The 106,033-nt window shown below is 32.1% G+C and overlaps 4 protein-coding genes across 7 annotated transcripts; all 4 read left to right on the forward strand.

Moving 5' to 3' along the window:
- Positions 1-1,517: 1,517 nt before the first annotated feature.
- Positions 1,518-75,802, forward strand: LOC111709611 (glutamate receptor ionotropic, kainate 2; the record flags this gene model as incomplete). The annotated part of the gene is given in 36 exon segments (XM_023483346.1): positions 1,518-1,627; positions 2,905-3,089; positions 11,981-12,064; positions 12,393-12,466; positions 13,460-13,525; positions 14,581-14,656; positions 15,675-15,778; positions 17,428-17,491; positions 18,089-18,112; positions 19,009-19,080; positions 20,152-20,232; positions 21,369-21,473; positions 22,430-22,543; positions 24,684-24,746; positions 26,801-26,944; positions 53,202-53,293; positions 54,572-54,626; positions 55,069-55,145; positions 56,365-56,436; positions 56,664-56,729; positions 57,423-57,517; positions 58,358-58,461; positions 59,345-59,416; positions 59,831-59,918; positions 60,270-60,341; positions 63,354-63,469; positions 67,975-68,050; positions 68,674-68,758; positions 69,308-69,401; positions 70,512-70,599; positions 71,628-71,696; positions 72,032-72,096; positions 72,704-72,796; positions 74,024-74,085; positions 74,465-74,879; positions 75,021-75,802. Coding segments are annotated over 35 exon segments (3,055 nt in total), but the record flags the coding sequence as incomplete, so codon positions are not given.
- On the forward strand, positions 27,779-46,738 carry LOC111709610 (glutamate receptor ionotropic, kainate 5). Its single transcript, XM_023483345.1, has 12 exons — positions 27,779-27,868; positions 28,599-28,653; positions 30,914-30,983; positions 33,736-33,804; positions 35,718-35,787; positions 39,781-39,854; positions 41,154-41,283; positions 42,183-42,251; positions 42,868-42,935; positions 43,452-43,495; positions 45,582-45,658; positions 46,653-46,738. Exons 5-12 carry the CDS (start codon positions 35,728-35,730, stop codon positions 46,689-46,691), a joined length of 561 nt encoding a protein of 186 aa, XP_023339113.1. The 5' UTR covers positions 27,779-27,868; positions 28,599-28,653; positions 30,914-30,983; positions 33,736-33,804; positions 35,718-35,727; the 3' UTR covers positions 46,692-46,738.
- Positions 47,436-52,085, forward strand: LOC111709608 (uncharacterized). Its single transcript, XM_023483344.1, has 5 exons — positions 47,436-47,539; positions 47,688-47,742; positions 48,886-48,970; positions 49,822-50,055; positions 50,488-52,085. Exons 1-5 carry the CDS (start codon positions 47,459-47,461, stop codon positions 50,597-50,599), a joined length of 567 nt encoding a protein of 188 aa, XP_023339112.1. The 5' UTR covers positions 47,436-47,458; the 3' UTR covers positions 50,600-52,085.
- Positions 75,803-84,711: 8,909 nt separating the features above from the next.
- On the forward strand, positions 84,712-101,353 carry LOC111709612 (MFS-type transporter SLC18B1). Of its 4 annotated transcripts, none has more exons than XM_023483347.1 (15): positions 84,712-84,788; positions 89,079-89,183; positions 91,092-91,187; positions 91,302-91,375; positions 91,640-91,713; positions 92,178-92,254; positions 93,739-93,931; positions 94,914-95,032; positions 95,941-96,031; positions 97,340-97,438; positions 98,217-98,316; positions 98,913-99,081; positions 99,917-99,951; positions 100,777-100,845; positions 101,247-101,353. In XM_023483347.1, the coding sequence occupies exons 2-15, from the start codon at positions 89,085-89,087 to the stop codon at positions 101,278-101,280; spliced, it is 1,329 nt and encodes a 442-aa protein (XP_023339115.1). In that variant the 5' UTR covers positions 84,712-84,788; positions 89,079-89,084; the 3' UTR covers positions 101,281-101,353. The 4 variants fall into 4 exon arrangements, with proteins under 4 accessions (XP_023339115.1, XP_023339119.1, XP_023339117.1 ...); XM_023483351.1 differs by having other exon boundaries at positions 101,250-101,353; XM_023483349.1 differs by lacking the exon at positions 84,712-84,788 and adding an exon at positions 85,541-85,642.
- Positions 101,354-106,033: the final 4,680 nt, after the last annotated feature.

The following is a 106,033-nucleotide window of genomic DNA, read 5'->3' on the forward strand; positions in this document are numbered from 1 at the left end:
GGGGCATGATTCCCCTTGGTAGCTATGATCTCAGCGATCCAAAACGTCCTTGAATTGCTGATCGTAAAAGATCAACAAAACTCGCCCACTGTTACAATACAAAATATCTAATTAATAAACTGCATAGATTCAGCCTGCTTATAATCAGTTTCAAAAATGTTTAAGATAGGGTGGACCGCTCTAACTCACCTTTACTTTTCTGTAGCCCTTTACATGTACATTTTAGCATAATAAAGCACTTGTTGTTTGTTACCTTTAATTTAAAATAAGTAATTGGCAAAATTCTCATCGATCTTTGTTTGAATTACAGTGAAAACAAGACCTTTGTATATATGTTCCCTATAGCCGGCAAAACGGCTGGACTGAATGGGCTAAAATTTGTTTAGGGGACACAGGGGTATCTTGGGGGTAACTAAGGCTAAAAATCGATTTTTTTTCTATTTTTTTTCAATTCCACGGGAAACGCCGGTCACTTCAGCTCGTTTATAATAAAGCTCGTCGCTCATATATATATTTTATATGGCTATAGTCGGCCAAATGGCTGAATCAAAGGGGTTTACATTTTTAAAGGAAACCCATGGGTGCCACGGAGGTAATAAAATTTGCCAAATTTTTGTTAAAATGTCAATTTAAAATAACGAACTTTAGTGAAGATGTTTGATTTATAATAACATTAGTTTTTACCTAAATGTTTCCTTCTATGTAAGTTGGCAAGGGTTGAATTTTCAAAACAATTTGTTTTGAATTATTGCAAGTTTGAATTTAAAACACTGTTATTTTGGTTCGCAGTGTTATAAAGTTTTTTGGACAGAAATTTTCTCTTTATCGTGAAGGTTCCAGCCTTTTTAGATTTAACTTTGTTCCGAGCTTTAAAAATATAATTTAAAAAGGCGAACTATCTATCCAAAAAATTTATAACACTACAAACGTCGTGCTAAAATATTAGTGCTATAGGTAATGCAACGTTTGTGTACTTGTCCTATTTCAATGGCTATGCAAATCCGGGAACCAATCAAAACTTTATAGCACGATGATTACTTTATAGCACGTTCATTATGAAATTCACGATGAAGTGAGGAAGAATGCTAAAGTATACAATAGTTTCATTTTGAAACCTTTTTATTTACATCTTTAAAACTTACTTAAAATACAGTCTCTAATAGTCCTAAAACTAGAAAATGACTATATTCTTGTACACAGTTTCAAAAACTATAAATAAATTAACTTTAAATTGTTGCAAAACAATCAATTTTGTTTGAAATATATACTTTATCATTATATTTTCTTTTAATTATGTCATGTATCTTAATCGTGGAATTTTTTCTTCATAATTTCATCACAAAAGATTGTCGTACCTTGAGATAAAAACCTGTTAACTTTTCCTGATATTTTAAAAAACTCCTTCAAAGTTTTGAAACCTTATCAAATTTTTATTTTCTTTAGTTCAATCAAAATTAAAAATAAGATGGCAATACGAAATGATTTCTTTATTTAGAAAGTTTAATTTGTACTTTTAGATATGCTGTGGAGAGAATTAACCATAACAAAGATATTCTCCCCAAAACAAGATTATCAGCTCAGATAGAGAAGATTCCACCCAGGGACTCCTTTCATGCATCAAAACGAGGTAAAGAGGTTTGGATGTATTGTTTTGAAATTTTGTGAGGTTTGGATGAATTGTTTTCAAATTTGGTGAGGTTTGTATGTATTGTTTTCAAACTTTTTGAGGTTTGGATGTATTGTTTTCAAACTTTGTGAGGTTTGGATGTATTGTTTTGAAATTTTGAGAGGTTTGGATGTATTGTTTTCAAACTTTGTTAGGTTTGGATGTATTGTTTTCAAATTTTGTAAGGTTTGGATGTATTTTTTTGAAATTTTGTGAGGTTTGGATGTATTGTTTTCAAACTTTGTGAGTTTTGGATGTATTGTTTTCAAACTTTGTGAGGTTTGGATGTATTGTTTTCAAATTTGGTCAGGTTTGGATGTATTGTTTTCAAAATTTGTGAGGTTTGCATGTATTGTTTTCAAACTTTGTTAGGTTTGGATGTATTGTTTTCAAATTTTGTAAGGTTTTTATGCATTGTTTCCAAACTTTGTGAGTTTTGGATGTATTGTTTCCAAATTTTGTGAGGTTTGGATGTATTGTTTTCAAATTTTGTAAGGTTTTAATATATTTTTTCCAAATTTTGTGAGGTTTGGATGTATTGTTTCCAAATTTTGTGAGGTTTGGATGTATTGTTTTCAAATTTTGTAAGGTTTTAATATATTTTTTCCAAATTTTGTGAGGTTTGGATGTATTGTTTTCAAATTTTGTAAGGTTTTGATGTATTGTTTCCAAATTTTGTAAGGTTTTGATGTATTGTTTCCAAATTTTGTAAGGTTTTGATGTATTGTTTCCAAATTTTGTGAGGTTTGGATGTATTGTTTTAAAATTTTGAAGGTTTTGATGTATTGTTTCCAAATTTTGTGAGGTTTGGATGTATTGTTTTCAAATTTTGTAAGGTTTTGATGTATTGTTTTCAAACTTTGTAAGGTTCTGATGTATTGTTTCCAAATTTTGTGAGGTTTGGATGTATTGTTTTGAAATTTTGTGAGGTTTGGATGTATTGTTTTCAAACTTTGTGAGTTTTGAATGTATTGTTTCAAAGTTTGTGAGGTTTGGATGTATTGTTTTCAAATTTTGTAAGGTTTTGATGTATTGTTTTGAAATTTTGTGAGGTTTGGATGTATTGTTTTGAAATTTTGTGAGGTTTGGATGTATTGTTTTCAAACTTTGTGAGGTTTGGATGTATTGTTTTCAAATTTTGTTAGTTTGCATGAATTATATTTTTGAGTACACTTAACCAAATCAAAATTTGCATGTTTATTATGGATAGGTTTCAAGTTTTGAAATTATTTATTTAGTTTGCCATCTACTGAAGTCTGGTGTAGCTGCCTTATTTGGTCCTGAGTCTGGGTCAACTTCTAGTCATGTTCAATCCATTTGTGATGCTATGGAGATCCCACATATAGAGACTAGATGGGACTTTCTTATCAAGAGAGACGATTACTCGATAAACTTGTATCCAAGTCCAAAACAGATAAGTATGGTAAGCAAACTTCTCGATAAACTTGTATCCAAGTCCAAAACAGATAAGTATGGTAAGCAAACTTCTCGATAAACCTGTATCCAAGTGCAAAACAGATAAATATGGTAAGAAAACTTCTCGATAAACTTGTATCCAAGTCCAAAACAGATTAGTATGGTAAGAAAACTACTTGTTTAACATGTATCAAAGTCCAAAACAGATTTGTATGGTAAGAAAACTACTCAATCAATGTGTATCTAAGTCCAAAACAGATTAGTATCGTAAGAAAACTACTCGATCAACATGTATCCTAGTTCAAAACAGATTAATATGGTAAGAAAACTTCTCGATAAACTTGTATCCATGTTCAAAACAGATAAGTATGGTAAGAAAACTATTTGATCAACATTTATCCAAGTCCAAAACAGATTAGTATGGTAAGATAGCTTCTCGATAAAATTGTATCCACGTTAAAAACAGATTATTATGGTAAGGAAACTACTCGATCAATGTGTATCCAAGTTCAAAACAGATAAGTATTGTAAGAAAACTTCTCGATAAACTTGTATCTAAGTCCAAAACAGATTAGTATGGTAAGAAAACTACTCGTTCAATATGTATCCAAGTCCAAAACAGATTACTATAGTAAGAAAACTACTCGATCAACATGTATCCTAGTTCAAAACAGATTAATATGGTAAGAAAACTTCTCGATAAACTTGTATCTAAGTCCAAAACAGATTAGTATGGTAAGAAAACTACTCGTTCAATATGTATCCAAGTCCAAAACAGATTACTATAGTAAGAAAACTACGCGATCAACATGTATCCAAGTCCAAAACAGATTAGTCTGGTACGAAAAATACTCGATTAACATGTATCCAAGTCCAAAACAGATTAGTTTGGTAAGACAACTACTTGATCAACATGTGTAAAAGTCCAAAAAAGATAAGTATGTTAAGAAAACTACTCGTTCAACGTGTATCCAAGTCCAAAACAGATAAGTATGGTAAGAAAACTTCTCGATAAACTTGTATCCAAGTCCAAAACAGATGAGTATGGTATGAAAACTTCTTGATAAACTTGTATCCAAGTTCAAAAGAGATTAGTATGGTAAGATATCTTCTCAATAAAATTGTATCCAAGTCCAAAACAGATTAGTATGGTAAGAAATCTACTCGATCAACGTGTATCCAAGTCCAAAACAGATCAGTTTGGAAGAAAAAACTACTCAATACTTATATAATATCAAAATTAGAATTTTTAAGTTGAAAGCACATTAATATATTCTTAAATGCTAAATATATTTAAGAATATCGGTTTATTTATTTTAAAAAATGTGATTAAACATCGACAATACTAATAGTCTTAATAGATTAATAAGGGTTGATAACAAGTAGCCATTAGAGAGGGAATACTTTTTGCTTTAATATTGTCGGTGCATCCCATTCCTTATATGATTTGGTTTGAAGAAAGTGGAATGTTGGCAAGAGTCGTATGTTCATATTGTTCTAAAGTTTCAATAGAATAATTCACTCTAAAGATTCCATCTATTATAATAGGACCAATTATAAAAGTTGGCATGGACTCTTCTACTTAAACTATTCTTCTTCTAAAAGCTACAAAGGGGGGTTTCTTAAAATTCTTAAAGAATTAGGGTTCAATGATTTAAAGTTAAGCCAACAATAAAATGAAAAGTTTAGACCTAACAAAGATATCAGTTAGACATTCATTCAGAACAATATCTACATTTTCTCTAAAACTTGATTCTATAGTTGGGTTGGATTAATGACATTATTTCTGATGTAAGAGACTGTATATGACGAAATTTTAAGAGTAAGAAAACATTGAAGTCTGAATTTTGTTTTTATATATTATTAAAAAGCAACGAAAAAATGATTAATTTTAAGGTAGAAAACCCAAGAAATCTTTTTTTGTTGAGACAAGAATTTAGAGGGTGCTGTTGTGAATCAGACATGAAATGAAGGACATTTGAAATTATGTCTACAGTGTCTTTAAATCTTCTTTTGATATTTCTAAGTTTAAGTTGTATAATTCTTAGTATCAACTTGTGTTTATATTGTTGATTGAGTTGGTTTATCATATTCTTATTTTATTATTATTCCTTCAATATAGATTGATAACTCCTGATTTCTGGTCCGTATACAGTATAGTATACTTTCTGTATTCATAGTTCATAACCTTCATACTTTATCCGTAGTTCTAAGTTCATCACTAGGTATTGTGAGATTTTGTTCATAATCTTCATACTTTAATACTTAGTTCTTGGTAAAACACAAGATATTGGGAGATTTTGTTCATAACCTTCCCACTCAAATACTAAGTTCTTAGTTAAACACAAGATATTGGGAGATTTTGTTCATAATCTTCGCACTCAAATACTTAGTTCTTGGTTAAACACAAGATATTGGGAGATTTTGATTATAATCTTCACACTCAAATCCATAGTTCTTGGTTAAACACAAGATATTAGGAGATTTTGTTCATAACCTTCACACTCAATTACTTAGTTCTTGGCTAAACACAAATATTGGGAGATTTTGTTCATAGTCTTCACACTCAACTCCATAGTTCTTGGTTAAACACAAGATATTGGGAGATTTTGTTCATAATCTTCACACTCAAATCCTTAGTTCTTGGCTAAACACAAGATATTGGGAGATTTTGTTCATAATCTTCACACTCAACTCCATAGTTCTTGGTTAAACACAAGATATTGGGAGATTTTGTTCATTATCTTCACACTCAAATCCTTAGTTCTTGGTTAAACATAAGATATTGGGAGATTTTGTTTATAATCTTCATACTCAAATCCTTAGTTCTTGGCTAAACACAAGATATTGGGAGATTTTGTTTACACTCTAAGAAATCTCAAATTTTCATCTAACAAAATTTGTTGGAGCACCGGACTCAAATACACCTTAGTAGAATCATTCGTCAAATTTTCTTGAATGTATTTTCAGTCGCCTTAATTCAAAGTTTGTTACATGATCTATCAACCGGTGTTTGTCCGCTCGCTGTGCCGCGCCTCCATATAATTATCATCTCACAAAGTTTGTTTCATGTCGATTCAACCAGCGACACTGCGCGGGTTAAAAATTAGCATGCGTCAAAATTTGTTGGATGTCCCTTCAACTTACTGCGCAACTATGTAATCATTTGTTATATGATTATTCAGCTTTGAATCTAGACCCGTCAAAAGAGGTTGTTACAGGTGGCGCCACCTATTCTCTAAATATTTGTTTTAACTAGATTCAAATTGTTTGTTACATAAATATCCGGCTGTTATGTAAAATTTCAATTTTTTTATACAATTTATTAGTTTTTAAAACGCATAAATCTGCAAAAATGCAATTGATAAAAACAAAAATTTAAACATCATAAGTTTCAAGTTTATCACATTTTTTTATAATACAAATACATGAGGCAGAAATATAAGATCTTAATACAAATCTTTAAATTGTAACATGCAGCATAAGTTTTGCTGTTTACAATACACTTTATTACAATTCAAAGCTTAAAGAACTGGACATCAATTAATCACCAATTTAGACAACATTTGATTCTTGTAGAAGTAGATTCTGCAGTCTGAATTATGGAAGATATGGTTTTGCATTGATACTCTCTTTCAAGCAAAGCATTGAAAATGCAAGCATTAGTTTGAGAGAGTGTACAAAGGCTTAAAAAAGTTTTAATTTTGTTCTTCCAGTTTCTTGGAGGTTTCCCTGTAAATCTTTTTGATATCTCCAAATTTCCAGATCGAATTGACATAGGTACAAGCGCTGTCGGCTAACAGACTAAACTGTCACTAAGTGACTAATTGGAAAGTCAGCTGATTCTCCCCCTCCAGCCAGCCGTGCGAGCCGTGCCAGCCCGGCAGATGGTTCAACGTTTGATTGATCATAAATCAAAATTTGTTTAATCTTACACAAACTAAAATATCGGCTAATTACAATGAAAGAAAACTGTAACATGAAAAAAGAAAGATGTCATATAACAAAGTTTGACACATGCTGAGAGAACAATGTGTAAGCTATTAACAAGTTTTGTTAAATTGTAAATTTGGAAAATATTCAACAAAATTTGAGTAATGAAAGAAGAAATTTGAAATATGAAAGAAGAACTTTGATGCCTGATGCTAAAGACTAAAATTGCATTTTTTAGAGTGTATAATCTTCATACTCAAATACTTAGTTCTTGGTTAAACACAAGATATTGTGAGGTTTTGTTCATAACCTTCACACTCAAGTACTTAGTTCTTGGTTAAACACAAGATATTGGGAGATTTTGTTCATAATCTTCACACTCAATTACTTAGTTCTTGGCTAAACACAAGATATTGGGAGATTTTGTTCATAACCTTCACACTCAAATCCTTAGTTCTTGGTTAAACACACGATATTGTGAGATTTTGTTCATAACCTTCACACTCAAGTACTTAGTTCTTGGTTAAACACAAGATATTGGGAGATTTTGTTCATAATCTTCACACTCAAATCTTTAGTTCTTGGTTAAACATAAGATAATGGGAGATTTTGTTCATAATCTTCACACTCAAATCCTTAGTTCTTGGTTAAACACAAGATATTGGGAGATTTTGTTCATAGTCTTCACACTCAACTCCATAGTTCTTGGTTAAACACAAGATATTGGGAGATTTTGTTTATAATCTTCACACTCAAATACTTAGTTCTTGGTTAAACACAAGATATTGGGAGATTTTGATCATAATCTTCACACTCAAATCCTTAGTTCTTGGTTAAACATAAGATATTGGGAGATTTTGTTTATAATCTTCACACTCAAATACTTAGTTCTTGGTTAAACATAAGATATTGGGAGATTTTGTTCATAACCTTCACACTCAAATACTTAGTTCTTGGTTAAACACAAGATATTGGGAGATTTTGTTTATAATCTTCACACTTTAATCCCTAGTTCTTGGTTAAACACATTACATTGGGTTGGTTTTAATCATACATAATTTATTTAAGTGGGCAATACAATTTCAATTTTACAAAATTGACGTTCTACTGTTATAAAGAGAAATAAGATCCTATGATAGGGCATATTGCCCCCCCTGCACTTAAAGAACTTAATACTTAAAGTTTGAAGTTTTGGTGTAGATAATAATAGTATACCCCCTAGTCTGGTGCAGGCATGCTTGAGTGATTAAAGATGAGAGAATATAACGTCTAGAAGATTTTATTAGATTATATATAATCCTTATTAACCTATCTATATATATATATCTATAATATAACCAGGCGAATATTCCCAAAGGGTTACCCACAAATAATGACACCTAAAGACGACTAGAAACTCTTACATAATGACGATTACAAGGTTAGACCAAATCTTCTGCCTTGAAAACAGTCTAATTATTTTGCAAAAAAGAAACAAGTTTACAGTATTAATTGATGTAAGGAAATCTCACCCTTTGTGGGTAACCCTGTACAATCTGCATATCATATTAATATCTAATATTTTGGCACCTCAGGCCTCAATAATTCCACGTTTAATGATTTTTCCAATGAGGTAACAAAAGAGATAAATGTAGACAAGGCTGTAAAAGGGAGGGGATAATGTGACACATGCACCCCCACGTTTAGATCCAATAAAATTGAAATTTTTGCCCCCAAAACTTCCAATCAAAAGGGCCTAAAGGTTAAAAGTAGGTTTTTATTATTATTACTTTTCATGATCAATAAATTTTTCAAAATAGAAACAATTGTGCAGCAGTGCAGGGGCATTCACAGGAATTTTGCCAGGGGGGCTATCATTTTTTTCTTTCTATGGGGGGGAGGGATCAGCACCCCCTGGAGGCTAAAACCCCACTGGGAACCATAGGTTTTACTGATCTGGGGGGGGGGGCATGCTTCATGCCTCCTTCCCTGTGTACGCCTGTCGCCTCTGAGCAACAGTAATTTTTAAAATTATAAAATATCACATTCTGTTTACTCACAGAACAGAGATTATAATTTAGAAGGGAAATTAAACTATCCCTCGGTATGAATTTTGTCAGTCCCTTTGAGTCTGAAAGAGAGTTCAAAGTGTACAAATCATGTAAATGTACACAAATGATATGCAATAGAGTACATTAATACAGTATGTTCCCTAAACCATCCATTTCATTTTCTAAACATGTTTTTTACTGAAAAAAAAACATAGTAAATTGATTTCTTTCGACGTATGCATAAAAGGTTGTCTGAGAAAGGATTTAGAGAAAAAATGAAATAATTTTTATGAATTATTTAATCTATGAAAAATATGTTCCAGGGCCCACAGGGTTATCATAGCACACAAAAATGTTAAGTACACCTGTACTCTGCAGTATGGAAACAGTACAACAAACTGGCCGTTTTACACTTTTTACACTTTTTTACACTCTACTCTACTAATATATTCTTTTTGCGTTTAATCTCTCTGTTATTATAGCTACTAACGCCTTTTGTTCCTAAAAAACAAAATATATGAAATTAACTTTGAATTTACCAGTATATTTCTTTTCCACATGTTTACCAGTGTTACGGTTTGTTTCAAAGAAACAATAATTTATAAATGCCGAAAAAGTTAAAGATAATTAACAGTAAACCCTGTTGTACTATTGTGAACATAGCGTACAATTGTACACTGCTCAAGCTCAACATTCAGTCACCGTTCATTCTATTCAGGGATTTGTTACAAGAAAGTATTAGGTTGATACAATTTTTAGGCCGATGGCTGCGGCTAGGACAGACTATGGTCCGAGCGCTGTCTTAATTTTTAATCTCAAGTTTCTGAAATTCACAAGTGACTTGATACATATGAACGCGGCCACAACTGAAATTATTAACTTTAATATAGACAATGCAGATGAACATTTCAGAGAACAATTTTTGAACCCCCACTGCCCCCCCCCCCCCTCCTATCAAATTTGTACATCATTTTTAACGATTTTTAGATATTTTTTAAAAAGAGACACTTGAATAAAGTTGGTCATGTGGCTGCAGTGCCCGGCCCCCTAGCCTGTCCTAGCCCCAGCGTTCGACCGCTAGCCTGGCCTAGCCGCAGCGCTCGGCCCCCTGGCCTATCCTATCCGCAGCGCTCGGCCTAGGAAGTGTCTTAACCTAACCTAACCCTAAGTAGATACTAATTTTGTTGATAATTGTTGAAATTCAAGGTCTGTCTTAAGGCGCAGCGCTCGGCCCAGAAATTGTCCTAACCTAATCCTCAAATAATACAAAATAAAAATATTTTCTGGTTGAAAATAGTTGAAATCTAAGTCATTATATATAGAAGGGGGGTGGTCCAAAAATCCTATACTACAGGACGGACACCCTGCATCCTATCAGAAAAAGTATAGGCTAAAAAGAATAAGACTTGTCATACATAACTGGAAAGTCACTTAAATTATTACGATTACGGTACTTTTAAGGAGAAATTCAAATAAAGGAATGTTAAAAATATGTAAATTTATCATATTAAAACTATAAAGTTTTCAAGAAGCATAAAAGAGGAAACTTTTCTAGACAAAAAGTTAAAGAAATCTCCGGAAATAAAAGTTTGTGATATTTATACAGCTAATCTTTACAGCCTTGAGATTAGGGATGGGCAACGATTTGAGGTACGGTATTAAACATTTAAAGATTTTAGACTTTTAAGAGGATCCTTAGAATTCTGAAATGTTTTTCTTAATTCAAAATGTTTCTAGCTTTCTTTTATTACTTTATGCTAACTTTTTACTCTGGCCAAGATATTAACCATATTAATTTTTCATAACAATTAGGAGCATTTTCTTGATCGGTTTGAAAAATGATTTTGGTTAATATTGTCAGTCAGAGAAAAAATAATTTAAACTGATAAAAGCAAACCTATTTAGCATCAAGGAACTATACAGGAGAATTCTCCTTGAACTCAGATATACTCAAATTGTGTACTGTACTCTGTGGGAGGAATGTAAACAAACCCAGTGTCCCCACAGAAGTTGAAGGGAAAGGACTAAAGCTCAGATGTGATATTACAGTCCAACAAAAAACAAGTTGATATATCAAGTTAGAGCAAATACTTATGATTTATGGCTTTCTGGTTAATATGGAAAATACTACAGCAGTATATTCTTATTCCACCCCTTGCGCTCTGTTTCCTCAAAAGTGATGCGTTGCCCCTGAATTCTTTGTTTTGGTCTCCCCCGGCCCACTGCAGTACACAGATTTGACGCATCAGATATGGCGGATCCTGGTCTATATATTTCTTGTTTAGCATAAAATTCTAAAACAGAATAAACATTTCTGATTATTTGGGAGCGCTTTTAAAACCAAAATACCTAGAATGTTTTTAAACATGCCCTTCCCTAGTTGTGAGGTTGTGAGAGGGCATCTAAAACCCCAATCTTTTTAGAAATTAAATCATTGCACAAATATAAAAATAAAAAATGGTGGTTGAATGTTTTTTCTTCATTTTCTAGAGCTACGTTAATCCCAAAAATGTTTTTGTCGAAAGAAAAAATTTCCAGAAATTATCGATACAGTTTAAAAAAGAAAGTAGTCCGACTCTTCTTGTGATTAATGTAAGCAACCATTGAATAAGATGCAGGAAATGATTCTAATTTCTGGAATATATTAAGCTGATTTATCAGACCAATTTGCATTTTACTGGGTTTATCTTGCTTGAAAACAACATGCTAAGGGGAATATAGACGTAATTTCAAATGATCCCCCAATTATAAAATGGTACGTCAGATTTACAATTTACAAATTAGCTCAGTGCTCGTTTTTCTTTCATAAAAAGTTATAAGTTTTGTCAATTTCCTTCCTCGTCTCATCAAAAAATCATATGATATTTATGTTTTTCTGTATTAGAAAAGCTGATTAAAAACTAAAATAAAGTCGCTTTAAAATCTGTATTGTTAGGCATATCTGTCTCTAGTCAAAGTGTTCGGCTGGAAACATTTCACTATTCTCTACGAGGATAGCTCTGGACTTATGCGATTACAGGTTTGTATTTTTTTACCTAAACATCATTATTTCATTATTTCATTACATTTTTTAGATTTTTTCTCGTGTCTTCATCAAACCCAAAGATAATTAAGTTAGTAATTTCACAACAAGTACCACCTGCTTGCCCCCCCCCTGTTTTTAAAAATGTACAAGGTTGCGTAATTTCTTCATATTCTTTTTAATTATCCTGTCCTAACCGTACCTGGAAGGAAAAAGTTGGGGGGGGGGGGGGTCTAAAAGATCCCATTTCGTAGGATTAAGCCATCATTATCTAATAAACCAAAAAAGAATGCTTTCTTTTAGAAAAATAAATATTTTTGTGCAGGAGCTGTTGAAATCCCCCACTGAGACAGATATCAAGATAGTTGTCAAACAGCTAAACTTCCAAGATGGAAACAAGTAAGTTATAAAATTAGATTTAAAAAATAAAAATTTAGAAATATTTAATCTACTCAAACCAACTTTTGATCATGACGGAATTGTAGTTCAAATTATTCTCCTAATTTCCTAAGGAACAAACTGAATTATTTACCTTATTTAGAGTAAAAAATTCATCAGTGTACAATTTCTTGAAAATTTAGTATAAACAAGGTTGAAAAGTATAAACAAGGGTGAAAAGTTTACACAAGGTTGAAAAGTATAAACAAGGGTGAAAAGTTTACACAAGGTGAAAAGTATAAACAAGGGTGAAAAGTTTACACAAGGTGAAAAGTATAAATAAGGGTGAAAAGTATAAACAAGGGTGAAAAAAAACTTTTTTTTAATGTCCAATTTTTCATCTTTAAAAATCAGATCTTAAAAAATCATTCCCCCCCGACAAATATGTACACCCCTGACTCTTTAGAATTTTATGTAGTTTATTGTTACCCCTGGCCTAGTGTTTTACTTGAGATAAAATGTGGTGTTTTCATTAACTTAAGTATTAAATGAAAGTGTACAATTAGGAAGCTTTTAGTTCAATAATGTTTACTGCGGACACTAAAATTATGGTCTGTTTTATGTTAGATAAATTATTATCGAGCTGATATCATTTGATTTTACAATTGTTTTGCAACTCACTTCGACTTACGGTGAGACCCATAATACTGTGGAATATGAAGACGACATTTAAGCATCTGATATGTATTTGATGTTTTTATAAAGCAAAACCTCTGTACAAGCAGCTTTAAAATCAACCATGAAGTAAAATGAGTCTGTGTACACTGCACAAGTGCTGCGTTTCATATTAATTACTTATAATAATAACTTGAGTCTAAAGGTCGTCTTCCTATTCCACAGTTTTATAGGTCTCACTGTAGATCAAGTTATTTTTTACAGAAATTAACCTGTCACGTGCTAATTTACATAACAAAAAATTTGACGATGTTTGTCAGCTAAACCTTATTTTTCCAGAGAAATTTTACGTGAAGTAAAACAGAGTGGAGAAATTCACATTGTGCTTGATTGCTCACATCTGAGGTAGGTCCAGAAATTCACATTGTGCTTGATTGCTTACAACTGAGGTAGGTCCAGAAATTCACATTGTGCTTGATTGCTTACATCTGAGGTAGGTCCAGAAATTTTGTTTCAAAAAAGTCAAATTTATGAAATTTCAGGAAACCTTCAGATTAAAATAGAGAAGGTTTAAGAAATAAATCTATTTATTCTACGAATTATAGAATTTGAAGAAATCTACGAAAGATTAAGTTTACAAAATGGATTCACTTTGAGAAAGAGTTCCTAACATGTTAATCTTAATATCGAACCCGTTCGAAATAACAAACATTTTGTTAAAAACTATTAACATAATTTTAAGGACAACTCGCATATCTATATGACACTATCAATCAGTTCGTAATTTCGGGAATTCTTTTTTAACACGAAAAAAATATCAAGCTTATTTCACTTGAGGACTTAAAAAAATATGTTTATATTATGTTTAATTGAAAATAACAATTCTATCCACTTGCACGATCTCTGCAGTAACTACGACCAGCAGAAAATATTATGGTTTTTATTTTTCATTTGAAAGAATTGGAAAGATTTGAACAAGAAAAAAAATGGCAACTAAGCTGGCACTTGGCAAGTCTAAAGCAGTTCAATGCAAGAGCAAAAATCCAGAATCGATACATAACGAGCAAAAATGCTCGCTAACTATTATTATAAAATTCAGCGCTAGGAAAAATGACAGAAAGAAACCAGCTGTTACTAGCCTACAGTTGAGAATAGCTACAGATTACAGTGGTTCCTATAAAGGATGAGCCTGACACATGACTTTTAACTTTGAAGATATGAGATACCAAGGTTAAATTAAGTCTTCTGTCTTGGATAAAGTCTTTTATCTCTTACCAAATTAATTGGCAAAGAGAGACACAATTTAATAGTTGCTGGGTTTCACATGAATATAAGGAAACAAACAGTATAAATTTTGCACAGAAGTCTCATTCTTTCTGGGTTAACCTGTAGTTTCAGACATTATAGGAGCTCTGTATTATAGTTTAGAATACATTTACTAACAAATTATATGCTTTCAGGGTTCAATCCCTATTAAAAGAAGCTCAAGTAGTTGGTATGATGACTGCCTACCATAACTACCTCATAACTAATCTGGTAATAGTATTAATGTTTTTATAACAAAGATTTGTGATTTAACTGCACTTAGAAGACATTTTACCTTTTTTAAAAATCGCTCAATTTAAATGGTAAAATCAGTAAAAACTTTAGTTTTTTTGGAGTACAATGACAAAATGCGGCTTGAAAATCAACAGTTTTAAAAAATGTTTATGGTTTGTTTAAAGGGACAGTAAAGGAAAAATGAAAGGGGGTATAGGCTAATCACTTTAGCTCTTGATCTCGACCCATGAAAGTCATATCTGATGTTCCTGTCTCGAGAAATTGATATAAAACTGTGTCAAATCTATACGAAAATTAATATATATACAATTTTGTATAAAAGTAGTAGGTTTAAACAGATCATATTCAGCAAATAAGCAACCAATCTGAAAACGATGATATCCCAGAGAAAGCTAATTGTAAATTAGGTTTACTTTTATATTTGTTGTTTCTATTTTCAATAGATTTCATTCATAATATTATTTTTACGTCCGTATTACTTGACCAGAAATTCCACCTATGGCAGTGCAGTAAAGTGGTCACGTGATACAAGCGGAGACACATGACCAGTATACTGCTCTGCCATTGGTGATAGTTCTGGTCACATGATTTAAGTTTCAGATTTTCAAAATTTTACATATATGAATTTTCGAATAATTTTAACACAGTTTTATATCAGTTTCTCGAGACAGGAACATCAGATAAAACTTTCATGGGTCGCTATCAAGAGCTAAAGTGATTAGCTTTCAGCCTATACCCCCTTTCATTTTTCCTTTACTGTCCCTTTAAACTGAAGTGTTTAAAAAAGTATCCAATAAATTCAAAAAAAATTTTAGATAATTTTTTCCAATATTGGTGCATTTTTCACAATTTGCATCTTACAATCAGGGATGTACTTATCATTTAATTGGGGGATGTTCAACTCATAGTAAACAACTAGGGGGTTAAGCTTTAAAAAGGGGGACATTATACTCTCCTGTCTTTTAAAAACTTGTTATTAATTATTGATTTTTAGGATCTGCATCTTGTAAACCTAGAAGATTTTAAATATAGTGGAACCAACATTACATCCTTCCGTCTTGTGGATCCCAGTAATCCTGTAGTACAGAGTGTAGTTCAGTAAGTAATTATATTACAGAATATGCTCTTTCTTTATAGTAGATCCTAGTAATCCAGTAGTACAGAGTGTAGTTCAGTAATTCAGTAATTATATTACAGAATATGCTTTCTGTTAATAGTAGATCCCAGTAATCCAGTAGTACAGAGTGTAGTTCAGTAATTCAGTAATTATATTACAGAATATGCTTTCTGTTTATAGTAGATCCCAGTAATCCTGTTGTACAGAGTGTAGTTCAGTAAGTAATTATATTACAGAATATGCTTTCTGTTTATAGTAGATCCCATTAATCCTGTGGTACAGAATGAAGTACAGTAAGTAAGATATTACAAAATATGCTTTCTGCTTATAGTAGATCCCAGTAATCCTGTAGTACAGAGTGTAGTTCAGTAAGTAATTATATTACAGAATGTGCTTTCTGTTTATAGTAGAGCCCAGTAGTCCAGTAGTACAGAGTGTAGTACAGTAAGTAATTATATTACAGAATATGCTTTCTGTTTATAGTAGATCCCAGTAATCCTGTAGTACAGAGTGTAGTTCAGTAAGTAATTATATTACAGAATGTGCTTTCTGTTTATAGTAGATTCCAGAAATCCAGTAGTACAGAGTGTAGTACAGTAAGTAATTATATTACAGAATATGCTTTCTGTTTATAGTAGATCCCAGTAATCCTTTAGTACAGAGTGTAGTTCAGTAAGTAATTTTATTACAGAATATGGTTTCTATTTATAGTAGATCCCAGTAATCCTGTAGTACAGAGTGTAGTTCAGTAAGTAATTATATTACAGAATATGCTTTCTGTTTATAGTAGATCCTAGTACAGAGTGTAGTTCAGTAAGTAATTATATTACAGAATATGCTTTCTGTTTATAGTAGATCCTAGTAATCCAGTAGTACAGAGTGTAGTTCAGTAATTCAGTAATTATATTACAGAATATGCTTTCTGTTTATAGTAGATCCCAGTAATCCAGTAGTACAGAGTGTAGTACAGTAAGTAATTTTATTACAGAATATGCTTTCTGTTTATAGTAGATCCCAGTAATCCAGTAGTACAGAGTGTAGTTCAGTAATTTCGTAATTATATTACAGAATATGCTTTCTGTTTATAGTGGATCCCAGTAATCCAGTAGTACAGAGTGTAGTACAGTAAGTAATTGTATTACAGAATATGCTTTCTGTTTATAGTAGATTCCAGTAATCCAGTAGTACAGAGTGTAGTTCAGTAATTTCAGTAATTATATTACAGAATATGCTTTCTGTTTATAGTAGATCCCAGTAATCCTGTAGTACAGAGTGTAGTTCAGTAAGTAATTATATTACAGAATATGCTTTCTGTTTATAGTAGATCCTAGTAAAGTAATTATATTACAGAATATGCTTTCTGTTTATAGTAGATCCCAGTAATCCAGTAGTACAGAGTGTAGTTCAGTAATTCAGTAATTATATTACAAAATATGGAGTTTCTGAAAATCACTTATGTGTTTCTCAAAAGCGTTGTGGACACATGATTGACCTATTTTACACCAACATTTAAATGCCAAGGTCTTCAAAGAATTACTAGTGGTGCGGGATCTATGATACCTTACCAGTCAGCTCCATTGTTTACTGTCAATTCTATCTAAGCTTACTCCAGGTCCTTATTTTGATTTAGAACATGGATGTTGGGGGAGAAACGGTTTCCTGGTCGTAACTTTCCGGAAAACATCCTTATCAAGGTATGTAATCTAGGTTTTCAATGGAAGCAAATTTTCCCCTAAAATTGCTCCCGAATTCAGGTCAAAATGTGAAATTTCCTAGACAATTTTTAATGCTAAGACGTGAAAAATGGCTAAATTTAAGGTAGTATAAGTATCAGTAGTATTTTTCATTTGGTCTTTTTGGATTTCTGGTAATAACCCATGAATCCATGGAGCGATTTGCCTCAAATTTTGATCTTGGATATTGGCAGAACCATGGGAATATTCGTAGTTTGGTTTAAAAAATCTAAGTGGAGTGGGTTTGCTTGTTTTAGGGAAAATTCCAGGTAAAAGCTGGGTTTCCTTAACCTAGTCGTATACATATTACAATTTAATCAACAGCATTTTCTTATATTTAGTGTAGAAATAACTTTTTTGTTCTGAAGAGAATTTTGTTGAAATGAAATGCAGAGTATAATAAAACATCTTTGCAAAACACTAAAGATAAGATTATGCAGTTTCAAATTTCTTAGCTCTTTTATTATCAGGCAAGTGGCACAGTTTAGTTTACTGGAACGTTTTTTAAGTTTTTTAAATTCTAACGATCAAAAATATGTATTTTTATGCAAACCCTAGGAGGATATAGAAATGAGTATGAAGGTAAAAGACAGTTTAAACCAATGTACTAATGCAAGGAAAGTTATTTCAGAGGTGTATGCATTTTTTGTACTGCAGTGTACTGTCTTTGGGCGGAAAAGTAAACACGGATGTCGAAGCCTGACATGAATCTATTTCACAAAATAATCTATGAAATATTTTACAAATTCCGCCCAGCTAGAGAACTGGTTTAAAAATGTACGCAGAGTATACACAATGGCAATTAACAGTATTAACTTTCCTTGCATTAGTACCTTGGTTTAAACATTATTTAATGCACTTTCTTAAATATAGATTTATTTTTTTTTCTTACAGAAAAATGTATAAAATTTTTCAAAGGTTTTTTAATTTTCGAAATATAATATTTTTCTTTCTTTCTACCTAAACAAAACAAAAACATAATTTTTAAGAAATCTTGAATTGTTGTGAGTTAAAATGCTAGATCTGGATTAATTCTCCCAGAATTGGCATTGTAAAATTGTAAATTTCCTGAGCCTGAAATTTAAAAATTCGGGAAAATACGGCTCGGGTCTAAGCTGGTGTTGGGCCTTATTTATGGTTGAGCTTTTGGATTCAAGCTGCATCTTATTTTCCACAGAGTTGAGTTCAAAAAACCGGTTTAATATTCTATTTGGCGGATTTTCATGGTAGGAATTGACGCATTCTGGGTTTTTATGAGAACAATACTCAAAATTGAGCCTTATTCTCCACTAAAACCAACCAAGGTCAGTTTTATTTTCATAAGCCTAACTCCTTAAGTCGAGCCGAAGATCTTGTAGCTGTCAATCTCGCGACGAAAGCTGTTGTAGGAGTTGGGTCTAAAAGTCAGGTTTAAGAAATTATGGCTTAAGTTTTTAAATTGCGGGCTCTGGATTAATTATTTCCTTATGTCTTATTAGACTGAAACTGCTCTTATGTATGATGCCGTCCATCTGTTTGCCAAAGCTCTGGATGAGCTAGATCAATCCCAGGTAATAAATAAATTAAAACTCTATCCTAGGGAATTGGGGGGGGGGGGGATATATTTTACTATCCAAACTTTTTTTTCAATTTATCTATCGCAAGTTTTGATTGATTGTTAGCTTGATTGATAAATCGATTGATTGATAGATTATTAAATGCAGTAACTGGCAATTTATGGTAGTTAAACTGAGAATGCAGTATTGTGAAGAATTATTTTAGGATTCATTTAAGACATATTCAATGTTTTCATGATGTATAATTACTGAGTTTGACCGCAAAGTAGACGTTCAAAATCATCCATGTGGGTGGTTATGTTTTGAGAATCGACTAAAACTGTGAATAGAATTCTAAAATAAACTATTTAGATATTTAGGAACATATTTCTCAATTGAAATTTTCTCAAATAATCATCATTAGAATCAATTATTTCTTTTTCATTAATATATTGATTTTCATGTTCTTTATGAATTTGTTTGCAAATTTCTTCAAATTCTTCAAATGTCGTCTTTACAATAAAAATTCCAGAAAATCTGCAGAAAATATTTTTAACAATGAGACATTACAGATCCATCAATTAAATAAGATTACTTATTTTCGACGATAATGGTAAATTTTTATTTTCTCAACCTGTTTATAAACAATTAATTATTTAACTGTCGAATTTTCACTACATTTTTTGTCATCGGTTTTTTAAAAAGCGATTCTTAAAATAATCCCATAAGAATGAACAATCTATGAGGATTTTAAAGTTTGGAATTTCACTCTTGCTGAACAAATTTGCAGCGTAAAAACATCACATAGGTTTCAGATGATACCTAAAAAAATTCTCTACAATACTTTTTTCTCAGTTCAACTACCATACACTGCCGGGCACTCCTTTTAAATTGATTAATTAATTTAATGAGGGATGATTATTTGATTCATTAAGTAATTGATTGATGGAATATCAGATTGATTAATTGCTTGATTGATAGATTATTTGATTAATTAGTTCATTGATTGATGGATTATTTGATTGATTAATCGATTGATTAATGAAGTATTAGATTGATTACTTGATTGATTGATTGCATATCCAGGTGATCACAACAAAGCCTTTGAGTTGTCATGGTATGGAAACCTGGCAGCATGGGAACTCACTGGTTAACTACATGAAGCTGGTGAGGAGGATTTTAACTTTATAAATAAAACTCTACCAAATTCAACCCCTGCAATTTCTAAATAGAATTGTCTGAAAAAGTATGAAGAATAAAAAGGCTATTATACAGAGTGTCACATATTGTATAAGATTATCTTAAACCCAAAATAAAAATATAATACTCTAAAAACCTAGCATTTTTATATTAGCCTTATTCAATTATTCAGAAAGATTCATTCTTCATAAATCATCTGATTCTTAGTCCCAAAAATATTAATTTATACCCATTGACGATTTGATATGATCATATGATATGGGACACCCTGTATGCAAACTAGATTAAATAACCCAACCAGTTTTAAGAATCAGTTTAAAAGGATAGTTTTAAATTTTATTGAATTGTTAACGGTTTGAGTGGAATAACGTAACTTCATGAATCTGTATGTGCACTACGCGATTTGGCATAAAGTATTGCAAATCATTTTCTCCTTACAGACGCAACAGATAAAAGCACAACTAGTAGCGATCAAACCCAAATTCAATTAGGAATCAGCTTAAACCGCCTTCATTATTCTACTTGCACTCCCTTTAAACGTATTTATAAATATATCCATCATTGTATAGTTATGAAATTAGATATTATTCCTGTTTATTGCTGTACAGTGTGCACTGTGCATGTACAAAATGGGCATGCCACCTTGTGTTCAAGGAAAAGTATTTCATGTACACACCCATGTATAGTGTACACACCGTCACCCATGTCCACAAGATTTGAAAATCTAATAATATACTACATATCTTTTTTTCAACAGAAGTGAAGTTAATTTCTGGGAGGAATGTACACAAAACTGAGTTTATTTTTATTCCTTCCAGAATCTGCAGTAGGATGTGATTTCTTAAAACCTCCGTTTCGTTTATGGAACGTTGCCCAGCACCAACTACATGGTTAAAGAAAATATAAGCATAAAGAACTTAATAATTACGCTAAATGCAAAAATGTTTACAATTTAACTATATATAAGGTTGAGATGGAAGGATTAACAGGACAGATCAAGTTTAACTATATAAAGGTTGAGATGGAAGGATTAACAGGACGGATCAAGTTTAACTATATAAAAGTTGAGATGGAAGGATTAACAGGACTTAAACTATATAAAGGTTGAGATGGCAGGATTAACAGGACGGATCAAGTTTGACTCCCGAGGTTTAAGAACCGATTTTGAACTTGAGATCGTTGAACTTAAGAAGGATGGGTTGCAGAAGGTAAAGAACAAATAAATAGTATTTAGCATTGGATTAATTTGGTGGTTATTTCTGATGGAGACTTATTATCCTTTTATTTAGTTATTTAGTATGCTGCCATATTTTTAGTTTTTCTTGATTACATCATTACATGACAGGTTTTAAAAAAGTTGTTGCAAATATTTTTCATATGTGCAAAAATATAGGTGAATGTCTTTTTATTGTGTATTGTTTATTATCTATTGCGCAAAATTCTTTGCAAACATTTTTCAGTATTTTTTAAAAACATTTTTATTATTTAATAGTAATTTTAAAAAGCTCAAGATTTTTCAAAAATTTGATTTGCAACTTTTTTGGCTTACATATTTTAATGCAAATTTTTTTTCACATTTTTATCTAATATAATCTAATAATTTTCCCAAAGTCATTGATAAAAACTTTTCATCTTTTTTTTCTAAATGTTTTTTACTTTACTTTACACTTTACTACACACACCATGGTTCAATCTTTTAAACTCTTATAATTTTGGAAATCAATGGAACTTTTCCGATCGATTGATATCAATTGGAGATAGGGAGCATAAAAACTGAAGAAGTTAATCCAGTTTAAAATTTGACGCTTTGAAATTTTTGAGGGTGACAAAAACTTTATGTCTGGTCTAAGGACAGCCTGCTGTAAGTCAATTATCCATATAATAATCATTATATAAAAATTCTTATAATAATAAAATCTATTGAAATAAATGTGAATGCAATGATATTTTTTTCTTTTACTTATCACAATGACAATATCAATTTTCAACCAAGCCAAAATGACGAATTTCAAACTATATTAACTTATTCATTAAAGGTGCTTCACACCTTTAATTGATATTTATTGTACAAAAATGTTCCATAGATTTTAAAAAAAGATTTTAAAATTATTTAGATCGAACCATTGTGAGTGGAACACTGTATGTATTGTATATTCTTCTGTAGGTTGGGGTTTGGCATGATCAGTTTGGAATTCAGTTTTCCCGAAACTTTACGGAAACCTATTCAGAAATCGTTGAAAGCTTGCAGAACAAAACTCTGATAGTTACTACGATAAGGGTAACAGTTTGTTATATTTAAATTAAAGGGACTTTGAATGTAATTTTAAGTGATCTTCCATGCAAAGATGGCAACGAAGGATTCACAACGGTACCATTGAAACTTTTATCTTATTAATTATGTAAAAGAGATGTCGTCGTTTTTTAGATTTAAAGGTGTTCATAATAATCCAAATAAACTGCATGCATTAGAAATGCGCAAGTAAACTGAGCAACCACAATTATGAATTATTAGTTTTCAAAATAAAGAAAATTAATTTCTAATTCACACTTGATCAGACATAGCTTTTAATGGTACCATTGTAAATCGGACATTGCCATAATTGCAAAGAGGGTAATCCAATTAAGGGGAGTTAAAAAAATGAAAGGAGTATACAGTGACATTTTTGAACGATAGGCTTTATTTTCATTTTAATCTGATGATTCTGTTCACGAGAATTTCATCAAAACCTTTCTGAACAGACCTTAACAAATACGTTAGAAACCTGTTAACATTTTTAAATCACACTTACCACCAATTCTAGCTTGCTAATCCCTTTACCTTTGCATATTTGCAATCTGAGCTGAGCTGACAACTTTAGAATGGATATCGAGAATCAATGTTTGATCTCCTCTTTTAATTTATCTGAAGACTAATTTCATTTTACGTTAATAACCAGGTAATTGCCTAAATTGAAACCAATCAGATGTCGATTTTAGAAACTAAACAGCTAATCAGAAGCCGAGAAATTTCAAAATTTTGGCTCGCAATGAATGAGAGAATTCATATTGGTTCGAAGACAGCAGGGCTATTTACAATCAGGATCAGGGTTATCAGGGGTATCCAATACAAGAGTTTTCAGTTCTGATCAACCAAATTTTTGTATGTTACCGAAGTTTTCAAAAATGTAGTCTGCGGTCTTTGAATTGTTAAAACATCGAGCAAATTAAAAATTTTTTTTTCAAATTCAATGAAAAAAAAAACTATTAAACTGGAACGATATAACAATTTACATGAACTGAAAGCAATCAATGTGTCCTGCTTGAACATTGTTTAACCCCCCCTGACATAATAAATGGTGCGCAAAATTTCAAATCTCCCGGCTTCTGATTGGGTATTCCGGATTCTGCATACACCACTCTGATTGGTTTAATATAAGAAACTCTCCTGGATACAAACTAAAGATTGAATAATTAATCTCCGATATCCACAAATCCAAGGGTTGCAATCTGATGTCATAAACCTAGGAAATATCAAATATCAAAGGTTAACAGTACACAATCAGGTTGAAATATTAGGGAAGAGACAATTTTCCATTAAACTATTTTAAAACCCCTTTTTTTGGCAGGTTTTGAATGCATTTTATATTTATATAGAGAGAGAGGTTAGGGAGCTGTGGAGATGATTAATGGTTTTCTTTATTTAAATTCTCATAAATCCAAACAAACCCTGATTAAACTCATATAAATACTGTTTAAGATATTATTAACTTGAACAATTTATAGTTGCTTAAAGGGACTGTAAACGATATTTCAAGTGTCTAGAAAACCTAAGTAAATAGTTTAAAGGCAACCGTTTAGAATCAGACAAACTACTCTACAAATTGAGGTTTATTTGAAACTAGCTGAAGGGCCCGGCGTTGCCCGTTGAAAATTTTTTTTTAAAAATGTTTTTAAAAAATATCGTTTTTTTTCGCCTATGACACTCCCCGGCCGCCCATGAGTGTCCACAAAAAATTTCAGCCCAATCGGTCCAGCCGTTTGGCTGGCTATACGCAACACATATATATATCACTGGCAGCCGTAGTACATTGAATTTCCGAGTCGGGTCAACCTTTCCGGACCCAGTTTGTACTGTATTGCCCGGACATTGGATAAATAAGCAGACACTCAATAGGACTAGCCGGTGCAACAAGGATGACGCGGTCAGCCTTTAGACTGAATTTACTTTTATTAAAGTGTCAGAGGGGCGTAATATACAGATATGTCAGATTTTCTGACTTGCTAAACTCGTACTTGAACCAGATTCAAATTTAACTGTATTCCTAAGTTCTCAACTCTTTTCTGGTTGCACTTAAATTTACGAACAAGGTCAACTCATTTTATCCGATTAAATTAGTTCTGTTAATTCAAAAGTTTTAAGCTCTGTATTTTTTTTTCAGTCCCCGCCGTACAGCATGTACAAGGAATCAGCTGAGCGCCTGGTAGGGAACGAGGCTTTTGAAGGAAAACATCCTTTTTAGAATAAATCATCATTTTTTCAAATATTAAAAAATTGAATTAATCTAAAACTTTGATTATCAAGTACTTCTCTGTTCTTGGCATAAATAAAGTATTTTTTAGTCTTTTTATTCATTTTCAATTTCCTTCAAAAGTAAACTTGATTTTATTATCCCCAAGTCAGTTTATTTCTCTTTAAAAGTCTATTTCAAAAGTAAACTTGATTTTTTATCTCCAAGTCAGTTTATTTCTCTTTACAAGTCTATTTCAAAAGTAAACTTGATTTTTTTTTATCCCTAAGTCAGTTTATTTCTCCTTAAAAGTCTTCAAAAGCTCAGCCCTCTGATCTTCTCTTAAATAAAATATTAGGTCGTCGTTAGTATTATTCTTAATGTGGGTAACCCTGTAATATGTCTTTTTATGAATAGAGAAACTAACTGGTAATTAAGAAATGATTTGGTTTGCAAATATATGCATTTCTTGTTACAAAACAAAATTATTAAGGTTTCATTTGCAAAACCTGGGATTTATTATCCTAGTAGAATACTTTTTTAATGTTTTCTTGTAGTAAATTTTTTGGTAAGATATTTGACGTATATAATAACAGATTAAAAGTTCACTTTTTCATTGGTCCAGTATTCTTTATTTTCTGACAATTTCGCTAAATGAAACTTAATTATACATTTTTAAGTTAATCACTTTTTGTTCTGTAATAATTTGTTTTATTAATATTTGATTTTTAAAACGTTATTACTGAAAATTTTTTTTAAATCTAGATATTTTTTTACGTATCAAGGTTATTATGGTTTACAAGATTGTTAATATGGATTTAACACAAAACTTTCTTACGATGTTATCATGTACATACGTTTATAAAACAATAAGGTCGAAATCTAATTTTTACAGATACTTTTATTTTTCGTTTTTTCATGTCTGGATTGATGGTAATTTTATATTCAAGTATTGATAAAGCAGCAGTTCGAGAGAAAAAACTACATTATGCATTAAAGGATAGCATTCTTTTATGAAATCTGACTGGGAGATACTACAAACACAGTGTGTGTTATCTCTTATTGGAAAATGCTACAATTAACAGTGTGCATGCTTTCACATAAACATACACGGGAGCGAGTTTCCCTTTTTACTTTAAAGAAAATTATTACTGAAAATTAAGTCTTCTAAGAGTTACTTATTTTTAGAACATTTGAAAATTAATCATCCCCTCCCCCCTTCAACCTTACCTAGACCCTTTTTGTTCTTTATCCCTGACTTCTTTAATATATCTAGGTAATATAATCCCAAGCATTTTCCACTATATTCATCCATTCTTATTGAAAGCTACAGGGGTGTATAATTTCTAAAAAATAATATTCAATTCCCCCCCCCCCCCTTTATGAAAATCATTTTTACCCCAGAAGTTGTGTACATGCCTTTTTTTAAGGGTTTTAATTCACTGAATTGGGTGAAATAAATGATTTTTAAGTAAAAAAATTTTGTTAAAGAAAGAAAAAAGAAGCTTAATATGTCTAATGTTTTGATTTATTTTTGGCTTATCCTTTAAATATCACCAATACATCATTTACAGAAATAAAATTCAAAAACACTAAAACAATTCCGTTGAAATAGTTTAGGTTTATAAAATCTTACGAATTAAACGAGAATTTGTGATTTTTAGTATTAAATTTCTTAAAAGCATTGAAACCATTTGAAAATCAGGGCTTTTCTTACAAAAAAATAATGCTTTTCATGTCTCAAACTGATAAACTGATTTATTAAATAAATTATAGATTGAAAATTTACAAATTAAAATACCAAAAAAAAATATATCCGATTGAAAATCAGTTTTTTTTCAGTCCTGCTTTGGTAAACAAATGAGTAATAATAAACTGTCTGACATCTCTTCTGTTTGTTTTCTATCTTCAATCTGTCAAATAATGTTCAATCTTTCCTCAGCTCAATGTGCTCCATTTGTCTATATAAAAACCTAACAATATATATATCAGATATGTATATATATGTATATATGTATCATGTTTAGAGTTTAATTACACCTTCAAGTGGGTGGATGATGGAGCATATGGATATAAGAATATCATGTTTAGAGTTTAATTACACCTTCAAGTGGGTGGATGATGGAGCATATGGATATAAGAACAAGGAAACAGGAGAATGGAACGGACTTATGGGAGAACTATTGTCCCAAGTAAGCTTATTATTATTTCTTAAATTAAAAGATGAGAAACACATTTCGAAAGATATTTAGTCTTTGCCACAAACTCGCATTTTTTAATCCCTATATCTTTGCATGGTGTAAACCCTTGATATTTCAAACTTTGATTATTTAATCTAACAGAGTTCATAGTTTGAAATATATCAGATATATGACCATAGGTTGCCAAGATATAGGAATTAGAAAATCAAAGATTTTGTTGATGACTCAATTCCTTAAAACTATTACAATATGCAGATTGCAGATTACTATTACAGAGAGCTTTCAATAGAACATGTTCAATTTTTAGCTATGGTGGTAGGCGATACTATCAATATAATAAAGACGACTTTTATTTAAGTTTTAATTGTTAACGAGCTTTTTTCATATTACAAGTTGACAAGTAATTAAAGAGAATATATTTTAATTTACAGCTTCTCTTTGTTTCCATGTTTTGTTTATTCATGCTGTTTAAAGCTGGATATAAATCAAAATTGAAATCAAAAGTCGTCTTTTTTATATTGATATAATCGCCTACCACAGTAGAAAAATAAAAATCTATTAATATATCCTTGAATTTTGACCAGTCGAAGGTTCCTTGTAAACAGAGGGGCCATACAGTCCATTTAAATTCTAAAATTGAATTTTAACTTTACAATTCATTCAATTGTTGAAAGTTACAAATTGTAATAAGAAAGTACCTAACAAGCTGTAAGTTGGCAAATATTACAATTTTGATTTAGCATGATTTTATCGCATGATCTCATTTATAGATTTTTTATTTTTTATTATTTTTGTTATTTTTGTTATTTTTGCTATTTTTCCAGCCTCCTATCGCAGATTTAGCAATAGCGGACTTAACAATTACCTCCCAGCGGAACAATGATATTGATTTTACTATGCCGTTCATGAAACTGGGTAAAATAATATTTTTAGTTGGCATTTTTAGAAATAGATAGTTTGTGCCGTGTTCGAAATGTGTATGTGTACTGCAATGTGTTTACATTCCACCCACCTCTAGAGATGGGCATCGATAATGTGAACGAACAACAACGAACGATTTGAGAACTAACGAAATTTTCTTAAAAGTAAAGGTGTTGTTCAGAAAAATAACGAAAGATGTACAAACGATTTGGATCGTTCAGAGGAAAAAAAAATAAATCGTTTTTTTTAAAGCGAACGATTAAAAACCAGACGATTTAAATCGTTTTAACGAGCTTGAAAAAAACGATTGCTTATTAATAAATGAACAAATGTTTCAAAAGATTTAAAAAAAAAAACATTTTTAATTGAACAAACGAATAAACAGGGTTGTTCACGAATGATTAATAAACGAATTGCAAAAAAAACTGAAAGACTACAACTGCTTAAGATGTAACTGCAATTAGTGCAATGTAATTTTTTAACATAATCCCTTAAACTGCAGTACACTTTGTGTCAGCAATGTTTTGAGTATTCCTGTTTAGATGTTTTTATACTATAATTTGTTTTACCATTTTAATTAACACTGCATGTTTTAGATATTTATACCACACACAAAAACATAATGGTCAAATATTGACAAAAAACAAAGATTTTTTTGATTTTTTACAAAAATATTGTTTTCTTATTTACATTGAAGATTAGAAAAAATATGGTTTTGACACAGTTTTCGCGAGACTAATATCTTAAGCCCAGGCAACAGCAACAAATAAAATGTACAGGTAAAACTTAACATTATTTTATCATAAATCTGATGTTTCTTAAAATAGAATTTGAAAAACTAACAAAAAAATCTATTTATAAAAAAGAAACCTTTAGTTGTTAAAGGTTTGTAGAATATTTTCCTATTTAGTTTTTTTTTAAGGGGAAAAATAATTTCAATGTCGTAAAAAAATTTTCCAATAAAAAATTACCTCCCGAAGTTCTGATTGGAATAAGGACTAAATCATAAACTCTGTTCTATTACTATCTACAGATTTACAAATAAAACGAACAAAATCTTTTTTTGTTCACCAACAATGCCTCCATAATATGTCCATTTGATAAAAGGTTGATGTAAAACTAATTTTTCGCAGTTTTTGTTTAGCTTGAGTATTATATGCCATAATTATTGTGCTTTTAAACTGCTATTTAAATCTTTTAATGAAGGGCTTTAACAATAAGGAAAGGTCATTTAAAAAAAAAACACGTATTTTTCCCCCTAGAAAACACGTTTAGGGGAATTTAAAATTGAAGAATGTTCCCCGAAAAAAATGCTTGAAATTAGACAATCTTTCTATTGTTTTCAAATGTATTGATACATCTTTAAAGAGTAGACTAATATGGAATTCAAGTACAGATTATATCAAAACCATGAAGACGACTTTTTATTTCAGTTTTGATTGCCAACAAGCTTTTTCGAATTACAAATTTTCCAGTAATCAAAGAGAAGCTATTTTAATTGACACCTTCTCTTTACTTCAATTTTTATGTGTGTCCATGCTGTTTAACAGCTTAATATAAAGCAAAATCAAAATCTAAAGCAGTCTTCATTGTATTGATATACTCGCCTACCACTTTATGACAAGGCAAACGGACAGGGATCGCCCTTTTAAGAATTTTGTTGTCCTTTTTTGACAATCCTTTTTAGGGCAATCGTTTTTTGGACAATCCTTTTTTGGACAATCCTTTTTTGAACAATCCTTTTTTGGACACTCCCTTATTGGAAAATCCCTTTTTGGACAGTCCTTTTTTGAACAATCCTTCTTCGGACAATCCTTTTTTGTACAATCCTTTTTTGGACAATCTTTTTTGGACAATCTTTTTTGGACAATCCTTTATCGGAAAATCCTTGTTTGGACAATCCTTTTTGGGACAATCCTTTTTTGGACAATCCTTTTTTGGACAATCCTTTTTGGGACAATCCTTTTTTGGAACAATCCTTTTTTGGACAATTCTTTTTTGGACAATCCTTTATCGGAAAATCCTTGTTTGGACAACCCTTTTTTGGACAATCCTTTTTTGAACAATCCTTTTTTGGACACTCCCTTATTGGAAAATCCCTTTTTGGACAGTCCTTTTTTGAACAATCCTTCTTCGGACAATCCTTTTTTGTACAATCCTTTTTTGGACAATCTTTTTTGGACAATCTTTTTTGGGACAACCCTTTTTGGGACAATCCTTTTTGGGACAATCCTTTTTGGGACAATCCTTTTTTGGACAATCCTTTATCGGAAAATCCTTGTTTGGACAATCCTTTTTGGGACAATCCTTTTTGGGACAATCCTTTTTGGGACAATCCTTTTTTGGACAATTCTTTTTTAGACAATCCTTTATCGGAAAATCCTTGTTTGGACAACCCTTTTTTGGACAATCCTTTTTGGGACAATCCTTTTTGGGAAATCCTTTTTGGGACAATCCTTTTTTGGACAATTCTTTTTTGGACAATCCTTTATCGGAAAATCCTTGTTTGGACAATCCTTTTTGGGACAATCCCTTTTTTTGCAAATTCTTAAATTGTTCAATTTCTAAGCTTGTAATTTTCATATAAATAACTGAAGTCAAAAAGAACTTTCATGAAGTTTATACTTGTAAAAGTTGTTAAATGTTCAAATATATATGTGAATAAATATGTATATATACAGCCCTGAAAAACTGGAACACTTTGTATGGAAATGTAATACTTTTAATTCAAACAATATATGAATTCTTGTTCTTTCAGCTATTAAAGAGAATAGGAAAATGGGGCTGTTCTTGGAAAAATTATTTAAACATTTTAATATTTTTTTTTAACACGATGATTCCAACATAGCAGATAAATTTAAACTCTATATAAAGATGTTTCAACGTTAGCCAACTTTTTAGATTAAATATTAGAAAATTAAGGAAAAACTTCTAAGAATCCTTTTGGGATAAATTACATAAAAAAAACATGTTTTGCTAGGTTTCTAATATTTAGAAAAATAGTTTTAAGATGAACCTAACGAATTTATTTTTCATCAGGCATATCTGTTTTGTATCAGGCTCCACGGATAGTTCCTCCAAAACTATTTTCATTTTTAGACCCGTTTAGGTAAATAAAATCAGAATTTTTTATATCACACATTTTGTAACAAACCAAACTTATCAGAAGTCAAAACTTTTGGTTTGTTAATCTCGGGATCAAGCATTGATCTCCATCTTATGCAGATCTACGGATTAATCTCCATCTTATGCAGATCTACGGATTAATCTCCATCTTATGCAGATCTACGGATTAATCTCCATCTCATGCAGATCTACGGATAAATCTCCAGCTCATGCAGATTTACGGATTAATCTCCATCTCATGCAGATCTACGGATTAATCTTCATCTCATGCAGATCTACAGATTAATCTCCATCTCATGCAGATCTACGGATTAATCTCCATCTCATGCAAATCTACGGATTAATCTCCATCTTATGCTGATCTACGGATTAATTAAATTCCTCTTCGGTATCCCATGATGGTCAAATCCTGCATGAATAACTGTAATTGATCACTCAAATTTAAGTGGTCACTTGCTACATTGAATACCGAGGTCAATGAGTTCATGGTTAAGAATATCCAGACAAAAGTTGCTACATTGAATACCGAGGTCAATGTGTTCAAGATTTAGAATATCTAGACAAAAGTTGCTACATTGGACACCGAGGTCAATGTGTTCAAGGTTAAGAATATCCAGACAAAACTTGCTACATTGGATATTGAGGTCTATGTGTTCAAGATTAAGAAATCCAGACAAAAGTTGCTACATTGGATACCGAGGTCAATGTGTTCAAGATTAAGAATATCCAGACAAAAGTTGCTACATTGGATATCCAGGTCAATGTGTTCAAGATTAAGAATATCCAGACAAAAGTTGCTACATTAGATACCGAGGTAAATGTGTTCAAGATTATGAATATCCATAAAAAAGTTGCTACATTGGATACCGAGGTCAATGTGTTCAAGATTATGAATATCCATAAAAAAGTTGCTACATTGGATACCGAGGTTAATGTGTTAAAGATTAAGAATATCCAGACAAAGTTGCTACATTGGATATCAATGTGTTAAAGATTAAGAATATCCAGAAAAAGTTGCTACATTGGATATCAAGATTAAGAATATCCAGACAAAGTTGCTACATTGGATACCGAGGTCAATGTGTTCAAGATTAAGAATATCCAGTCAAAAATTCTTATCGCTGAGCAAAGGCATTCTGGGCTGAATTGGAATTGAAATGCTAACATTTTAATCCTAATATTCTTGAAATCTGATATCTTTAAGAATAAATATTTTTTTTCCCCAACATTACCTCATTCCGCCTTATAGAAACAAATTCAATTAATCAATCAACATAAATTGACTAACACTCCTGTAACAGACAATTTAATCAAATCAATAAATCAATGATCGTGCATGTGACAAGTAATAATGACAACAATGATAACTTTTGCTGTCATTCAAAGAAATAAAATGATCCAACAAATCATTGTTTATTTACTTTCATACTGCGTGGTAAATATTTTTTTTCCATTTTCTTACATGTTTATAATTCAATGTTACATGATGTATTATATAAATCACATGTTGGTTACGGTATTTTAGTTTTACATTTATTATTTGTGATATGGAGATATGTTTTCATTAGACCATAATAAAGACGACATTTTTTATCAGATAATCTGATATCGTAGACGTTTAATATTCAAAAACTGAAAACTCGGCAATATCTCATAGTTATTTCAAATATATCAAAAGGAATTGAGTCTTTGCCACAAGCTCAAATTTTCGAATCCTTATATCTTTGCCATCTAATGACCATTGATATTTTAAACTTAGATTATTTGATCAAACAGAATAAACAGTTTAAAATATCTCAGGTCTGAGAAATTGGACTGAAAAGATATATGGATTAAAAAATCAGAGTTTCTGGCAAAAACTCAATTCCTTTACCCGATATTAGGCTGCAAATATATAATGAATAGAAAGTTAGAGTGTGTTCACTTTCCGTTGAGTTATGTCAATTCATTCAATGTAGGTAACTTGGATCGAAAGTAAAGGTTTACTCATTATTTATCTTACATAGCTCATAAACTCTTGAAGCTTGTGAAAGTATAATACAATTTTTTCGCGAAATTCCCAATTTATCATTTGAATCTGACGGGACTTGAATTTCACATGAGTAATTCTCTAATCTATATATGTAACCTGAGCTGAAAACTTTAGAATGGTGGATATCGAGATCAATGCTTGACTTCCTCTTTTTCTTAATCTCCAGATTAAATAATGCTTGTTCTCCTCTTGTTATTTATCTACAGAGCTGAAAACTATAGAATGGTGGATATCGAGATTAATGCTTGATCTCCTCTTTTTCTTAATCTCCAGATTAAATAATGCTTGTTATTAATCTCCAGATTGATTAACCGATCGGGATTAAGGATATTCCATTCAATAGTTTTTAGCTCTGAGCTGGGAACTGTGATTGGATACTCATAATATTGATCGCTTGATCTCGAAATCCAATGTGGACACTTTTAATTACAGGATTAATGCTTAATCTCTTTATTTCAGTTATTTTCCCAAGGTACGATTACCATAAGAAATATTGATTAAAGATTAAATTAATCTGCAGATTAACAAAAGATCGAGATCAACCATAGATATTCGATATTCACAATACAGGACTAGGAGTTCCCAGCTCTGATGTCATAAACCTTAAACATTAATATATATTATAATAATATTAATATACAAAAATAATATAAAAATGGTGTTCGGCACAAGGTTGCAATATGTAAGTTTCTTTTTATTTTAGTTCTACAGTTTGGATATATGTTGGAGGAGCATACCTTCTAGTTTCTCTTTCACTGTTCTTTGTTGCCAGGTAAAAAAGTTTTTGTTTTGTTTTTTAAATTGAAATTGAAAATAATGATTATCAAAGTTTTTTCCGTCAAAGTTAACCTTCATTTTTGTAAGTTTTGATAATTGGTCCAACCTTGCACTTTTAAGTAACAGGTATCTTAGCGTATTTATAGACTGCTAAAACATCAGAAATGCAGATGATAAAATCTGATTAGAGCTGGTAACTTCTGTTTTGTGAATATCTAGATCTATGCTTGATCTCGATCTTTTGTAATCTGCAGATTAATTACCCAGTGAGTAATAATTTTAATCAACAGATCAAGTATAAATCTTCAAGTTTAAAAGTTCCAATTTTGGTAGACATGTATGATTAAACATTACTTTCTGTTCACTTTTTATCAATGTTTACTCAGTTGAAAGAAAATGTGGAAAAAATAGATATTTTCGTGTTTTTACCAAATCAATGAGAATAATTCAAGCGTAAATTTTAAAGTAAAGTTTCGTGATCAGTTGTAAAATAAAATTCTTAAAATTTTGTTGTAGTCAGCTTTAAAAATATAAACTTGATAAAGGTTGTTTCAAGTTTAAAGGGAGTGTCTGGCTTGACATGGTAGTTGAAATGAGAATGTACGATTGTGGAGATAAACTTTTTAGAATGCATTTAATACCTAAGAGACGTTTTTATGGTGCATATTTGGCAGTTGCCTGCTTTCTCTCAAGTAGAAAGGACCAACAATGCAGTCCCAGAATTGCAGCTGGGGAAGCGCTGAGTTTAGTTATGCATCTTGTATCCTACAGGGGAAGCTGGACGCATAGATTAAAACAAAACTTCAATCTTCAGCTTGGTGCACTGAAAGAGGAGTTTAACCCCTCGTGGGAATACAAGCCATGCACAATGATACTGGTTTTTTACTCGACCAGATGTGAGGACTGGACTGCCATGGAAGATACCTCTCAAGAGAGCTTTCAGGGATCACAACTCCACATTTTGCATATGGGGTGAAGTTATGGGTAAATTTCTTAATTCCCCTAACTGTGAAACAGTGTAAAATGAAGGAACACAGGGAGAAATCCCCTATACCCTTCTTCCTGCAAACCTCCTTATCTCTCTCCTACCTGCTCCACTACTTGATGTTAAAAGAACTATTAGGAAAGGCCTTAAAGTGTAAAAAACAAGAAACAAGAAGCAAGAAGAAAAAATAAATTGAACAGAAAAAAGTGGAAGGGAAATCTCTTGACAGTAGAAGAAAGAAGAAGAAAACTTTGAACAGGAAAAATCAGAAGGGGATTTGCGCTTTACACTATCTATTTTTTTCACCGATAAGACAACTACACAGGATGGCAGACGTCCCATACCCCCCCCCTCTATGTCCTACTCGAGATAAAAAACTGGAAAATGTGTAAAAGCCCCCCTCACCCCTATCCCCCATCAAGAAAATTTTATTGAAAGTGTGTTAGCCAGGAATGCAGGAGCTGACACAGTAACATGACTGAAGCAAAATTTAAAAACAAACAAGGGAGAGAGTAACCTTGCCACTCTCAATATATAGAATATATATACAGGGCTCCAAAAAATAGTTATGCCTCTGCTATTTGGCGAGCTGCAGAAAACATCCAAAAATATCATTTATTTTTATTTTCAAAATTAGCCAAAGTCTGATTGAAGGATGGACATGGAATGGACGATCAAGAAGAAAGAATGAAAAGTTAAAAACGGTGCATATTTGGACAGAAAAAGCTTAAATTAAAAATTTAAAATCCTCAAAGATATTGGATTGTTCATTTGGGAGGGATGATTTTGAGAATCGTTTGTTTTAATTATTCAATAACGACAACCTTTTTTTAAAATTTTTAAAATGCAAAAGGATTATTTCTAGGTTTTAAAGCAATCGGATATGCCTTTTTTAGCAAATAGTTCTGATGTTTTTTATTTAGGTTTACTCCAATGGAATGGGTTCTGTTAGATCCCTGTGATAAAGCTGAGGAACCAGATATAATAGAACAGGTTAGTAAACACTGGGTGTTAGATCACTGTGACCACGAAAGATAAGTAAAAAATTGGCTTCTGTTAAATCACTGTGACCAGGAACCAGATGAAATAGAACAGGTTAGTGAACCCTGGGTTCAGTTAGATCCGTGAGATAAAACTTAAGAACCAGATAAAATAGAACAGGTTAGTAAACCCTGGGTTCTGTTAGATCCGTGAGATAAAACTTAAGAACCAGATAAAATAGAACAGGTTAGTGAACCCTGGGTTCTGATGGATCCGTGAGATAAAACTTAAGAACCAGATGAAATAGAACAGGTTAGTAAACACTAGGTTCTGTTAGATCCCTGTGATAAAGCGCTGTTTTTTTTCTTAATAGAACAGGTTCGTAAACACTGGGTTCTGTTAGATTCGTGAGATAAAAATTAAGAACCAGATAAAATAGAACAGGTTAGTAAACCCTGGGTTCTGTTAGATCCGTGAGATAAAGCTTAAGAACCAGATAAAATAGAACAGGTTAGTAAACACTAGGTTCTGTTAGATCCGTGAGATAAAACTTAAGAACCAGATAAAATAAAACAGGTTAGTAAACCCTGGGTTCTGTTAGATAAAACTTAAGAACCAGATAAAATAAAACAGGTTAGTAAACCCTGGGTTCTGTTAGATTCGTGAGATAAAACTTAAGAACCAGATAAAATAGAACAGGTTAGTAAACCCTGGATTCTGTTAGATCCGTGAGATAAAACTTAAGAACCAGATAAAATAAAACAGGTTAGTGAACTGGGTTCTGTTAGATCCGTGAGATAAAGCGCTATTTTCTCTTAATAGAACCCCCTGTTTTAAGAAAAGTACCGGCATGATGCAACTAAGCCAAAGAAAGAAATTGACAGAATTGATCACGTTTTAAGATAGATGAAAGACGAAAACTTCCTCATAGTTAATATTGTGAATCGGACCTTCCATTCCTTAAATGAAGGGGTACTTAAATTTACTTGAACTGCATCCCCTTGGATAAAAGATATATTAAAATACTACAAAGTTAAATCCTATGATGCGGATATGTTTGCTCCGGTTGGTTTAGCGTGCATTGACAGGTAAATTTTGATCTCTTATATTTAAATCAACAACAAATGTTTGTCCTTCAATATCACCCCCCCCCCCACACCCCTTTCCTTATCCATGTGTTTTTATGGGAAATGTCGGGAAAATACTTCATCAAAAACAGAGTTTCATCTAATTTCCGGGAGTCGGGGACATGTCCTAGATCAGTCTTCGGTTCTCTTTAATCACACAATTATTACCGAGTTAGTGTATTTATCCTTCAGATGCAAATCATAATTAAAAGGGAGTGGTCGCGAAAACTCAGAAACCCTTTTATCAGCTTTTCACGATTGATAAAGGCCCCCATTAATCTTTTGTCTTAAATAATGATTTAATATTATTGCAACAACCTAGTGCGAAATTTTAAAGAACTGACTTTTTTCTCCCAAAATGAAAACATTTTGTAATTGTGAATTGTGGTGTTGAAATTTGTTTTGATAGGTTTTCACTTTTTGTTTAATGGTGAGGTTTACCTACTCAAATCATTTGGTTTATAAGGACCTACTCAATACATTTGGTTTATAAGGACCTACTCAATACATTTGGTTTGTAAGGCCCTACTCAATACATTTGGTTTATAAGGACCTACTCAATACATTTGGTTTATAAGGACCTACTCAATACATTTGGTTTATAAGGACCTACTCAATACATTTGGTTTATAAGGACCTGCTCAATACATTTGGTTTGTAAGGCCCTACTCAATAAATTTGGTTTATAAGGACCTACTAAATACATTTGGTTTATAAGGACATACTCAATACATTTGGTTTATAAGGACCTACTAAATACATCTGGTTTATAAGGACCTACTCAATACATTTGGTTTATAAGGACCTACTCAATACATTTGGTTTATAAGGACCTACTCAATACATTTGGTTCGACTTTAAGCTAAGATTTTATACCACTTTTAAGAAGTTTTTATGCCACTTATGGACAAGATTTTTCAACTCTGCAAAAAGTCAACTTTTAAAGTCGAGTTTTAGTCGACTTTAAGAGTCGAGTTTAAGTAGTTTTTTGAAGTTGAGTTTAAGTTGAGTTTTTTACCACTTTATACTTTATCATTTTACCATACATATATCTCAATTTTTTTCACAACCATACATAGTCATCCATTTTAACATTTATTCATCAATCACTCATCATTATTCAAACACAAACATACCTCACTCTATACATATACTGCGTTTTAACCCTATCTCTGCTGGGGTACTTGAAACCCAGGATATGCTGGGGGGGGTCAATTTGACCCCCCCCCCTCTAAATCCCATGTTTGATGTCCAAATATGACAAATACATCATTGGAACGTTCTTGTGCTCTACTTTTAGAATCTGCAAAAAAATTTGCAAATTTGCAAAAATTTAATTTGTTATAGCAAAATTTGTTATAGTAAAAATGTTTGCAAAAAAAATTTGTCCAAAAAATGAAAAATTATACATTTTTGAAAAGCCCTTGACCATGCCATTTCAAATATGCAAAAATTTTTGCAAAATTTTAAATAACCTGAATTTTAATTAAGAAAAACTAAAAATGTGCAAATTTCTTTTGACAGGTTGTTTGCAAAAAATTTGCAATTTTTTTTCGCAAAACTTGTGCAATTCGTTTCCATATGTCAAAGGCTTTCCAAAAAGCTAAATTTTATCAAAATCTGACAAGTGGAAGTGGGTCAAAACAAAGATTTAGTTTGTTACAGGAAAAAGCAGTCATTCAGGCAGTGTGCCTAAGGACTCAGGCAGTTAGTATTAAAGACCAGTTTTAGGTCTAAAGAGAGGGCTTTGGGTATGTTGGAAAAGTCAGAAAATTTCAACAGCCTCAGACCAATACTTTTTGAGTTATTTAAAAAAAAACTACAGGGGGGGGGGGTCAAATTGACCCAGGAATAGGGTTAAGTTATACTGTGATCTCGGTTTTAAATCTTCAAAATTTTCAAAGTAAATGTACAGGCAGCAAGTTCCTCTATAGTTTTTGATCTTTACCCTTCACTCCAGTTCACCTTTATTTCCCATATTTCTGTGATTAAGATAACCAAGTTTCCCATTCCATAATTTGATACACTGTACAAGTACAGTTTTACACTTTGTGTGTACTGTTTACAACTCAAGTAAACAAAAATGTCCACTCACATTTAAAAAGCTGAAGGAAAGCTTTTTTGTAAAATGAGGATTTTGAAAAAATTTAATTCTGAGTCTGAAATAAAAAAAATCTAACTTGCATAATAACTTGAAACGCAGTTCATTTCTTTTTATAAAAAAAATTCCCAATTTACTGACATTAAGTAAACAGAAAACGTCAATTTTCTAAATATTGCTTTTTTAAAAATATTTGCGTTTTTGATTAGTTCAAAACTGGGATGAAAAAATAGACTTTTTTACGTCATTTTATTCCAAGTTTTTGACTAGTTCAAAACTGGAATGAAAAAGCCAACTTTTTGATCCAAGATTTTGACTAGTTCAAAACTGGAATGAAAAAGTTGACTTTTTTATGACTTTTTGTTCAAAGTGTTTGACTAGTTCAAAACTGGGAAAAAAATATGTCGACTTTCATATTACTTTTTATTCCAAGTCTGAGGACCTAACCAATACATTTGGTTTGGTTCTGAGGACCCACTCAATACATTTGGTTTGGTTCTGAGGACCCACTCAATACATTTGGTTTGGTTCTCAGGACCTACTAAATACATTTGGTTTGGTTCTAAGGACCTACTAAATACATTTGGTTTGGTTCTCAGGACCTACTCAATACATTTGGTTTGGTTCTAAGGATGTACTCAATACATTTGGTTTGGTTTAGAAGGACCTACTCAATACATTTGGTTTGGTTCTTAGGACATACTAGATACTTTTTGTTTGGCTCTGACGAATCCCTAATACATTTGGTTTGGTTAAGGACATTTGACTTTGTTTCAGGAACTGTATGTGAATCATTGCCTGTGGTGGGCCTGGGCAACTATAATGTGGATGGGATGTGAAGTGGCCCCAAAGTGAGAACTGCTTTTTATAAAAGGATACAGTGGGAAGCATAAAACTCTGTAATAAAAAGACGACTTTATGAACTTTATGAACCAGGGAATTCAGATTTTTTTAGTGTAAACAGAGCAGGGAACTTTAGAATTAGATACCTTTAATCCCGACTGCTTATTGCGAATATCCAATTTGGACACTTTTAATTTCTTGCTTGATTCAATCTATTTTGGATATAGTACAGAAAAATCAAAAACCGGTTTTCAAAATTAGTGAGTCTCTCCCGTTTTTGTATATTAATCTTAAATGGCGCGCAAAATATCAAATTTCCCGGCTTCTGATACTCTAACTTATTTCCCATTGTTTTTACGAATATGTACTTACAACCCCTATCTCTTCCCATAGCTCAAAAATATTGGTTGAATTTCATACACTTTTCAGGATACAAGTACAAGATTAAGTTAGTCTTGATATTCAGAAAAAGAGAGGATCAAACATTGATCTCGATTTCCACCATTCCAAAGTTCCTAGCTCAGATCCATTTCACTAAACAAATGATTTAATAAGTTACTTAAACAACCATTTTCTTTTTAACAACATTAAATCCACTTAATTACTGCTTTTACTGTTTAAATGCCACTTTAAATTACGCTTACATTCTTTTGAAGAAAATCTATTTTTTGGTAAATTTCCAGAATAAATACTTTTAGAAAACATTCTGAGCTGAAAACTTTAGAATGAGATATACTTAATCACGATCGCCTAATCTGATTATCCAATGTACACACTTTAGATGTTTTTCTTAATCCTCTTTTCGGATATTTCTACTGTATTAAAGTTACGTAATTGATAACAATTACAGATACAATTTGCTATATCGATTGGACTAATAACCGATTGAATTAAAGTCAGCTATTCACAAACCGGCTTTTAGAGCATTTAAACAAACCTAAATTTAATCATGTTAATATGAATTAATTAAAAACATATTTTAGGACTATTGTCATTTTGAACGTTAGTCTTAATGAACATTAGTCCAAAACTTACGTTCGTTCAATCGATGTTTAGTTCAATTGATATGACACCATCAACACCAGAAATCAAAACCGGTTTTTCAAAACTTAACAGTACATGTTAACATGACAGACACGCTGATTAGTTAATTTTTTTAACTTCTTTCTTGGATGTCGAATGAGTTTTAAAACAATCTTGGGTTTAGTAAAACCATGAGTTTAAGTATTAATCTTGATATCCATCATTCTAAAGTTTTCAGCTCTGAATGNTTAATTAAAAAAAAACTATTCAACTTATTATTTTAGAGCAATGTCAACTCGAATGATGGCTGGAAGTTGGTATCTATTCACCTTAGTTATGGTATCTAGCTATACAGCTAATCTAGCAGCTTCATTAACAGCTGAAAACATGGTCTCACCGATATCCACAGCTAAGGTGAGATATCCAAGTTATCCTCAGCGTGATATATCCTGTAATCACAGCTTTGCTATCCATGTATCCACAGTTATAAGGTGAGATATTCAATATCCATACTCCTTATCTTAGGTGAGATATCCAAAATCGACAGCTTAGTTTAGATATCCGGTATCCAAAGATTGAGTGAGAAATCCATTTAATCCAATATACAAAGCTAATGAATGATATCCAGTATCCCAACCTTAGGTTTGATATTCAGTATCCCAAGCTAAGATTTAATATTCAGTATCCTTAGCTAAGATTTAATATCTAGTATCCAAGGCTAATGAATGATATCCAGTATCCCAAGCTAAGGTTTGTTATCGAGTATCCAAAGCTAAGGTTAGATATCCAGTATCCAAAGCTAAGGTTGAAAATCCAGTATCCAAGGCTAAGGTTTGATATCCAGTGTCCCAAGCTGATGCGTAATATCCAGTATCCCAAGATAAGGTGTAATATCCAGTATCCCTAGCTGAGGTGAAATATCCAGTGTCCTAAGCTAGGGTAAATTATCCTGTATACAAAGCTAAGGTTAAAAATCTATTATCCAAGGCCAAGGTTTGATATCCAGTATTCCAAGCTAAGGTGTAATTTCCAGTATCCCAAGCTAAGGTGAGATATCCAGTATCCCAAGCTAAGGTTTGATTTCCAGTATCCAAACTTAAAGTTTAAAATCCATTATCCAAGGCTAAGGTTTGATATCCAGTATTCCAAGCTCAGGTGTAATATCTAGTATCTTAAGCTAAGGTGAGATATCCAGAGCTGGGAAGTTTTGGATTGGATCTGGAGTTGGCTATCGCCCCGTTGATGGCTAAGCCACAGAATGAATTTCAGAGGTGAAATGTATTCACAATTTAAGTAAGATTTCCAATATTCAGGATCTGGCGCATCAGACTAGTATTGAGTATGGATGTGTTCAAGGGGGGTCAACTTGCAGCTTTTTCCAGGTAAAATATCAGTAGGTGACATATTCTATTGACATATACAGGGTTACCCACACAGAATGAGACTTCAGAGACGACTTAAGGAATTTTTACTGTATGTTTTCATATATTAATGACTTCTTTTCTTTGCTTCATCAATTAAGTCATTTAAAGACTTTATTCAAGACAGAAGACTTAATTTACATTTTGGTTCATCCTATTTAAAAAGTTTCAAGTTGTCTTTATATCTTCATCTTTTGTGGGAAACCCTGTACATAACAATTCTAGAATAAAAGTTAGATTTAGCTTTCAACAGTTTTCGTTTAAATCTTCTTCAGAAATACTAAAGAGAAAAAAAATGATTTTCTGACACCAAGCTTTTTTATTAAGAAGAAAGATCAAACATTTGCTTCACAAAACTGATCTTTCAGCATTTTTAAAAATAAGGCCTAAAAAATAATAAATCCAAGACAAAGATAAAAATGAATTTGTATCAATCATTTTTTTATACATTTGCACTATTTTGATCATTTTTCTTTAATGCATATATTTGAAGAATATCCAAAAATGTATGAAGTGTTTTAAATTCTTAAAATGTAAACAAATAATATTTTGTGAAAGAACAATTTATTTTATTTAGAACTCTGATGATAGTTCCTATGCGATGATGTGGAACTATATGGTCACGCATCCAACTGTATTTTCAAGGTTCAAATACAAGGGGACATGCAAAGGATTAGACTTCAAAGACGACGGAATTTATTTAGTCTTGTTTTTTTTTGCACTCAGGGTTCTTTGCCGCTGGAAAATTGTATTTTTTTCTAAATATATATTTAAAAGAAATTATTCCAGACATACGACTTAATTCCAAATTCATATCGTCACATTAAAAGAGTCTAACCCTTCTATAACGGGCCCTGGAATATCTTATCCACAACTACCTTTTGGGCCCTGAAATAACGAAACATAAGACTTATCCTTTCTTGGTAACCCTGTATGTTATTTTGTAAATTATTTCACGGAAGTAACATAAACTCTTTCTATTTAGCAACTTTGCACCTTAGAGAATGTGTCTGGAACAATATGAAAAATAAAATATTGACGGATGTTAATTTTTTACATATGATTATAAAAACATTTTTCAAAACTGTTGTTTTTAAATGTGAGCGCGATAGAGTCAAAAATAAAAGTGCTAGGGCTAAAAACGAATATTTTAATGTTTAGGTCAAACCCTGAGGGAATAGAGAGAGTTGTTACAACTAATGGAGGCAAATATTCATATTCTAAACAAGGATTTAAACATGAAACTTCAAACTTTCAGATTTATTCTAAAACTTTTATTTTATGAAATTCATTCTTTGTAGTATTACAAGGCTTTTAGGGCACTTCGTGCTTCTTTTACGCTTTTAAAGTTTTAATATTGACTGAGCCACCTTTTTCTCTGTTTACGTCTTAAAACTTTAACATTCTCGGATTTTTCTATGAGTACTGAACTGGGAACTTTAGAATGATGGATATCAGGACTAATGCTTAATCCTCTCTTTTTGCTAATCTCGAGACTAACATACTCTCGAGATTATGTTAGTCTCGAGATTAATTATTAAGATCAACAAAATTGATCCTAGGAGCGCCAGATTTGTTCGTTTTCTTGACTGGAAGGGCCTTCAACTTAATATCTCACACATTTATTTATTAATACATTAGTTAAAATTGGTTTTTAAAAAATGTCAAACATGACACAGCTCGGTCAGCCCATGGATACGTTTCGGCGGCTAGGAGCGCCGTCCCCCATTTCATTGAATGATGAGTATTAATTTACAAAATGGCCGACAACAAATTCTTTATTTGTTAGAAATTGCGGTGGTCTCTCATTGCAGATAAAATTTGTTTTCAAGGCTGTCATTGGTCAATACAATTTACGAAATATATTCCTGCACTCTCATTGGAGAAAAAAATGTACGGATATCCAAAGAGAGAGAAAAAGAGTGGATTAATGACTAAAACTAAAAGTTTCCACAGTGGATATTCGGATTAAGCAGTCGGGATTAAAGGTTATCCATTCTTAAGTTCCCAGCTCTGGTGAATTTCAAATATTTCTGAAAATTTACATTGTTGAGACAAAAATAAATATTTTTGACCGGACAGAAACCTTTCGTAGACCCCTGGGGTCATTTATAAAATAAAAAATAAAATAAAAGTAAAAGGGGTCATCTATAAGTCAATAAACAAGAGAAAAATATATAAGATATGATATGGATATGGATCTAGGATATGCATTCTTCATGGAATCTAGTTCGATAGAATACCATATAGGGATTATACAAATATATAAATCTCGAAGATAATCCGCAGATAAAACCTTTAAATATGTTAAATAAAGGGAAGGTGTAAAGGGTGGGGGCGATTGCTTCTTGCTGGGAATGGTGAAAAAATGTTTTCCCATTTTGTTCATGTATATATTGTTGTTTTTTGTGAAAATCTGTTCTTTTACAACTATGTAATGCAAATTTACAAAATTTGATTTTAGATATATTCTATCTCGAAAAAAAAAACACTTGTAATATTGTAAACCAGTGTTGTATGCCCTAGAGGGGGATATTTAACAGTTTATGGTGAACACCAAGGGGAATCGGATGCAGAGGAACTTTTAATCAACAAAAAGTGCCAGGATTACAGACCGGAGGAGGGGGGTGGGGATTTTGTAGATATCTAGATTAGGTTGGGGAGGGGGGATAGTCCCTTGAACAATTATATATTGTAAAAATTACGCCTGTAGTCCCTTGAACTATTATATATTGTAATATTACGTCTGTAGTCCTTTGAACAATTGTATATTGTAAAAATTACGTCTGTAGTCTCTTGAACAATTATATATTGTAAAAATTACGTCTGTAGTCCCTTGAACTATTATATATTGTAATATTACGTCTGTAGTCCCTTGAACAATTATATATTGTAAAAATTACGTCTGTAGTCCCTTGAACAATCATATATTGTAAAAATTACGTCTGTAGCCCCTTGAACAATTATATATTGTAAGAATTACGTCTGTAGTCCCTTGAACAATTATATATTGTAAAAATTACGTCTGTAGCCCCTTGAACAATTATAAATTGTAAAAATTAATTCTGTAATCCCTTGGACAATTAAATATTGTAAAGATTACGTCTGTAGTCTCTTGAACAATTTTAATTTGTAAAAATTATGTACGTACTCTGTAGTCCCTTGAACAATAATGTATTGTAAAAATTACGTCTGTAATCCCTTGAACTATTATATATGGTAAAAATTACGTCTATAGTCCCTTGAACAATTTTATATTGTGAAAAATAATTTTAAAAATGATGATTCAAGGTTGGTGGAGAACTAGACCAGAAATCCTATGGAATAGGACTCCGAAAGAATTCGCCATATTTAAACCAACTGAACAGGTGACGCATAGTGGGGTGTCAGGNGAAAGTGAGTTTACATCCTAAAGAAGTGTGGATGTATAAGTCGTAATAAGGTTGCATTGAAGCTTAGATTATTTGATCTTACAGAATTAGTAGTTTGAAATATTAAGGGTATATTTTTCGGGTCCGGATCCAGGAAGCCAAAATCTTGCGGATCCAACGGATCCGGATCCTAAGCACTGGTTTTCTGGTTCTCAATGTTTTAATTCCACCAAACATCTGATATTGTGCCAAGATTGTTTCCAATGTTAACTCCTGATAATAATGATTTGAAATATGGGAACAATTTGAACAATTTGCCAATTCCATTTTGCAAAATTTGCTGATCAAGTCTAGACTATAGCTCTCATATTTAAATCTAAGGGATTATACACAATTACAATTCGGAAGCTGTCATGAATTTGGACTATGCGCAGATGTACAGGATGTCCCAATAAACATGGAAATTCAGTGACGAATTCGATATCGTCTTTTTAAATAATTCTTTGATTTAGTATAGTGATACCTACTGAGAAAGCTGTAATCTGTAAGAGTTTCGTCTGCTGCTATGGTTACAATTTGATTGTTTATGTTTTGACTGCTTAAGGGTGCACTTAGAAAAACAAGAAAAGTGCTGTATACAAACAGAGTAAACTTGTCCGTATTCACTGTTCATCTTGCGGAGACATTATAGACACAGCTTTGCAGTCTTTTACCCTTTTCATAAAATAAACTCTACAAGATATAATTATTCAGGACTATTTTGTTATTACAAGATATAATTATACAGGGTTATTCTGTTACTACAAGATATAATTATACAGGACTATTTTGTTATTTCAAGATATAATTATACAGGGTTATTCTGTTACTACAAGAAATAATTATACAGGGCTATTCTATTACTACAAGAAATAATTCTACAGGGCTATTCTGTTACTACAAGATATAATTATACAAGGCTGTTCTGTTAATAAAAGATATAATTATACAGGGCTATTCTGTTACTGCAAGAGAGCGGTGTTCTTCATAAACTTAAGATAAAATGGTGGAAACAAAGAGGGGCTAAAAATTGTGAGGTAATTGTTTTAAAAATTTCTTTTAAAAATGTTTTATTTTTTTATGAAATACTAGCTTTAGAACCAAACTTTTCCTGTAGCAGTCAATCTATTCAATTTAGAACTTTCACACTAAGCTACCGGGGTTCTACCGTACCGGGTTCCACAATCAAAATTTGTAGCAAATCGGTTGAGAGATTATGGTGTTATGATCTGACGTACTAATAAACAGACATACAAACACTAAGAAATCAGTGTCCGAATTTAATGAATTTAAGCCGCGTCTCAAATCCCCAAAAACCGGTTTCAATTGAGCGCCGGCTTAAATCTTGAAAAAATGAATACAAATTTAAGTGGAACCACCAAAATTTTAGCCGCTGCTTAAATTTAAACCGCGGCTCAAATTCTTTAAATTCGCCCTCAGACAATTTTGTTAGGATCTTCATATTATTTTGTTAGGATCTTTATATTATTTTGTTAGGATCTTCATATTATTTTGTTAGGATCAATTCATATTATTTTGTTAGGATCTTCATATTATTTTGTTAGTCTAGTATAAATATTTGCTTTGAAGCAACATTAAATACACTTAAGTATTGCTTTAAAGTCGTCTTCCTTTTTCGGAGTTTTCTGGTTATCACTGTAACAAAATGACTTCTATGTGAAATCAATTGATTATATTTATATATATAAATATCTACCATTGAATATTGATGTTTTCAGTGGTGCATTCGTGGTTCTAATGGCCGGACTATTTGGTGCCATGACTGTAGCTTTCCTAGAGTTCCTTTGGGTATTTCGTGGAGTCTTTGCACAAAGAAATGTAAGTAAAACAATTTGTTATGGTTCGACAAAATGACTCCTTTTGTTTATCAAAATGAACAATTTTGAGAGTTGCTTGTCATAAAACCTTAGAAAACAATAAAGTTAGAAAAAAAGGTTTTTAAATTAACTTTTGATAAAATGTTTAGACGGATATTTTTGGAAACTTAAAGAATGAGGCACTTTGCAACTTTGGCCGAAGAGGTAAGAGATCAATTTTGTAATCTATGTACAAATGATTCCTCGAATTTTATTTCTATTTTAAATATTTTTGAAAAATGTCAGTAAAAACAAAACCTCTGATCTCTAAAACTGATAAGCTAAAATCTTAGTTTTTACATCCATACGATCCATCTTGCAGACCAGAGATGTAAATTTTCTTTAAATTATTTTCCCTCTTATCTTTCCCCAAAAATTTGGTACAATTGCGCGTAGCCTTATACTTTTCATTCTATTCTTTGCTAAATTGAAGAAAATTATGATTTAAAAAATTAATAATCGGACGGGTGTGGGGGGTGAAATTATTAAAATGAAGTACTCCTGTAGTAGTTACAGATAGTCAATATTTATAGCTGTCCTTATTCCAGCGATTTTATCTGCATACCAAACAAATACACCAAGTGCATTTACAGTTTTACATTTATTTACATGTGTGTTCATCCTCCGTGCATTTACATTTTACATTTATAAGATATTGGGCTTTATAGTATACTTAACAAACTAGCTGAAGTGCCCGTGAAAAAAAATCTAATTTTCAAGCCTATGTGACCATTTATCCATGGAATACTTTGGGTTCCCTAAACAAAATTCAGCCAAATTGGTCCAGCCGTTGGGCCAGCTATAGCTGACATTTAAATATGTACATATATTTGTTCAAAGAATTTTGACTACTGAGGATCGTTTTGAGACGTGAAACATTTTGTTTAGTAAAATTCTTTTTTAATAAAATGTGAAGTTTAAAATATATAAATATATGTATATATATATTTATGAGCGAAGAGCTTTATTATATAGATTTGGCTTCTATAATTGTTGCTCTGAAAATCGCCATTTTCAAAAAATATATGTCGACATTTTTTTTCTGGTTCAAATTTTTAATTTTGAGGATACATTACAAAGATGGGCCCGTTTTGACGTTTATTAGATACAAACAGATAGACAGGCAATTTATTTATATGCAGAGAACGATAGACGTTGCATTTTTTTATTTTAATGAACTTTTTTTGTAATTAATGAAGTTAAAAACACTCCCCCACTCTCCTTAAAAATGTTTATTTAATATTAAAAACAACTTGGAGAATATTTAATTTTTAATGTTTTTGTTCTAAAAATGCTTTTAATTTATAGGACTCAAGCAAAATCTGGGTTCAGATGCAAACAAACATCCTAGAACCGGTTCCCTAAGATCTAGAACATTTGATGATATATCCAGGTATAGAAAACAAGCATGTCATAAATGTAGAAAAATACATTTTTTTTCATTATAAACAGAACTGAAAACTGTATTTGATTTCCTTAATCCCCATTGCTAAATTTCGATAGGCACTGTGGCCAATTTTTTAACATTTTCGGCTAAATTCTCTCTTTTTGGATATTCCTGCTGGGTTCCGACCAATGACTGTTCCCTCATTGATTTCTTGGCTTCTGATTGGTTTCTGAAATCGAGGAGATCAAGCATTGATCTCGATATTACTTTTCTAATATGTTCAGCTCAGATCATGTATTGAAAGAGAATTTAATAAAAATTTGTATTGGTTACAATCTTTAAAAAAAGATTTAGGACAATATAATATAGGGAAAGAGAAGTGGGAGTTTATCAATCAAAAAGATAATTGAAGTTGAAAGAGATAAAAGCATTTATAGTTTTAGATTGAAAATCCTGCTTTTTAAATGTTATTTCACAAAATTCGGAAGAAAAAAAGTTGATAATGCTTCTGAGATTTATTATCATCTTCTAAGCAAAAAAGGGACCGAGTGTAATTTTTAACAGCAACACTTTAACCGACAAAGTTATTTTTGTCAAAGTTTCTAATGTAGTTCTTTAAACACAAATATGACGTAGTACGTCACCTTGTCATATAAAAGGGAAAATCTGAATTTGTATCCCGTCAATGGGACAGAATTAGGGCTTCGACCTATCAAAATTCCGTTGACCAGAATTGTGCGGAACATCGCGCAACTGTTCGGTGTTCACAAATGGAGTTTAGTTTACAGGGCTCGCAACCCTAGATAGAATCCGAGAGGGGAGGGGCGGTACACATGATTGACATGTTACATGTTCAGGTTTACTGATGAAAACCAGTCTGAGAAGGAAGGAACCCCTCCCCCCCTCCCTACCCGTCCCATCCCCCCTTCCCCCTCAACCACCAATATCCTAAACCCCTTAAACACTAGCCAGGGGATAGAAGGAACTCCTACTCCTGAAGTAGGGCTGCTAGGTCGACCTGAAGGAGTACATCTGCAGCATCTACTGGAACGAGGGGGCGGCACTCCTCCACCCCCTCTGCAATATATCAGGTTCAAACTTTTAGGACTTAAAAAGTTATCAAACCATATCAAAATTTTTAAATATTAAACTTTTGAATTTATAAACGCAATGTTAAAGTTCTATTTCGTTTTGACGCGGATCCGGATTCGGATCCTGGAACTAATTATCCATATTCAAAGTTATGAACATTTCTGTAATATCAACTTAATTTTTAAGCAAAGGAAACATTTATAGATTTTTCCCTTTCTTTTCTTTTTAACACTGATGTTAAATTTCTCGTTAGTCTACTGTTGATTTTGTATTTTAGAGTAAAACATTTTTAGTAGGTTTCGGTTGATATTTTGTCTCTCCGTGATTCTTCATTATTTTGTGGATGCCATTCCGGAACCAATGTTCCATGTTGCGGATCCACTGTTGAGGATCCGGATTTTAAGCACAATAATAAAACTATTCCTGTGCAGGAAACCAGCCTTGAAGCGCGGGAGTTTACTTGGACAAGCATCATTAAAGGGTTCCCCTGCTACTGCAAGGAGGGTAGTCGTACAAACAGATAGGATCAGTAGCATTAATTAGAAGGGTAGTCGTTCAAACAGATAGGATTAGAAGCAATAATAAGAAGGGTAGTCGTTCAAACAGATAGGATTAGTAGCATTAATTATTGATTTGGAGGGTAGTCATTTGAACAATTAGGATCAGTTGTAGTTTTTTTTTACAACAGTTAAGAAATCAACAAAGAGAAAAATCTGAATATGGTATAAAGACGATTTTTAAAATTAAGTTTAAATTGTTTCATTTTCAAAAATACTTGAAAATACAGGAATTGCTATATTAAATTTCGTTCTTCAAACTTTTCTAAATTTTATTTTCAAAACTTATGATCAATTTTACAGCTTTATAGTTTGAATTTCTTGTATTCTTTCACTGCGAGGGACTGTAGGCATGAGTTTAATTAACCTTTCATATAAAGTGAACCATCCTATATTTACAACGATATCCTTTAAAAACCTCTATCGGATCAATAATATGATATTTTGATTGCTAAAATGTGTTTACAATTTTCTCAACCGTTTTTGTAGCAAGGAAATTTTTTTTTGAGAAGCTACAGTTAAAAATAATTCACTTGTCATGAATATGTCACTCATTCTTGATAAATATTTTGTGAACCGGAATTGCCATTCTACAAAAGGAGAGTCAATTGAAATTGCCTGGTTAGTCCCTTTTATACACCTTTTAGTAAATGATATCCCGGCCTCCTAACCCTGTTGGTTAGGCTTGATTGAATCAGAGTTAACTCCTATCCCAATCCTACCTCTTGGCCAGGTTTATCCTTTACAGTTTACGACTTAACCCTGACTAATCGGATTAAGCGGGGATTTAACTTGAAAAAGCTTTCAGGATTCTCAAACCAGCATCTTCACCCTTCAGCCCGGAATTTATTGACTAAATCCTTTTATAGTTTCACACAAAGGGAATTCTATAATTAATATTCATAATTTGGAAGATAAAAGGTTTTCAGCTTGACATTCTTTTATTTACCGATATTTAACCTTTTCCATCTATCTCAACATAAACTTTTGTTATCCAAGGATGCATCAGTTTTGTCACTTCCAGTTTTAGCCGGCACAATAATTGCAAAAAGTTAAACTTTTTGTCCAACCGTAATCAAAGTAAGCCAAAATAAAATATGCAATGTTAGAAAGATATTAAAAAGATGAAAAATCATTTTCATTCTCACTGGATTGTGCGGCTAGAAGGCAATTTTTTAAGGTTTTTTTTGAAGGGGGTGGGGCCATTTCGAAGAGGTTAAAATCGTTGCAACCCCCCAAAAGGAGAGGTTAAAATGTGAACTATAAAATTTATCAAAATAACGTTATATTTCTACTATCTATATATACTACTATCTATCCTGGTCTAATCAAGAAAATTCTTTTCATAAAAAATGCTTTCTTTATTTCATGTTGAATATTATATTAGGAGAGCCCATACTGTTAGAAATATAGAAAACAAAATATTGTTATTTAGGGACTGTAAGCGTAATATCAAGTGACTCTCCATGGAAAGATGGCATTTTCTGGTTTAAATATGATTTAATATCCTTGTTTTTGTTTCTTTAAAATATTATCTTTCTTTTCTCTGCGAAAGTGACTTGCGCATTTCTTGCGTTTAAGAAGCAACGGAGGTATTTACAGAATTAAAACACTTCCTTATTTTTGATCAGATTAAGGTTTCAAGGGTACAGTTGTAAATCGAACATTGCAATATTGGCATGGAGGGTCACTTGAAATTACGCTTACAGTCTTTTTAAAGGTCAAAATATTTTTTATTTTAAGAATCTGCATTATATTACTTGTATTCGAATGATAAAAATGAAGCATGTTTTTTTCTTTTTTTTTCTGTTACACCATTTTTTTATGGCAATGCATGAAGAAAGCAACATCAATATTTGTTTCTACTTCGTATGTTTTATTTGACATATTGTGATTTTTAATTATGTTATTATGCTTAATTCTGTTATTAGCATGTTTAGTTTTTTGTTGCATCTGTATAAAAAATTAGATTAAAACTATTGTAATATTTGCCAATGGAGTTGTATTTATGAATATGTCTATTACAACCGAAGATAACGATTATAATAAAAAACGTTTAGAATAAAAAATAGTTGTTCCTACCAAATTATTGTCTTATCGTTTCGTTTTTCGTTTACATAAAGCTTCAAAATATTATATCTCTGTTTGTTTCGTTTGTTTTATCTAAAAAACAAAGTTTCGATATTTTTTAAAAACTGAAAACGAAAGAAACAATATCGTTTTTTATCGTTTTTAAAAACTGAAAACGAAACAAACAACATCGTTTTTTATCGTTTAAAAAAAATGGAAACGAAACAAACAACATCGTTTTTTATCGTTTTAAAAAACAAGAAACGAAACAAACAACATCGTTTTTTTCGTTTTTAAAAACTAAAAACGAAACAAACATCGTTTTTTATCGTTTTTAAAAACGATGGTAATCTCTAGTTATGACTCATGATAGAATTTGACTTAACATAAAATGATTTCCAGGTAAGATGAGTTATCCTGAACATTTTGTTATAAAATTCTAACAAAATGAAAACTAGCTTTAATTTAATAGTTCATTAAATATCAATAATTTAATACTTTTCTTCTTGATATTTCAGAAAGCAGATTTAGCTATAGCCGACCTTACTATTACATATGAGAGAGAACAAGCAGTAGATTTCTCAATGCCATTTATGAACCTGGGTATTAGGTAAGATTAGAACTACAGACATTCTAAATTCACAACAGTACCCTTTAAACCTTTCACTGATCATCAAGGACAGAGAACTCCGTGTTGTTATCTCATAAATGTTGTGAAAAAAGCTGTAAAATGAAGTTTATAATAGCATACTGTGTGAACTCAATTTCAATGACGTCACAGCGCAGTTTTCCAAATTTCGCATGAGAATATTCATATTCTGCTCTTTCTAGAAATTAAATGTTAAATATAAAACAGCAGTACAAGTATTTCTGTAAATAAATAAGGAAAAGTATGTCATCCTTAATTGATCAAAGGTTTAACGGCCACCTTTAAGTTTACAAATATCGTACAGCTATATCTGTACACTTATATCTATCTCTGAGCAGTTCTCTTTTCCACAATCTCACACTTCGTTATGTAAATTTGTTATGAGATCTGCTTTCTTATTTCTAATCAAGCCAAATAAAAACAATAATTGTTCTACTTTTAGATATATCATAAAATATTGTATAAAAGTAAATCTTTAATAAGCTTGTCATGCACGACCACTTAATAAAATACGTTAACGTGCAGTCAGCGGGCAGAAGCGTCATATATGTATGTTTGTACCAAAGAGTGTGTGAAAGTGATAACGAACCGAAGTCGTGTACTGTAGGTATATACAGTACATACTAATCTCGGTATTTGTACAGTCTAGGAGAGTACAGTTATTATTGTTAATTGTTTAATTAAAAATAATTTTAGTATACATATACATATATGTATGTTTGTACCAAAGAGTGTGTGAAAGTGATAACGAACCGAAGTCGTGTACTGTAGGTATATACAGTACATACTAATCTCGGTATTTGTACAGTCTAGGAGAGTACAGTTATTATTGTTAATTGTTTAATTAAAAATAATTTTAGTATACTTGCAATATATTATTTATATATTTAAGTCAACACAATGAGCTAAATTTTCATTCAAAGAATATAATTTAACTGAAGTTTACGATAAACTACTCGTTATTCAAGCTTAATTATAATCGACGACATTGTTCTGCAATTTTTTTACTGTAGTCATGTTGTGTACCAAAAGAGTGTGCGTGTGTGATAATGAACTCGTCTGCAAAGCAGTGCGACTGACTTTCTCATGCCAGGCCAGCGCCATTTCCCTTCCCTTTATTCTTATTCTCTGCGTGCAGTCGATTAAAAACAAAATCACATGCTGAAAATTATATTTGTACTTTAACAATAAACTTAAATTATATTACAGAATAGTCTACAGTCTTAATTTATATTTCAGTATTTTGTACAAAAAACCTCAGAAGCAACCCCCAGAGCTCTTTTCCTTCATGCAGGAAAATACAATCAATATTTGTTTTTGGTTAAAAAATCATTAACTGTATAGAGAAAATTTTCAGGGGGGAAGATTTAACTACTTTCTTTCCAAGGGGGGGGGGGCTGAGCATCTAGTAACATCCCTAGCCCCCCCCTTGTTTACGCCACTGAATTCTCAATTATTTCATAAGCAAAGGAACTGAGTGTTTGCCACACACTCAAATGTTCTCTGTCTTCGCAACCTTATGGCGTAAACCTTTGATATTTCAAAGTTAGATTATGCGATCTAACAGAATTCATAGTTTGAAATATCAAAGGTCTATGACAATGGGTTGCTAGGATAATGAAAAAAATAATAGTTTGTTGCAAACAAACACTCAATTCCTTTTTTCTTTAAATTCAACTTTATCGCATTATCATTCTGATCATTGTTAATAAACAAAATATTGATGTTGACTACAGCCGTTGTCTGTGGATGTTTGGATCTATATGATATTTGCTTATCTAGGGGTCTCTCTACTCCTCTTCATTCTAGCAAGGTAGGTGCGCGAAGCGCAAATATTTGTCTGCTCCCTTGGACGTGCAAGGGCGGGGAAAATTATCAAGAGTCTCTTCTATACTGAGAATTGGGACGTCTTGGTTTTCAATGGCTGGATTTATTTTAAATCATTAATAAAATCCATATAATTGTGGCGCCCCTGGATTCCTGGAATGCAGTACACAGCATATTCCATACTTCACATGTTATTGTTTAGATTATGATATACTGCATCTAGTATAAATACTGTTTTTGATAAATATATATTCAGTCAGTTTATTTGATCTTATTCATTTGGTCTTATTCATTTGGTCTTATTCCTTTCGTCGCTACATAATCATGTTATTTGAATAGGTTTACTTTGTTTTTCTTACGACTCGTGCTTTGTGAATAGCCCTGTTGTATAAAGATACTTGCAGTATTTGTGTCTAAATTGTATGACTATGCTTGTTTAAAGTCAATTGCATTTCCTTAATAAGAACATAAAATTTCTTCAAGTTGAAAATAGAATTATAAAACTGANCCAGCCAGTCAGCATTCATTCAATATTTAATATTGAGAACAATTTCACAAATGCAAGAATCGGATTGAATTATCCAGACTTATAAAAACTGATTTTTTTAATAAGAAAGAACTTCATTAAAACTATTTCTGATTTGAAAATGTTACTGAACTTCCTATTGGGATATTTATTTCTCTATAAGGAAGGTTAGCGTTTGTTTTATCCAGTATACGATATAAAAACTTCATCAAATATTCTGCTTAAAGTTTAGTTCTGACAACTGAAGTAGGTCATTCGACAGTACATCGTTTTCTGTACGTAAATATACGCTGAGCTTCCTTACAGGAAAATAAAGAAGGGGGGAAGTTATATTAACTGCCGTTTAAAATCTGAAATATTTATAAGCAAGTTCAGTTTTCGGGTTTGATCGGTGAAATATACAGTGTACCGGAACGAGTCATTCCAAAATAAAAGGGACAATTTTTTGACACTTACTTACTCTTACGATTTGGCTAAAATTTTGCACACAATGTAATGTACGAAAAAACATGTTTTATTTTACAAAAATTTGTTGGGGACCTCCGGGGTTTGAGTTAAAGGGCAGCAAAATTTTGAAAAAATGGAAAATTTGGGGGGAAAAAAGATTTTTTGTTTTTATTAAAAAAGTCAAATATTTTTAATTAACTTAATGACCCATACTAATTCTTAATAATTTTAGATTTAGTCCGTATGAATGGGATAACCCCCACCCATGTATAGAAGAGCCAGAAGTTCTGGTAAATGAGTTTAGGGACTGAATTTTGATCAATTTGAACTGTCTACAGCCGGTACAAATTTGAATCATCAATTCAAATTCTTTCTTAATCTTTACCTTTAAATTGGTGGTTTAAATTTGAATTATCAATTCAAATACTTTCTTAATTTTTATCTTTGACTTTGAAACACTGGTTCAAATTTGAGCCGCCATTAGATAGCTAATTAAGCGACGTAGCTCAAATTCATTAAATTCGGTCACAGTTTGTGCAACTCCATGTGGTTTACCATTGGATCTCTCATGCAGCAAGGAAGTGATATATCACCAAAGTAAGATCTTTTAAGAAAAGGATTATAGCAATCATTAACAAAAATTATTTACTTAATTAATCAGTCAAATTGTCCAAATATTTGATAAATATTTCTTTAACTTAAATTATTTAATTTTAAAAAAAAGTTTTATTTTTTAGGAAAGTTTCATTTAAAGGACGTAACCAGAGATACAGGGTGTCCCACGAAACATGACAGTTGGTAAATAGTTTCAAATGTCTTCTTCCACAATTTGTTAAGTTGTTTGATACCAAAGCGAATAATAAAAAATATTATGTTGCATTCATAAAATAGTAAATTTGATTTAAAAGTAAAACATATTTCAGTAAAAGAATTTTTTAACGAAATAAACTGCGAAAAGTATTTAATGTATAATACAGTATATGGAAGAAGACATTCAAAACTATTCACCAACTGTCATGTTTCGTGGGACACCCTGTAGGTTACTGTAACCCTTTCATTTCACAGTCTTGATCATTAATGACAGAGATATGCTTATGTTCTGACTGCAGAATATATTGCCGCTGAACTGGCCAGTGCTCACTGTTAATCAGCACTCAATTTTCAGATCAAACACCAATGATATCTCATCGGACATGAACTGAAATTATGTGCAAAGTGATATAACTTAGTTTTTAATGATTATCTCATGACATTTAAGATAGTTTTGGAATTCATAACTTTTATTTTCAGATCTGTCTCTACCCGGATGGTTGCTGGGATGTGGTGGTTCTTTACATTAATCATGATTAGTTCATATACAGCAAACCTAGCAGCTTTTTTAACAGGTTTAGAATCTTTTAAATCATGCAGCAGAAGGTTGGAAACTTTTGAATTAGAAAAGCAATGTTCGGAAACTTTAAAATCAGAAGAGCAAGGGGTGGAAATTTTAAAATCAGAAGAGCAATGGGTGGAAACTTTTAAATAAGAAGAGCAAGGGGTGGAAACTTTTAAATAAGAGAAGCAAGGGGTGGAAACTTTTGAATAAGAAGAGCAATGGTTGGAAACTTCGAAATAAGAAGAGAAAGGGGAGGACACTTTTAATCAGAGAAGCAAGAGGGAAAAAAATTTAAAAATAGGAAAAGTAAGTGATGGAAACTTTTAAATCAGAAGAGTAAGGGTGGAAACTTTTAAATCAGAAGAGTAAGGGTGGAAACTTTTAAAATAGAAGAGTAAGGAGTGGAAACTTATAAAATCAGAAGAGCAAGGGGTGGAACAATTTAAATTAGAACAACAAGGTATGGCAACTTTAAAAGCAGAAGAGAAAGGGTTGGAAACTTAAAGATTAGAAGTGTAAGAAGTAGAAACTTTTAAACAGAAGAGTAAGGAGTGGAAACTTTTATACCAGAATAGTAAGAAGTGGAAACTTTTAAACCAGAAGAGTAAGGAGTTGAAACTTTTAAATCATAAGAACAAGGGAGCGGAAACTTCGCTTATTATGATTAAAAATTATAAGATTAACGGGAGTGGGTTGACTTTTAAATCAGAAGACACTTTTAAACCTGTGGAAACTTATGAATCAGAAGTTGTATTTAACATATTTCTGGTTCATTCGCAAAATCAAGAAATTCATAGCGATATTTTATAACAAAAAGAAAGAAAAAATAGTTTTATTTTCTTTATATTAGTTGAGAGAATGGAGTCTCCTATCGAATCAGCTGATGATCTTGCTAAGCAAACTAAAATCAAATATGGCTGCCTGGAGTCAGGATCAACAAGGGCATTCTTCAGGGTAACAACTCCATACAATACCTTACATATATAAAGTAGTAATCTCTGTTTGTTAGTTTTTATGGTCGATCATAACTCATAAAACCCTGAACCGATTTGCCTCACATTTTGATTGGGGAACTAGGGACAACCACGGGAATGTTCATAGCTTTAAGATTCTAAGTTAATTTGGTTGACCTTTATAAGGGAAAAATCGCTTAAATTATAATGTAAGACCATGCGCGGGTAAACGGAGGAAGTAACTTGGAGTAACCTGGGCAACGCTGAGTTCCCAAGCTAGTTTATATAATAAAGCACATCGCTAATAAATATATATCTATTCATATATATATATAGGTCCTGTATAGCTGGCAGAATGTTGGACAAAATTGCCTGACATATTTGTTAGGGAACCAATGTGTATCCCGGGGGTGACATTACTAAAAATGTTTTTTTTAATGGGCAATTCAGGTCACTTCATCTGAAATCATTAAATACCAAAAACGCGGGTAAACGGTGAAAGTAACTATGACTATGGAGGATAATATAAACGCCGGGCACTCTGTCTTATTGTAGATAACCATTTAATCCTTCATAACATTAAACCTTTTCAAAAACTTTTTAATCTTTAAAATTTTAATAACCTGTATATTCTTCAGTTTTTTAGTTCATTGAAACCTGAACATCTTCAAATATTTATGTCAAAACTGCGTAAATCCAGATATATCTTTCGAGATATTTAAAAAATGTTATTTTTCAATTAGACTGAAAATATCTCTAAAAAAATGACAGATTCATAAAAAAGTCCAAACATCTGTGAAGTAATTTTTTACCCGACAAGAATACTGAGGGTTTGTAAAATTCTGAAGAACTTATAAATTTACCCTTTTTATTTTATGTTTTAGGACTCGAAAATCCCAACATACTCCAGGATGGCTTCTTTTATGGAGTCTCAGAAACCAAGCGTCTTTACTAAGGAATTCTTCTTATTAAGTTATTTTATTTCCTGCAAAGGATGAGGTTGTAAAGACGACCGAAAACTCGTATCCTTGACGATTCCGAGGTTAAATTGTTGCACAATTTCGTAAAGATCTTTGTTTGTATTTCGTTAACTTTTTTGTGTTAGTGAATTTTGCGAAAAGAAGCGAAAGCGATGCGGAAATTTCGCATTTTTGGCGAAAAAAGCAAAATTTTGACAAAGCATAAAATTTTAATTTTCGCATTTTTTATTTCGAAAAAAGATTAGCGCGAAATGTTGTGAAGAAAGCGAACATTTTCGCATTTTTGCGCAATTTTCCCTGGAAACCCTAGTTGGGTCACAAAATTTATCTTGGTCTCCCTGTACTGAAAAACAAACCGATTTTAAAATCTAAATAAGAAAAAAATGTCAGAGTAATAATGAGGGTGTGAACAGAGTTGTAAGTTCAGATGAAACGTATGCTTTTCTCATGGAATCCAACTCTATACAATATCAAATAGGAATGCAAACTTATAAAATTGTATTTACAAACAGAACACAAAAACAATATTCAATTTATTTTGAATTGCCAGAGTAATTTATACCTTATATTCAGTGTTTCATGGACTCCAATCCACGTTCCCGCTTAAAAAATTTTCCTGGATTTTTCGGTTTTGCGTATTTTTAGGAAAACGTTTGGTTCATTTCAAATAACTAAGGTTTTTGGGCCCTTTTTTCACTTTTTAGGGACAATATTAGCTTTTAACTGTTGGATTTAAAAGAATTTTTGGTAAAATTTTCTCAACATCCTTTCAAGTTAATTGTAAATTATTATTTTTTACGATTTTCCTAAGTTTGGATTATTTGTTTAGAAAGAAACTGTGATTTGATCCAAGTTGGTGGATTATTGGATTCCAAAGGATATGGGATTGCTTTCACTCCAGGTACATGAAGCATAATACTCTTCTATAAAATAAAGCTCTTCGCTCATATATATATATATATATTTATATGTTATCTACAGTTGGGCAAACGGCTGTACCGAATTGGCTAACATTTTTTGAGGGAACCCATGGGTACCCTGGGGTAACTGATGCAAAGATGAATTTATTAAACAGTTAGAGTTTGAGGCAAGAAATGAGTTCTAATTAGTAAAAACTACAGGAGTATCCTTTTAAACTGTAGAAGAAAAGACACTTGACTCAAGTTATGCTTATGATGTTAAATAGTTCCATGAACGTAAAACATAGCAATTGTAAAGGCTTATTTCACGTAATAATTTGATTATTAGGCTACTGCTAATCTATTTGCTTTATAATAACAATATAAAATACTTCTAAGATTGCATAAATTTCCTCTAATTTAAGGGCTCCATATGTACATTTACTAAGTGTAAAATTTAACATAAGATTTTACATAAAATGCTATAAAAAATTAATTCTAAATCCGTCCATTTTCTCCTCTTCTCCTTTATAAATAGTTTACACATTGTAATCATTAATGATATTTGGTAAGTGGTACATTGTTATAAACCATCTTATGTTAATGTTTATGTTGCAATGTCTCAAATGACCCTATCTTAGGGTTAAATAGGAGAATACAGATTATTTAAAACAGAAACTTCATTCGTATCGATTTACTGCCTTTTTGGTTTTTTTTTCTATGAGATCGAATCTTATCATTCTTTTTTGTGCATTTTTTAATGTTTTTGAAATGATTTTTTTAAGCTCAAAAAAATGTTTTTTGCCTTTTATTTCGTTACATATAAATCTATGTATATAGAGTTGAAATCTCTGTTTGTCTGTCTGTTTGTATGTCCGATCATAACTCAGGAACCCCTGAACCTATGTGCCCCAAATTTTGATTTGGGAACTCGGGAGGTCCAAGGGAATGTTGTAAGATTCTAAGTTGAGTGGGTTGACTTTAAAAGTGAAAAATTGGTTTTCCGGTATAATCGTTCAAGTGCGGGTAAACGGCGGGAGTAACTTTTTGTAACCTAGGCAGCGCTGGGTTCCCAAACTAATAAACAATAAAGTTGTGCACATCGAGAATCAATATTTATAATGCAAATATGATAAATATATTTAATATTATCACGATAGGATATATTTATCTTCTATTGTATAAGCTGAAATCCATCCAGAATTCCTGAAATGATAAATTGATAGGACGGATCATTATCAGTATTGTATTTCATTATCAGAGATGTTTGGTACTTTCCTTAGCGGCAACTTTACACTTACAGGGCAGGGGTCATATAATTCCCAAAATAGCTGATTTTCTCAATCCCAAAATAATTTTTTGCCCCCAACTTTTATAAAAATGCCCCCAATTGTAAAAAAAATGCTCCCAATTAAAAAAAAAATTTGCCCCCATTTCTTTCAAATTTGTCAATCACAAATGGGATTGAAAAAGGAATTTATGGACCCCTGTTGCAGGGGTATTTTTCCAAGTGGAAACTTACCAAATGTTCAATTTCCCAAGCGGAAACTTCTCAAGTCACAGCGCTCGGCCACCTAGCCCATCCTAGCCGCAGCCTGCAGCGCCTCGGAAACCTAACCCAATCTTTGAGAAGTTGCTGTTTGGATAATTGCTTATTTGGGAAGTTGCCAAATTGGAAACTGTCACTTGGGAACTGACCCTTGGGAAAATGTTCTTGGGAAAGTAATTAACATCTTTTCAAAAACATAGAATTAACACTGCAACCTAGAGACAAAGTGAAAGGGCAAAAGAAACAAAAAAAACACTTCACCAGAGAAAGTTAGATGTGTACACAAACATAGTTAAGTTCATATATCTACCTTGAAGATTCAACTAGAATCCTGACCTAAAATATTTTTGGGAAATATAACATTTTTGACCTTTTTTAAATTTCGTTGTTTATTTTAGATTTTTACATTTTTTGACTTCGTAGGGAAACAATGAAGTTGTTTCTTTTCATTGAATTTAAAAATTCATACTTTACGAAAATCAAACTTTTTTTTGGTAGGAATCCTGCATTTTTTCAAACACAAATTCTTTTTTTTTGAAAAGCTATCGAAGAGAAAAAAAGAAATTTTCAAGTGTCAGAAGTGCAAAAAAGGTGGCCTGCATTTCCATAGTGAATTTATGGGTCTAAAACAGGAAAATTGGTGAAATTCGCATAATTTTGTCCAAGAAAAATTCCTTATATTAGGATTTAACTTTTGAAAAAGTTTTTTAGTAGTAAATGTTTGATTTGAATCTCTAATGAAAGGCTAAAGGTAAACTTATGGTCCCGGTATTAAGTCCTTTCAATTCAAGTTTTAAGCTAGACATAGTTTTAGCCTAATTGAGGGTTTTAAGCTAGACATAGTTTTAGCCTAATTCAGGGTTTTAAGCTAGACATAGTTTTAGCCTAATTCAGGGTTTTAAGCTAGACATAGTTTTAGCCTAATTCAGGGTTTTAAGCTAGACATAGTTTTAGCCAAATTCAGGGTTTTAAGCTAGACATAGTTTTAGCCTAACGTCGAACTCACTTTGGAACTTGAAATTTCAACCATAAATGAAGATTTTTGGTAATTGCTATATCATACTTTTTTATTAAACAATATTTTTTCAATATTGAGGTATATCATCACTTAACGCTATTTTTGACGAATTTTGAATTAGATACAGTTTAACACAGAACTTTGGGGACATCAAAAGAATTTATACAATGGCGTCTTCTCAACTTACTGATAATTAAATTCTGTATATATATATATATATACTTTTTAAATTAAATATTTTAAACTTTTCCCACATTTTCATGGCTATTTTTTTCAATTACTGAGGTTTAGGTAAAATAGTAAAAACTCATTGAAAAATTATCAAGACGACATTATATAGATTCTTTCAACGTATCCAAAGTTCTGAGCTAAACTGTATCAAAATATAGCTAAAAATCGTAATAGGAACCGAATGTACTTCGTGTAAGTTAGTTTTACATGATCTAGGATCTCCATATCGAATCCCTATCTCCAGTGCTATCCTCCAGCTACAAGAGGCTGGTCGTCTTCATGTGCTCAAGAACCGTTGGTGGAAGCAGAGACGAGGCGGAGGAAAATGTGACGTAAGTCAATTTGTAATTTTAACTCATTTTTTAACCCTATCACAATGGGGGGCGGCCACCACAACCATCCCCCTGGGATTTTTTAAATATCTCTAAAACGGCTGATAATAGAAAGTTAAAACTTCTTCACTTTTTCTACATCATAGTTGTGAAATAATTTTCCATTGGGTATGTTTGAGGACAATTAAATGGCGGGTCGGTGTTGCAAAAAATAATTAGTTAAGCCATAGGGCTAAAATCCATTTATTTGAAAAGCCCTTGAAAAATTGATGTATAAATAAAATGTGTCGCATGTTAATATTAGTCAAAAGTAAAAATAATTATTCACAATTTTTCTACATACTTTTTGATTTTTTTTAATCCTCCCTGGCTCCCTTATCTGAAAGTTAGAGGTCTAATTAGAAAAGTGGGACTAGGGACATGTATCTCCTGCCCTATCTCACCTCTAAGGGCCAAATCATTGAGTCCCCCCAATCTATATTAGACAAAAATAGCCCAATCGGGATACTGCCAAAAGTCAATCTCCTTCAAGGGAGGGAGGCGTCCAATTTTCAGGAAATGGGACGTCTATCCCTCCCCACCCTCCTCTATGCCGCCTCTGTCCTCTACCATCAAATGAAAGATTTTTGTTATTTGTTATATATTCCAAAAATTCCTTTTTTTCCAGTGTTTGTTTTAGATATTCTGTTAGTTATCTTAATTTTCTTTCAGTTCGTTCAAGAGATTGTAAGCGTAATGTTTAGTGACCCTCCATGAAGAGATTCCAATGCCCGATTTACAACGGTACCCTTAAAATCCTTTTGTGATCAAGTATGAATTAGATTTCCAATATTCATGTTTCTGTTCATTTTAATTAGGGGTTCTCTGCAAAAGCGACAATATTTTCCAGAATATTGATTAGATTAAGGTGTCAAGGGTACCGTTGTAAATAGGACATTCCCATCTTTGTATGGAAGGACACTTACATTTACACGTACAGTTCCTTTAACAACATAGACTTGATCTTGTAGTTTTCTGTATTTAGATGGCATTGAAGAAGGATACAGCTAATGAACTGTACAGTCCCTTTAATAACATGAGCTTGATCCTGTAGTTTTCTGTATTTAGATGGCATTGAAGAAGGATACAGCTAATGAACTGTGCAGTCCCTTTAATAACATGGACTTGATCCTGTAGTTTTCTGTATTTAGATGGCATTGAAGAAGAATACAGCTAATATAGTCCTTTTAATAACATGGGCTTGATCCTGTAGTTTTCTGTATTTATATGGCATTGAAGAAGGATACAGCTAATGAACTGGTCCCTTTAATGGACTTGATCCTGTAGTTTTCTGTATTTAGATGGCATTGAAGAAGGATACAGCTAATGAACTGTACAGTCCCTTTACTAACATGGACTTGATCCTGTAGTTTTCTGTATTTAGATGGCATTGAAGAAGAATACAGCTAATGACCTGTACAGTCCATTTAATAACATGGACTTGATCCTGTAGTTTTCTGTAATTTGATGGCATTGAAGAAGGATACAACTAATGAACTGTACAGTCCAAATGGAGGTAATCAAATCCCTTAAGTTAGACAGAGCTCCTGGTATAGATAATGTCACGCCCTCAATGTTAAAAAGTGCGAGCACATCTTTTATAGGGAAATTGACTGATGTAGTGAATGAATCCCTGGAGGAGGGTAAGGTTCCAGCCTCCCTTCTAGTGGGTAAAATGACCCTTATTGACAAAAAAGAACCGTCACTAGAGGTGGCTAAGAAACGCCCCATTACAGTTTCAAGTGTGATGCTCAGTATGGTTACCAAAATAGTCCAGAAACGAATGGATTCCATCTGTGAAAGGGAAGGCTTCTATGGACCGGTGCAGTATGGGTTCAGAAGCAGAAAGTCAACAGTCGACTGTGTGTTTATGATACTGGCCGCATTACGTAAGGCAAAAAGGAAGCACCAGTCAATTTCTTTGGCTTTCTGTGATATTGCGAAAGCTTATGACTCAGTTTGCCGGGAACTACTCTACACAAAGCTTCGGAGTATTGGTTTTGGAGGGAGGGTAGTGTCCCTTATTCGGTCGATGTATTTCAATGACTGTGTGCGGATTAACATAGCACATGGATTGACGGAACCGTTGTTTTTCACCCAAGGGGTTAAGCAAGGGTGCAGCCTATCCCCTTTACTGTTCGCTCTTTATATTGCGTCCCTAGGGCTAGCTCTGGACAGTTCTAAGCTTGGGGTCAGGCTAGGAAAAGCTATGATAACAGCTATCCTTTTCGCGGACGACCTGCTCTTGCTATCTAGAACCCCTAAGAGAGGAATGAATAAGCTTCTTAGAATTGTTTCAAGATTCTGCACGGACATGCACATGAAGCTTGCCACCTCTAAGACCTACATCCTTACCAATGCCCCAAATGAGACTTCTTGGAAGGTCGATAACGTCACTATTGAAGAGATTTTAGTGGCCAAGTATTTAGGGGTGACTATCCAGGTACGCGGCAGGTCTATGATTGGGGTGTATGAGAAGGACATGATCAGGAAGGCCACTAATTATGCTTACGCCATAATGAACATATCAAGGGGAGCCCTTGATAGGGCCATGGTTGCCAAGAGACTCTGGGAGTCGTGCGCCATCCCTTCAATCCTGTATTGTGTGGAGGCTGCAATTCTTAAGAAAGCTACTATTGTAGAGCTAGAAAGACTACAATGCATGGTAGGTAGGTTTATCCTGCAGATACCTCACTCATCCTCTAAGGTACTCACCTGGATGGATGCGGGCCTCATGCCTATGGCACACAGAATTCAGACCAGACAAGCTCTGTTCATCTGAAGTATTCTGAAATCCAAGTTCAATACGCTTCTATTGGAGGTGTTACGGGAACTGCTGGATCACCCTACAGACCCTTGGGTGAAATCCTGGATGGAGATTCAGAGGGAGGTTGGGTCCATTGCAATGTTCTCAAGCAGAAAGGAGTTGCAGAAAGCAATGTCAGATAGAGCTGTGAGATTTGTGGTATCAACCAAAAGAGGTCATTCCTCTGCTGTTGCAGCCTCCCAGCCGTGGAAGTGGTTCCGACTTCAGGGTTTTGTGAACGATTCCAGGGCGAGTAGGACTCTGTGCAGGGTTCGGGCTGGTAACGCAGAGCTAGGTAACAGATACAAGGATAGATACGGCTGTACCCATGTTTTGTGCCCATGGTGTCTCTCAAAAGGTGTCCGTGCCAGGCTAGTAGAGTCTCACGTGGTCCTTATCTGCCCATGTGTAGCGGCACAGCGTAGGGATTTTGGGATTGCAGATTTTCACTCAAGCTATGCCGGTCATGGTAAGAAACCTCTATGGCAGATTCTCAGGGCTTATCTTGGGGGGGATGGGTCAGACCAAGTAGTCTTACTTGAAAGAGGGAGGAAAATGGCAGTGTTATTGGAGTCATGGCTGGTTAAAAGTCATGAAGGTGATCTGTAGGCCGATAGCTTTCAAGGTGGGTTTTTTGTCAAACAATCTTAAATCTTATATCTAATGTTTAAACCATTATCAAATAGTAATCTAATAAGCTTTTTATTAACTTCATACTGGGGTAGTACCGAGATGGACTACTCTGGGGGACTGTTAGTGTGCAGTTGGGCGGTGACTTAAGTCATTGGTCTGTACTTCGACAGTTGGCCACACTAGACAGTGTGTCACCAATTGGTACATTAATAGCCATTGTGGCTATTTTTGATGAGGTCTCAGCCCTGACTTCTACGGAATGATGGTTGATTGTTTGTTTGTTTGTTTGTTTGTAGTTTTCTGTATTAAGATGGCATTGAAGAAGGATACAGCTAATGAACAACATGGACTTGATCCTGTAGTTTTCTGTATTTAGTTTGCATTGAAGAAGGATTCAGCTAATGAACTGTACAGTCCCTTTAACAACATGGACTTGATCCTGCATGTAGTTTTCTGTATTTAGATGGCATTTAAGAAGGATACAACTAATGAATTGTACAGTCCCTTTAATAACATGGACTTGATCCTGTAGTTTTCTGTATTTAGATGGCATTAAAGAAGGATACAGCTAATATACTGTACAGTCACTGTAATAACATGGACTTGATCCTGTAGTTTTCTGTATTTAGATGGCATTGAAGAAGGATACAGCTAATATACTGTACAGTCACTTTAATAACATGGACTTGATCCTGTAGTTTTCTGTATTTAGATGGCATTAAAGAAGGATACAGCTAAATAACTGTACAGTTCCTTTATCAACATGGACTTGGTCCTGTAGTTTTCTGTATTTAGATGGCATTGAAGAAGGATACAGCTAAAAAACTGTACAGTCCTTCTAATAACATGGACTTGATCCTGTAGTTTTCTGTATTTAGATGGCATTGAAGAAGGATACAGCTAATGAACAACATGGACTTGATCCTGTAGTTTTCTGTATTTAGTTTGCATTGAAGAAGGATACAGCTAATGAACTGTACAGTCCATTTAACAATATGAGCTTGATCCTGTAGTTTTCTGTATTTAGATGGCATTGAAGAAGGATACAGCTAATGAACTCAGCTTGGATAGTGTTGGCGGTGTCTTTGTTATTCTAATTGCAGGAACCAGCATACTTGAGAAAATAATTAAAATTTCAATTACATTTTTTTTCAAATACCCCCCTCCCCCCGTCCGGCATGATACACTGCTCTGATAGTTTTTTGTTGTAATAATAAAAGATAAGTTTACACTATGTTAATTAAATATATTTTTTCTTTCTAATGATTTATTTTTTTACATTAATTTCATCTAGCCTCCCCTTTTATTTTAAACAAAGTTATTACCTTCAAACTAGTGATGTGCATTCAGTTTGCTCGTTTTTCCCCTTTATTTTCTTTTGTGTCGTTTTTTCCCTAAATTTTCTTTTGGGTCGTTTTTCCCCTATGTTTTCTTTTGGGTCAAAATTTGGTATTGTTTAAGATGAGCAAATGTTTCTAAAATTATTGTTTATTATTGATTTTTTCTCTTTCACTTTGCCAAAATATTAGCCTGACAGAAAATGTTTCCAAAACAAAATCCAAAAAACTTGTTTTAACGCAAATTTTTGGAGTTTTTAAAAATTTTTCTTAAGAATAAAGTTATTGCAGAGTTTAATAAAAGTAAATAGCAAATTACAGTTTTGAAGTCATGGAAGTTTTTTAAACGATTCAAAACGATTAGGCTTAAAGAATGCTTGCTGGACTAGGGATGGGGATTGCCTGCTTGATATCAGTTCTAGAGTTTTGTTGGAAGTCTGGACGTGTAGAAAGTAAAGTCAACGTTAAACACAGGAAATATATCATTTTAATTATTAGAGTGAGGAAAGATATGACCCTCCATTTACTAGAGGCATATCTAATCACAACGGTTCCTATAAAAGCGATGTATGATCAAATATGAATTAGATATCCATGTTTATCAATTTTAAAAACTGATTCTTCTATTTTTGGTTTCTCCACAAAAGTGAATTGCTAATTTCTGTTGATGGAAAATAATGGGAATCATAAAAATTAAAAAAATTTTTAATCTTTGAAGTTGTTAATTGTATTTGTCCTGCTACTTGAAATGACAAAGACAATCCTATAATGCAGAATCCTTCAGCTAAAGTCACAGTTTGTTTTTAATGAAAACAAAATGTCTATTTGCATATTTTTGATTTTTCATAAATGGTTTTTAGTCTGGAAACAAACAAATTGTTTATATAATTTTAATTCATTCAATTTTGCCTCAAGATAAATTGTATTTTATAATTTTTTTAAAAATTGTAATTGATTTTATAATCTTTATTCTATTCATAAATTAAGAAGTTTTGTAGTTGATGATATATTTACTTTATACAGTGCTTTGGTTGTGCAAGCCCTCTCCCATACTAACTCCAATATGTTCAAGATTGCAGGAATACATCAAGAAGCAGCTATTTGTAATCATTCACAGGTCAGGCTTGAATATGTAATCATTCACAGGCCAGGCTTAGAATATGTAATCATTAACGGGTCAGACTTAGAATATGCAATCATTCACAGGTTGGATTTAGAATATGTAATCATTCTCATGTCATATTTAGAATATGTAATCATTCTCATGTCAGATTTAGAATATGTAATCATTCACAGGACAGACTTAGAATATGCAATCATTCACAGGTCGGATTTAGAATATGTAATCATTCTCATGTCAGATTTAGAATATGTAATCATTCACAGGTCAGACTTAGAATATGTAATCATTAACGGATCAGATTCAGAATATGCAATCATTCACAGGTCAGATTTAGAATATGTAATCATTCACAGGTCAGATTTAGAATATGTAATCACTAGCCTTAGAGGCCGCTTCGCGTCCATCTTCTAAATTAATTGTGAACATGTTCTCTTTGTGTACATCGTTAAACAAAACAAAAACAATTCGCGGATTTTCACAAAAAAAATTTTGTGGATTTTCAAAATTTTAAAAAACTTAATGGAGATCGAATTTTGATGGAGACAAATATTTAAAATTTCAATCATTCATAAACCTTCCCTGGGGTCCCTATATGTCCCACAAAAAATTTGGGCCCGATCGGTTCAGCCGTTTTGACGTTTATTGGATACAAACAGACAGACAAGCCAAATTTATATATATAGATTCACAGGTCATATTTATGATATGTAATCATTCACATGTAAGATTTAGAATATGTAATCATTCTCAGGTAAGATTTAGAATATGTAATCATTCTCATGTAAGGTTTAGAAGATGTAATCATTCACAAGTCAGATTTAAATATGTTATCATACACAAGGCGGATTTAGAAGATATCATTCACAAGGCAGATTTAAATATGTAATCATACACAAGGCGGATTTAGAAGATGTAATCATTCACAAGGCAGATTTAAATATGTAATCATACACAAGGCAGATTTAAATATGTAATCAAACACTAGGCAGATTTAGAAAATGTAATCATTTACAAGACAAATTTAGAATATGTAATGATTATTTAAGAAAATATACAAAAGTTCAATTAATAAAAAAATTTTTAATAATATAATTTTCTATGAAGAATGATGAAAGTTGGCCTCAAGTTTTAGAGGAGAAGAAAACTAAGATTAAATCTATCTCACAAGCAGTCACTGCACTAGATGCTTTAGGTATTTTTTTCAAACTACCTTCTGGGATATTTTGTTATTATTATCAGCTTATAGGAACTGAGCGTGTAATTCAATGTTAAACCCTCTTAGCAAAAGTGGGATTTTTCTCGGCAGTAGAAATGCTTAAGCCACTGTTGTAGAAAATCCACAATCGGAAATAATCCACAATTGGAAATAATCCACAATTGGAAATAATCCACAATTAAAAATAATCCAAAATTGAAAATAATCCACAACTGAAAATAATCCATGATTGAAAATAATCCACAATTAAAAATAATCCAAAATTGAAAATAATCCACAATTGAAAATAATCCAAAATTGAAAATAATCCACAATTGAAAATAGTCCACAATTGAAAATAGCCCACAATTGAAAATAATCCACAATTGAAAATAGTCCACAATTGAAAATAGCCCACAATTGAAAATAATCCACAATTGATAATAATCCACAATTGAAATTAATCCACAAGAAAATAGTCCACAATTGAAAATAGTCCACAATTGAAAATAGTCCACAATTGAAAATAGTCCACAATTGAAAATAGTCCACAATTGAAAATAGTCTCCACAAGAAAATAATCCACAATTGAAAATAGTCCACAATTGAAAATAATCCACAATTGAAAATAGTCCACAATTGAAAATAATCCACTATTGTAGAAAATCCACAATTGAAAATAACCACCTCTCCAAATTACAAACATTGTATTGTCTAACAAATACTTGGATCAGACAAAGTTTTTAAGGGTACTGTTGTGAATCGGGCATTGCAATCTTTGCATGGAGGATCAATTGAAATTATACTTTCAATACCTTAGAGCTGAAATAACTTTATTAATGTTTAAAAATAGAATCCATGGGAATTTTTATGAGAGTAAATGACATTCCTTTGTAAAGAGCTAGGTTTAACATAGACCTGCATAGGCAAGTTTTTTGATTAAATTCAATGATAACCGTTGCATACCATAAAAAAAATGTTATAATGTAAAGATGATTTAAAAAGAAAAACTTTTTTTTTCTCAGGATATCGTCGGAACATGAGAGGGTTGCCTGATAAAGATTCCACGACCGTTAGGAAAAGAAATCCTCTGGGTAAATCTAAATCATAGATGTTCAACCTTTTTCCTTTCCCAATGTTTTGTATTTAAGACCAATTTTGCCTACAAAACATCAAGAGTGAAGCATCTAGCGAGGGATGTTTTTTAAGCAAAATTTGTGGAGGGAACCCGTAGGGTTTTATAAAATTTGTAATATCCCAAAAAAGTATTTGTACATAATTTTCACGAAAACTTGGAGGAATCATAGGTCGGTATTCTTAGTGAAAAGGAACATTTGGAGTCTTAAGCATTCTTTGAGATAAAAACCGAAAGTTAAATTTTTTTTTTTTTTTTCAAATTCCATGAAAATAAAACAATGTGTTTATTTAGTTCCTAATGACAATAGACTCAGTAGAAGTAAACAAAGTGTACTGCACGAAACCAACACAAACAAGGTTGGTCAAATTTAAATAATTTTATCAATGGATCAGGATCAGGATCAGGATCAATCTTCCTCCGTTGTTGTACATTTCAATTTAATATATCGATCAATTGATGGATTGATTTCTAAATATTTGAATTGATTTACCCTTATGTTTCTTTGTTCACAATAATTCCGATGCTGTAAAGTATGATCCCTATAGATCTTATGTTTAGAATGATATGGTCCTATATTGTAAGTCCTTTGTATTAAATGCTCATTGATCCCTATGATCCTATGTTAAGAATTATCCCTAAATTCCCATTTTTAGAATGTTCCCAATGATCTTATATTTAGAATAATCTCTATGGTTCTATATTTAGAATGATTCCTATAATCCCATTTTTTGAATGATGCTTATGATCTTATTTTTAGAATTATCCCTTTTGTCCTTTATTATGAATGATCCCTAATCCTATGTTTAGAATGATCTCTATAATGCCATTTTAAAATTGATCCTTAAGATCTTGCATTTAGAATTGTCCCTGTGAGCCTATGTTTAAAATAATCACTTTGATCTTACATTTGGAATGATCCCTATAATCCCATTTTTAAAATGAACCTTATAATCTAATATTTAGAATGATCCCTATGGTCCAATGAGTGGATCCAATCTGATCTGCTATAGTGATCAGGGTCGAAATCAGGATCTAGATCTAGATTTGGATCCTGAAGTAAGTAAAGATTTAAACATTTTTTAAATTAATGGGAGTGTTCGCAAAAAATGAAAGGGGGTATGATCCCTAATTGAATTCGGTTTCGATCGGTACTAATTTTACTTCAGTTCAGGCTATTTACAGAAAATGGTTTAAAACACTTATAGTGCCAAATAGCCTAGAATCTATAAAAATTCACTTTATTGCGTTATTCCATTCAAATTGTTAAATATTTCAATTGAATTTAAAACTAATCATTTTTATTTTATTTGGATTTAATTCGGGGCATTCTCATTCTTTATTCATGTTAAAAATATAAAATAACTTTGTTTTTATTTGTGTGATGAATATAATATGATTATAATTTCTTCATGATTTGTGATGAATCTTGTTATCCTTGTTCTATTATTATTGATGATGATACTGTAAGCAGATTATCAAATCAGAGCCAATACACCAAACAAATATAAATATAAGCAATATATTTATATTTAAAATTTATCAAATTTATAAAAATACGTTGCCCAAATTTTGTGCGGGACCTCGCATGAACCCATGTTAAAGTTTAAGGATGCTCTGAGTTACAAAAGTTGTATCCAAAAGCTTCTGATTTTTGTGAATTTAAGATGCGTGAAAAAATATTGAAAAATCCGCAAACTTTTTTTGTCACAGATATTAAAAAATTTTAGTAGAGGATGGATGAGTAACGCCCTAAAATCCCAGTATAAAATTAAAAATAATTATGATGCAAATTTATTTTTGATTGAATAATAAATTAATTTTATATAAACAATATAAATTTATTATTTAAACAAACTTGGAAATATGTTTCCTGAGATGGAATTTAAAGAATTTGAGCCGCGGTTTAAATCCGCCAAAACCCGGTTTAAATTAAGCGCCGGCTTAAATCTTGAAACATTTGATACAATTTTAAGTGGAACCAACCATATTTAAACCGCGGCTTAAATTTAAACCGCCGCTCAAATTCTTCAAATTCGGCCACTGTTATTCTGCAGTAGACAATACGCAAGTCACTTTTGTAAAGTTACCATAATTAAAAATAATTCACACTTAATCTTGACAAAGCTCTTAAAGGTACTGTTGTGAATCGTGCATTTCCATATTTGCGTGGAAGTCACTTGAATTTACTCTTACAGACATGGTACCCCAGCATATACTATACCCCCCTCCCTTCCCTTCCATTGCGCCTTTGATGGGTTGGAGAAATGTTTTGTTTAAATTTAGGACAGTTCTGAGAGTGAATCCTACAAGTTCACCAAACCAGAAGGATGCTACAGGCATACAAGGTAAAAGTTAGTTTACATTACACTATGACGTTGGATCCGGAAACTAGCTTTTTTATAATATTTTGTAAAAAATGACAAGGAATGTTAACAGTGCTTTAATAAGACAGGAAAGCCAAGCCTTTGGATATTTTCTAAATATTGTTCAGTTTACTTAGTTTTGATTCTACTTCTTATGTGCTATTTTCAAAATCTATGAAATATTCAGATATCCAGTAAACTTGTTCAACGTGTGATACAAAAGAAAATCTAAACTTTTAATTTGTAAACAAAAACTCTTTTCTGTCCGATATCATCGATTTTTTGTTGTAAAAAAGAGCAAGAAGTTTACAAATGGCCAATTTTGAAAACAAATTAGTTTAATATTACTTTATTTCTACAGAGGCCGAAGCCATGACGACCTACGAGGGTTAAAATCAGCTGATGACTGTGGACCCCTCTCCTCCCACTCCTACTGTGATCTCCACTGCTCCAACAGACACATTACTTATTCATCCAATAGAAAGCTCTTTGATAGTTTTGATTGCTGATAATTCAAATTGTTAGATAAAACTTAGAGGACTCTATTTTCAAATTACCACTTAATGTATAGAGCTGCAATAATGAATCCCAACTTTACTCATTATCTGAGCAGCAGTGACAAAGATATTTTCCGTTTTACTCTCTCAAAAAGTGTTAAACGGAAAGTACTTTGCTCTGATGCAAAAGTTACTGTTATAGAGAAACAACAAATAACAATTTTTAGATAAAAAGCACTAGAATATGTTTATATGAACAGAGCTGAAAACTTTAGAATGGTGGATATCGGGATTAATGTTTGATCCACTCTTTTTCTTAATATCGAGATTAAATATTGCTTGTTCTCCTCTCATTTTTAATCTCCAGATTAATTATCCGATCAGGATTAAGGATATCCCATTCTAAAGTTTTCACCTCAGATGAAGTGTACTGTTGTGAATCAGGAATACCACTCTTCGTACAGAGGGCCACCTATATTTTCATCGTCAGTCCCTTTATATTGGAAAGTATTTTATAACTTTGCAACTAATACAAGTGTAGCTTACAATGCACAAAATGGCGTATATTTTTTTTCTCCGCTTGTGTATTTGATCTTCAACGAATATTTGCCTAAAATAAGAAATCTTTCTGATTTTCATATTCTTTACCAGAGATATATTTAACTAGGCTTCCGTGCTACTCTGCGCCCATCTTTGATTTTAACTTTTAATTGCTGCTCTATCTTTTATCTTCTTAAAATATCAAACATTAACAAAAAATACGCGAATTTATTAATTTTTTTCGTAGAATTATTATGAGCATTCTAAAACCTTCCAAGGGGTCATGTGAGGTTCCAAAAAAATGGACCGGGTTGGTGCAGCCGTTGAAGGTTCTAAAAACATGAAAAAATTGTTAATAAGAAAATATTGCAAAATGAAAGGTAAAAGAATCGAAGAATTTGGGTGGAAATTAAACGTATCTCTTTCATGATTTTGAGATTTTATAAAATATTATTAAGTTAATTTTCTTTTATATTTTATAGCAAATGCAACACACATTATAATGTGTGTCCTCCCACTGGAATATGAACACTTAAAGTAAATTATAAACAATTGTGCTTTTTCTTATAGAAACATTTTGCATAATTACTCCTAATATTTATTTTGAAATTTTAAATTGGCAATATTTCTAATAATACTAATAAAATTCTCTGTAAGCTTTTTAATTGCATTTATATTTACAACATAAATACATGCACTTTAGATACTTGTTATATATAATAAACTAGGCTTTTAGGGCGCTTCGCGCCCATCTTCTATTTCATTTGTAAACAATTTTTCTATGTATACACTGTAAAAAATCGCGGATTTTATTAATAAAATTTCGTGGATTTCCAAATTTTGAATTTCCACGATCCATAAACCTTCCCAGGGGTCATGTGTTGTCTTACACAAAATTTGGGCCCGATCGGTTTTTCCGTTTTAACGTTTATTGTATACAAACAGACAGAGTATATATATATATGTAGATATAGATTGGTTGATAGATCTTGTTATTTAGTGATTTACATTATTAAATACGTATCGTAAAATGGTTTTATCTGGACTTATATAATTGTTATTAATTCAATAATTTAGAAAAATAAATATTGTTGGTTATTTGATAGTAAAATTTATTCTCGCGTGGACCGGATAATCAACGAGCATTAGAACCAAGGAGTATAGAATAGAAGGGAGATACAACTGACGCGGCCCGCCCTACCATATGTATATACATGCTTTTCAGACGGGTACTCCATTTGTATAAGAAATATTCAGAAGAGGTTATTGTAATGTATACGCGGTAATTGTACATCAGACAATTATTTCTTATTCAAATAAAGTACCGTCTGCAAAGCATGTATAATGATATGGTAGGGTGGGCCGCGTCAGTTGTATCTCCCTTCTATTCCATACTCCTTGATTAGAACTGAGGATTTGAAATATGGGTTGTGTACACTTTTTCTAGTTTTAACACCGATATAGGACTAGGAATAGGAGTCTAGTTTTATTAAAAAAATCAAATATTGTAATTAATTATTAACAATATTTACGCAGGATAAAATCCTGTTGCTTCTGTGTTATGAGTATCTTAAAAAAGAACAAAAATTCGAAATTTTCGCTGTTTTTTAATTATGTTTAAGAAATCATTTTAAAAACATTTATTTGATTTGTTCAAAGAAATATTGGTTTTTAAGTTTTATCTTACTCCAGATTGATGAGAGAGAGGGAAGGTGGGGGGGGGGGGTAACAAACCAAAATTTATAAACAAGAAAAAATATTAAATTGAGAAAGTTGTCTTAACTCCAGCTTGTTTGCCAAACAATTAAGAATGAGGAATGAAAAATAAGAGAAACAAATAAAAGATTTTATATAAGAACTAATTTTTAAAATCAGAATGGTTTTTGAAGCTAGTTGTATCTCAATATTGTTTCCTTTCTCGGAAATTTATCGTTTTTTGTTTATTTTTAATAAATCCCTAAATTTTCGATTGCCACAGAGGTCAAAACTTTTAATGGTTATTGGTTAATCCACTGAAGGGACTGTGAGCGTATTTTCAATTGAACCTCCTCGCAGAGATGTCAATGCCCGATCCAAAACGGTACCCTCGTTTTGCTGATTAAACTGTGTTTGATCAGGATAATTGTTCCATTGCTTCTTATAAATAAGAAGTTGGCAAGTCACTTTACCAGAGAAACCGCAATTGAGAATAAAAAGGCTTAAAAAAACAAAAGCATGAATATCTTGATCAGACTAAGCTTTTAATGGTTCCGTTGTAAATCGGGCATTTTCATATTTTTAAATAGAGGGTCTCTTAAAGATTCGCTTACAGTCCCTTGAAGAAAGCATCAGATACGTACCACATAGATTCAGCCTCCTTATAAACAGTCTCATCAATTTTTAAGACTGGGTTGACTTTGAAGTGTCACAACGCCCTAAGCTTAGATTTTTCCGCTCTAACTCACTTATGCTTTTCTGTAGCCCTTTACATGTACATTTTAGCACTGTAAAGCACTTCTTGTTAGATTTGGTTTTTTAGAAGTAATTGGCAAAATTCTCAACGATTTTTGCTTGAGAGCGTGAGACCATTAAATCGCAGTGATACGTGTTCTTTTTGGTGACGGATCTTAATATCTTTTCTTTTAAGGGAGTGCTCTCGAAAATGAAAGGGGGTATAGGCTTACATCGAAAAATAAGCGCTTTTGATCGCTACTAATTTGACTTTTATCTGTTGCGTATGTGAGGAAAAAATTGTTAAAAAAGATTCATTCCAAAGAACGTAGCGTAGCGTCCATTCAAATTCAGAAAGTTGCAACATTCAACTCGGATCGTAAAAAATTCAATTTAATTACAAACAAGTCATTGAAATACTACAACCAATAATCATCGACAATTTTTCGACGCATTCGTATATATATTTCATAATATTTATACTTTTTATGATCAGATAGTTACTTTTAAAAACATTAATTCCTGTTTTTTGGAGGATTTTTGGCAATGAAGACGACATTTTCATATTTTCCAGGAATGTTCGAAAATCCAGCGCCAGCAAAATATCATGAATCAAAAATATGAAATATTAACTATATACGAATAGGTCGAAAAATAATCGATGACTAATGTTTGAAATATCTAAATAATTTTGACTTAAGTTGATTATTTTACGATCCGAGTTGAATGTTGCAACTTTCTGAATTTGTATAGACGCTACGTTTTTCGGTATGAGTCGTTTTTATTAATTTTCTCCTTATAGACGATACAGATAGATGTAAGATTAGTAACGATCAAAAGCGCTTATTTTTAGCCGTAAGCCTATACCCCTTTTCATTTTTGCGAACACTCCCTTTAAGTTGAATGAAAAATAAACAAAAAGTGAAATATAAAAACTATCTCTGGATTTTATTATCTTTCATTTCTTTTTATGTATTTCATATTTAAATTCAATATTCAGATTTATTCCTGGGTTTAAAACCACAAAGCGTTAGATTCTGAGACAGACAGGATGGAAAGAAGAAGATGAAAACATTGACAGACAGACGTCAGACAATGCAGTAAAAAACAATGAATATGAATGAATGTCATAAATTCAGAACAATAAGACCTTTTATCTAAAATCTAAAACAAAACATTATTCTGCTACAGTGCTACCAACAAAGGATGAGACTGTTAAGATGACCTGAAAATCTAAAACAAAACATTATTCTGCTACAGTGCTACCATCAAAGGATGAGACTGTTAAGATGACCTGAAAATCTAAAACAAAACATTATTCTAAAACAGTGCTACCATCAAAGGATGAGACTGTTAAGATGACCTGAAAATCTTTAAATATGAAAATTCTAAAACAGTGCTACCATCAAAGGATGAGACTGTTAAGATGACCTGAAAATCTTTAAATATGAAAATTCTAAAACGTTTGATTATGACTTCTTTTCTTTTTACAGAATTTTTCACGATAAAACAAAGAAAGGGAAAGAGAATCATAAATATAACGAAACAGAGTCTGAATTTAATGAATTTAAGCCGCGTCTCAAATCCCCCCAAGACCGGTTTCAATTGAGCGCCGGCTTAAATCTTGAAAAATTGAATACAGTTTTAAGTGAAACCTTAACCATCTTTAAATTCGGCCTGAGACAGTATAATTTCCGTTTACTCGTGTCTCAAGCCTCATGCTTTGTGGGTAACCCTGTTCTTCAGTGAGAACCAGAAAACTCAAATTATGACTTTAATGCAATGCAAATAAAGCACAGTTATTGTGCAACGTAAACAGACCCATTTTACTTGATAAGTGAGATAATAACTTTAAAAAGTTATTTTCTTTGAAACAACATCAAATGCACTTCAGTATTGTTTTAACTTCTTCCTATTCTACAGTTTTCTGGTTATCACTGTACCATTAATAGATCAGATATGGGTACAAGGTACTAATGCAAGGAAAGTTAATTGCGGTCGCATATACTCTGCGTACATATTGAAACCAGTTCTCTCTGGGCGGAATTTGTAAACAAGAATAGATGCATCATCCGAGGAGGATAAAAACATTATTTTTGATAATTTTGAAAATTCACATTACAGTTTTCTAAAACCAGAATATTTCATAGATTATTTTTGTGAAATGGATTCCATGTGAGCTACTTCGACATCCGTCTTGTGTTACTTTTCCGCCCAAAGACAGTACACTGCAGTACAAAAATGCGTACACCTCTGAAATCACTTTCCTTGCATTAGTACTATGGGTGGATACATAAAATGATAATAATTAGAATTTAAAATAGTTTTGATTTCTTATATTAAAATCACAAAAAAACAATAGTTTATTTTTTCTTTGCCACGTAAAAAATTGAGTTTTCCGTTTTCTCTACCCGTCGCACAAATAAATTATTTTTCATCATACAATTTATTTTGCTCTATTTTAGCTTGTTATGTAACCCCGTGAACAGTCCTATTTAATCCTGAAGGGTTTGATGGATTGGTTCAGTTATGTAACCACGTAAACAGTCCTATTTAATCCTGAAGGGTTTGATAAATGGGTCCAGTTATGTAACCTCGTGAACAGTCCTATTTAACCCTGAAGGGTTTGATAAATTGGTCCAGTTATGTAACCCCGTGTACAGTCCTATTTAATCCTGAAGGGTTTGATAGATTGGTCCAGTTATGTAACCCCGTGTACAGTCCTATTTAATCCTGAAGGGTTTGATAGATTTGTCCTGTTATGTAACCCTGTAAGTACAGTCCTATTTAATCCTGAAGGGTTTGATAGATTGGTCCAGTTATGTAACCCCGTGTACAGTCCTATTTAATCCTGAAGGGTTTGATAGATTTGTCCTGTTATGTAACCCTGTAAACAGTCCTATTTAATCCTGAAGGGTTTGATAGATTTGTCCTGTTATGTAACCCTGTTAACATTGAATAGACCTACTGACCGTGATTCTATTAATCATGAACATTATACGTTACATACTCATCCTTTTTATAATATATCCAACCATCTAAATATCTATCTTATTAGCTATCTATCCAACCATCTAAATATCTACCTTATTAGCTATCTATCCAACCATCTAAATATCTATCTTATTATCTATCTATCTAACCATCTAAATATCTATCTTATTAGCTATCTATCCAACTATCTAAATATCTACCTTATTAGCTATCTATCCAACCATTTAAATATCTACCTTATTAGCTATCTATCCAAACATTTAAATATCTACCTTATTAGCTATCTATCAAACCATTTAAATATCTACCTTATTAGCTATCTATCCAAACATTTAAATATCTTTCTTATTCGCTATCTATCCAACAATCTAAATATTTATCTTATTAGCTATCTATCAAACCATCTATATATCTATCTTACTAGCTATATATCCAACCATCTAAATATCTTTCTTTTTAGCTATCTATCTAACTTACTATCTTTATATGTAAACTACATAACTATTTATTTAACCTATAGGTATCTATCTAACTATCTATTTATCTAATTAGCTATAACTAGATCTCTGTCTAACTAGCTATTTATCTAAATAGCTCTCTGTGTAACTAGCTCTTTGTCTAACTAAAGTCGACTTTGAGCTCAAACTCAGTTATTTTAGATCTTTAAACGATTTAAATGTCTTTAATGAATCATATAAAAAATTACTCTACAATACTGCAATCTCAGTTAAACCACCAGACATTGCCGGTCACTCCCTTTAAACGGAAATTTTAAGTGGGTGTAAATAAAGAGATTCATCTTAAACTCAGTTTGTTTGCCAAAAAAGCTAGAGATGGAGAACGAAAAATAATAGAACAATGGGAGAAGCTGAAAAGCCTATCCGTCTATATTTAGCTAAACAAAAATATGCTAAAAGTAAAAATAAATTACCACAAAATACTTTAAAGGTTTTAACAATTCAAAACTGTATTCTGTAAACTTCAGTTTTTATTCAACTCTGCGAAATGTTCATTTTTAGAGAAAGGAAAGAAAAAATTATGCATAGTGAGGGAAAGCAAAAGATGTTTAAATAAACGATTTTGAAATTTGTAAAACGTTTTATATATTGTTATGTTTTATATATTGTTATGTTTTATATATTGTTATGTTTTATATATTGTTATGTTTTAAAACATATAAAAACCTTTTATATGGAACAAAAAGATCTACAAAATCTAAAGCATTGCAGAATTTTGCTTTTCTACAAGTTTCCTTTTTTTCATTATTCAAAATTTCGACAATCACATAAAATTCATGGAATTAACGGAAGAAAAGAACGGTTAAAGAACGGTTGTTTCCAGTAAGTTTACTTCCGTTTCGCAATATATTTATAAATAATAAGATTTTGTAAACCCATTACCACTTTTATGCTAAAAATCTCTTTTTCTTTTGGGTATTTTATTTAAACATTACATAATTACAGTCTGACAGTGACATAACAATATACAGTTTCAAAGCACTGCTTTTAATAGGATTAATATTGAGTAAGTCGATTGAGCGTCACTCATATTGCCAGCAAATTTTTTTCTGCCAAAAAATCTGGATTATTTTTAATTTTCAATTTTCATAGAGAAAACTTTGATATAGCAAAATCTTAAAAGTAGGCCTGACTAATCAGCATAGTATTTTAATTGTAACAAAAAAAAACAAATTTTTTGTCAATCACTAAAATCAATCTAAATCTTGAATTTCCAAAATATTTCAAAAGTATTTTTAAATTCTGACACTTATTGTAGCAATTTGTAATTATCGTGAATTTGCTCTAAAAAAAGGATCCCCCCCCCCCCCCCTCCCTCTTTTCTTGGTGTATTTTTGCAATCACTTTTATTTTTTATTGAAGAAGAAAACTGTTGATTTGATCCACTTTACTCAAATAAATAAAGAATGAAAGAAATATTGAGCTTTGATTAATAACATTGATTTTGTGCAACAGTTAAAGACACTTAGCAGGTTGGACTGTCACAGGAAACATTTTTGCTCAAGTCGGAAAAAAGTCATTTAGCCGACTCATGTCTTTCCGATGTCACAACTCCACTCTTCTCTGACGAAATCTGACTTATTTGTCGGAAAAGAAATGTTTCCTGGGAGCGCAATATCAATGCACCCAAACTTATGATTTTGAACGTCGACTATGCACTCAATCTCAGTAATTATACATCGAGGAAACGTTTTATATTTCTCAAATGAATCCTAAAGAATTTGTCCAAGACACTGCAGACTCAGTTAAACTACCTTACATGGCCGGTCTGTCCCTTTAAGGATCCAAATTTAGGATTGTTTAATTCAAGGAAAGGCTCCGAAACCCCGGATCACCCTTTTTTAGAACTCTACAGTTCTTACCGTTAAACTCTAAATTAGCCATACATCGAAAGAATTCGTCAAATGTCGTATTCTTCACTTTCTGATAATGGAATGTTGAAGATATTTAGTTTTTTTAATTAATTGATAATAAAGAGCTCTTTAAAACTCCCGCATATTCATGGCTATTTATTTATTTTCACAAATACTGAGATTTACGTAAAATAGTATAATATCCATTGAAAAATTGTCAAGATGACATTTTATAAATTCTTATATATATTCACACATAATTTGCATAAACGTAATCAAAACTATATGTAGTTGGCGATAGAAAAATAGATACAAATCTATTCATCTACATAGATATATATATATATTTATATCTACATATTCAATATTCATGTATCTATCTATCTATCTATCTATCTATCTATCTATCCTATTTAACGACATGAATATATATTCAGATTGATCTAAAGAGAATAAACGCTTGACAACCGAATCATTTGTTGATAGATACATTATATACTCAACATCCCCTTTCCACCAAAACTCCCTGTCCTTCAATTGCGAGTATAAGAGTAAAGGAGAAAGGGGAGTGAGGTTTGTTTAAGTTTAGCTATAATGATTTGTTATTGTTTTAATGAAAACAGGTTTTAGCAGTCCCAATATGTCACAATAAAATGTGTACACAACCCCTATCCTCCTCTCCTTACTTCCACATATCTTTGAGCCGGATAATTGAAAGAGTTTCGTGGAACGAAACTCCCGAGTTTATTTTTTAAATCTAAATGCATTTGCGAAAATTTTGATTTTAGAAATCAGAAAACTAGAGAATTTAGATAATTAAACTACATGAGATATTTCTTCACAAAATTATTTGTATCTACAAAACTGCCAGACCCCATTCTTGAAACCGGGTTTCTGATACTGGGTTTCAATACTTCATTTCATGCATAAAAGTGGACTGCAGCAGTTTTTGACAGAATATGAAGAAAACATAAACTGGCATCTAACGATTTTGAAATTTCAAACTCAGACTTATGGTTGTTAATAGTTTTTAAAACCGTTAAAAAACGATAGTTTTTCGTTTTTAACGAATAAAATTTTTGTTTTGAACTTTTAAAAAAGGAAACGACTATACGATCGTTTCATGACATTTAACATCAATTCTTTTTACAGTATGGTTTGCAACAAGCGAAAAATTTTGCGAATTTAATGAAGCGAAAAATGTTTTCGCGAACAGTCATTAAAAACCGTTAACGATCGTCAAAAATAAAAAAGACCTACCAACGAACCGACGAACTAAAACTAAAAAAATACTACTTCGTTTTTTAATTTTCAAAAACTATCGTTTTTGAAAACGACCGTTTTGTTTTTCGTTTTTCTACATAGTTACCATAACGATACGATCGTTTTTCCGAAAAGTGAAACCAACCTTCCCTAGTCTGCAGTTGTTGGTAACAGTAGTAGCGTAATTTTTTCATTAACTTAGAAATGTCACCAAGTAAACTGTTGAAACTAAAGCATTCAAAATTTTAGAAATAGTTCAGGATGAAATTATAAAATTATCATTTTAAGTGAAAAGATAAAAAGACATGATCATTTATCTTTTTTTCTGGGCATCACTGTTGCAACTTGCAAGCTCCCATCACTGAAATATTACTTTTCCAAAAACGTATATTTTTCCTTGCATCATATATATATATACATATATATATAACTATAAAGCAATATATATATATATAAATACGATAATATCATGATAATGAATCGGTCAAGTGTTTATCAAGATGTACAACACCCCCTGATCTGATGTTAATTTGATAAAATTTTAATTAGAAATTATCTGATTCGTCCTCCATACTCAGCAGAATACAGAGGTAGGTCGCCGGGTTTAAAAAATTAAAAGGACTGTTTTTTATTTTTGATAATAATTGTTTAGACTGTAAAACAACAAAAAAAATTTTTTTTGCGGATTTAAAATATAATTTCGTGGATTTTCAAAATTTTATTTGATTTAATTTTTATTTTGTTGGAGGCAAGATTTTGAAATTTTGATCATCTTTAAACCTTCCTTGGGGACATGTAAGGTACGACACCTACGTGGGCCCGATCGGTTCAGCCGTTTTGACGTTTATCGGATACAAACGGACAGACAGAAGGACAGACAAGCAAAATGCATTTAAAATAAAAAATAAAAATAAGGTTATTTTTTAAGTGTTAAGATGGTTCAATTATAAAAGACCAAAACTCAATTGAATTGAAATAGAAGAAACCAAACGCATATTGCACTGGTTAGTCCAGGGTGATATACACATTCCACGCACCTCTGCCCCTTTAGTAAAAGTAAATTCAACCTATATGAAACATAAAGTCTCACCGCGTCAACCTTGTTTCACCAGCTAGTCCTGTCCATAGAGTATGTAGAGTACAGTACAAACTAGGACCGAAGAGGTTGACCCGGTTTGGAAATTCAGATGTACAACGGTGGCTCGTGATTCCTATGAAATTAACTGGTGCATCATCTGGAATGCATGTGCCAGTGCCTTTGCCCATACTTTAACCTTACTGGCTTGCCAATACTTTTTGTAGCTCTGGACATTAATGTTTCAAAGATACACTGGGGTTTTATCTAGATTTAGTTATCAACGAGTATTTGGCAAAATCCTGAGAGTCACTCAGTTTTATCTCACTCAAATCGATTTCAAAACTTCAAACGTCTGAGAATTGTAAGGTGTGTAAAAAAAATATTTACATTTTTGGGTGAAAACCCAAGCAATTAATTTTTACTATTATAAACGATGCATTTTTGTAGAGTTAAAAAAGTGTATGATAGTGTTATTTTTTTGTTATTGCTATTGTTACCACAACATCTACTTTTATGCAGTCAAAGTGAAAAAAAAATGAATTAAAAAAAATACTTTTCATAGGAATTTAAGCAGTTATAGCTAATTTATTACTAATTTTAAAAACCCCTTTTGAAATGCATTAATTAAGTTTACGTAAAAAATCGGCTATGAAAACTTTGTTCTAAATCCAAATTGATTGGATAAATTTTAAAAGCGAAATTATATTGCTAAACCCTAATATTCAATTAATATTGCCATTGCATAAATCAGTTGTCTTTTTTTTTACTTGTATTAATTAATTTATTTATCTTTTTAGCTGGCATCCAGTGGCCGAATTTAAAAAATTTAAGCGGCGGTTTAAATTTAAACCGCGGCTTAAATATGGTTGGTTCCACTTAAAATTGTATCAAATGTTTAAAGATTTAAGCCGGCGCTTAATTTAAAGCGGGTTTTGGCAGATTTAAACCGCGGCTCAAATTCTTTAAATTCCATCTCAGGTCGATTTAATTGATCCAGTTTGTAAGTGTCATAAATTTTAAAGTACATAAAACAGAAAAATAAAAAGTCAAACTAATTTTTGTTTAAATTCAACTTATGTGGAATGATATGACAAATACAGTGAAAGATATGAGAAAAAAACGTCAAAACGACTAATCGGAATGTCAGAATGAAAAGTGCAAATTAAAATATGTAGTAAAACAAATCCTGATCTATATTAGCAGTTAACAGTACAACGAAAGTGATGAATTATACATCTAAAGGACTGTAAAGTGATGAATTATACATCTAAAGGACTGTAAAGTGATGAATTATACATCTAAAGGGACTGTAAGCCTTATTTCAAGTAACTCTCCGTGCAAAGATGACAATGCCCGATTTACAACAGTACCCTTGAAGCTTTTATCTGCAGATCTATGGTGCATTGATGATATTATCTTTTTTTAGGTTTGAATGTGTTAAATTCATATATATTTTTTGCAGCAAAAATGCTTAAGTAGTTTTTATAGAAAATCACAAATAAAAATGAAAAGATTTTGAAATTATAAACATTGATGTCTAAATCAACCTTCATCAGTCAAAGCTTTTCAGGGTACCGTTGTAAATCGGGAATTTTCATCTTTGCATGAAGAGACACCAGGAGGGATGATAGTTCTCTACCTGTGTGCTCAGTTAGCTGTACTGTACACTTACAACTGTTTACTAATAATGATATACCATGGGTTAGGCCAGAATCTCCTTATAATAAACAAATACGCAGTACGCTCCGGTATAGTTGATGGCCTATATAATTAGTTAAGGATTAGCGTACATTATCACTCTATACACTATAACCTCGTTGAGAGACACTTGATGTTACGCTGGCAGTTCCTTTAATTATCGTGACTTATTTATATTTATAACTATACAAAAATATAATAGTTTGAAGAACAAGATTCAGGTTTTATTGATTTTAGAAAGTTTTCCATCTTGTTGAAGTAGTATCTAAGTTCATTGTAAATATCTAAAAGTTTCTGCACCTCTTGTTAAAGGATATCGATGTTTTGCGGAGTAAATATAAAATGTTAAAACTTTTCCGGATTTCTAGAGTGTTAGATGCCAAATATATCTCACACTTATACAGGAATTGAGTCTTTGGCACACCTTTGGTCTTCTAATCCCTATATCTTTGAAACTCAATTTTGCGACCTTAGATATTTAAATCTATAAATTTTATAAATTCTAGACCAAATACTCTAATAAAATCTCTCTGACATCGGATTGCAAAGATACAGGTATTAACAATCAAGATTTCTTTAACAACAAAAATAAAACAAAACTATTTTGTAGTGCAGTGCCTAAAACAATGGGCTAAGTTAAATTTCGAATTTCGAATAATGTTTTTTTATCCGATGGTTCTAAACTATACCTTCAATATCCAAAAAATATACTACATACATAGATAGAACATTTTTTTTCGCAAGGTTTCACAACAAAATTCAAATAATTTGGAATTATATATTTTGAAGTATTATCAAAAATAAGATATTAAACAAAAAACATTAAACAAGTGCGATATCGATTGTTTGATAACAATATATTTTTATGAACTTACGATGTTAAGTTTAACCCCAATCTAGGGGGTTATTTGTATAAAGGATAAATGGCTATAAAAGTCCAGAGTTGTCGACAAAAAACTGTTAAAAATGTTAAAACTTTGACTATTTTATGAAACTTGTTTATTTATATACAATTATATGCGTGATTTTAAATGTCCACCCTTACCAAAGAGAATAGAATATATATTAGAGGGGAACTTATACAATCCCCCGGTATGAATTTTGTCAGTCCCTTTGAGCCTGAAAAGGGAGTTCAAAGTGTACAAATCATGTAAATGTTCACAAATTATATGCAGTAGAGTACATTAATACAGTATGTTCCCTAGACTATCCATTTCAATTTCAAATTTTTTAAAGCTTTAAAATAAACTTTATAAAATGAATTAGGTAAATAAAAAAACATCATTTGATTTATGGTTATAACGGAAAATCATCGTTTGTAAAGTTAAAGGCATAGAGTCTATGTGAAATGATCATTGGTCAACTATGAAACCAGCCTATTTCATAATTTGGTTTTCTTTTAACATTAATTTTAGATTTTCTATAAAATGATGTTCCAGGGCCCAAAAGGTTATATAGCACAAATATGTGAAGTAAACCTGCAGTGTGGAAACAGTACAAACAAATGGCCGTTTTGCACTTTTTTCTAGTAAATTCCACTCTGATATATATTCTATTCTCTTTGCCCCTTACATAGAAGACACTGGCTGATACCACAGTTCCCTTTAAAAGCTTGTATGAATTGAATTAGATTTTCTTTGTTTTTCTAAATTTTTTTTTTTCATTATAGTGTGTTTCCCCATGCATTTCTTGTTTATAAGAAACACTGGAGAAATTATTAGAATCAAACACTTTTCGAGTGAGAAAAAGAACCTGGTTTCCACATTTCTAATCAGATTAGGGGTTCAAGGGCAGAATCAATTGAAATTACGCTTACCGTCCCTTTGAACTGTATTCTTTATCCATCAAATTCTTTTATCACAAGTCAGTAGAAAGGAACTGAGTTTTTGCCACAAACTCAAATGGTATGGTCCCTATTCTAAGCAACCTGTAGGAGTAAACCTTTGATATTTTAAACTTAGATTATTTGATGTAACATAATTTATAGTTTGAAATATGTTCAAATGGCATGGGATTGCAAATATATAAGGATTAGCAAATTAGAATTTGTGGCAAAGATTCAATTCCTTTGATAAATAGATTTATTATAATACATTGTTTTAAGATTAAGATGCAGTGTAAGAACATCATAAATCTCGTCTTTATCTGTACTTCGATGTTCTTTGGAGGACTCTCCCTCTCCTTACTTTCTCCTTTCTACCCTCACGAGGTAACTTACTCTTTGTACTTTCTCCTTTCTACCGTCGCAAGATAACATTTCTCTTTGAACTTTCTCCTTTCTGCCGTCGCAAGATAACATTTTTCTTTGTACTTTCTCCTTTCTGCCGTCGCAAGATAATATTTCTCTTTGTACTTTCTCCTTTCTACTGTCACAAGATAACATTTCTCTTTGTACCTTTTCCTTTCTACTGTCGCAAGATAACATTTCTCTTTGTACTTTCTCCTTTCTGCCGTCGCAAGATGATATTTCTATTTGTACTTTCTCCTTTCTACCGTCGCAAGATAACATTTCTCTTTGCACTTTCTCCTTTCTGCCGTCGCAAGATAACATTTCTCTTTGTACTTTCTCCTTTCTACCCTCAAGAGGTAAACTTTTCCTTCTTACTTTCTCCGTTTTACTCTATTCAGGTAAACCTTCTCTTTATACACTCTCCATTCTACCATCTTCAGGTAAACCTTCTCTTTATACACTCTCCGTTCTACCATCTTCAGGTAAACCTTCTCTTTATACACTCTCCGTTCTACCATCTTCAGGTAAACCTTCTCTTTATACACTCTCCGTTCTACCATCTTCAGGTAAACCTTCTCTTTATACACTCTCCGTTCTACCATCTTCAGGTAAACCTTCTCTTTATACACTCTCAGTTCTACCATCTTCAGGTAAACCTTCTCTTTATACACTCTCCGTTTTACTCACTTCAGGTAAACCTTCTCTTTATACACTCTCCGTTCCACTCTCTTCAGATAAACCTTCTCTTTATACACTCTCCATTCTACCCTCTTCAGGTAAACCTTCTCTTTACACTTTCTTCTTTCTACCCTCACAAGGTAGGTTTTTTCTTTGTACTTTCTTCATTTAACCCTCATCGAGGTAAATTTTCTCTTTAAACTTTCTCCTTTCTACCGTCGCAAGATAACCTCTTCTTTGTTCTTTCTCATTTCAACCCTCTTTAGGTAAACTTTCTAATTTTAATTTCTCCTTTCGATCCTCACGAGATAAACTTTCTCTTTGTACTTTCTCCTTTCTAATTGTAGCTCCATAAAATAAGAAAATATCACTTTTTGAATACTTGAGTACTGAGTAGCTTATCAGAAAAAGAAGTTGTGGTCTAAAGGATTTAAAACTGAAATGAAATTTGTTTTATAATTTGATGGTTTAGAGGAACTGCAAACGTAATTCTAAATGACCCACCATTTACAACCTTATTTACCCTTCAAACCATGGAGTTATCCATGCTTTTATATATATTTTGACTTCTCTTAAAAAGGAAACTTTGCTGATATATGCTGAGGAAAAAGGTCTTTTTAAAAAAATTTACATTTTCAGTATTCTCTCCAGAGAAAATGTATTTTTTTTAAAATTTGACATCCCAGTCCAAATGGGGGTCACTTTACAGTTCCTTAAAGTGAGTGTTCGCGAAAAATGAAATGGGGTGTAGGCTTACGGCGAAAAATAAGCGCTTTTGATTGCTTCTAATCCTACTTCTATCTGTTGCGTCCATACGGAGGAAATTGTTAAAAAGAACTCACACTGAAGAACGCAGCGTCAATACAAATTCGGAAAGATGCAACATTCAACTCTGATCGTAAACAAATCAATTTAATTCCAAACAAATCATTCAGATATTACAAACAGTAGTCATCGATTATTTTTCGACGCATTCGTATATAGTTAATATTTCATAACATTCTTGATTTTTTTTTAATAATTTTCGCTGGCGCTGGATTTTCGAACATTCCTGGAAAATGTGAAAATGTCGTCTTCATTATCAAAAATCCTCGAAACAGGAATACGTGTTTTCAAAAGTAACTCTCAGATCATGAAGAATACAAAATATTATGAAATATCAATTATTTTAGTCACTGCCTACAGCTTATCATATCTGCTCTACTGCAGGCCCTGAAGAAGGGTGTAAGTGTTACAAAATCTGGTCTAGTGGTTGGGGCAGTTTTCATAACAACAGTTCTCTGCACACCTTTATGCGGCAAATTTGTAAGTTTTATTCAAAACAAATTTTTTCTTTTTTAAATTTATTGATTAATAAATGGTTTTTTAATTTTTATTTCATATTTTTCCCCTAACTTACTTCTAATTGTATGATTTTAGATTCAAAAGTTGGGAGCTAAGAACTTGCTAATTATTGGATCTATAATCTGTGCACTAGGAAATATACTGTTTGGGTAAGAATTATTTGGATTAAATAGACATGGAAAAAAATCCTTCAGCGGACTCCCCCTGCTTAAAATCAACCCTCTAGTGGGGGTTTCTAATTCACAACGGTACCCTCAAATCTTTGTCTGATAAGGAATCATTTTCAACTGTGCTTTTTCAAAAGTGTCCTTCATTGACATAGGAGGGTCTCGTTGTAAATCAGACATGCCATTCTACAAATGGAGGGTCACTTAAAACTACGCTTACAGTCCCTTTAATAAATTCTATTTTAGATTTATTGGTTATGTTGAAGAACAAACTCTGTTTTTCGTTCTCTCTGTTCTCACAAGAATATTTACAGCTGTAGGACAGTTGAGATGGATATCGTTTTTTTCAACGAACCAAATGTTTTGTGCTAAAGGGTGTCGATTAGAAAAGAAAAAAACGTACAATTGACAAACAAAATGGATCTTTCAGAAAAATGAAAAAATGTTTTTTTTTATACGAACGAAAAAAAAACACAAAAACGAATGGTTTAAAATCGTTCAAACAAACTTGAAACGGCAAACGTTATTACTGAAAAACGAATTTTCAAAAAATAACTATTGTTTTTTTTTCTCGAGCAAACAATTTTCTTGGAACAAATTTTTGAAAAATTATCGTTATTTTTACTGAAAGAACGATTGTATTGAACGAATGATTTTACTAAACGATCGTTCACTGAGAAAACGAACGAAGTAAAACGAAAATGAACGCAAACTTTGAGAACGAAATTAATTTTTTTTTGAACGATTGAAAAAAACGAAATGTAACGTGTCCATCTCTAAATAGGAGAAGCAGCAATAACAGCTACTTGCTACCCTCTAGCTGCTTACCAAGTTTCAAAACAAAATGAGGGAAAAGCAATGGTAACATTAATTTCTAATATATCACTCTCATTTCTAAATTGTGCTAAATCTTAGAGTCGTTCTAGTTGTAAACTTGATATTATCACGTTCTAGTTGTAAACTTGATATTATCACGTTCTAGTTGTAAACTTGATATTATCACGTTCTAGTTGTAAACTTGATATTATCACGTTCTAGTTGTAAACTTGATATTATCACGTTCTAGTTGTAAACTTGATATTATCACGTTCTAGTTGTAAACTTGATATTATCAATTTCTGCAAAATCACTCTCAAATCTTAAAATGTTAAATTCAAACTTTTTAGAAAAATATTTTGGAGGATTTTTTTTAAAAGATATTGTCAAATGAAAAAAAATTAAAATTTATTTGATTAAACATGAAATGAATTTAAAATAAGTGGTTTTTAAATCGGAATGGAAAAGTTTCAGTAAAGGAATCGAGTCTTTGCCAAAAAACCCTGTATCATTGCAACCCGATGTCGAAACAACTATAATTTTATAAACTATAAATGCTCTCAGATTAGATAGTCTAAGTTTGAAATATCAAAGGTTTACACCATCAGGTTGCAAAGACATAGGGATTAGAAAATTACAGGCGAAAACTCACTTCCTTCACAAGCTCCCATTTCACATTTCACAGGCTAATTTGGAAATTGCATATTTGGGAAGTTGCCCTTGAAGAGTTGCCACTTGGGAAAATACCGTTGAAAAGTTGCCACTTGGGAAAATACCCTTGAAGAGTTGTCACTTGGGAAAATACTCTTGAAGAGTTTCCACTTGGGAAAAATACCGTTGAAAAGTTGCCACTTGGGAAAATACCCTTGAAGAGTTGTCACTTGAGAACCATTGAAGAGTTGTCACTTGAGAAAATACTCTTGAAGAGTTTTCACTTGGGAAAATACTCTTGAAGAGTTTTCACTTGGGAAAATACTCTTGAAGAGTTGCCGATTGGGAAAATACTCTTGAAGAGTTGTCACTTGAGAAAATACCCTTGAAGAGTTGTCACTTGAGAAAATATCCTTGAAGAGTTGTCACTTGGGAAAATACTCTTGAAGAGGTGTCACTTGGGAAAATACCCTTGAAGAGTTGCCACTTGGGAAAATACTCTTGAAGAGTTGCCACTTGGGAAAATACCGTTGAAAAGTTGCCACTTGGGAAAATACCCTTAATGAGTTGTCACTCGAGAAAATACCCTTGAAGAGTTGTCACTTGGGAAAATACTCTTGAAGAGTTGTCACTTGAGAAAATACCCTTGAAGAGTTGCTTCTTGGGAAAATACTCTTGAAGAGTTGCCACTTGGGAAAATACCGTTGAAAAGTTACCACTTGGGAAAATATTCTTGAAGAGTTGTCACTTGGGAAAATACCCTTGAAGAGTTGTCACTTGAGAAAATACCCTTGAAGAGATGTCACTTGGGAAAATACTCTTGAAGAGTTGCCGCTTGGGAAAATAGATTTGTGAAAGTACAAAAATCCTTAATTTAGGCGGTTGCGGAAGCTTTTTTTGGAGTTGGTACGATGCTGGGGGCATCTGTTGGTGGTATTTTGTACGATCTGGCAGGATTCTCAATTCCTTTCTATGTCTGTGGAGGAATACTGTTAGCCTCCACACTGATATCCATCTGCTGCTTTGATGATACAAATGTGATTCTAGAGTCTGGAAACAATACTAGAGATGGTAGGATATAATTTAAAGATGATAGGATACAATATAGAAACGGTATGTTATAATATATAGATGGTATGGTATACAAGAGAATACAAGAGATGGTATGATATACAAGATTATACAAGAGATGATATGATATACAAGAGTATACAAGAGATGGCAGGATATACAAGAGTATTCAAGAGATTGTATGATATACAAAAGTATACAAGAGATGGTAGGATATACAAGAGTATACAAGAGATGGTAGGATATACAAGAGTATACAAGAGATGGTAGGATATACAAGATTATTCAAGAGATGGTATGATATACAAGAGCATACAAGAGATGGTAGGATATACAAGAGAATACAAGAGATGGTATGATATACAAGATTATACAAGAGATGATATGATATACAAGAGTATACAAGAGATGGTAGGATATACAAAAGTATTCTAGAAAGTGATTATTATATTTATTAAATATAAAACAGCTGGCAAAAAAAATGTTCTACAATTGCAAGAATTTCTGTAGATTGATAGGGATAAGTCCAACATCCTTCATCAGTCAAAGGTTTCAAGGGTAGTGTGGTGAATCGGACACGCCAATCTACAAATGAAGGGTTAATTTAAAATACGCCAACAGTTCCTTTAAAGAGGAATTTTCTAATATGACAAATATTCTTTAAATTACTTAAAGAAAAGAAATAATGCATTACAAAGATCATAACGCTGAAATTTTATTAAAAGAATTCACACCAGAATAGTTTTTGAAAGAAATTGAGTCTTTGCCACGAACTTATATTTCATATCCTTATTTCTAATTGCTACACAATGTCGTAGACCGTAGATACTTCTGTTAGATCATATAATATAAGTCTAAAATATCAAAGGTTACAAAGATGAAGGGCTAAGACAACTTCAGTTTGTGGCAATGGCTCAATTTCTTTATTAAATTACTATATGTGAGATGTATTAAATAGTTTGTATGAAATGTTTTCTTTTAGTTACTTGGGTTGAGGTGCTAAGCTGTCCAGGTTTGTTTATTGGATTGTTTGGATTAATCTTCGCTGGATGTGCTAGATCTTGGTATGCGGCCTCCCTGGAACCTTTCTTAAACAAAAAGGTATTTTTTGGTATTTAAAAAAAATTCCCAGTTTTCAATCATTTTTGATCCGTTCTAGTCTATGACTTCCATTAGACCAGAACAGATTCTTAAAACATTTCAAACGATTTTTTTGTATTAGTAATTTTTAAAGTTTTTTTTTCATTTTTAATTCCTTTTTGATCCGTTCTAGTCTAACTTCCCTTAAACTATTCATTAAATCTAAACGTATTTTTGGTATATCAATTTTTTTTCTTCCCTTTTTCAATCCTTTTGAATCATTCTGGTCTAATGTATTTCAGACTTCAGCCTGTTTAAGTCATCGTCAAATTGAACCTTATATAATATTAGGCACTAGCTTGGGAACCAAGCTATGTCTGGAGTTTTCCCTATTAAAGTTGACCCACACAACTTAGATTCTCTAAAGGAAGCTACTTTTGTAATTGTAAAATCGATTTGTATACACGGATACATTTATTTTAGCAATAAACTTTATCTATCTCTCTATTTTTTCCCGCCGTTTACCCGCACTTGGTCATAAATTACGAGTATAGCTATTTTTCCCAATAACAGTTGACCCACACAACTTAGATTCTTTAAACCAAGCTTAGAAAATTCCCGTGGTTCTACTGAGTTCCCCAATCAAAATTTTAGGGCAAATTGTTCGAGGGGTTTATGAGTTATGATCAGATATCCAAACAGAGATTGCTAGTTTATATACAGTGAGAACCAGAAAACTTTGGAAAAAGAAGGTTACTGCTAGACTCACGTTACAACTTTCAATAGTCTAATGAACATGAGACACAGCAATTGTGCAGTGTAAACAGACCCGTTAACGTTAATGAGGGATCCAATAATTTGATTGTATTTGGTTTGGTAACATCATTTAATAAACCAAAATATTGCTTTAATGTCGTCTTTGTTTCTAGTTTGGTTTGACCTCCGGACAGTGTGGTTTAGTCTTTATGGCTCCCGGTCTTACATACACAATATTTACACCCATTTTTGGCATTTTTATAGGTAATTATATATAATATATGATATTGATATCAACCAGGCTCAACCGTTGAGTTGATATCAACCTGGCTCGGCCGTTGAGTTGATATCGACCAGGCTCAACCGTTGAGTTGATATCAACCAGGCAAAACCGTTGAGTTGATATCGACCAGGCACGCTCAACCGTTGAGTTGATATCGACCAGGTTCAACCGTTGAGTTGATATCGACCAGGCTCAACCATTGAGTTGATATCGACCAGGCTCAACCGTTGAGTTGATATCGACCAACGATTTAATGATGTATACTAGAGCCTTATATCGTTCTCGTTTTGTTTTGTAGAATGTTTTTCCAAAACAAAAAAAGAACCATTCGATCTATAACACAAAGAAAACAATTCCAAATTTGACTATATTAATTCTATATTATAGCTCACACGTTTGTTTAAAATACAAAAATCTCATTGGCGGCGTATTTTAAACATTCCTCTCAATCTTTTTTTTTCTTTACAATCTTTTTTTCTTTCGACACCCTGCATATACCGAATTACCCACTTTATGGAACTAACAGTGTCAGTAAACTTTTATTTAGGACTCCCTCTTTTCTAAATAGTAAAATAAGCATCATGGTAGAATACTTAATTCAACCTTGGATACGCCATTTTTACAGATTTTCATGTCGTCTTTACAGTCTCATTCTAAGTAGATAACCACCTGTATATCGCGCTTTAATGTTGATTTAGAATATTGAATCGAGTTTTAAAAATTCCTGATTTTTCTTCAGAAAATTTGGGAGATTTTTAAAAGTGCACAAACACATTTGTTTACCCCTATAAACAGTCTGGGGCCTCCACCTGTAGTTTGCTGTCCTAGCACTCTTTTTTTTTGTTAAATTTTTTTTTATTTATAGGGTAGGGTACAGGATGGAAAAAATCTAAAATAGCCCATAACTTTTTGTGACTAAAGCTATAGATTTAAAACGATAGTTTTAAAAGCCCTTGAAAAATACATTGATTTGTTTAAAGCAAAAAAATATTTTTTTTCAACCCTCGCTAGCACTCAAACTATTAAAATTATCGGTCTAATTTTTTTTCTTTGAGCAGGCCTTGAAAAATTGGGCTATAAACATGCATTTCAACCCTATAACTATTCTCTAAGGTCTTTTTCTAAGGGAAGATAGATTCAGACCTCCAAGCCTTTATAGGGTTAAGTAACAGATAATTATTTTGGAAATTGACCTCTGGACAGTGCGAACAGTGCTCAAAAAAAACTTAATAATCTGACACTTTACCTAAAATTTAATTGCTTTTACAACTTTATAATAATATTTGAAGATCGTGGATTTCACAGCATGAAGGTTATGATCATTGGCAACGTAGTAATCCTTCTCTCCTTCTTTTTTATGGGACCCATTCCTCAGCTTGAGACTTTAGGTAGGACATTTTTTTAAAGGGTCAGACCAGCTATGTAAGGTAGTTGAACTGAGTATGCAATGTTGTGGAAAGCTTCTTTATGATTCATTTGAGTCGACATATAAAACTTTTTAAAGAGTTTGATTGCAAATTCGACTTTCAAAACTCCTACTTCGGGGGTGGATACGTTTTCAGAATCTTTTTTTTAAATCATTAAATAACGGAAACAAAAAATGTAAACAAAACGCTACAGGAAACTAATTAGTTGTTTAGGAACCGGTTGAAAAATCAAAATTAATCTTATCATCGAAAATAAGTAATCTTGTTCAATTATTAGTTTCTATTTTCTCATTATTCACAAAGATGTTCTTCAGATTTTCTGGATTTATTATTAAAAAGACGACATTTGAAGAATTTGAAGAAATCTGCGAATAAATTCAAAGAAAATAAGAAATTCAATAAAATGATGAAAATGAAATAATTGATTATAGCATCATTTTTCGTCGTCGTTATTTAATAATTAAAAAAAACGGTTCTGAAAACATATCCACACCCAAAGTAGAGTTTTGAACGTCGAATTTGCGCTTAAACTCAGGATTTACAGATCTTTAAAAATTTTTATTTGTATCAAATGAATCCTAAAGAATTTGTTCACAACACTGCATACTCAGTTCAACTACTTTACATAGTCAGTCTGTCCCTTTAAATCTTTTCCTTCATTTTATCAAATGAAGACTTGAAGATAATCTTATCAATTGTTATGAAATGTAATGTTTATGCAACATATTTCAAATATCAGGTTCAAACCTCTGGTTAACTGTACTTTCTATTGGAGTTCAAGGACTAGGAACAGCAGGAACATTCTTAGGGGCTCTTCTTCTTATGATGAAAGGAACTGGGTAAGTATTCTGATCATGATTAACGGAACTGGGCAAGTTTCTGCTCATAATGAAAGGAACTGGGTAAGTATTCTGCTCAAGATGATGAAAGGAACTGGGTAACTTGGTAAGTATTCTGCTAAAGTTGATGAAAGGAACTGGGCAAGTATCTGCTCATGATGAAAGGAACTTGGTAAGTATTCTTCTTAAGATGATGAAAGAAACTGGGCAAGTTTCTGCTCATGATGAAAGGAACTGGGTAAGTATTCTGATCATGATTAACGGAACTGGGCAAGTTTCTGCTCATGATGAAAGGAACCGGGATAAATCTTCTAATCATTTTAAAAGAAACTGAATAAGTCTTCTACTCGTGATGAAAGAAACTGGGTAAGTTTTCTGCTTAAGATAATGAAAGAAACTGGATAAGTCTTCTTTCTGCTCAAGATGAAAAAAACTGGGTAAGTCTTGTTCTTAGGATGAAACGAACTGGGTAAGTATTTTGCTTTTAATAAAATGAACAGGGTAAGTTTCGCCTTTCTAATGATAATTGACTAGAAGTTTACTTTAGGTCTGATGCAAGTTTTTTAATATTGGTTGGTAACCCTGCTATTTTTTAGACTTGGTGGACTGCCTGACACTGAGCAAGTGAAAGGAATGGTATCAAGCCTATGGCTCCTGGGAGTTTGCTTAGGAAGCTATATTGGAGCAACCATTGGGAGTGCGGTCTTTGATCATTTTAGCTTTGAAGAAAGTACTTTCTTCGAATGCTGTTTAATGGCGCTAAATGTAAGTTATTTTAACAGAAAATAATTTCGTAGATTTATAATAAAAAAAGATTTATAATAGAAATAGAAAAATTATGATAAAAATTATATTTCTTTATTGCCAAATTCTCAAGTTATTGACATTGCTCAATATATTTTCATGAGAACTTAAAGATGAAGAAGTTATAGGAAAATATATTTAAAAATTTTACAGTAAAACCCATGTTAGAATAAAAAGACGACAATAGAAACATCATCTTAATTTCACCTTAGACAAACCAGACTTAGATGGGTTTGGTTTTTACAATTTGAATCCAATCTCGTTTTAGTCAATAATTAAACATTCTTTAAACTTATACTTTTCTAAATACAAAACATCCACCGACAAAAACAAAGAAATAAAGAAAAAAGAGAAAAGATTATTTTTAAAAGGTCAAATTGTGTTTGAAAGTCACGGCTTGCTGAGACAAGCACCGAACTGTAAAATCAGCGTGATAAGATAGTGTACACAATATGTGATCATTCGATTATTAAAGATCAGAACTTTAGTTTAAAGGTCGTCTTCATATTCAACAGCTTTAGGGGTCTCACTACATAAACATTGATTGTGACATTTTATTTTTCTTATCGTTCTTCTGTCCCAATGTTTTTTCACGGTAAATGTATTTTAAATGTGTTTAACTAAAAAGTCAAAAAAAGCTTTTCTTACAGTTACATGGTATCCCAGAAAGAAATTGAACAGTTACTGAAACGAATAAATTATTATTTTTTAAAATTATAAATGCATGTTTTTGTTTCTTTGTTTTATCCGTTTGTTTTTAATTGTTTCAAATCTTGATTGTTTAATTTTGTCTTAGATTGGAGTCTTGTTGGCTGTTTTTATAAGTCAAAGGTATTTATTTTAACTGTATCTATGTTTCATATCTTTATAATTACAAGTCATAAGTTCTACTTTGAACGATGCTTACTCCATATTTTTATTAGCTGTGTCAAAAGAAGATTAATTTCAAATCATCACATTAACGTAATTTGATAATGTATGATTTTTTTTTACTTTTTTCTATTATCACACGCCTCTGAATGCCTTATTTTATCCATTGTTGTCGTCGATTATATCAATACAAGAAAGACGACTTTCTATTTCCGTCTGATCTTATATTCCAATTTTCCAAGAGCAGAGCCAAAAAATGTAAGCAAAGAGAAGTTTTCAATTAACCCCTTTAAGTGCTTTTTAGGGATCAAAGCGTTATCAATAAACGGTCGTCTTCATTGTATTGGTAAAATCGTCGACCACAAATGTACAGGGTGTCCGAAAAAAAATGGGAATTCAGTGATGAATTCGATATCGTCTTTGTTATGAATTATCATTGTAATACCTAATTCCAAAAGTCATAATGTCTGCTAGAGTTTATTTAATGAAAAGGGTAAAAGACTGTAAAGATAGGCCTATAATGTCTCCGCAAGATGAACAGTGAAGACAGACAAGTTTACTCTGTTTGTATACTGCAATTTTCTTGTTTTACTAAGTACAACCGTATGCAGTCAAAACATAAACAAACAAAATGTGAACATAGCAGACGAAACTTTTACAGATCACAGCTTTCTCAATAGGTATCACCATACTAAATCAAAAAATTATTTGAAAAGACGATATCGAATTCGTCGCTGAATTCCCATGTTTTTTGGGACACCCTGTATGAAAAGTATAACTGTTTAGAGTAAGCATATCCTTAAAGTATGAAAATGATGATAGACAGCCAATACTGTTCAGAGAGGAGACAATTAGGTAGGATTTGCAGAGGGTGACCATCTTTAATATCATAGATTAATAACAATACAGATAGAACACTAGATGTTGTCTTCTAAAGATTAAGGGGTTTTACGTTCACAATAACCCTGAGGTAGAAGCCCAATGGAGTTACGCGCATGTCGCGTTGAATGACGAGACAGAGAGAGAGAGCATGGGCTTAACTCCTTTGGGCTTCTGCCGCAGGGTTATTGTAAACGAAAAACCCCTTAATCTTGAAAAGACGACATCTAGTGTTCTATCTGTATTGTTATTGATTAAGTGTGATTTTTTACTTCGATTAGAAACTTTTCATCAATTTACATAGAAAATCTACGAACATCGTAGAAGAAAAATCTTAGATTTAAAACTAATTTGTAAAAATGCAAACCCGATTTTAGCAGGGAGGAAGAAGAAAGAATCTGCGGAGAATAATCAGCTGAATAATGAACTTCACAATAAATCGCTTTCTGTTTTGTATTTTCCTGCAATAAATTGTTGAATTAAATGTGTTGCCTAAATATACACTGCAGACCAATTTTTAATTGTTTTTGATTTACGAGTTATTCATAAAACGATAAAAATGAATTGTCTTAAATATTTTCCTAATCCGGGAATATTAAAATGTAGTCTGATTTATTTTTATAAAAATATCGATGTCTGTTTTATTCTTTGTACTGTATGTACAAAATTTGGACCTTCCGCAATATTTTTTTACTATATAAATCGTAATAATAGCAAAAATTGCGAGGTAATGAAATTTATTTTCATAATAAATAATAAACGATTAATTATTATGCTGCTTTATAAATGGAGTCTCATTTGAAAACACGAGTACAGTCCCAACAATGTTTGTGTGTAATGTGTAAGTTAGTTGATCAATGTTATCTACAGTCTACATTTTTATAATATGTATGATAACAGGTTCCAATAAACTTCTGCTTAGTCGAGCTGAAAACAGATAGAACAGTTCTCTGTAAAGAACACGGGAATAGTAAACTAATATAGAGATTCCAGGATACCAGTATACCAGGATACCAGGATACCAGGATACCAGGATATCAAGATATCAGTATGTAATAAATATCGGGTAACGCAATATTCTGTAAACCTGCAGTACGTTGTACATTATTAATTATCTATGTTTGTAAACTTCTACTTAAAAACCATGATTCATTTGAACTGTGTTTCAAATAATATGTATCATAATTAGCTTAATCATGTGATATTATAATGATGTACATCTTATTTGCGCCTATTTTAACTGTGCTGTAAACATGATTGCTTTAATCATGTAATACAAATAACAACATATAAATTGTAATTAGGTCATTTAACTTTAACTTGTAACATATAAACCTTAAATACACAAGTTGATATAGAGACTCCATACTGTGTACTGGAGTGGCGTTGATAGTTCACAGGATTGAAGCCGTGTGGACCGTGTCCTAGTTGAAAAAGGAGATCAGTATATTAGTACACCAGGAGATCAGGATATCTAAATATCAGGGTACCAGGATATCAAGATATTAGGATATCAGGATACCAATATATCAGTATACCAGGATATCAAGATATCTATAAACCAGGAGATTTGGATATCAGGATACCAGGATATCTAAATATTAGGGTACCAGGATATCAAGATATCAGGATACCAGGATTTCAGGATATCAGGATACCAGGATATCAATATATCAGGATACCAGGATATCAGGATATAAGGATATCAGGATATCAAGATATCAGGAAACCAGGATATCAGGATATCAGGATATCTGGATATCAAGATATCAGGATATCAGGATATCAGGATATTAGGATTTCAGGATATCAGGATATCAGGATATCAAGATATCAGGAAACCAGGTTATCAGGATATCAGGATATCAGGATATCAGGATATCAGGATATCAGGATATCAGGATATCAGGATATCAGGATATCAGGAAACCTTAAGGATACCGGGATACCAGGATACGAGGATACCAGGATACCAGGGATACCAGGGAAAACAGGGATACCAAGGATACCAAGGATACTAGGGATTCCAGGGATACCAGGGATATCAGGGATTTAAGGAATACCAAGGATACCAGGGACACCCGGAATACCAGGGATACCAGGGATACTAGGATACCAGGGATACCAGGAATAACAGGGGTACTAGGGATACCAGGGATATCAGGATACCAGGGATAGCAGGTACACCAGGATACATGGAATACAAGGGATACCAGGGATTCCAGGGATACCAGGGATACCAGGGATACCAGGGATACCAGGGATACCAGGGATACCAGTTCTAGGGATACCAGGGATACCAGGGATATCAGAGATATAAGGGATAGCAAGGATAGCAGGGATACCAGGGATACCAGGATACCAGGGATACCAGGAATACGAGAGATACGAGGGATACCAGGGAGACCAGGAATACGAGGGATAGCAGGGATGATAGCAGGGATAGCAGGGATAGCAGGGATAGCAGGGATAGCAGGGATAGCAGGGATAGCAGGGATACCAGGAATAACAGGAAAACCAGGGATACCAGGGATACCAGGAATACCAGGAACACCAGGGATACTAGGGATACCAGGGATACCAGGGATACCAGGGATACCAGGGATACCAGGGATGCCAGGGATACCAGGGATACCAGGGATACCAGGATACCAGGGATACCAGGGATACCAGGGATACCAGGGACACCAGGGATACCAGTGACAATATACCATAACCAAATATTTAAAGAATAACAAGTTTATATCTATTTAAGAATTCTAATAAAACTGTCAAAAGACTCGAGATTGACATAATATTAGCATATTTGTCATGTTTATAGGCGCAAACATCAAACAAACAAAACAGAATACAAGAATTCCATAGATTTAAAAATTTTTATTTGATTTGAAAATCTTTTTTTCAAAGATCAAAATCGACCATCAATTATTCTTTCTACTATCATGTTTGGTGGGATACCCGTAGATCAATCTTCCTTTTTCAAAACTTAAAAGTATCCTGCTTTGCTTCCAAAAATTCCATCCATGCAAAATCAAAGATTTCCAATTATTGTTTAAAACATTTGAACATATTGCAGACCTGGGACCGATTTTAATCAATTTGAACTACCTCCTGCCGGTTCAAATTTCAAATTTAATGAATAAATTGAATACAAGTTTTAAGTAATTTTTACATTATCATTCTTTATGGTGAACACTGCATTATTCAGTTAAACCGAGAAAAAGCTGAATGAAAGATGTCTTCATTTAGTCATTGAATTGAATTAAAATTGATTTAATTTTTTGCACAAGGTGTACCACGAAATATGGCAGTAGCAAGACGCCTCGAAAATGTTGTCAGCCTTTTTTGTGCTGTCAATATGACCAGAGATATTGAGAATTTTGATCAGATTTCAATTTTGTTAAAGTGAGTGACCGGCAATGGTGGTTGAACTGAATATGTATAGTATTGTTGAGACATTTTTTAGGATTCCTTTGAGACATATAATACGTTTCTATGACGTATATTTACTGAGTTTGAGTGCAAAGTCGACGTTAAAAATCATGAATTTGGGCCGGTACGTTTTCAGAATCGGTTTTTTTAATCATTAAAGAACGACAACAAAAATGTAGAACAAATTATAAAGTAAACTAATTAATTCTTTAGGAACAGGTTGACTTTCTGCAAATTTCTGGAATTTTTATTGTAAAGAAGAATTTGTAGAAATCTTCGAACAAATTCATGAGAAAATAAGAAATTCAATATAATGAGGAAAACGAAATAATTGATTATAACATTGATTTATTGGCAAGATTCTTTTGAGAAATATGTTACTAAACACCTAAGTTTACTGCATAATTTTTACTTTTTTTTCATTGTCGTTAGTTAATAATTTAAATAAAAACTGATTCTGAAAACGTACCCGGACCCAAATTCATGATTTTAAAAGTTGACTTTGCACTCAACCTCAGTAATTATACATCGTGCAAATGTTTTTTATGTCTCAAATGAATCCTAAAAAATGTTTCCACAATACTGCATACTCAGTTTAACTACAATACATTGCTGGTCTCTCCCTTTAAAAAACCAGAATTGTCAAAATCTGAATGAAATTCTTTATGTCTGAACAAGAACAAGAAAGACAGACCACATTTTGGAAATGGCAGGACTTTTGTGATTATTTTCATTGGAATTTTACTTCAAAAATTATGTTGACAAATATGAATGCAGCAAATTATACCAAAAATCAAAACGACCTTATAGTCAGTCATGTTTAGTAAAGTTAAACCCTAAATGATCCATACATCGAAAGAATTTATCAAATCTCGTCTTAAAAATTTTTCAATGGGTCTCATAATATTTTACGTAAATTTGCAAGAATAAAATAAATAGCCATGAGTATGCGGGAACAGTTTTAAAGAGCTCCATGTAATCGTTTAGTTAAAAACTAAATATCTGCAACATTTAATTATCAGAAAGTGCAGAATATACGAAATTTGATGAATTTTTTCGATGTATGGTTTACTGTATGACACCCAATATATCTTTTGTAACTTATAATTTTGAGTAAGGTGGATTTATATTAATCGAAGCCGTTACAAATATAATTATGAAATGTTAACTGCATTTCTCAAATAATTAAAAGAATATTACTTTTGTATTCCGCTTTTTCAGGATATGACAATTTTAAGCTCGTCTCTTAATTCCCGTGTTTATTGGGACACCCCTGATATAAAACAGCAATCTCTGTTTGTATATCTGTTTGGATGTCGGATCATAACTCATGAACCCCTTGACCGATTTTCCTCAAATTTTGATTTCAGAACTCGGTTGTAGAACCTGCACGGAAATTGGTGTTTAGCTCACGGTTGAAGAGTTCCGAATTGAGTGATGTGAGAAAACGTTAACAAAGAAAGTTTAGATTCCAGGCAGAGCTGGGTTGCAAACCTAGTTGATATATTGCTAAAGTGAACAATTGGAATAAAAAATAAAAAATAACGGCTAATAGTACAAATTCTAATCTAGTCAAATATACGTTTTTAAAAGTTTCAGGAAAACGATTCTGAAGAGTAAGACGACATTTGATGTAACGACATTTGATGTAACGACATTTTTAATCTAAAGAATTGATTATCATTAAAATAAAGTTCTTCGCTCATATATATATGTATATATAAATATATAT

The sequence above is a fragment of the Eurytemora carolleeae genome, unplaced genomic scaffold (genome assembly GCF_000591075.1).
Source record: "Eurytemora carolleeae unplaced genomic scaffold, Eaff_2.0 scaffold971, whole genome shotgun sequence".
Lineage (NCBI taxonomy): Eukaryota > Metazoa > Arthropoda > Copepoda > Calanoida > Temoridae > Eurytemora > Eurytemora carolleeae.

Bases quoted from the DNA above. Each gene is read 5' to 3' on its own strand.
- LOC111709610 (XM_023483345.1), top strand. From the start codon at position 35,728: ATGGAATGGGTTCTGTTAGATCCCTGTGATAAAGCTGAGGAACCAGAT. The intron at 41,284-42,182 runs GTGAGATATCCA...TCCAATATTCAG, and splicing joins CACCGATATCCACAGCTAAG to GATCTGGCGCATCAGACTAG. The intron at 42,936-43,451 runs GTTCAAATACAA...TTTAATGTTTAG, and splicing joins CATCCAACTGTATTTTCAAG to GTCAAACCCTGAGGGAATAG.
- LOC111709608 (XM_023483344.1), top strand. From the start codon at position 47,459: ATGGCCGGACTATTTGGTGCCATGACTGTAGCTTTCCTAGAGTTCCTT. The intron at 47,743-48,885 runs GTAAGAGATCAA...TTTAATTTATAG, and splicing joins TTGCAACTTTGGCCGAAGAG to GACTCAAGCAAAATCTGGGT. The intron at 48,971-49,821 runs GTATAGAAAACA...TTACATGTTCAG, and splicing joins ACATTTGATGATATATCCAG to GTTTACTGATGAAAACCAGT.
- LOC111709612 (XM_023483347.1), top strand. From the start codon at position 89,085: ATGCAGTGTAAGAACATCATAAATCTCGTCTTTATCTGTACTTCGATG. The intron at 93,932-94,913 runs GTAGGATATAAT...GTTTTCTTTTAG, and splicing joins TGGAAACAATACTAGAGATG to TTACTTGGGTTGAGGTGCTA. The intron at 95,033-95,940 runs GTATTTTTTGGT...CTTTGTTTCTAG, and splicing joins AACCTTTCTTAAACAAAAAG to TTTGGTTTGACCTCCGGACA.